General features: G+C 43.3%; 1 protein-coding gene across 2 annotated transcripts; it reads right to left on the bottom strand.

Annotated features, from left to right (window-relative positions):
* Positions 1–75,219: 75,219 nt before the first annotated feature.
* On the bottom strand, positions 75,220–143,536 carry LOC106584218 (PR domain zinc finger protein 5). Of its 2 annotated transcripts, XM_014169257.2 has the most exons (17): positions 143,293–143,536; positions 142,432–142,515; positions 140,615–140,737; positions 139,026–139,194; positions 138,736–138,913; positions 137,999–138,097; positions 137,747–137,868; positions 135,397–135,476; positions 133,170–133,254; positions 132,912–133,069; positions 129,244–129,337; positions 113,772–113,932; positions 109,427–109,520; positions 93,121–93,206; positions 81,453–81,557; positions 78,286–78,491; positions 75,220–75,674 (listed from the first exon to the last, which is right to left on the bottom strand). In XM_014169257.2, exons 1-16 carry the CDS (start codon positions 143,389–143,391, stop codon positions 78,327–78,329), a joined length of 1,902 nt encoding a protein of 633 aa, XP_014024732.1. In that variant the 5' UTR covers positions 143,392–143,536; the 3' UTR covers positions 75,220–75,674; positions 78,286–78,326. The 2 variants fall into 2 exon arrangements, with proteins under 2 accessions (XP_014024732.1, XP_014024731.1); XM_014169256.2 differs by lacking the exon at positions 75,220–75,674 and having other exon boundaries at positions 77,863–78,491.
* Positions 143,537–144,179: the final 643 nt, after the last annotated feature.

The raw sequence follows: 144,179 nt of genomic DNA, 5'->3' as shown, positions 1-144,179 counted from the left end.
TTTAAACCAAATTGAACATGTTTGATTATTTATTTGAGGCTAAATTGATTTTATTGATGTATTATATTAAGTTAAAATAAGTGTTCATTCAGTATTGTTGTAATTATCATTTTTTATAAATAAATAAACAAACAAAATAATCGGCCGATTAATCGGCATCGGCCTTTTTTGGCCCTCCAATAATCGGTATCGGTGTTGAAAAATCATAATCGGTCGACCTCTAATCTTCAACTCCTCGTGACAAAGGCTTGAACCAATCGACGCCTCGCCCTGGGTGTCAAACCTGGTGATCGTTCAGAAGAGATCAGAGGGCATCAGAACCTGTGTTGACATGCGAGCAGCCAACAAAGTAAACAAAGTTCCTGACAAATATCCACTACCCCCAATGGAGGAGCTGACAACAGACTTCCATGTTTCCCGCATCTTCTCCAAGCTCAACCTCCGACAGGGCTACTGCAGGTGCATCTTCATCCAGAGAGCAGGAACGTAATGCCCTTCATCACCCTCACTGGACTGCATCGCTACAAGCACATGGCTTTTGGCCTGAGCTCAGCACCAAGTTGCTTTCAGAAGATCATGACCACTGTCCTCGCCGGCTGCCCTGATGTTGTGGTCGACCCGTATGACAGTGTTCTGCATGGTCCAGACACTGCCACTCACTGTGAGTGCCTATGGCAGGTGTTCACCAGCCTCAACCGCCATCACCTCACACTGAACTCTGACAAGTGAGAGTTCTCAGCATCAGCCATAGATTTTGTTGGCTTCCGGGTGTCATACATTGGCATCTCTCCGCTGCAGTCGAATGTGGATGCCATCCTTGAAGTGCCCGTACCCACATCAGCTTCACAGTTGGCATCATTCCTAGGCATGACCACTTACTACATGCGGTTTCTACCAGAATACTCCATCACATCACTGCTACGACAGCTTCTTAAGCAGGATGCTTCTTGGGACTGGACTTCGGCATGTCAGGCAGCAATCGAGGAGCTGAAACGTCTCCTCAACACGTCCCCATGAAGTGAAGTGCCCCACGCTGGTGACCTGCGACGCAGTGGCTATGGGGTCTTCCTGTCTCAGCTGCATGAGTATGCGGAAAAGCCCATAGCTTTCCCATTGCTCTCGTGCCCTCAGTCTGACAGAGCAAAAATACTCAGTAGGAGAGAGCGAGGCTCTCGGTTGCATCTGGGCTTGTGACCGGTGGCATCTCTACCTTTATGGTTTCTCCTTCACTCTCAGAACCGACAATCAGTCCCTGACAGCCCTGATGTCCACCATTGACAGGGGATAGGCCCCTGTGTCTCCATATCTGGTCAGATTGCCTACAACAATACAATTTCCAAGCACAGTTCACGCCAGGAAAATACAATGTTGTAGCAGACATCCTGTCCCGCCCCATCACCACACAGAACTCACCTACTCAGATGGTGACAGATGGTGAAGAGGGGCTGGGGCATCTCATCTACTCTCCTATACAGAACATGGTGTCCCTGCATAAACTCGAGGACGCATTGGCTGCAGCACCATCATTTGCCTCACTCATTGAGTACATCAAGAATGGATGGCCTTCCCGTGTCCTGGAGTCATTCTCACGTGTGATGATGATGGCGCACAAAGGTCACCTCAGCATCGTCAAACTGAAACGGCGTCATCATGACATGGTGTGATGGCTTGTCTATAGATCATGACCTTGAAGAGCTCGTCAGGTCCTGCATGCCATACCTCATCAGTGGGAAGACTGGCCCACCTGCCCCTACTCCTCCACAGCCCCTGGAATGGCCAATCCGGCCTTGGGAGCGCCTAAAGCTCAAAGCCTGTGGAAAACTACACAAAGTCCCACACCATCAAAGGTTCTTTGTTGTGCTGTATGACCTTCACTCTAAATGTCCCGAAGTCACCCCAATGGGCACTGTCACAGCCAAGATTAAGTCAGTCTCTCAAGAATGGACTGCACACACACATGGCTGAATGTTGCTCTCTGATGACTGCACTCTTAGAATCTTAACACAAAGCTTGTAACTCCACGTCTCACTCATGTTGTGGTGTGAACTTGTGCTGCCCCTGACCAGACTCCACCCACCAAGGGCACTGCCATCTCGCCCACCAGTCGGAACTTCATTGCGGAAACACCAGCATGATATGAAGCAGAGGTTCGACAAGAAGCACAGAGCTCGGCCGCCAATGAAGATATCTGACTGGGTCAGAGCCCATGGACCCCATCAAGCCAACAAACTGAGCACATTCTTCAAGTCAGGTTGGTCGTAAACTGGGCCCAGTGACATTTCAGATGCCAGATAAATCTTGTTGGCACGCCAGCTGTCTACGCAGGGTTCCTTGCTCCCGTGAACACACCCAACATGACCACTGCTCCAGTGGTCAGGCAGGAAATTCCTGTTTCCATGTCAACTGCTCAGCGACCTGAGTTCCAACTCTTGCTGCCCCTGACTCCAGAACTGTCAGGGCCCATGCACATCCTGGGCATTTTTAGGAGTTTGACACTCATACATAGACTTAAAAATCCTTCTTTAACCTGTATCCTCCCCTTCGTCTACAAGTGACATCAATAAGGGATCATAGAGATCATAGCTTTCAACTGGATTCACATGGTCAGTTTGTCATGGAAAGAGCTGGTGTACTTAATGTTTTATACACTGTGTATAGCCTACCATGTGAGTTTGTTGTGTTTTCCTATGGACTCACCATATTGTTATCCTGAAGGGCCACCGTACTTTGGTTAAACAGTGTTATTATGCTAGCTCACGAACGTGTGGATGTTCGAGTTGTAGCGAATAAACCCTTGCCATTTATAAAGAACAAAGTCTCGTTCTTTCAACACAACACCAAACCTTCCACTGACTGGCCACAACAGAAAATGTTGGGTTTTAATACATTTTCCCGTCAAAGCATTTCACTATGGAACATTCCTTTATACATTTCACCCCCGGGAAAATCTATAGATTGGAATGAACCACAACACAAAACATTGCGCTCTTGGCTCGTCTCCGTTTGCCTATCAAATTCTGATCCGGAAATGAGAAGCCCCTCTACAATTACGAGTAAAAACAACATTTAAGCATTTACATTTATTTTAGCTTAATCACTTCGTAGTTGAAACTTTTCATTGACAAATAGAAGAATGGAGGGACTAATATTCTGAAGTCGCAAAGAAACGGTTTGGTGCAAAAAACTAAATAAATCGGCATGCCGACCTCAAACTTTCATACATTTAGTTTCTTTTCACTGGTGATCAACAATGAAAATAGCGAAAAACCTTTGCTGCCATTACAAAACGTATTTCAATAACAGTTTTAATCAATAACTCTGGAGCACGGAAAGTAGCTCCGTGATGTGATAAAGCCTAGAGCAGGGGTATTCAGCTCTTACCATACGAGGTCCGGAGCATTATGGTTTTTTATTCTACTTGATAATGAATTGCACACACCTGGTGTCCCAGTTCTTAATCAGTCCCTGATTAGAGGGGAATAATGAATAATGCAGTGAAACTAGCTTTGAGGTCCAGAGTTGAGTTTGAGGGCTATAGAAAATATGAAATACACAGTTGTGGGAAAAGTACCCAATTGTCATACATGAGTAAAAGTAAAGATACCTTAAAAGAAAATGACTGAAGTGAAAGTGCAAGTCACCCAGTAAAATACTACTTGAATAAAAGTCTAAAAGTATTTGATTTTAAATGTACTTAAGTATCAAAAGTAAATGTAATCACTAAAATATACTTAAGTATCAAAAGTTAAAGTTAAAGTAGAAATAATTTCAAATTCCTTATATGAAGCAAACCAGACGGCACAATTTTCTAGATTTTTTAATTAACGGATAGCCAGGGGCACACACTCAGACATCATTTACAAAAGAAGCATTTGTGTTTAGTGAGTGTCAGATCAGAGGCAGTAGGGATGACCGGGGATGTTCGCTTGATAAATGCGGGAATTAGACCATTTTCCTGTCCTGCTAAGCATTCAAAATGTAACTAGTACTTTTGGGTGTCAGGGAAAATGTAAGGAGTAAAAAGTACATTCTTTTGTTTAGGAATGTAGTGAAGTAAAAGTTGTCAAAAATATAAATAGTAAAGTACAGATACCCCAAAAAACTACTTAAGTAGAACTGTAAAGTATTTTTACTTACGTACTTTACACCACTGGAAATACAATAATACCAAACTATTTTAATCTGTAACCAAGGGGGAGGTAAAAGCATCTACTTTATGTCCATATCCAACCTATTTCCTCTGGGAGAGTAGAGGAGAGGGCTACACACAATGCAATAAAGCCCAGAGTGTCACCAGTCCTTCTGAAAACCTCCGGGGAGTTCTTTAATGTTTCCTTTCTCTTTCTTTCCTCCTCTGGAGTAGAGCGGATATTACACATTTGGAGCGTGGTGGTGTGTTTCTGAAATCTCACCCTGGCCATTAGCAACATGAGCCATTGGCTTTTTATTCAAGTTTATTGTTGTGTAAGATTGGGCTGCACAGTTTCTGTATTAATGGGTTGTCATGGGCAGGTCACAGTGTCTTTGTTACCCTGTTCTCCTAGCTGGACGCTGGCTCCAAAAACATCCCCCAGCTCTCGTTGGTGACCCCCGCGGGTCAACCACATAACTCTCTAGTCTATTAACCCATTTGGGGGAGAAATTCACAACTCTTTCGCTCTTTTCCACCTCTACTACAAAGTGAGGAAATACAAATATTTTTTATTGCCTAATGGGAAACAAAGGCTCTCACCTTCACTCACTTCCTCCACCCCTTGGCATTTCTAAGTTCTATTCCATCCTTCTCCCTCTCTGTCCAATATGTTTTGTCCCTCTTCCTTTCCCATACATTCTCTCTCAAATGACGTTCTGCTCAATCTCAAGATCCTTATGGTAAATTGTTACCATGACCAGAAGCATGGTGGCTTTGGTACCTGTCTGTCTCTCAGGGATCAGTTAATGTCCTGTTGCTCTTGAATGGAGGGATAGTCCTGTCTGTCAGACCAGGCCCAATATGACTAGCAGGATATGAGCTGACAAACTTTTATGAACTACACTCATAAATGCCAGTCAACATCAAAGCCCTGTCGGAGCCATGTTACAATGTGGTGTAAGTCGGCCCAACCTGTTTTTGGCCTCGCCTAACTGGCGTTACATCTGAGAAGGAGTACTCACTTATTGTGACGTACAGTTCATGCCTGGTCCAACCTAGAGATTAAACATTGGGATTTACCCTGGCATGTTGACATTAAGGCAAGGCCTCAGAAGTCGCCATAGTTCAGATTTGGGTTATCAGAGTATGGGTGGGGGTTACAGTTTGAGTTTTACAGTGCTTTTCTATGGCTCTCTGGGTGTGATTGAATCCAGATCTTTTATTGGTCTGTGAGGATTATTGGGATTAACACTACTGAGAAATTACAATCCTGTTGTGTTAAGGGTTAGGTTTAGGGCATGGTGTTCCTACAGAAGTTCCTAACCTGGACTTTCAGGCAAAGAGAAATAGCAAATGGAGGTAACTGCCAAAATAAAGGAAACACCAACATAAAGTGTCTTAATATGGCGTTGTGCCACTATGAGCCACAACAGCTTCAATGCATCTTGGCATAGATTTTACAGGTGTCTGGAACTTTATCGTGGGAATGCGACACCATTTGGTGTTTTGTAAATGTTGGTGGAAAACGCTGTCTCAAGCCCCGTTCCAGAATCTCCCATAATTGTTCAATTGGGTTCAGATCTGGTGACTGAGACAGCCATGGCATATGGTTTACATCATTGTCATGCTCATCAAACCATTCAGTGACCACTCATCCCCTGTGGATGGGAACATTGTCATCCAATGGGGGCATAGACCCCAGGGGCGGCAGGTAGTGGTTAGCGTGTTGGGCCATTAACTGAAAGGTTGCTAAATCAAATCCCCGAGCTGACAAGGTAAAAATCTATTGTTCTGCCCCTGAACGAGGCAGTTAACCCACTGTTCCTAGGCCATCATTGTAAATAAGAATTTGTTCTTAACTGACTTGCCTAGTTAAATAAGAAAATAGACATGGTAGCCAAAATAATGTCCTGCCCGGCATTTATATACATGACCCTAAGCATGATGGAATGTTAATTGCTTAATTAACTCAGGAACCACACCTGTGTGGAAGCACCTGGTTTCAATGTAAATGTAATATACTTTGCATGCCTCATTTACTCAAGTGTTTCCATTATTTTGGCAGGTACCTGTACGCTCAACCTTAATGATCTTTCTCAGTTCAGTAAGCCCATCCACCCAGCCAAAGGTCACCAATTGCAACGGCAATAGTTCACTATGAGTCAGATTTGGGCCAGACACACTGACCTTCTGCACAGTTTGAGAACTCACCAAGGGACTATGTTGTTGTTATAGGAGAGTCTTGATGTTGAGGTGTATGGGAAACACATCCAGGGGTGGACTGGCCAGATGGGCGGGCCATATTTTTAGCCTAGTGGACCTGTGTAACTTGGGCTTTTAGCGCAAAATGATCCTTGGCTGGCTAATAATGGGGGACTCTAAGAAAAAAAAAATGGGCCGGTGTGGAGGCCTCAAGGAAAATAATGGCCCGGTGTGTAAGAAATGCCAGGGCCGATTTTCATTCCTTGTCCTCCCCTGAACACGTCCATTAGAAATGGTTCGAAAAAAACACATTTGGGAAATGGAGGGTCACCACTAATGGTGCCCTCTGTATCAGGGGAGAACATATCAAATAAACAGAGGGTTTTAGAGAAAGCCTTCCTCAGGTGGTCAGAGATCAGTGTGACAGTGAAGACGAAACAATAACATTTCTCAGGCTAATCCAGTCAATCCTGAAAGCAAACAGGATGTAGCCTACTCCTCTGTCACAGAGGGTAAGCTGTCCGGACATCACCTGTAAACCTAGAAAAAACAGGCATGCACGCTTGCATGTGCACTGACACCTGGGACCTGGGTCTTTTGTTCTGTAAGGAATTTTGCCCGTTTTTTCCCTCATCCTCAGCAATGATTACAGATTGAGCATAGGAAAATCTAAACCACTCTTTCAAACATGCTGTTTTTTCACAGTGTAGCATTTCAGAAAATGAATGGGGGTTTTCAATTTTTTATCATTTTCCTAAAGAGTGGCATTTACAACTAAACCGTGTTTATTCGACACAGGCATTCTGGATTAGCACATATACCGTACATAACAATTCACTCCACCACTCATTCATCTAAGGTTTAGTCAGTTATCATATTATAATCTTGACCGTTAATTCCTTGGATGTACTGTAATCATACTTGTACACACTTGTCTCACTGTCATGATGACGTGATAGTCTTCTGTCATGAGAGTACCTGTAGACCAAAATGTGCGAAAATCCCTCCCCACTTTTATTTAAGTCAGTAAAGAACTAATTATTCTTTACAAAGATAGCCTACCCCAGCCAAACCCTAACAACGCCGGGCCAATTGTGCACCGCCTTATGGGACTCCCAATCACAGCCAGTTGTGATACAGCCTGGACTCAAACCAGGGTCTACAGTGACACCTCTAGCAATGAGATGCAGTGCATTAGACTGCTGCGCCATTCGGGAGACCTGAAGTTTCTGTGTGGTTCTTCAGACAACATCATTACATTTGTTCAGTCACTTGGGTTGAGACTGCTCTCGAGAAAACATAAATTAAAAATGGATTGTTCTGGTGACATTTGAGTTGAGTGCGCATGGTGGTTTGGCTGGGACCAGAGGAGAATGACAGGGTTGTGTTGTATCTACTGTATGATGTGTGTTCAGTCAGTTTTGACGCTGTCCAGATCGCTGCTGATCCCTCTGTATTGAATAAGCACGTCTTTGGGGACAGGAAGATTGATAGCATTCTCATTGAACTCTGGGATATCCCTGTCTTTGGCTGGGGTGGATTTGGGGGGGTTTGTGGGTAATGGGGGGGCTTGGGGGGAGAAAACCACTTCCCTTGCTTGTTAAACAAGGCCATTATGAGCTGGCCTCTGGAAAGGCTTTTACATGTCATTGATTGCATCTGTTGGAGGGTGTTTCTGGGGTCTGTGTGTTCTTGTTTCTTTTGATTATGCCAGAAGAACTCCACGCCTAAGTGTTGTGGAAGTCAGTGGAAATATTGAGAATTACATGGAGAGATCCAATGAAAAGCATCAGTGGCGGCGGCAGAGAGTTGGCTGACTGCATTGCTGCTAAATGATCTGTTTGTGACTGAAGCATCATCATCACCACCATCACCGATCAATGAGCTTCATCTAAAGCAGATGATTTAGAAACAATGTGATGGCAGAGATCGTATTCACACTTGAAACAGAAAGACGATGAAAACATTTCCACTTGAAATCATGGCAACCAGAGATAGAACAGACAGAACAAAGGCTGGCAGTTACATGTAGTGACAGACAGCCAATACAAAACTACAAAACGTATTCATTTCTTCGCAGAATGAACTTCAAAGCTTTCGCTCGAGAAAACACAGCAGTACATCCCATGATGTGGATGAACCACCGAGTTAAGATCCTCCTGTCAAACCGGCCTCATCATGTGCACAACTATTTACACTGGGAGACTAGGTGATGGGTCAAATTAAGAGGCTGCTACGGCCCTGTGACATGGTCACGGCGCAGTCAAAGTCAAGTCCGAGGCTGGTTGTTACCCCATTAAAGCTTGGAGGGAAGAGGATTATATCTGCCATACGTTTAAGACCCCTGGTTGTGGTTGTGCACACTCCAGTGCTCTGGAGGAATCTGATAGGCCATCCACTGTGCTGTTTGGGATGTTCTGCGGATACAGTAATATGAGGGCAACTTTGTATGTGAAGAACAGACAGGGTCCATTCCCAGAAATAATGCACTTATGGAAATTGTGCAATGTTTGTGTAAGTAAGATAGGAATGAAAATGAAAAACTGAGCAGGGAAATAGAACTGTGATCGACAGTAGGGCATTTCCGTGTAAAATGGCCCATGAGCACCAACATGTGAAGTTCATTGGAGCATATCAAATTGGGTGTCAAATGAAAGCTAAGAGTCTTCTTTTTTTTATTAAGTCATATATCCATTTTTCAACCATTTTACATCCTACAAATGAGGAAAAACAAGGCTTTGATTTCTGGTCAAACAGATGGAAAAGGGATCTTAGACAACATCAATCAGAAAAAGTCGTAAAAGGTATTAGAAATACTTCAAAACACAACATTTTGAAGTAATGACCACTGCCAACTAATATCAACACTTATATTGAGTTTTGGAGAAATGATTTACCTTCTGTAAGTTTCTGTTACCAAAATCCAACAGCAGCAGCAGCTAATGTGGATCCATAATAAATTCAATACAAATACAGTTGGGTCACCTGCTCCTGTCCTCTCTTCCACTGGCATGCTGTTATATTCAGCTCAAAACTGTTTTCTTTCTCTTTCTGTTGTCTCATGGTCAAAGCAAGAGTGTGAAAACAGTTGGGACAACCCCACCCTCTCACTCTCCCTCCCTCTATCTCCAGTTAATGTCACCTCTCCCGGCTCTTACTGAAACCTACCATGACACCTACCACCTAACCTCTTTCCATTTACTGTAACAAGCATCCTCACCCACTGAGTGCCGACCGACACCAGACGTCCATTGACGTTGAAAGGTATTTGAAATTTGTCCAGTCTCTCTGGACTAAATCTGATCAAATCATAGACGTCTATGTTTCACAAGTTTGGACAGCGCAGTACAGTACAGTAGAGCACAGTAGAGAACAGTACAGTACAGTAAAGAAATGTACAGTACTGTACTGTATTGTACAGAACGAACAGTACAGTACAGTACAGTACAGTACAGTACACTAGAGTAGAGTACAGTATAATGTGCTGTATTGTACTCTACTGTACTGAACATATCTACTGTAATTTACCATACTGTATTGTACTGTAGTTTACTGAATTCTATTCTATTATGCGGTGCTCTACTGTGCTGTACTGTGATGTCCAAACTTGTGAAACATAGATGTCTATGATTGTTTCAGATTTGTTCTGGCCTGGTCCAACCAAATGTGGTATTGTTTGGGGGTGGAGCCAGTGTGAAAACAATACCAAAATTTAAAAAAGGATATTGCATATTTCTACCTTTGTGTACCTATTCAGGATACATCACCATGAAGAGAATGATATTCATGTCCATAATTAGGCATTTCTGTGTAGTATAGATAAGAGACCCATGATGTAATTCCATTAAAGGATGTAAATCCCCTTCACCTACTGTAGTTCAGTAACCAAAATATACTTTTTTTTCAAACTCAAGGTGTCATGTCATAGCTGACACCCCATCTTCGAATCTTAATTCGGAGCAGATATTTAAGAGGTTTCGGAAAACGTGATCACAAAAAAACTGAAGGAGATTTTACAGTAATTCTGTTACCAAAATTTGCATCTGCACAGTTCATCCAGTAAATGTGTTTATGTGAAATTTTTTGGTGGAAATTGTTCAAAATATTCCTAGTGTATAGAGTCGTACGGTTTGTTAAACTTTGAAATAAATGTTTTTTGTTTGGCATACATTTTAAAGTAAAACATCTGAGTCAAAGTGTAATTCCATTAACGTTGATTTGCCCAGTACACCTGAAAAGTTAGAGGAGCAAGACAGTAGGCTCTCGTTCTCTCTCTCTCACACACACACACACACACACACACACACACACACACACACACACACACACACACACACACACACACACACACACACACACACACACACACACACACCATTCCAGAGACTGGCCTTCTTACTGGGTCAGCTGGAAGTGGAAAATTAGCACAACTCCCCCAGGCTGGGATTTATCCGACATCTCTTCCAATTAGTTTTGTGAGCTTCTGGAGATAATTGCTGCGTACAGTGGAGAGACAGGAGCTTCGACAGCCTCGCTCCCGCATTCACGCTTAATTTCTGCAGACAGTCATGCGCTCTGTCACAAAAAGAGACCAGAGAAAGAGAGTGTGTGTGTATGTGTGTGAGAGGGAGAACTTTGGGATCAACATCCCTGCATCTCTACTGGTTAATCCTGCTCGGAGGCGGCCTCGTCCCCAGAGCCTGGTTTCGTTAAGTACTTACATACGCCACCAGAAGTCTTGTTGGAGTTGGTAGAAGTTTTGCATGTGTTGTCATTTATAGCGCTATCATCGTTAATAACAGGGAGGGATTAGTGCAGTCGCCTTTTGATCCTATAATCCTCGCTCTTCGAAATCCCGAAACTTTATCATCTTGCCTTTTGGACCCACTGATCTTCTGGGTAAAAAAAATTGACCTCAATATGAGGCGCTGGCTGTGCTGTGAAATATCAGACAGGTGACAAGGGTAATTCATGGAGGAGAACAGTTGGTCTAATGGTCTAATGTGGTGCAGGGAGATGAGTGTCTCAGGCTCATACAGTATGAGACTGTTGTAAAGGGAGATTAAAGGACTTCATAAATATTCCCTTCATTTTATGCTGTTGTATATCACTGGGCTGTTTTAATCAGTACAGCCCATCTGTAACAGTGTAATTGCGTCTGAAGATGATGAAGCATCTAGGAACTTCATCTTGCTACCTGTACTGTACATCTCCAGCATAGATTTGTCTTCAAGGGATTCATGTCAAAAATGAATGAAGGCAACACATCCTGTAACCCAGTGGTTCCCAACTCTGGTCCTCGAGTAGCCCAACAGCACACATTTTTGTTGTAGCCCTGGACAAACATACCTGATTCAACTAATTCAGGGCCTGATGATTAGTTGAAAAATGTAATCAGGTGTGCTTGTCCAGGGCAACAGTAAAAATGTGTACTGTTGGCGGTACTCGAAGGCCGGAGTTGGAAACCACTGTTATAACCTGCAACTCTCAACATCTCTCATATGCTTGCATCTTAACCGAGTGCAACCAATGTTTAGGGCAGGCCTACAGTTTGGAGATGTCATGTAAAGGATTACACCATCTCAGACACACATCTGTTCCCAACACGTACAATATGGTTGATCATCTTTACCAAACCAAATTCCTCAAATCACTGTGCATTAATGTGCATTCCAGAGTTACTGAGAGAGTCAGAAACACTGATGAAGGTTCCAAAACCAAGACAAAGGAGATGATTGTGGACTACAGGAAAAAGAAGACCAAGTACCCCCCCCCCCCCATTCTCATCGACAGGGCTGTAGTTGAGCAGGCTATGCACATCAAGTTCCTTGGTGTCCGCATCACCAACAAACTAACATGGTCCAAGCACACCAAGACAGTCATGAAGAGGGCACGACAAAACCTATTCCCCCTCAGGATACTGAAAGGATTTGACATGGGTCCTCAGATCCTCAAAAGGTTCTACAGCTTCACCATCGAGAGCATCCTGACTGGTTGCATCACTGCCTGGTATGGCAACTGCTCGGCCTCCGACCGCAAGGCACTACAGAGGGTAGTGCGTACGGCCCAGTACATCACTGTGGCCAAGCTTCCTGCCATCCAGGACCTCTACACCAGACAGTGTCAGAGGAAGGCCCTAAAAATTGTCAGACTCCAGCCACACGAGTCATAGACTGTTCTCTCTGCTACCGCACGGCAAGTGGTACCGGAGCGCCAAGTCTAGGTCCAAGAGGCTTCTAAACAGCTTCTACCTCCAAGCTATAAGACTCCTGAACATCTAATCAAATGGCTACCCAGACAATTTGCATTGCCGCCCCTCTTTTACACCGCTGCTACTCTCTGTTGTTATCATCATCTATGCATAGTCACTTTAATAACTCTACCTACATGTACATTTTACCTCAACTAACCGGTGTCTCCTCACATTGACTCTGTACCGGTAGCCCCCTGTGTATAGTCTCGCTATTGTTATTTTACTGCTGCTCTTTAATTACTTGTTACTTTTATTTCTTATTCTTACTCATATTTATTATAATTATAATTCTTTATTTTTTTAAACTGCGTTGTTGGTTAGGGGCTCGTAAGTAAGCATTTCACTGTAATATCTACTGTAAGATATTCAACGCATGTGACTAATAACGTTTGATTTGAAACTGTTCTTCCTCAGCTCTTAAGGTTCCTTGAAGAAGTCTTGCCCGATAAAGAACCTTTGCGTTAAGTGTGGGGTTATTGACAAGGCATCTAAAGTTCTTCAAAAGGTACTTGAAATGTATGGAAGCCTGCGTGTCCCTTACATCGCACACAGCACATTGGCCAGTGTTAGCTAGTGTTGATGTTTTAGTGTAACATTTCTAGTGTTGATTCAGGAGTTAAATTAACACTGTAAAGAGTTAAATTAACACTCAGTGGTGTAAAATAACCCCAGTTTTAGTGTTAATAATCAGACTTGATTTTTGGAATTGTTTGTTTTTGCATGTACATTGATTGAATAATTATTCTTATGCTACTCAAATATAAATAACATACATTTTTCTAAACTATTCCAATCTGTTGCTTGGACTTATTGCACACGTTACTGAAATGGTTGTTCCCATTTAGATGCTTTAGGTAGTCTCATACCTTTGTCTTCCCAACCCTGCCAGTAATTCTGAATGCAGGTTGAGTGAGGTTGAATAAAAAAAAAGGTGGATATCCACAATCTGTCAGTATTCCAATAGGAATTACATATCACTTTGTAGGTCAATATAATGTCACTTTCTGATGTGGCCTGTAAACTATGAGTTTCAGGTCACTGTATTAGGGTAAAACAAGGCCCTCAAAATACAGCCTTATGAAATTTGTATTAATGACAACATATTCACTTAGGGTCTCACTTGGTGAAGGCCACATGACTGAAAATAATTGAATGCATAACCATCCCACTGTGCACAAATGTAAACTGAAAGTCTATTCCACGTTGGGTCAATGTAATTTTACAGAAATGACGTTGAAACAACGTTGATTCAACCAGTGTGTGCCCAGTCTGATCACTCTGACACTAGTAAACTAGCAAACACAGTCATGGGTGGGACTGGTAACTTTAAAATTCACTCGAAAGGCATCCTGGGAAATATGCAAATAAGGCCCATCACCCTACAGCAGGGCTATTCAATTCTGATCCTGGAGGGCCAAAACATTTCTGGTTTTGGATTTTTTTTATGGTTCTTCAAAAAACATCCCATCTAGCGTTCTTCAGATAACCTAAAATGGTTCCCCTATGGCAATGTTTCCCAACACTGGTCCTCGAGTTCCCCCAACAGTACACATTTTACTGTAACCCTGGACAAGCACACCTGATTCATCTTGTCAACTAATCATCAAGCCCTCATGTGCTGAATGAGGCTTGTTTGTCCAGGGCTACTTTTGGGGGTCCTGGAGGACCAGGGTTGGGAAACACTACCCTATGGCATCACTCTCAGGAACCATATTTCAAAAATATATATATTTTACCAGGCAAAGCCATTTAAGAACAAATTCTTATTTGCAATGACGGCCTACCTCAGACGACACTGGGCGCCGACCTATGGGACTCCCAATCATGACCGAATGTGATACAGCCTGGATTCAACCCAGGGACTGTAGTGACACCTCTTGCACTGAGATGCAGTGCCTTAGACCGCTGTGCCACTCAGGAGCCCATTACTTGGTTCCAACTTGCACCTTTATTTTTAAGAGTACATGGACAGTGAGTATGTAGTGTTTGCAATTTGTTGGTAGAACAACAGTCTGACTGTAAGCCAACACAGTAAACCCTTGTTTAAAGCACTTCGTGAACATGTAATATTTGATGGTTTTTAGAGGGTACTACTCAATATTTATTTAAGCTAGAATCGTCACGAGAGCATTCCGCATAGCTTGGTCTGCTCTCTTCATTATTCTGACACTGTCTCTCTCCCCATCACCTCCTCATGATTGATGCTCTACTTTCATTTATGGCCGGCCTTCCTTCACTACCACACTTAAAGCAGTGCCTGGGAGAGGGTTGGTTTTCACCATGCAGCTATAGAGAGAGAGAGAGAGAGAGAGAGAGAGAGAGAGAGAGAGAGAGAGAGAGAGAGAGAGAGAGAGAGAGAGAGAGAGACGAGTTGTGATGTGATCGTGCACTGGAACTAATTCATGAGCCAGGGTTCCGTTTATGTTAACCAATGTTTGAGACAAAAGAACGACAGGAACCTAATTACATGGAGTTGGTGATGAGCAGCTAACAGTTTTGTTGTAAAGGGGGCTAGGCGGTTTGAAGGGGCTTGTGGCTTTGAATAGGCTGGGGCTAGCTCACCCTCTCTCACAGTGTTCCCTGCCTAGCTGCCTGTCTCTGGACATTAAAACCCTGTGTCACATTGTCTCTAAGACTTGTGAGCCTCGTATTTTGTATTTTCAATATGTCCAAGGGGCTGTAACATCTTAAAGATTCTTCTTCTTTATTCTCCTCTCTGTGAGGAGAGGGCTAGGCTACTACAGGGTTGTGCTGAATAACCCAGCATCAAGAATCCATTGCTGCCTTGGTGTTAAGGGGTTCACCTGAATGGAATGGTAGCAAGACAAATTAGTATCACATGCCACAGTACCACATGTTGACCACCATTTTTGTTAGGGCAATCAATCAGTCTGGTGTGTGTGTACATGTGTGATGTTATTACTAGATAAATGTGATCGTTGAGTGTCCAGAGCGTGTGTGTGTGTATTTGGCGTTCCCTGTGAGAGTGTTGGATCCCCTTGGGTTATTTGGAATGTCTCCTAACCTAGGGAGAGGGGGTTGGAGGGAGTTGAAGGGGGTGTCAGGAAGTAAGCCTGAGGTTAGCTGGGGGAGCCCACAAGAAAATTCAGCTGCCATAAAGCTGGGTTTCCAAATACCTCGCTGATGGATTTATAAACTTCAGGCTGGAGAAAAGAGAACACTGTTTATCTAAGATGCTTAGAAGTGATCCTTTTTTAAGGCTGACCGCAATTTAGAGAAGGAAGAAAGAATAATAGGATAACTACAGGAAGCCTGTCACGCTGGTGTAAAGGATTTGGAGACAGGCGCAGGGACACATCTGGGTTTTAAATACACCCAAAACAAACACATATACAAAACACTGGGATGTACCCAAACAAAAGAGTGAGGGTAAACCTCGTAGAACAACACGGGACAAGACCCGTAATACACAATGCACAAAACAGGCAGCACAGGCTGAGACAACACATCGACACTCACGCGACCAACGGACATGGGAACAATAATCGACAGCCCAATGGGGGGGAAACAAAGGGCACATTTATACAAATACAATCAGTGAGGAATTGGAACAAGGTGTGCGTAATGGCATGGTTCAGTGCAGCCTAGAAGGTCGGTGACGTTGACTTCCGGAACTGGTGAACAGAATGAGCAGCAGTACCGGGGGGATCCGTGACAAAGCCACAGTGTATTATGTCAAAAAGACTAACACAAAATAGTTGAAAAAGAAAAGGGGAGGGGTGGGGGGAGAGAGAGAGAAAGAGAAAGCGAGAGAGAGAGAGAAAGAGAGAGAAATCAAGAGAGAGAGAGAGTAAGAGAGAGAGAGAGAGAGAGAAAGCAAGATACAGAAAGAGAGAAACTTTCCATGCATCTTGAGGTCAGTGTGATGCAGTTCTTAAAGCCAAGCTTTAGGTCACCTCTGTATGGAAGGAAGTTATTAACTCAGGGTCATGGAGAGAACTATGAGCTCGGGCTACGGCCCTCCCTAACCCTCACCCTTGCCTCCATCCCTCCCTCCCACACGTGAGCTATGAGGCCCTGGTCCTCCACCCAGACCTCACGGGACCCGTGGGGTGCAAAGGACACTGGGAATTGAACAGGGTTCACCACACCTCTCTGAAACAAGACACATGGGTCCGTGGCCTGCATGTGCACAGAATCTGATAACAGTGTTATGGACACAGATAGAGAGTTCTCAATAATAATTAAAAAAGCATCTATAACAGTAGAATCTCAGAGGTTTTTGTTTATTTTGTCTGTATCAAGCAGATGTATCTATTGTAAAGCAGCAGTTTCCCCTCCAAAAAATTGCATTGCGTGATATGAAACTATTAATAGAGAAGATGTATTTGTGAACATGTCATATATCATAATCATGTAATTTCTTTACATGACATCAATTGCCTGATGTATTTTACATTTAGTAATAAAAACCCAGGTCCCTACATACAACAAATAAGGAGTCAGTTTACCAAGTGGAATGTGGAAAACTCCAGGTGGTCACGAAGTCTTGTTACCCCAACGCATTTAAACAGTTTGTTATTTATAATGTTGGATTCCAGGGTTTCAGCGCTCACCGGACCCTCACCTGCTCTGCTTGTCTGGAGCAGCAAGACTAAGACCAGACTGGCTAACCTAACCCTGTACGCCTCTGTGACAGACACAAAGGCAAGAATGGTCAAACTGGTGACGACAGCTTGGTTTTGTTTGTGTAGAGGGAGAGGGGGCTGTGTGGGTATGAGTGGGGAAAAAAAGAGCTGAGTTAGCAAGGAAAGAGCACTAGGCTTGGGCAGGGTGGTCAGCCAGCCTCCTCAAACCTACAAAAAGCCTAATCCCATAGAGGCGGGCTGCCAAAACCACAGCTCTTATAGAGGAAACCCTGACCATGTGTGACGCAGCTCAACCCAAGCATCCACAGTAACACCACAACACCAATGAGCCATCTAAACACAACATACCCTCCCTACGCCTCACAAGTCCTGAACTGGCAACTTCATTAAATAGTACCCGCAAAACACCAGTCTCAACATCAACAGTGAAGAAGCGACTCTGGGATGCTGGCCTTCTAGGCAGAGTTCCTCTGTCCAGTGTCTGTGTTTTTTTGCCCATCTTAATCTTTTCTTTTTATTGGCCAGTCTGAGATATGGCTTTTTCTTTGCAACTCTGCCTAGAAGGCCAACATCCCGGAGTCGCCTCTTCACTGTTGACGCTGAGACTGGTGTTTTGCGGGTACTATTTAATGAACCTGCCAGATGAGGACTTGTGAGGTGTCTGTTTCTCAAACTAGACACTCTAATGTACTTGTCCTCTTGCTCAGTTGTGCACCGAGGCCTCCCACTCCTCTTTCTATTCTGGTTAGAGCCAGTTTGCGCTGTTCTGTGAAGGGAGTAGTACACAGCATTGTACGAGATCTTCAGTTTCTTGCCAATTTCTCGCATGGAATAGCCTACATTTCTCAGAACAGGAATAGACTGATGAGTTTCAGAAGAAAGTTCTTTGTTTCTAGCCATTTTGAGCCTGTAATCGAACCCACAAATGCTGATGCTTCAGATACTCAACTAGTCTAAAGAAGGCCAGTTTTATTGCTTCTTTAAGCAGAACAACAGTTTCCATCTGTGCTAACATAATTGCAAAAGGGTTTTCTAATGATCAATCAGCCTTTTAAAATGATAATCTTGGATTAGCTAACACAACGTGCCATTGGAACACAGGAGTGATGGTTGCTGATAATGGGCCTCTGTACGCCTATGTAGATATTCCATAAAAAATCTGCTGTTTCCAGCTACAATAGTCATTTACAACATTAACAATGTCTACACTGTATTTCTGATCAATTTGATGTTATTTTAATGGACAAAAAATTAGCTTTTCTTTCAAAAACAAGAACATTTCTAAGTGACCCCAAACCTTTGAACGGTAGTGTAAGTCCTCACAGCCCTGAGTTACAATCACCTTTGGCAGTGATTACAGCTGTGACTCTTTCTGGTTAAGTCTCTAAGAGCTTTCCAAACCTGGATTGTACAATATTTGCTCATTATTCTTTTCAAAATTATTCAAGCCCTGTCAAATTGGTTGTTGATCATTGCCATAGATTTTCAAGCAGATTTAAGTCAAAACTGTAATGGCCACTCAGGAACATTCACTTGCATCTTGGTAGGCAACTCCAGTGAGGATTTGGCCTTGTGTTTGAGGTTATTGTCTGCTGAAAGGTGAATTTATCTCCCAATGTCTGGTGGAAAGCAGACTGAACCAGGGTTTCCTCTAAGATTTTTCCTGTGCTTAACTCCATTCTGTTTTTTTTTATCATGAAAAACTCCCCAGTCCTTAATGATTACAAGCATACCCATAGCATGACGCAGTCACTACTATGCTTGAAAATATGGAGATTAGTACTCAGTAATGTGTTGTATTGGATTTGTCCCAAATATAACACTTTGTATTTAGGAGAAAAAGTTCATTGTTTTGCCTTGTTGCAAACAGGATGCATGCTTTGAAATATTTTTATTCTGTACAGGCTTCCTTCTTTTCAGTCTATCAATTAGGTTAGTATTGTGGAGTAACTACAATGTTGTTGATCCATCCTCAGTTTTCTCCTATCACAGCCATTAAACTTTGTAACTTTAAAGTCACCATTGGCCTCATAGTGAAATCCCTGAGCGGTTTCTTTCCTCTCCAGCAACTGAGTTAGGAAGGACACCTGTATCTTCGTAGTGACTGGGTGTATTGATACACCATCCAAAGTGTAATGAATAATTTCACCATGCTCAAAGGGGTATTCAATATCTGCTTTTTTTTATTCATCTACCAATAGGTACCCTTCTTTACGAAGCATCGGAAAACCTCTCTGGTCTTTGTGGTTGAATCTGTGTTTGAAATTTACTGCTCAACTTAGGGACCTTACAGATAATTGTGTCAGGTACGGAGATGAGGTAGTCATTCAAAAATCATGTTAAACACTATTATTTCAGACGGAGTGAGTCAATGCAAGTTATTAATTGATTTGTTAAAAACCTCTTAAGGATCTGACACTTTTTCAAATTTACGCCTAAAATGACATACCCAAATCTAACTGCGTGTAGCTCAGGACCTGAAGCAGGGATATGCATATTCTTGATACCATTTGAAAGGAAACACTGAAGTTTGTGGAAAAGTGAAATTAATGTAGGAGAAAATAACACATTAGATCTGGTAAAAGATAATGCAAAGAAAAAAACATGCGTTTACATTTTTTGTACCATCATCTTTGAAATGCAAGAGAAAGGCCATAATGTATTATTCCAACCCAGGCGCAATTTCGATTTTGGCCACTAGATGGCAGTGTATGTGTATGTGCAACGTTTTAGACTGATCCAATGAACCATTGCATATCTGTTCAAAATGTTGTATCAAGACTTCCCAAATGTGCCTAGTTCGTTTATTAATACATTTTGAAGTTCATAATTGTGCACTCTTCTCAAACAATATCATGGTAGTCGTTCACTGTAATAGCTACTGTAAATTGGACAGTGCAGTTAGATGAACAAAAATGTCTATGTCCTGGGAAAATGTTATGTTACTTACAACCTCATGCTAAAGACATTAACCTGCGTTAGCTCAACCGTCCCGAGGGGGTACACCGAGCACGTTTTTACTCCTGAACTTATTTAGGCTTGCAGGAGTTGAATACCTATTGACTCAAGACATTTCAGCTTTTCATTTTTAATTGATTTGTAAAAATGTCTAAAAACATAATTCTACTTTGACATTATGTGGGTATTGTGTGTAGGCCAGTGACAACAAACCTAAATGTAATCCATTTTAAATTCAGGCTGTAACACAACAAAATTGTTACATAATGTTATCGGAGCGACGCAGGAGATGAGAAGCAGGTACGGGGAGTGAAGGTTTATTAGCTGACGGACATGAAACGGAACAGGACCAGCGTCTGGACAGGAACACATAACAAACACAATACGGAACAATGCGGACACAGGGAACACAACCAAGGAACAGACAGATATACAGGGGAAAATCAACAAAGGGAAGGAGCCCAGGTGAGTCCAGTGAGCGCAGCTGCATGTAATGTTGGTAACAGGTGTGTATGATGACGGGTAGCCTGGCGTCCTCGAGCGCCAGGGAGGAGGAGCAGGAGCAGGTGTAATGTTGGTAACAGGTGTGTATGATGACGGGTAGCCTGGCGTCCTCGGGCGCCAGGGAGGAGGAGCAGGAGCAGGTGTAATGTTGGTAACAGGTGTGTATGATGACGGGTAGCCTGGCGTCCTCGAGCGCCAGGGAGGAGGAGCAGGAGCAGGTGTAATGTTGGTAACAGGTGTGTATGATGACGGGTAGCCTGGCATCCTCGAGCGCCAGGGAGGAGGAGCAGGAGCAGGTGTAACGTTGGTAACAGGTGTGTATGATGACGGGTAGCCTGGCGTCCTCGAGCGCCAGGGAGGAGGAGCAGGAGCAGGTGTAATTTTTTGGGGAAAAAGTCAAGAGGTGTGAATATTTTCTGAAGGCACTGTATATAATAAACAGAGTAGCAGCAGCGCTATATGATGATTGTGTGTGTGTGTGTGTGTGTGTGTGTGTGTGTGTGTGTGTGTGTGTGTGTGTGTGTGTGTGTAGAGTCAGTATAAATGTGTGTGCATGTTATGTGTGTGTTGGAGTGTTAGTGTGCGTGAGTGTGTAGAGTCCTGATAGTCCGTGTAGCCATTCTGTTAGCTATTTAGCAGTCTTATGGCTTAGGGATAGAAGCTGTTCAGGAGCCTGTTTGTGTCAGACTTGATGCACCTGTACCGCTTTCCTTGCAGAAGCAGAGAGAACAGTCTATGGCTTGGGTGGCTGGAGTCTTTAACGATTTTCTGGGCCTACCACACCTCCTGATATAGAGGTCCTGAATGGCAGGGAATTCGGCCCCAGTGATTTACTGACCATTCCACACCACTCTCTGTAGCGACATGCGATCGAGGGCGGTGCTGTTGCCATACCAAGCAGTGATGCAGCCAGTCAAGATATTCTCAATGGTGCAGCTGTAGAACTTTTTGTGGATTTGAGGGCACATGTCAAACCTTTTCTACTTCCTGGGGGAAAGAGGCGTTGTCACGCCTCCTTCACGACTGTACACGTGTGAGGAGACCATTTTAAGTCCTTAGTGATTTGGACACCAAGGAACTTGAAGCTCTCGACCCGCTCCACTGCAGCCCTGTTGGGGCATGCCCCCCCAGTGTCCTGTAGTCCACGATCAGCTCCTTGGTCTTACTGACGTTGAGGGAGAGGTTGTTGTCCCGGCACACTGCCAGGTCACTGACCTCCTTCCTGTAGGCTGTCTCATCATCGCAGGGTGATCAGGCCTACCACCGTCGTGTCATCAGCAAACTTGATGATGGTGTTGGATTTGTGCATGGCCACGTAGTCGTGGGTGAACAGGAAGTACTGATCAAATCAAATCAAGCTTTATTTATACAGCACATTTCAATGCAACACAGTGTGCTTCACAGGAAAAAACTAATAAAAACAATAAAAATAAAAATCTAAAGAATAACAATAAAACGGAATGACCAAAAAGCACCTTAAGGAAAAGCAAAGATAAAAGGTGCATTTTAAGATTTATTTTAAATATGTCAACAGTTTTGGCCCCCCTCAGATTCTCTGGCAGGCTAATAATAACTAAAGGCTGCCTCTCCATGCCTCTTGGTCCTAGGCTTTGGGATAGTTTGTGGATTGATTTAAAAACCAATAGGAGAATCTTAAAATGTATTCTAAAATTCACAGGCAGCCAGTGAAGAGACCTTAAAACCGGTGCAATGTGTGCTCTCCGTCTGGTCTTGGTCAGTACCCGTGCTGCAGCATTCTGTATGTTTTGCAGTTGACCAATTGATTTCTTGGGTAGACCAGACAGGAGATCATTACAGTAGTCAAGCGAGCCTGCTTGTGATAAAAGCATGGATGGTTTTTGCGCCCCCTCGGGCTCGTGCGGTGGAGGAGATCTTCGTGGGCTATACTCAGCCTTTGTGGGCTAGTCTATGTGCCAGGGGCTAGTGTCAGTCTGTTATACCTGGTGTAATTCTCCTGTCTTATCTGGTGTCCTGTGTGAATTAAAGTATGCTTTAATTCTCTCTCTCTCCCTGTTCTCCTTCCCTCCCGGAGGACCTGGCCTGATGACTCCAGGTAGTGCTGCTGCTCCAGTTTCAACTGTTCTGCCTGCGGATAGGGAACCCTGACCTGTTCAACGGACATGCTACCTTGTCCCGGACCTGCTGTTTTCGACTCTCTCTCTCTCTCTCTCTACTGCACCTGCTGTCTCGACCTCTGAATGCTCGGCTATGAAAAGCCAACTGCCATTTACTCCTGAGGTACTGACCTGTTGCACCGTCTACAACCACTGTGATTATTATTTAACCGTGCTGGTCATCTATGCACGTTTGAACATCTTGGAGAACAATATGGCCTTAAATGGCCATGTACTCTTAAAATCTCCACCCGGCACAGCCAGAAGAGGACTAGCCATCCCTCAGAGCCTGGTTCTTCTCTAGGTTTCTTTCTAGGTTCCTGCCTTTCTAGGGAGTTTTTCATAGGCACCATGCTTCTACATCTGTATTGCTTGCTGTTTGGGGTTTTAGGCTGGGTTTCCTTGTAGCACATTGTGTCTGCTTGCTGTTTGGGGTTTTAGGCTGGGTTTCTGTATAGCACTTTGTGACATCTGCGGATGTAAAAAGGGCTTTATATATACATTTGATTGATTGATTGAGTCTCTCTGTATCAGCCTGAGAGAGAAACGGCTGCACCTGGGCAATGTTCCTCAGGTGGTAAAAAGCTAGTTTGGTCACATTCTTAATGTGTGATTCAAAATTGACTTCAGAATCTAAAATAACACTTAGCTTTTTTTACCTGGTGTTTTATTTTTATTGCCCGTGAATTAAAATGTGCAGCCAGATTCTTTCTCTATGCTTTGGCTCTAACAATAAATACCTCGGTCTTATCTTGATTTAGCTGGAGGAAGTTGTGATCCATCAAACTATTTAAATGACTAATACAGTCTAATAATTTACCAGTTGAGCTAAAATCCTCTGGTGACACAGAAATGTAAAGTTGTGTATTGTCTGCGTAGCAGTGAAAATCAATGCTGTACTTTCTGATAATGCTGCCAAAGGGTGACATATATAAACTGAACAGTACCGGACCCAATATCAAACCTTGTGGAACGCCACATGTGATACGTATTTTCTCTGAGTTGTGTTCACCAAGGGTGACAAAAAAACTCTTGACTGGTTAAATAGGTCCTAAACCAATTTAGAAGTGGGACATCATGGTCAACAGTGTCAAATGCAATGCTTAAATCCACGAGTTGTTTGGCAACAATGTTGGCTCTAAGATCATTTACCACTTTAAATAAGGCTGTCTCTGTGCTGAGGTGGGCACAGAAACCAGATTGGGATTTTACAGTTCTCCAGAAATTTTCTTTAAGAATGGAAGGTTGGAGACGGGCCTAAAATTGCAAAGAGCTGAATAATCTAGATTACTTTTCTTCAGAAAGGGTTTCACAATTGCAGTTTTTTTCCCTTTTCTGATAGAGTATGAAAAGCTGCAGTCCAGGGGTAAGTAAGGCTTCAATAAGAGCTGCACTACAGTCTGAAGACAGTCATGTTTCAGTGAGAAACATGCAATCAATTTTGCACTCAGTAATGAGGTCATTCATGAGAAAAGTTGTAATAGTGATTGCTCTAACATTTAAAAGTGCCATATTCAATGAGTGTTGGCCACTCTGCCCCTGGGGGCATCTGCCTCGAGGTATCCAATGGAATAACAACCAAAATATTAATCTTACAACCATGTTTTCTGACAGTCTCCAATCTATCAGAATGGTAGATGACAGTTTGTATAAACTCATAAATTAGATTACTCACAATAACCATAGTGCCATTTCTACAGGAGTTGATATCTCTTAAAACAGTTTGCGATGTTGCTGGAAATAATCCTGGAACCCCTGATTTGCTGGTTGCTTCAACAGCAAATCAAAATTGTCACAAAAAGAGACATTCCTGTCATTGCAAAGTATCTTTAAGTTCCTTTCAGGGCAAAGAGTCGGCTGAAACGTTGTGAACCTCTTCGGTAGCACTGGAGGGGGCCAGACATAATCATTCTCTTCCCTGTGATAGCGAGGGTGTTTACATTGAAGATTGTTAAAACCTACGTGAGTGACGATGGTGTCAATATTGGAGTAGTTGGCCAGAACTGTGGGCAGGAGGGAGTTGATGTCTTGGACACGGATTCCTGGGTGACAGTGGACCTTGGTCGGTCCACAGACCGTAGGCAGGCCAAAATCTCTCACCATCGAGCCTCCCATAATGATGGTGGTCGAGATGGATTCCGATGGGGAAGAGACCTGCTGAACTGCGGTGGCCGTGGGGCCGTCTACCCTCACCACCTGGGGTCGGCCCGTCAGGTAGTCCAGGATCCAGTTGCAGAGGGAGCTGTTCAGTCCCAGGGTCCTTAGTTTAAATGAAGAGCTTGGAGGGGACAATTGTGTTGAATGCTGAGCTGTAGTCAATGAACCTCATTCTCACATAGGTATTCCACGTATGTAGGTGGGTGAGGGCAGTGTGGAGTGCATTTGAGATTGCATCCTTTATAGATCTGTTGGGGCGGTATGCAAATTGGAGTGGGTCTATGGTGTCTGGGATGAGGGAGTTGATGTGTGCCATAACCAGCCTTTCAAAGCACTTCATGATTACAGATGTGAGTGCTTTAGAGTGCCTTAGAGTTCTTGAGAACAGGAATGATGGTGGTCATTTAAAACGTGGGGATTCCAGACTGGGACAAGAAGAGGTTGAACATTAGCGTTAATATACCTGCCAGCTGTTCTGCACATTCTCTGAGAATGCGCCCTGGAATATCGTCCGGCCCCGTGGCCTTGAGAGCGTTGACCTGATTAAAGACCTTACATCAGCCTAGGAGAGCGAGATCACCCAGTCCTCTGGGTTGATAGAGGCCCTCACATATGGTATGGTGTTGTTATTGTCGAAGCATACATAAAATGCATTGAGTTCATCTGGAAGAGAGGAAATTTTGGGCAGATTACGGCTGGGTCTTCCTTTGTAATCCGTAATGGACTGTAGCCCCTGCCACATCCGGCGGGTGTCAGAGCCTGTGTAATATGATTCCACATTATTCCTATATTGTCCTTTTGCTTGTTTGATGACTCTGCGGAGGTTGTAGTGGGACTTCTTGTACTTATTCCTGTCCTCATCATAAGCCTCAGGGTTGTCTGTGATAGCCCTGTGACCGGTAGACCTGTCATTTAGCTTAGCGCCAACCTCAGTGTTAATACAGGGCTTTTGATTGGGGAAGCAGCAGACTTGATGAGGAGAACTTTACTGTACACATACCAAGATGGCGTAGCAGCAAGACGTGTTTGTTTTTGTCCTGTGTTTTGTCCCATGTAAATATTCAGCTTTTTTCATTTTTCTGTATACATTTCAATCTCCTTTTCCATTTTCGAATTAAATATACTTTCCTGCAACCCGCCTCACCCAACGTGGTATAGATCTGCTATTTTTTTTTAACTTGACCGTTCCCTCCTGCGGGACACACTATTCAACAGCCAGTGAAATAGCATGGCATGAAATGCAAAAATCTCATAATTTTATTTTCTCAAACAATCAACTATTTTACACCATTTTAAAGATAAGACTCTCGTTAATCTAACCACATTGTCCGATTTCAAAAAGGCTTTACGGCGAAAGCATAAAATTAGATTATCTTAGCACATAAACTTCACAAGAAAATCCACACAGCCATTTTCCAAGCAAGGACATAACTCACAAAAACCAAAAGTACAGCTAAAATATTCACTAACCTTTGATGATCTTCATCAGATGGCACTCATAGGACTTCATGTTATACAATACATGTATGTTTTGCTCGATAAAGTTCATATTTATATCCAAAAACAGCATTTTACATTGATGCGTGATGTTCAGAAAATGTATTCTCACCAAAACTACCGATGAATGTGCACATCAATTTACAAAAATACTCATCATAAACAGTTATTGTAAGAATTATAGATACACTACTCCTTGACGCAACCGCTTTGTCAGATTTCAAAATAACTTCACGGAGAAATCACATTGTTCAATATTCTGAGTACATAGCTCAGCCATCGAAGCAAGCTATACAGCTACCCCGCCAAGTTCTGGCATCAACAAAACTCTGAATTAGTATTATAAATATTCTCTTACCTTTGCTGATCTTCGTCAGAATGCACTCCTACTTCCACAAGAAATGTTCGTTTTGTTTGAAATACTCCATATTTATGTCAAAATACCTCTTATTTATGTCCAAATACCTCCAAATACCGTTTTGTTCATGCGTTCAGATCACTATCCAAAGGCATAACGTGCGAGCGCAGTACCAGAGACGAAAAGTCAATTAGTTCCATTACCGTTCGTAGAAACATGTCAAACGTTGTTTACAATCGATCCTTAGGGTATTTTTAACATAAAACGTCAATAATATTCCAACCGGACAATAGCGTATTCATTCCAGGAGAAATAGAAGGAACGGCGTGCTCGCGGGATCGCGCATACCCAAGCCCTTTGTCCATAGGCAGTCCACTCATAATACTTATGGGGTCAAATACTTATTTCCCTCATTAAAATGCAAATCAATTTATAACATTTTTGACATGCGTTTTTCTGGATTTTTTTGTTGTTATTCTATCTCTCACTGTTCAAATAAACCTACCATTAAAATTATAGACTGATCATTTCTTTGTCAGTGGGCAAACGTACAAAATCAGCAGGGGATCAAATACTTTTTTCCCTCACTGTATCATAACCTCCATCAATAAAAAACAGTACTGTGCTGCCGTCTTCATCGACCTGGCCAAGGCTTTCGACTCTGTCAATCACCGTATTCTTATCGGCAGACTCAACAGCCTTGGTTTCTCTAATGACTGCCTCGCCTGGTTCACAAACTACTTCTCAGATAGAGTTCAGTGTGTCAAATCGGAGGGCCTGTTGTCTGGACCTTTGGCAGTCTCTATGGGGTGCCACAGGTTTCAATTTTTGAGCCAACTCTTTTCTCTATATATATCAATGATGTCGCTCTTGCTGCTGGTGATTCTTTGGCCCTTCTTTGGACACTGTGTTAACAAACCTCCAAACTAGCTTCAATGCCATACAACACTCCTTCCGTGGCCTCCAACTGCTCTTAAACACAAGTAAAACTAAATGCATGCTCTTAAACCGATCACTGCCTGCACCCGGCCGCCCGCCTAGCATTACTACTCTGGACTGTTCTGACTTAGAATATGTGGACAACTATAAATACCTAGGTGTCTGACTGTAAACTCTCCTTCCAGACTCACATTAAGCATCTCTAATCCAAAGTTACATCTAGAATCGGCATCCTATTTCGCAACAAAGCCTCCTTCCCTCATGCTGCCAAACATACCCTCATAAAACTGACTTTCCTGCCGATCCTGGATTTCAGCGATGTCATTTACAAAATAGCCTCCAATACTCTACTCAGCAAATTGGTTGCAGTCTATCACATTGCCATCCGTTCTGTCAACTAAGCCCCATATACTTCCCACCATTGCGACCTGTATGCTCTCGTTGGCTGGTCCTCGCTACATATTCGTCGCCAAACCCACTGGCTCCAGGTCATCTATTAGTCTTTGCTAGGTAAAGCTCCGCCTTATCTCAGCTCACTGGTCACCATATTAACACCCACCCGTAGCACGCGCTCCAGCAGGTATATTTCACTGGTCATCCCCAAAGCCAACACCCCCTTTGGCTTCCTTTCCTTCCAGTTCTCTGCTGCCAATGACTGGAACGAATTGCAAAAAATCACAATCCAACTATAAGTTGGAGACATATCTCCCTCACTGACTTCAAGCATCGGCTATCAGAGCAGCTAACCGATCGCTGCAGCTGTACACAGCCCATCTGTAAATAGCCCATACAACCAACTTCCTACCTCATTCCCTTTATTTTTTTTCTGATCTTTTGAACACAGGTATTTATACCAATATTTATACTTGCACATCCTCATCTGCACATCTGTCACTCCAGTGTTAATTGCTAAATTGTAATTACTTTGCCACTATAGCCTATTTATTGCCTTACCACCTTACTTCATTTGCACACACTGTATACAGATTTTCTATTGTGTTATTGACAGAATGTTTGTTTATCCCATGTGTAACTCTGTGCTATTGTTTTTGTCGCACTGCTTTGCTTTATCTTGGCCAGGTCGCAGTTGTAAATGACAACTTGTTCTCAACTGGCCTACCTGGTTAAATAAAGGTGAAATAAAATAAAAAAATAAAAAATAAATACTCAGTAGGATACTGTATTTTCTGAAGGAGATCACTATCCATTCTCTGGACAGGAGCTCTTGGGGAAATAATGGTGGATCCTAATAAATCAAATCAAATCTCTCTCTGGTCTAGTTGGTTTTAGACAGGATCTCTCTCTCTCGCTCTGGTCTAGCTGATCGCCATTGTGACTTGTGTCCCAACTCCAGAGTATCCAGCACCATATTTCTCCCCAGAGAAAAGTATGAGAAATGAGAAAGTATGGTATTTTTATAAACCTGTGATCACTGACTAACCTAATTACACACTAATCAATCAAGTGTGATGAATCTGTGCCAGGCTGGGTGTGGCCTCACTCCCTCTGCTCCCTCTATCCCAGTGCATCCTTTTAAGGGCTCTACCATCGCTCACTTGTTTAAAGTTCACACGCGGCACACTTTTTTTTATACTGCCTGGTTGGTTCTCACCCCGGGGTGACCTTCCAGAGAATGGACTGAGCCAGGCACAGGGTGCACCACAACCTTTTGCCTTGAGCAGTACAGTATAGACCCTGTATGGATGATTGGTGGAGAGTTTGACTGAGCAGGAAGTAGAATACAGTAGGGTTTTGGTCAGCTATCTGATGACCTGGCTGCCTGAGATGAATAATGAAGGAAGACCTGAATACTACAGTTTAACAAGAATGTTCCTGCTCCAGTGAATACTCTGTACAGGAAAAGGTATGGACAGTATTAGTGTAATATACTGCTGGTAGATGTCTGGAATGTTCTTTTATCCATTACAGTTACATTAAGTGAAATAAGGGATAGCATGCATTGGCTTTACATGGAAGGGATGGCTTCGCAAATCAAACAGGGTTTTGTCATTGTTCCTGAACTGCAAAGCCCCGAAGTCAAAGAGCTCTCCCCCCAAGGTGCCCTCTGTGTTACAGTATTGATATGTATCTTTCCTGTAAACCAGTGGGTTGGGTCATCACTCCACAAGGTGATTCATGGGAGTGCACATGTGAACCTGGATCTTTAAGGCATGGGAAGAGGGGTGGTGTGTGGGGACAGAGAGACAGGGCAGTAAATATATGGCATCAGTAATTTACGGTGAGTGTACGATCGTCAAGAAATGTCTCAATTCAGCCAGATGGGGCTCATAAAGAAAGACAGACAGGCCTACAGAGGAAAGAAGAAGCATTGTCGTCTCTCCCCTCCCTCGTTTTCTGAATCAGTCACCCATTGATCTTTTGTGCATTCTACAAATCTCCATGGTGTCTTTCTTTTTCAGACGTAAGAAAATGAGAAAGAAGACCTCTCTTATTATGTAGCTATTTTATTCAACTTTTCTTTCTTTCTTTCTTTCTTTCTTTCTTTCTTTCTTTCTTTCTTTCTTTCTTTCTTTCTTTCTTTCTTTCTTTCTTTCTTTCTTTCTTTCTTTCTTTCTTTCTTTCTTTCTTTCTAAACTACAGCCACTTTCTCTGTGGTGCTCTCATGACATTTCTGTAATTAAAGCCAAATGGCATCCTTCGATTAGGGCTTCCAGCTGCATGCGTTTAATTCCATACAATCAAAGTGTCCTGTTCAACTGCTGGCTGTCACGGCTACCTAAGCTATTTGTCACAACAGAGACAAAAGGAACAGTTATGAGCAATAAAGAATATCACTTATACAGTTTTACCCAGTTAAGCCTCCTTCAAAAGAAAACCATTTTACAAAACAATGGTATTTGTAGAAACTATTTTCAGACCGGCAGAAGCAGAAGATACCTTTTGCAGTGTAGACTTCAGTGTGTGCGGTGTTAAAGGCATGCCTATTGGGAACCGCATAGAAATGAACTATGTCAATCTTATACACATTAGAGCTGAAGGTTTTCTGGGGTTGACACTTGTGGAGAAAATACGACTGAGTGTTACCTGATATGTGGTACCTCTGTGTCATAGGTTCCTCCAGATGTTTGTTTTCCCCTAACGCTGTGACCTTTAGATAGCAGGGTGACTGTGTGATCCCATGAACTCACCATAAGCTATGAACACACCCTTGTATCCCCGTGTTTTGACTGGGTTACACATGTATGCCAACATTGAGCCTAACTCACAGACCTGACGAAGATCCGTTTCGGATCGAAGCGCTGTCAATAAGGCGGTGAATTGGGAGCTTTAAGTGTGCGGGCCGTCTTGTTCTATACTAGTATTCTTTACTAGCCCAGCACCTATGTTTTTAAGGATGTGCGTATGACCACAAACTTCCTAACTCACGTACACACATGAACTCGTCCAGTGACCCTTTGGTGTACCAATCAATTCTATGATTTCCTTTTTCTATAGGCTTACCGGTATGTCTTTCCATAGTGAAACATGTACTAACATCAAGCCCTGTGATTGGGAATAGAGATGGCAGCTTCCTCAGCTCCCATCATAGACATAACCCATGATCTAGAGTTGGGTTTCATGTGGTGCTGGGGTCTAGGGTTTTGTGGTGGATCTGGGGATATTTGTTCATCGTCATGAACTTCAATGAAACACTCTCAGACAAGAGGGAGAGGGAGGCATCTCTTTGCCTTTTTGTTCACCGGTAGTCTACCATTCCTCTTGGTCTTGGTCATCAAGTTTATAAACATTGATAGATCAAGCTTTTAACCAGCGATAGTAGACACCTGCATAGCGGATGTTTTGGCGGTGTCAGAAGTGGAACTGTGTTGGAGCGTCCAAACGGTGACCAGCTGCTCTTGCGATCATTGTCACAAAGCCATAACCGCCCCACTCGTGTTAGAAGTTCAGAATGAGAAAGTGTAGGCTATATAGAAATAATTACGCTCAAATGTAAGTATAATTCAACTAAATAATGAGGGTTTCTATCCTCATAATGGAGGTGTAGATTATATCTCACATTCCAGTGTTCGAACTTGTAAACAAGGCTGCATGGGATTTCTGTTGATGCGACTCCGTGCAGCCAATGGCAATATCCGCTTTAGGTATAATGCCGGGAGCCACTTGTGGATTTGACAGCTCTAACTACTGCTATGCGGATGTTGGCTAAAGCAGATCTGATTGAATAGAGCCCCTGATTACCATAATAAGAAGGATGTCTCTAACAGATGAAAGAGGTTTATTTTAAGAATCAAAAAATGTCCAAAGAAAAACTGGAAGATCTTTGATTTCTGTGAGTGCATGTGTCTACAGTATCATGAGGTAAATCTTTCCTTTTCAAGTAGTTGGCCTTAGAGATTTACGATTATAGGAAAGCCTATCATATCCATTTGTTCTGGAGGGGACATGAAGGAGTTAAGTGGATGCACATTTTTGGATGCAATTCCTGAAACAGTCTCCGTTTCTTTATTTTGGCCTTTCAAAAACAGACTATGAAATGAATCTAATTTCTTCACAACTCCACTGTCTTTTGTGTGCTTATTTCCACCAGTTAGTCAGGACATGAGATGGTTGTGGGGGCGTTGGATGTAGTGGGGGAGTTCTCTCAGTCTGATGCCAGGACAATCCCGTATCCCGGAGAAAGGAGGCCAAAACACTTCAGCTCGGATTTAGCGCCATCGTTAAACTATTCTGAAGTAATTATGAGGCACTAAATGAAGAGTGGGATTGCCCTGTCGCAGTGGAGCAAAACGTCACTCCACATGAAGGTGATTTCAAGAGACACAAGAGCCTCTGTGCCATGGCTACAGGGCTGAGGGGTCTACAAGCGTACCTCACACACACACATGCACACACACTAGCACACACACAATAAGGGGTAATGGTCTGCAAGAGGACCGCACACATTTACACACACACACACACACACACACACACACACACACACACACACACACACACACACACACACACACACACACACACACACACACACACACACACACACACACACACTTGCTCCACCCCCTTTCTCTCTATCTCTAAGCAGCAATAAGCATTAAAAAATGTTTTATTGTCACGTACACTGGATAGGTGTAGTGAAATGTGTTGTTTTACAGGGTCAGCCATAATAGTCTGGCGCCCCTCTGACAAATGAGGGTTAAGTTCCTTGCTCAAGGGCACATTGACAGATTTTTCACCCTGTCGGCTTGGGTATCATTTCCTCTGCAGTTCTGAAGCATGATGATTTAGTGTCACATTGAGTTCTCTGGGTTCATCCCTCACTTTGAATGCAGTAATTATGCACATCCATCCACTGTTGTCCAAACAGGCAAATCAATCTTTTCATCCACTCCATCCTCTGCATACATTTCATGCATTGCAGGAAATGCAGATGAGCTTTATGATTAACATAAATTCACTGAAAAGCTACACTAACACACAGTTATATTACCAGTATTGCACTTTTCATGTAGCCTGCTTTTTGCCAGCTAATATAATAGCCTAACTTCCGATCAATGGACTAAACGTTCAAATCCTCTTGCTACAGGATTATTTTTCTGTATAGGTCAAATAAAGGACCTACATCTGTAAAGCATTAGATCACTCTTATGAGATGACTCAATGTTAATATTGTTATTTTGATTGTTGGTTTGATATAATTAGGGCATAATATCCACCTATTTCCTATAGATATCAAACATATTCCCTGATTAGATGATTTTTTATTTCACGTGCATACTGTACGAGTTGGCCTTTATCTAGACATAACACTTCAAGTAAGATCACCTAGTGGTCCATGAGGTAAGAGGGACACCTTGACATCAGGATTAAAACCTCATATTCCCTCAACCTCAGCCGTTCCTCTTATCTGATCTCCCTCTCACGCTCTGTGTCAGAGACAGGGGGATTTGAGCACTTCTCTAGTTTAACTTCATCACTTAGAAATGACTCGTTTCCCACTAAAGATAAGGGGTTGTAGTGTAGCGTGGCCAGCTCTGCCATGGTCCTGTGGAGTCAGACAGGTCCAGGTCCAGACTATCAGACAGATGTGTTTCATTTGGCTTTATCTGCTGACACATTCTGTCTGCGTCGCATGCGAGGACTGCATTACCCTCCCACTGGCACCGAGCTAGGGCAGAGCCAGAGTCAAAGTCACTGACTGAAATCTGAACCTGAACGTTCCTCTCCTCTCCCCCGCCTCACACCGCAGTCAACTGGCATTATTTCACTGTTGTCATACCCAATAAGAACATTTTTAACCTCTTAACACACTCCAAAGGGTCACTTTTAAAGCTTTTCTTTCTGTTTTGAACAGACACCAGCTTCCTCAAATTATACAACTGCCCTCTCCGAATGGCATGCTTTGAGTTCCACTGTAAAACTGTGAACATGGAAAAACAAGTGCGATTTCACTGTTTCATAGGGAAATGACCGTCGTCACGGATATTCAGTACAGATATACAGTACTTTAGCCTTATGGGAAACAGCAGTCAATACTGTGACTGAACTCCTCCAGAGAGAGAGGAGGATGTGTATGACTCCAGTACACATCAGTCATTGTTTGGTTGGTTCACATTTTTCTATCCCCATATATTCTTCATAAACCCTGAATGACCCTCCGCTTCTCCCCTTTCTATTCTTCTTCATTGAAAAGGTAGGGGGCTGAAAGGGGAAATGGTTGCAATAAAAAGGGCACCTCGCATATGGTGACCTGTGTGTGTGTGTGTGTGTGTGTGTGTGTGTGTGTGTGTGTGTGTGTGTGTGTGTGTGTGTGTGTGTGTGTGTGTGTGTGTGTGTGTGTGTGTGTGTGTGTGTGTGTGTTGTGATGGGAGTTGTCCCAGTGTTCTCTGATGGTTCCATTGGGCAGTGACCTGCCACACACACGGACACATACCCCTTCCCTGCTGGTCACTCATGAATATGGCTCTAATTAAATTCACTGAAGACAAACGAGTGTTAATTGGGAGGATAACGATGACCACAGCCAACAAAACAGACGCCAGCCTTCAAAAGGGAGACTTCTGGCTCACTGCAGGCCTGTTCCTCCCAGCAAGAGGGGTCTGTGGGAGCTGAGGGGATCTGTGGAGGTCTGGGGGGGGGTTCCGTCTTTTGTGCTTCTTTTCTTTGTATTGGGAGGAAGCAACAAAGCAATAAAATCCTTAGCTTTTCTTCTCTGCACTGGCTCCCTATGTGCCGCAGTGTGAAACACAGGGCCCGGTGACAGATCCATAACCACTAACGAGTGCGCGTGTGTGTGTACTGTACACATGCGTGTGTGGGTATGACTGTGGGTACCCCTTGATTATGTGACTGAAAGCAATTTCTCTGCGGTAGGGCAGAGCACGCAATGCATTAAGATGCACTGTCTGATCATGGCCATCAGTGAGCATCTGAAACTCTCTCTCACACACTCTTATACAGTATGTATTTGTTTTGAGTTTTGCGATATTCTGTTTTGAGTCATTTCAGGATAATATGAGCACATTAGTTCATATAAAGAAGTAAAATATTCACCAGAAACCCATCTGCCTTGCTTTCCATTACTCTGCAGGGTCAAATGAATGCACACAGGTGTGATGAGGATGATGGGAGATAGAGTGCTGGTTTCAAGCACAGGGTGCAGCAGGTGTTTATATGTAAAGGACCACAGGAGGAGGCAGGTAGCTGGGTCCAGGGGCAGGTAGAAGGTCATACACAGGGGGTTCAAAAAGGTAACAGTACAGGCAGGGAAAAGGCTAATAACATAGTCCGGGAGATCAGGCAAGAGGTTGATGACAGGAAATCTGATACAAGCAGGGAATAGCAGGGAGTACAGGCAGGGAATAGGCAAAAAACATTGTTAGTGAGGATGGCCAAAAACTACAATACACGGGAGGACCCTGAAAAGCGATCTTTATTATGGAAGAGGATTGAAAGACCCTAGAATTTCACAATACCCTATGGTTATTACTGTCAATTCCTTTTATTGCGTTCATATCCTCTATGCTGTGATAAATATGCTATACATATTTAAGAAGTTATAAAGGCACATTGGTTTTCAATCATTTGCTTTCCCCACATAGATTATTTCCCCTTCATTAATATGGCTTCATCATAGCTTTTGAGGAAACTTCAAAACCGTTAGTCGGAAAACAGACACCACTGTAGGTAGCTAATATTCTTAATTTATTGTTTCCTCTATTAGTTTACCTGTAATCTCTCCTTTCCCCTCCGGCCCATGTTCCAATAAGACCTTTGGCCTCAGTGTAGAGGAGTAGAGGAAGAGGAGGCGTGGGGGGGGATAACAGGGCACACATGTATCAAAGTCTCTCACTCCACTCCTCTGGCCAATAGAGATTGAGCAGGCCAGAGATCAGAGGTCAGGGGCTGTACATTAGTCAGGCATATGTGGTGGCTGTTACTGATGCCAGGGTTTGGATTAGTGCTGGATACTGGATGGAGCATTGGACTGCTAAAACGGGCTAAGATCTGAGTAGGTGTTACAGTGGGCGACAGAAGCTTGGTTACAGTAATGCACACACCCCTGTCATCCTTATTTTCCTGCGATGCTGTTCATACAGCATATTACTTAGAACCTGAGGGTGATGGGTGAGTGTACAGAGCCCTAGAACCTGGGTGTTGGGGTGGTCTCCCAAGGTCTAGTACAGAAGGTAGAACGATGCTCTGCTACTTTTCCCTCTCCTCTGGGAGACACGACACGGCAGCACTCTATCACCCCCACTGTGACCCTGGACCGTGGCATGAGTTCAAAGGTATGTGCAGCCTCCCCATCACCTTAAGAATCTCTCCCATCACCCCTGTCTCCTCCTCCCACCTCCCGCGCTGGCATCTGTCTTATTTCCATATATCAGAGGTGAGTGTTGGCCGTAAAGGGGATTACTCCGAGGGGAGTGAGCATCCATTTCCACCATTAAACAAGATTCAGGTGCGGCTGCCTCTTCTGCTCTCCATAGGCATCCTGTGAGTAATGGATACCATCTCTCTCTCTCTCTCTCTCTCTCTCTCTCTCTCTCTCTCTCTCTCTCTCTCTCTCTCTCTCTCTCTCTCTCTCTCTCTCTCTCTCTCTCTCTCTCTCTCTCTCTCTCTCTCTCTCTCTCTCTCTCTCTCTCTCTCTCTCTCTCTCTCTCTCTCTCTCTCTCTCTCTCTCTGCCCTTTCTTGTCTGGAGACACACACACTGCACTTCCCTTCAGTTATCTGCAGTCTGGAGGTACTCAACTCTAATGTACCACCCCAGTCCATCTCTAGCCTTGAGAAGCTCATCCACACATGATGCTCTCTTCAGAACATTGTCATAGAGACTCCAAGTTCAATCTTTCATTTGATTAATTTGTATATTAATAACTATAGTCTACACTAGGGTTCTCCGACTCTGTTCCTGGAGAGCTACTGTCCTGTAGGTTTTAGCTCCAACCCTAATCTGGCGCATTTGATTGTAATAATTAGCTGGTTGATAAACTGAACCAGGTTAGTTACAACTGGGGTTGGAGTGAAAACCTACAGGATGGTAGCTCTCTACAGGAACAGGGTTGTAGAGTCCTGGTCTATACAGATCCTTTGTGATCAAGGAGAATGAGAAGATGGACCACATCTTTTAAGCGCATTGTGAAGACAGAATGGAATCTCTTACTGTATGTTGCCGGGGTTGTCTTTGGGTGCAGTGACTATCAGTCCTCAGATCAGGCTGGTCTGTTGATAACACTCCATTGGCCTGACCCACACTGAGTGCTAAAAGCCTTCAACACATGGCTTTACTGGCTCATCCGTAACACAGGAACCGTTTTCACGACTTCCTGGAAGGATGACAGTGTCAGAGAGGATTTATGTGGAAGGGAGGCCTGTAACAGTTGCAGAGATGGAGGAACTGTTGACCCTGTGATTTAGTGTAGAGAGACTGAGCGAGAGACAGCGAGACAGAGATGGAGACAGAAAATGCGCCTTCAATTCTCTGGAATGCATCAACAGGTCACGCTCTACAAAAGAACAAACAGATATTAAGAGAACAAACAAATCAGTACTCCAACCGAACATTTGAGGCTCAGCAGTGATTACCGGAAGAGCCAAAACATTTCCAGAGCTAATTATGCTTATTTCTCTGAGTGGTTGGAGGTTGTGTGGAGAAGACACTGCTAATTAGCCTGGGGCTGCATTGCCTCGGGACCATACTTTAGCTTTTAATTACAGTCATCAAAATATAGTCCTCTCGTTCTGTGTGTGTACCAGTGGAGGCTTATGTTTGATGTGTTTGATACCGTTCCATTAATTCCATTCCAGCCATTACAATGAGCCCGTCCTCCTATAGCTCCACCACAAGCCTCCTCTGGTGTGTATGTCTCTCTCACTGCTTCTTTTCAGTTCCGCACAGTGATGAGTAATTGGCAGCAGTACAGTTTACCTGGGTTTGTTGTCTATGAAGTTCAAGATACTTAAAAAGTATGCTAACCTTGTGTACAGGGTTAGGATTTGATCACTCTGCTGCAGGAGAACTTTCCTGCAATGCTGGACATTTAAAACTTTTAGTGTATTTCAGGTTTAAAAAGGCTTCCATTTTGAAATTTCAGACTTGATTTTCCCTTATGAAAAATGTATCAACACCTACACAAATGTCCAATAATTATAATCAACATAATAATTCACATTCCCTATTGCTGCAAGATTATTTTCCTGCTGTAGCAAACTGGCTCAAATGAAGATCCTACATCTGCAGTACTGTAGGACTGGAGCTACAGGAATAGAGAGAGACGGCATGTTAGAACTTACAGTAATAGAAGGTTCCATCTGAATCAAAGGCTGGAAAGAGAAGCCACTAATTTAGTCTCTTGAGCTTAGATCTAACTCATGCTTTCCCTCTACTTTTGTAATGGATTTCTTTAGAGAAGTAGAGGAGTCAGGCGCAGGACACAGAGATAAATGTAAACAAACGTGTTTACTCAAAATATCAACAAATCTTCTCATAGAAAAATACATGGTTTGGAGAAACACCTCCAACCACACAAAACAGGAAACAATCACCGACAAGACAAACAGGAAAGGCAGAGGGTTAAATAATGAACATAATTAGGGAAATCAAAAACAGGTGTACACAATAAAGACAAAACCAAACGAACAGTGAAACATCGATCGGTGGCAACTAGTAAGCCGGTGACGTCGACCGCCGAACGCCGCCCGAACAAGGAGAGGGGCCAACTTCGGCGGGAGTCGTGACAGTACCCCCCTCCTGACGCGCGGCTCCAGCAGCGTGCCGATACCGGCCTCAGGGACGACCCGGAGGACGGGGAGCAGGGCGATCCGGACGGAAGCGATGAAAATCCTGGATTAACGACGGGTCCAGGATGTCTTCCGCCGGTACCCAGCTTCGCTCCTCCTGGCCGTACCCCTCCCACTCCACGAGGTACTGAAGGCCCCTCGCCCGACGTCTGGAGTCCATAATGGCTCGTACTGTATACGCCGGGGCCCCCTCGATGTCCAGAGGGGGCGGAGGAACCTCCCGTACCTCAGACTGCTGGAGCGGACCAGCCACCACCGGCCTGAGGAGAGACACATGGAACCGCCGAACGCCGCCTGAACAAGGAGAGGGGCCGACTTCGGCGGGAGTCGTGACAACTTTCCTCATCATCCTTCCTTGTCTTCAATATACACTCAGGGGACAGTTTATTAGCTACACCGTCTAGTACTGGGTCGGACCTAGAGAATGACCGATATGGATATTTTGGTATTTTGGTATTTTATTAGGATCCCCATTAGCTGTTGCAAAAGCAGCAGCTACTCTTCCTGGGGTCCACACAAAACATGAAACATAATACAGAATGACATAATACAGAACATCATTAGACAAGAACAGCTCAAGGACAGAACTACATACATTTTTAAAAAGGCACACGTAGCCTACATATCAATGCATACACACACACTATCTAGGTCAAATAGGGGAGAGGCGTTGTGCCGAGAGGTGATGCTTTATCTGTTTTTTGAAACCAGGTTTGCTGTTTATTTCAGCAATTTGAGATGGAAGTTCCATGCAATAAGGGCTCTATATAATACTGTACATTTTCTTGAATTTGATCTGGATTTGGGGACTATGAAAAGACCCCTGGTGGCATGTCTGGTGGGATCAGTGTGTGTGTCAGAGCTGTGTCTAAATTGACTATGCTAACAATTTGGGATTTTCAACACATTAATGTTTTTTATAAAAAGAAGTGATGCAGTCAGTCTCTCCTAAACTCTTAGCCAAGAGAGACTGGCATGCATAGTATTTATATCAGTCCTCTGATTACAATTAAGAGCAAAGTGTGCTGCTCTGTTCTGGGCCAGCTGCAACTTTACTAGGTCTTTCCTTGCAGCACTGGACCACGCGACTGGACAATAATCAAGATTAGACAAAACTAGAGCCTGCAGAACTTGCTTTTTGGAGTGTGGTGTCAAAAAGCAGAGCATCTCTTTATTTGCCAGCTAGACCTCTCCCCATCTTTGCAACCATTGAATCTATATGTTTTGACCATGACAGTTTACAATCTGAGGTAACGTCAAGTAATGTAGTCGCCTCAACTTGTTCAACAGCCACACCATTCATTCCCAGATTCAGCTGAGGTCTAGCACTTAAGGAATGATTTGTACCAAATACAATGCTCTTAGTTTTAGAGATGTTCAGGACCAGTTTATTACTGGCCACCCATTCCAAAACAGACTGCAACTCTTTGTTAAGGGTTTCAGTGACTTCATTAGCTGTGGTTGCTGATGCGTTTATGGTTGAATCATCAGCATACATGGACACACATGCTTTGTTTAATGCCAGTAGCAGGTCATTGGTAAAAATAGAAAAGAGTAGAAGGCCCAGCGAGCTGGCCTGCGGTACACCACACTTTACATGTTTGATATTGGAGACGCTTCCTAAGTTTGCCCACTTTGCCAATAAAATAATCATTAAAATAATTGGCAACATCAAATGGTTTTGTGATGAATAAGCCATCACTTTCAATGAAAGATGGAGTGGAATTTGTCTTTCTGCCCATAATTTAATTTAAAGTACTCTAAAGTTTTTTCATCATTCTTTATATCATTGATCTTGGCTTCATAATAAAGTTTCTTCTTCCTTTTGTTGAGTTTAGTAATATAATTTCTCAATTTGCAGTAAGTAAGCCGGTCAGATGTACAGCCAGACTTATTAGCCAGTCCTTTTGCCCCATCTCTTTCAACCATACAGTTTTTCAATTCCTCATCAATCCATGGAGCCTTAACAGTTCTAACAATCAGTTTCTTAAAAGGTGCATGTTTATCAATAATTGGAACAAGCAATTTCATAAATTCATCAAGTGCAGCGTCGGATGTTCCTCGTTAATCACATCAGACCAACAATTATTTTTAAATAAGAGTCACAGCAAAATATTTTGTATGATCTCTTATACACTATTTTAGGCTCAGATGTTGGAACTTTGGCTTTCCTGGATATAGCCACTATATTGTGATCTCTGCATCCAATGGGTAGGGATATAGCTTTAGAACAAAGTTCTACAGCATTAGTAAAAATGTGATCAATACATGTGGATGATCTTGTTCCTGTAGTGTTTGTAAACAACCTGGTAGGTTGATTAATAACCTGAACCAAATTACAGGCACAGTAAGAAGCTTCCTCTTGAGCGTACAGCTTGATGAAAACCAGTCAATATTCAGGTCCCCAAGAAAGTAGACCTCTCTGTTTACATCACATACACTATCAAGCATTTCACAATTATTATTTAGATACTGACTGTTAGCACTTGGTGGCCTATAGCAACACCCCAAAAGAAAAGGCTTTAGATGTGCCAAGTGAACCTGCAACCACAACACTTCAATAACACTTGACGTAAGAACTTCTCTTCTCTAAGCATTACAGGGATATGGCTCTGAATATATACAGCAACTCCTCCCCCATAAGCATTTCTGTCTCTTCTTGTCATAAATGGTGGGTGTAGCTGGTGTATGCAGTCAGGCGCAGGACAGCAGAGAATTGGGAGCAACGTAACTTTACTCAGAATAATGAATGGTGCAAGGTAAAACACTACACTTGCCAAACACAAACACATGAACATCATCTTTTACGCATGGGCAAAAAACAGCACCCGTCGAAATAACCTGTCACCAACATTACCGAACATGACATAAAACAAGTACCCCCCCCCCCCCCCCCCTTGATGCAGCAGTGCGCCGACGCCGGCCTCGGGGACGACCCGGAGGACGAGGTGCAGGGCGATCCGGATGGAGACGGTTGAACTCCCGCAGCATCGAACGGTCCAACACGTCCTCCACCGGCACCCAGCATCTCTCCTCCGGACCGTACCTCTCCCACTCCACGAGGTACTGAAGGCCCCTCAAGCGACACCTCGAGTCCAGTATGGACCGAACTGCATACGCCAGAGCCCCCTTGATGTCCAGAGGGAGCGAAGGAACCTCCCGCACCTCAGATTCCTGGAGCGGACCAGCCACCACCGGCCTGAGGAGAGACACATGAAACGAGGATTTAATACGGTAATCGAGGGGAAGCTGTAGCCTGTAACACACCTCGTTTATTCTCCTATCCCAGCCTCGGACGCGTCCACCTCCACTATGAATGCCAAAGAGGGATCCGGATACGCCAGCACGAGAGCCGATGTAAACAGAGCTCTCAGGTGACCAAAAGCCCTGTCCGCCTCAGCCGACCACTGCAAATGCACCGGTCTCCCCTTCAACAGTGAGGTAATAGGAGCCGCTACCTGACCAAAGCCCCGGATAAACCTCCGGTAGTAGTTGGCAAAACCTAGAAACCGCTGCACTTCCTTTACCGTGGTGGGAATCGGCCAATTATGCACGGCTGAAATGCGGTCACTCTCCATCTCCACCCCTGATGTGGAAATGCGATACCCTAGGAAGGAGATGGCCTGCTGGAAGAACAGGCATTTCTCAACCTTGACGTACAGGTCATGCTCCAACAGTCGTCCAAGTACCCTGCACACCAAGGACACATGCTCGGCGCGTATAGCAGAGTATATCAGAATGTCATCGATACACACCACTACACCCTGCCCGTGCAGGTCCCTGAACATCTCGTCAACAAAGGATTGGAAGAATGATGGAGCATTCATCAACCCGTACGGCATGACGAGGTACTCATAATAGCCTGATGTGGTACTGAACGCCGTCTTCCACTCGTCTCCCTTCCGGATACGCACCAGGTTGTACGCGCTCCTGAGATCCAATTTAGTGAAGAAGTGCGCCCCGTGCATTGACTCAATCGCCATGGCGATAAGAGGTAGCGGGTAACTGTACCTCACCGTGATTTGATTGAGACCTCGATAGTCAATGCACGGGCGCAGACCTCCATCCTTCTTCTTCACAAAAAAGAAACTCGAGGAGGCAGGTGAAGTGGAGGGCCGAATGTACCCCTGCCCCAGAGATTCAGAGACATATGTTTCCATAGCCACTGTCTCCTCTTCCGACAGGGGATACATGTGACACCTGGGAAGTGCTGCGTCTATCAGGGGATTTATCGCACAATCCCCCCGTCGATGGGGTGGTAATTGAGTCACCTTCTTTTTACAGAAGGCGAGAGCCAAATCAGCATATTCAAAGGGGATGCGCACGGTGGAGACCTGGTCTGGACTTTCCACCGTAGTAGCACCAACGGAAACCCCTAAACACCTCCCCGAGCACTTTCGTGACCACCCCGTGAGAGCCCTCTGTTGCCACAAAATAGTGGGGTCATGACAGGCCAACCAGGGTAAGCCCAGCACCACGGGAAATGCAGGAGAATCAATGAGGAAGAGACTGATTCTCTCCTTGTGACCCTCCTGCGTAACCATGCCCAGTGGAGCGGTGGCCTCCCTAATTAGCCCTGACCCTAATGGTCGACTATCTAGGGCGTGTACAGGGAAGGGCATGTCCACAGGAACAATGGGGATCCCTAAACTATGGGCAAATGATCTCTCAATAAAATTTCCAGCCGTGCCTCAATCTACGAGCGCCTTATGCTGGGAATGCGGGGAAAATCTGGAAAATGAATAAACAAAAACATGTGAGCCTGGCGCCGACTCACCTGGGGTGACACGAGAGTGCCCTGCCTACTGTCTCGACTCCCAGAGGAACCTCCCCAGCACCGACCGTCAGTGTGCCCTCTGCGGCCACAGATGGTGCATGGAACGGCCCCTCCTCCGGTCGCCCTAAGTGCAGCACCTCCCAGCTCCATGGGCGTTGTAGCGGTGGTGCTGGGGGATGGAACCAACAGACCCCGATCTGGACGTCCGCAGGTAGCCAGCAGGTTATCCAACCAGATGGACATGTCCACCAGCTAGTCAAAGGTGAGTGTGGTGTCCCTGCAGGCCAACTCCCTACGGACATCCTCACGCAAACTACAACAGTAGTGATCGATCAGGGCCCTGTCATTCCATCCCGCACTGGCGGCCAGGGTCCGAAAGTCCAATGCAAACTCCTGTGCACTCCTTGTCTCCTGCCTAAGGTGAAAAAGCCGTTCACCCGCCGCTCTACCCTCAGGTGGGTGGTCGAAAACTGCCGGGAAGTGGCGGGTGAACTCCTCGAATTGGTCCAACACCGCTTCTCCTTCCCCCCATACGGCGTTGGCCCACTCCAGGGCTTTCCCTGAGAGGCAGGAGACAATGGCGGACACGCTCTCACGGCCCGAGGGAGCCGGGTGAATGGTTGCCAGGTAAAGCTCCAGCTGGAGCAGGAACCCCTGACATCCCGAAGCCGTCCCATCATACTCCCTTGGAAGAGTGAGCTGAATCCCACTGGGACCAGGTGAAGGAGGGGTGGGTAGTGGTGCCATTGGTGCCATTGGTGGTGTAGGTGGAGGTGCTGGAGGCACTCCTCTTCTCTCCCAGCAATCCATCGTCTGCAGGATGCGATCCATGGCGGTGCCGAGATGTTGCAGCATGGCCGCATGCTGTTGGATGCGCTCCACGACCCCTAATACAGGGTTGTCTGCTCCTGCTGACTCCATATCCTCATTGGTGCGGGAGTCTGTCATAAATGGTGGGAGTAGCTGGTGTATGCAGTCAGGCGCAGGACAGCAGAGAATTGGGAGCAATGTAACTTTACTCAGAATAATGAATGGTGCAGGGTAAAACACTACACTTGCCCAACACAAACACACGAACATCAACTTTTACGCACGGGCAAAAAACAGCACCCGTCGAAATAACCATCGGCGATGGCTATTAGATTGGCAACGCCGAGCGCCGCCCGAATAAGGAGAGGAACCGACTTCGGCTGAAGTCATGACACTTCTATAAATGGTATATCCTTATATCGCTAATTCAAATGAATTATCTAAGTGAGTCTCAGAAATGGCTAATGTATGAATGTTATGTGATGTTAGCAAGTTATTGATTTCATGAACCTTATTTCTAAGGCTACATATATTAATACGGGCTATTTTCATCCCTTTCCTGGGTAGCTATTTATGAGAGATAATATTGATATAATATTGAAAAGAGCAGATAAAGCAAGAGAAAATAATATACATTCTGCAGTCCATTAATCAATTGTTGTGTGTATGTGTGCGCTGCGGGGTTGAGGCTACGAACCCATAGGCTTGGCTCTCTCATCCCTTTAGGGCCGATAACGATTTTGGGGGGTTAAAGAGGACGATGGCCAATATTTTAAACTGATATTCAATATCATTAAATGTGAAAAATTTGATGACAACATTTCCCAGAGACACCCATGTAGACGTTCCGCTAGCGGAACACCTGCTCCAACATCCAATGATGGGCGTGGCGCGAAATACAAACTCCTCAAAAATACAAAAACTTCAATTTTTCAAACATATGACTATTTCACAGCATTTTAAAGATAAGACTCTCCTTTATCTAACCACACTGTCCGATTTCAAAAAGGCTTTACAACGAAAGCAAAACATTAGATTATGTCAGCAGAGTACCAAGCCAGAAATAATCAGACACCCATTTTTCAAGCTAGCATATAATGTCACAAAAACCCAGAAGACAGCTAAATGCAGCACAAACCTTTTATGATCTTCATCAGATGACAACCCTAGGACATTATGTTATACAATACATGCATGTTTTGTTCAATCAAGTTCATATTTATATCAAAAACCAGCTTTTTACATTAGCATGTGACGTTCAGAACTAGCATACCCCCGCAAACTTCCGGCGAATTCACTAAGAATTTACTAAATTACTCACGATAAACGTTCACAAAAAGCATAACAATTATTTAAAGAATTATAGATACAGAACTCCTCTATGCACTCGATATGTCCGATTTTAAAATAGCTTTTTGGTGAAAGCACATTTTGCAATATTCTAAGTACATAGCCCAGGCATCACGGGCTAGCTATTTAGACACCCGGCAAGTTTTGCACTCACCAATATCAGGTTTACTATTATAAAAGTTTGATTACCTTTTGTTGTCTTCGTCAGAATGCACTCCCAGGACTGCTACTTCAATAACAAATGTTGGTTTGGTCCAAAATAATCCATCGTTATATCCGAATAGCGGCGTTTTGTTTGTGCGTCCCAGACACTATCTGAAATGGTAAATCAGGGTCGCGCGCGTGGCGCAATTCGTGACAAAAAAAATTGAAATATTCCATTACCGTACTTCGAAGCATGTCAACCGCTGTTTAAAATCAATTTTTATGCCATTTTTCTCGTAAAAAAGCAATAATATTCCGACCGGGAATCTCCTTTTAGCTAAACAGAGGAAAGAAAACAAAGCATTCGGTCGACGCGGGCACGCGCCTGAGTCTCACAGTACTGTAACCAGCCACTACCCAAACACGCTACTTTGTTTCAGCCACAGCCTGCAAAGCCACGATTCAGCTTTTTACCGCCTTCTGAGACCCTATGGCAGCCGTAGGAAGTGTCACGGGACAGCTAAGATCTTCACTCTTCAATAAACAGAGACAAGAAGAACGACACCTTGTCAGACAGGCCACTTCCTGCCTGAAACCTTGTCAGGTTTTTGCCTGCCAAATGAGTTCTGTTATACTCACAGACACCATTCAAACAGTTTTAGAAACTTTAGGGTGTTTTCTATCCATATGTAATAAGTATATGCATATTCTAGTTACTGGGTAGGAGTGGTAACCAGATTAAATCGGGCACGTTTTTTATCCAGCCGTGAAAATACTGCCCCCTAGCCATAACAGGTTAAACCCTGAAATCTCCATCCCTAACTATAACATTTATAGCTCAGTTGGTAGAGCATGGTGTTTGCAACGCCAGGGTTGTGGGTTTGATTCCCACGGGGGACCAGTACGGAGAAACATAATAATAATGATGTATGAAATGTATGCATTCACTACTGTAAGTCGCTCTGGATAAGAGTGCCTGCTAAATGACTAAAATGTAAAATGTATTTTCCGACAAGATAGAACTGTCCTGGCTATCCCTACCCCATTAAACAGCCCTGCACCCCTCACAGCAACTTTCCCAAGCATCCCACCATTTCTCATTCACCCAAATCCAGATAGCTGATGTTCTGAAAGAGCTGCAAAATATGGACCCCTACAAATCAGCCGGGCTAGACAATCTGGACCCTCTCTTTCTAAAATTATCCACCAAAATTGTTGCAACCCCTATTACTAGTCTGTTCAATCTCGCTTTCGTATCGTCTGAGATCCCCAAAGATTGGAAAGCTGCTGCGGTCATCCCCCTAGTTCAGAGCGGGAGACACTCTAGACCCAAACTACTACATATCAATCCTACCCTGCCTTTCTAAGGTCGTCGAAAGCCAAGTTAACAAACAGATCACCGACCATTTCGAATCCCACCGTACCTTCTCCGCTATGCAATCTGGTTTCCGAGCTGGTCATGGGTGCACCTGTCACACTCAAGGTCCTAAATGAAATCATAACCGCCATCAACAAGAGAAAATACTGTGCAGCTGTATTCATCGACCTGGCCAAGGCTTTCGACTCTGTCAGTCACCACATTCTTATCGGCAGACTCAACAGCCTTGGTTTCTCAAATGACTGCCTCGCCTGGTTCACCAACTACTTCTCAGACAGAGTTCAGTGTGTCAGATCGAAGGGCCTGTTGTCCGGACCTCTGGCAGTCTCTATGGGGTGCCATAGGATTCAATTCTCGGGCCGACTCTCTTCTCTGTATACATCAATGATGTCGCTCTTGCTGCTGGTGATTCTCTGATCCACCTCTACGCAGACGACACCATTCTTTATACTTCTGGCCCTTCTTTGGACACTGCGTTAACTAACCTCCAGACGAGCTTCAATGCCATACAACTCTCCTCCCATGGCCTCCAACTGCTCTTAAATGCAAGTAAAACTAAATGCATGCTCTTCAACCGATCGCTGCCCGTACCTGCCCGCCCGTCCAGCATCACTACTCTGGACGGTTCTGACTTAGAATATGTGGACAACTACAAATACCTAGGTGTCTGGTTAGACTGTAAACTCTCCTTCCAGACTCACATTAAGCATCTCCAATCCAAAATTAAACTTAGAATCGGCTTCCTATTTCGCAACAATGCCTCCTTCACTCAGGCCGCCAAACATACGCTCGTAAAACTGACTATGCTACCGATCCTGGACTTCGGCATTTACAAAATAGCCTCCAACACTCTTCTCAGCAAACTGGATGCAGTCTTTCACAGTGCCATCCGTTTTGTCAGCAAAGCCCCACATACTACCCACCACTGCAACCTGTATGCTCTCGTTGGCTGGCCCTCGCTTCATATTCGTCACCAAACCCTCTGGCTCCAGGTCATCTATAAGTTTTTGCTAGGTATAGCCTGCCTTATCTCAGCTCACTGGTCACCATAGCAGCACCCACTTGTAGCAGGCGCTCCAGCAGGTATATTCCACTGGTCACCCCGCCTTTCCTTCCAGTTCTCTGCTGCCAATGACTGTAATGAACTCCAAAAATCACTGAAGCTGGAGACTCATATCGCCCTCATTAACTTCAAGCACCAGCTGTCAGAGCAGCTCACAGATCACTGCACCTGTACATAGCCCATCTGTAAACAACCCATCCAACTACCTCATCCCCATACTGTTATTTATTTATTTTGCTCCTTTGCACCCCAGTATCTCTACTTGCACGTTCATCTTCTGCACATCTATCACTCCAGTGTTTAATTGCTATATTGTGATTATTTTGCCACTATGGCCTATTTATTGCCTTACCTCCCTTATCCTACCTCATTTGCACACACTGTATATAGACTTTTTCTATTGTATTATTGACTGTATGTTTGTTTATTCTATGTGTAACTCTGTGTTGTTGTTTGTGTCGTACTGCTTTGCTTTATCTTGGCCAGGTTGCAGTTGAGAACTTGTTCTCAGCTAGCTTACCTGGTTAAATAAAGTTGAAATAAAAATAAAAATGCAGAAATTGTTTAAATCAAACAATTAATGTCACTTAATTTTTAGCATTATAACTATATAACAACATAATAGTAATAATTGTATTTCAATGGTAAAGCTCTTGACAGACTGGGTAAATTAAGATGGCATAGGTCTACTCACAATACAGTGAATGCTTCATTTTCAATAGGAGTGTGTGCATGCATTGTGTTATTGAGCTTGTTTTGGCTGATCAGTGGAGTCTGTGGTGCTACAGATGACAATCTGTTTGCCTTCCACTGATCAACAACATTGCATAGAAGCATCATTCCAGCATGTCACTGCTGTTAGTTTGAGACTATAAAAGAACATCTATTCAATGCAAATCATCGGATGGGGCCACAGTGTCTTCTGATCCCTCCTGTCTCAGCCTCCAGTATTTATGCTGCAGTAGTTTATGTGTCAGGGGGCTAGGGTCAGTCTGTTACATCTGGAGTATTTCTCTTGTCTTATCCGGTGTCCTGTGTGAATTTAAATATGCTCTCTCTAATTCTCTCTTTCTTTCTCTCTTTCTTTCTTTCTCTCGGAGGATCTGAGCCCTAGGACCATGCCTCAGGACTACCTGGCATGATGACTCCTTGCTGTCCCCAGTTCACCTGGCCATGCTGCTGCTCCAGTTTCAACTGTTCTGCCTGCGGCTATGGAACCCTGACCTGTTCACCGGACGTGCTTGTTGCACCCTCGACAACTACTATGATTATTATTATTTGACCATGCTGGTCATTTATGAACATTTTAACATCTTGACCATGTTCTGTTATAATATCCACCCGGCACAGCCAGAAGAGGACTGGCCACCCCTCATAGCCTGGTTCCTCTCTAGGTTTCTTCCTAGGTTTTTGGCCTTTCTAGGGAGTTTTTCCTAGCCACCGTGCTTCTTTCACATGCATTGCTTGCTGTTTGGGGTTTTAGGCTGGGTTTCTGTACAGCACTTTGAGATATCAGCTGATGTACGAAGGGCTATATAAATAACTTTGATTTGATTTGATTTGAAATGAGTCCAACGTAACGTCATGATTTGTGATCACCGATAGTTATGAAACTAGGATTTTTTGTCATTTTCCGTGATCGGGAAAAAGTTATATTTTTCAGCTGTCAGGATGCATCTCTAAACAACTCAGCTGCCAGGATGAAATTTGAAACCACTCAATTGGCTAGTTCAGCTATCTGTTAAGAAATTGGCAGGTTGAAACTTGATCATACTCCATCGCTCATATCACTTGCTGCTGTTTACTGCTACTATGAGAACTAGCTCAATGGTGATGACATTTGCTACCAAGCCATGAATGTGCATAATATCTAACAAGGAGAGCAAGGCTAGGAAAGAAGATGAAACGACGATGCACGTTCTGTATGAATGACTGAAATCTACCCATAGTTTGAGAAGTGAGACTGCACACATATCTACAGCTTTCTTGGTCCATAAACATGCAGGAAAATTCTTAGTAGCTAAACTATTGCCAACCTTTATTTAGGCATTTAAAACACTCCGTTCTTTCCCTATTTACGACAGTCATCTAAACTGACTATCAACTGTCCATTTACAGATACGATTGTGGCTGGTCAGTTCAGCACACCAGTAAATAGCTAACGTTACACTGCAAGCCAGATGGCTCGTTGCCAAAAATGTTGTGTGTTCAAAACCAGCTCCTATCTGATATCTTAGCACCAAGTTTATCTAGCCAGCTAGCTAGCATAGTAGCTAACACAGCTAGCTAGCTAACACCACAGATGAGAGGGTTAGTTATCCTAATCTTTGCTAACAGGTCAAGCTATCTGCTTAGCTAACTTGCTTATTGCATGCATGTCTGAGCACGCTGACACAAGCCGTATTATTAGTGAATTAACTAAACTAATATTTGCAACAGGAGTTAGATTTTGGTCATTGTGTCAATTTATCCATTTATCAATACTGCACCTTTCTGTTGAGAGAATGAGCTAGCTTGCTGGAGCTGATTTTCCCAGTTAGACATTCCTCTGCATTGTGCAGTGCTCGTTGCTCAGGCGGTGAGTGGCGGCTGGCATAGCTGCTTTGCAATGTATAGGGACTATCGGCAAGTAGCCAATAGCCGATAGACAAGAAAAGGCCAATATTGACACAATATATCAGCTCGGCCGATTATTGGTCATTCTCTAGTCGGACCCTGCTTTGCCTACAGATCAGACTGCATTCTTTGGGGCATGTAAACATTGCCCAATTGGTATTAAGGGACCTAACGTGTTTCAGGAAAAGTGTTGGCGATCGTGTGCCCACTGGAGACGCTTCTTCTTGTTTTTAGCTGATAGGAGTGGAACCCGGTGTGATCGTCTGATGCCCATCTGTGACAAGGACCGAATAGTTGTGCGTTCCGAGATGTGGTTCTGCACACCACTGTTGTACTGCTCCTTTATTTTCCTGTTTGTGGCCCGCCTGTTAGCTTGCATGATTCTTGCCATTATCCTTCGACCTCTCATCAACAAGCTGTTTTTGCCCACAGGACTGCCGCTGACTGGATATTTTTAGTTTGTCGCACCATTCTCGGTAAACCCTAGACACTGTCATGCATGAAAAGACCAGGAGGACGCCCGTTTCTGAGATACTGGATCCCGCACGCCTGGCACCGGCGATCATACCACGCTCAGTCTCTTAGGTCACTCGTTTTGCACATTCAAACGTTCAATCAAACAGTAACTGAATGCCTCGATGCTTATCTGTGTCACGTGTGCTCCCTCTCTGGCCTCTAGGTCACCGGGCTGGTCATTATGGCGCACACCTGTCACCATCGTTGCGTGCACCTGCACTTCATCAGACTCAATCACTTCCCTGATTACTTCCCCTATATATGTCACTCCCTTTGGTTCCTTCCCCAGGTGTTATTGTTTCTGTTTCAGTTTCATGTCTGTGCGTTGTTCGTTGCGTTTATTTATTAAAAACACTCACTCCCTGAACTTGCTTCCCGACTCTCAGCACACATCGTTACAGAATAACGCTCACCTAATCGAAGCATCAGGGAGTGTTTTTAAAAAAAAAAATTATTGTGTCAGGTGGAATGACATCAGGTCCGGGAGCCGCTACAGGCTTTCATGCCTCAGCCGGATTGCCAGGCTCCCCTGCCTCAGCCAGCACATCAGGCTTTCATGCCTTTGTCGGATAGCCAGGCTCCACTGCCTCAGTCGGTCTGTCAGGTTCCCGCGTCCCAGCCAGCGACAGGTTCCCGTGCATCAGCAGGGGTGACCTGTCCGCTCCTGATCCCCAGGATCGTCCCTTGGGTTGGCGTCCCATGTGTACTGTCACGTGTGCTCCCTCTCCGGCCTCTAGGTCACCAGGCTGCTCATTATGGCACACACCTATCACCATCGCTACGCACGGCATCAGACTCACACGGACTCCATCACTTCCCTGATTACTTTCCCTATATATGTCACTCCCTTTGGTTCCTTCTATAAGGGCACAAGGCGAGACCAAATGCAGACACAGGAGGCAGATGGTTGAGCTCCGATATGTATTATACCAAAAGTGGTAGGCAAAAGGCAGGTCGGGGACAGGCAAGAGTTCATAAGCCAGGTCAGAGTCCAAACAGTACCAGGCGATAGGCAGGCTCGAGGTCAGGACAGGCAGGGGTTCAGTGAACAGGTCAGAGTCCAAACAGTACAAGGGGATAGGCAGGCTCGAGGTCAGAACAGGCAGAGTGGTCAGGCAGGCGGATTCGGCGTCAGGACAGGCAAGGGTCAAAACCAGGAGGGCTAGGAAAAAAACGTGACTGGGAAAAATAGGAGCTAGGAGAAACACTGGTTGACTTGGAAAACAAGACGAACTGGCACAGAGAGACAGGAAACACAGGGATAAATACACCGGGAACTAATGGGGAAAACAGGAGACACCTGGAGGTGGGTGGTGACAATCACAAAGACAGGTGAAACAGATCAGGGCATGACACCGTCCCCAGGCGTTATTGTTTCTGTTTCAGTTTCATGTCTGTGCGTTGTTCGTGTTTCGTGTTATGTTTCGTTTATTTAATTAAAACACTCACTCCCTGAACTTGCCTCCCGACTCTCAGCGCACATCGTTACAATCTGCCTCTTCATATAGCAAACCACGTGACTCACTGTCTGTAGGTGCAAACCATTTTCTTGTACAGGGTGATGTACCTAATAAATTGTCTGGGTTGTATATTAGAATTACCGAGACGGCAGCCATATTAATCATCTGGCAGCGGCACAGCAACTGCAGGAAAGGTGTTCTGTCTCTTCACAGACAACCACACAAGTGTAGACATTTTAGAAAAACATTCCCAAGTTCATTATGGAACTGTTTGTTGCTAATGTACATTCATGCTGCGTCTTAATGAAAAACATGGCTGTGTAGCTTTGTTCCTGCCCCAACATGGTTAGAGGCAGTCAATGTTGAATTGCCTTTGATACTCTCATAAAAGCTGCTGGCTGTTGTGATTTATCACGCTGGTTAGGCGGTGATATGAGGATAGATATGGAAAGGGCCGACGTTTCAGTATATGACACGGCTTTCTAAAAATAACAGTCCCTCATCAAACCCTGAGCGCAGGCCATAACTCAAAAAGCATGTAACCAATTACAGGCCTCTCCCTGTATTTCAGATTTCTAACTAATAAATCATCTCTAATATTGTAGTGATGATGGTGAGCTGGAAGGCTGTGTGGCGTCACTTTGCCACCCGCCGTCCTCTCACTACACCAAAACATCTCTGAAATGCTTTGAACAGAACCTGGCCATGTTTAATCACCGGTGCTGAAAGACGGACATCAGGAAAATGGAGTGAGGTGATCACAACTCAGGTGATTTTACGCATCGAAGCATTTGACGTGCTGATGGACTCGAAATGACTCAGGGGCTCCATGTCCTAATGGGGCTGTGGTTACCTAGTGTGTGTGTGTGTGTGTGTGTGTGTGTGTGTGTGTGTGTGTGTGTGTGTGTGTGTGTGTGTGTGTGTGTGTGTGTGTGTGTGTGCGTGCATGCACTATGATGTAAGGGCTGTGTATTCCATCATGGCTGTAGTGAAGAGAGGGCTCATAGGAGCCCCTGTCAGTGTGGAGTCATTGCCTGCTACCAAATAGGGTAATCTGTAAGAGGCTTGAGACTCTGTACTGTACATTAAGGAAGACTGGCTTGTCAGTTGAAACTTACTCTAAGATGTATGAGGCCTGTTGTATCATAGGCCTGACCCTAACCCTCTCCCTAAACCTAGCTTAATGTCCACATCCAGGCTCAACCCTAAACCAACCCTAAGCCTATGATCCATGTTTTTTGGGGCCAAACCGGTAACAGGCTTGTAGACTAAACACTAAAGTAATCTCGTGGTGCCCACGGCAGGAGAGAGGGCATTCAGTGTTACTCGCTGGCATCTGCAGACTGGGGACTGAGGTGTGAGGGGTGACATTGCCCTGCGTCAAACAGACATAAGGGAAAAGAGCACAGGGAAAACTGATGTCATTCAGCACACATGGCTGCGTTGGAGCGGTGAAATAAAACTCTCCCCCTGCCCAGGCCATGTGTTTGACGTGAAACATTCCAGAAGCGTTAAAATTATTCCTGAACGAAACCCAATCCATCCCCCTTCTTTCCCAGTGCTCACTCCGGTTCGGTCGGGTTTGATCATGCCACCGCAGTTCAAAGTTGTCCTCCATGAAAGGCTGCTGTTTTTCCCCTGTTTACTTCCTGCATTACAGGTAAACGTCCATAATAATTTATGTCTCCTGGTTTGGGAGAAGAACATCTTTGATGAATGAACCACCCATATGAAAGGAGACCAAGAAGTGTTTCTGAGGAGCTCAGGTTATTCATTAAAGACCCTCCACGCTCCACCAGAACCATAACATCAGTTACCTCCCTCAAACAGCAAAGACTTCTGGAGGATTCTCCACTGGAGCCTCACTAGAACACCTGAAAGACCTGAAAGGGCACAGACTGCTGGGAAATTCCCTACCCAGAGGCCTATCACAGAGACATGCCATAGAGAGGAGGTCTGTTGCTCTCAGAGCTCAGACTACTATGTAGCATGTAATTACCTGACTTAGATATATCCTTTACTCTATCTCAGAACTCACAAATCAAAGCCAATACTAAAAGGTGAGAAAATGAGACTACACCTCAGCGATAAGTAAAGGAAGTATTATTGAGAGCTATTTAGCGTAGAGTGAGTAAGTGGATGTGACTTTACGCTATGTGCATGTGAATTGCCTGACTTTAAACGATGTGTTTCCTAACTATAGAGAGAGTGTTATTGCCTGTGACTAAAGAGCATGTGGGATTTTAGTTAGTGTGTGGACTGATGTTGGGTTTTCCTATTTTGCCCTGACTCAGGGTGAGACAGAGAGGGACAGAGGGCAACTTAATGAGATGTATGAGAGGTGACTTGATGACAGACGCCAACGGGGGACCTTATACAAACAAACCCACTGAAGACAATGTCAATCAACAGGCCCAGATTAGAGCTCAGAGTTTCAGGCTATTGCTCAAGACTAGAATCCTTCATCTCCCCTTGAAGAGGACAAAGCGCTAAGAACTGAACTAACCCATAGATAGACTACAGCACAGCAACCTAGAACAGGCCGCAGACATAACGTCTGTCCCGTATGACTGTGAGAAGACTGCATTCTTTAAGGCTCGTACATCCCTTTAAGGCTCGTACATCCCTTTAAGGCTAGTACATCCCTGTGTTTAAGGGAATTGTTCAACAACACCCACTGAGCACAGACGTCAATTCAACGTCTATTCTACATTGTTTCAACATCATTTTTGTGAAATGGAATGGAAACAATGTTGAATCAAGAAGTGTCTGATGATTGTTTTGTCCATAGAGCTATTATATCATAGCCTCCCATAGTGACTAATCTGATAGTGATTAGGGCAAGTTGATGGGCAAGTTTTGCTGTTTAAAGCATCTGGTCTCTGTGAAGTTTATAAAGGCTGTCTGACTGTCTCTGGCTATTCCCCAGAGCCCCACACATAGAGATTTCTATCACCAGAAACCAGGTGTTTATTTATAATTGGCTAGCTGGGCAAGCGATCTGAAATACCAGACTTATTCCCTGAAGTACCTAACTACCATGGAGATTGTATGTCAGACGTCAATTGAAATACAGTATTCTGTAGAATATTGATGCAGGAATGTTTACAATTGTTGTAGTGAACTACAGCATGGGCTTTGGTCTGGTCTATCTCTTGATAAGCGATGACAGTTGTGAAAATAATGCACAATCAGATAAAAAAGAGAAAGTGGGAAAACAGCTTTCTGATAGCATCTGATTAAAGAAACATCTATGTTCTATGTTTTATGTCTCCACAAGCAGCTGATCTGTCAATGTTTAAAAAGCCTTTGTGCTTTTGTCATCCTGGGAAGCCCCCTTTTACTGGTGATGAGGTGAGATGTATATTTGTGTTTCTTTGTTTTTAACGACCAGTAGTTATTGTTAATGTGACTTTGGACCAGTGGTGTGGTAGGATGTACTACTTGCACAGTGTCGATGTGGAAAGCAGGACGTTAATAGAAGTGACCTCAGCTTCTCAACAGTTTACGTTAGACAATGTGGTATTGGTATCAGGATAAGGGCGTGGAAGGCTACCTTTCTCTATAAACTAGAAAACCAGATCACTGTATAGACCGCATGCAGTATATCTGACGTAATGACAAACTGATGACATACACTATGTGATATCTGTATCGAACAAGAAGATTAACCAAGAAAAATATATTGTTTTCTGGTTTTGTAATATTGTTATTTTACTATGGACAGGCACTTGTAGCTTACACACTATAATGCATGCAGTCACACGGACCCAGGCAAGCACAAACACAAACACACGCACACACACACACACACACTCTCGCTCTGTATCTTGCTTCAGGGGTGAAGAGTGCATAAACACGTGTGATTCCCATCGTCTCTGCTGATAGTTAGCTTTGTTTTACAGACCTGCCTTACTCATAAATCTACAGCTGTTTCTTGGGTGTTTTTTTATAAAAGTGAAATCACCCATTTTATATTTATAGATCTCACAAGCTCTTTTCCACACTCCAGCAACACTTGTAAATGCAATCTCTCTGTGGAGGGTTTTATGGAGTAACCCAATGATTTGCAAGAGGAGCCAGAATGGATTTGGGTTATTTTTCAATAGCTGCATGTGTGTGTCAGAGCAGGTCCAGTAATGTACAATCAGGTCCAAAATGATGTGCACCCTTGATAAAGAAGAGCAAAAAAGATTGTATAAAATAGATAATACAAATACTGAGCTACAATGTGTGCTCAAACAATTAGACAATTTTATTATTTAATACTAATACTATTGCTCAGAGAAAAATATTTAGTTTAAAAGAAATACATATAAATATCTAAAAGGTAGGTTTAAAACAATTTGGTAGCCTTGTTTTCAGTAGTTTGAGCAAATCAAATCAAATGTTCTTGGTCGCATACACATTTTTAGCAGATGTTATTGCGAGTGTAGCAAAATTATTTGTAGAAAATATAAAATATATTTAGATTTGTTTAACACTTTTTTTGGTTACCACATGATTCCATTTGTGTTATTTCATAGTTTTGATGTCTTCACTATTATTTTACAATGTAGGAAATAGTAAAAATAAAGAAAACCCCTGGAATGAGTAGGTGTGTCCAAACTTTGACAGGTACAGTAGAATACAGTATATCTACAGTATACAGTGCGTTCGGAAAGTATTCAGATCTCTTGAACTTTTCCAAATTCTGTTACGTTATAGCCTTGTTCTAAAATGGATTTAAAAAATGATAAAAAATTACCTGTTTAACTTAAGTATTCAGACCCTTTTCTATGAGACTCAAAATTGAGCTCAGGTGCATCCTGTTTCCATCGATCAACCTTGAGATGTTTCTACAACTTGATTGGAGTCCACCTGTGGTAAATTCAATTGATTGGACATGATTTGGAAAGGCACACACCAGTCTATATAAGGTCCCACAGTTGACAGTGCTTATCAGAGCAGAAACCAAGGTCGAAGAAATTGTCCATAGAGCTCCGAGACAGGATTGTGTCAAGGCACAGATCTGGGGAAGGGTACCCAAAAATGTCTGCAGCACTGAAGGTCCCCAAGAACACAGTGGCTTCCATCATTCTTAAATGGAAGAAGTTTGGAACCACCAAGACTCTTCCTAGAGCTGGCCACCCGGCCACACTGAACAATCGGGGGAGACGGTCCTTGGTCAGGGAGGTGACCAAGAACCCAAAGCTCTAGAGTTTGTCTGTGGAGATAGGAGAACTTTCCAGACGGACAAACATCTCTGCAGCACTCCACCAATCTGGCCTTTATGGTTGAGTGTCTAGACGGAAGCCACTCCTCAGTAAAATGCACGACAGCCCGCTTGGAGTTTGCCAAAATGCACCTAAAGACTCTCAGACCATGAGAAACAAGATTCTCTGGTCTGATGAAAACAAGATTGAGCTCTTTGGCCTGAATGCCAAGCGTCACGTCTAGAGGAAACCTGGCACCATCCCTATGATGAAGCATGGTGGTGGCAGCAGCATGCTGTGGGGATAATTTTCAGTGGCAGGGACTGGGAGACTAGTCAGGATCGAGGCAAAGCTGAACAAAATACAGAGACATACTTGATGGAAACCTGCTCTAGAGTGCTTAGGACCTCAGACTGGAGCGAAGGTTCACCTTCAAACAGGACAACGACCCTAAGCACACAACCAAGACAACACAGGAATGGCTTCGGGATAAGTCTCTGAATGTCCTTGAGTGGCCCAGTCAGAGCCTGAACTTGAACCTGATATAATATCTCTGGAGAGACATGATAGCTGTGCAGAAACTCTCCCCATCCAACCTGACAGAGCGTAAGAGGATCTTCTGTGAGGAATGGGAGAAATTCCCCAAATGCAGATGTGCTAAGCTTGTAGCACCATATCATAGACTCGAGGCTGTAATTGCTGCCAAAGATTCTTCAACAAAGTACTGAGTAAAGGGTCTGAATACTTACACTACCAGTCAAAAGTTTGGACACACCTACTCATTACAGGGTTTTTCTTTATTTATAGTTTTTTCTACATTGTAGAATAACTATGAAATAACACATGGAATCATGTAGTAAACAAAAAAGTGTTAAACAAATCAAAATATACTTTATATTAAAGATTCTTAAAAGTTGCAAACCCTTTGCCTTGATGACAGCTTTGTACACTCTTGGCATTCTCTCAACCAGCTTCATGAGGTAGTCACCTGGAATGCATTTCAACTAACAGGTGTGCCTTGTTAAAAGTTCATTAGTGGAATTTCTTTCCTTCTTAATGCGTTTGAGCCAATCATTTGTGTTGTGACAAGGTAGGGGGGGTATACAGAATATAGCCCTTTTTGGTGAAAGACCAAGTCCATATTATGGCAAGAAGAGCTCAAATAAGCAAAGAGAAATGACAGTCCATCATTACTTTAAAACATGAAGGTCAGTCAATCCGGAACATTTCAAGAACTTTGAACGTTTCTTCATGTGCAGTTCCAAAAACCATCAAGCGTTATGATGAAACTGGCTCTCATGAGGACCGCCACAGGAAAGGAAGACCCAGAGTTACCTCTGCTGCAGAGGATACGTTCATTAGAGTTACCAGCCTCAAAAATTGGTTATTGGAAAAGTGGTTATTCTTGGAAAACATAATGCACACGGCTACAGTAACATAAAGTAATGGAAATACTATTGTATTATTTTAAACAGTAACTTTGTTTGTATAGTAATGATACCCAAGACCTTCACGAACACGACCAAATAAAAAAAATTCCAATCACATTTATGAAATATATTTATTAGACTGTTAGAATGTTGGAGTCAAAATGATTCCTCATTGGCAGGAAGGGGAGTGAAACGAGGCCTATCTAGAGTTAACAAGGGCCCCAGGACCAGTAGAAGCAAAACAGCCCCATAACTTAAAAGATCCACCACCATATGTACAGTAGGTGTGAGGTTCTTTTCTGCATATGCATCCTTCTTTCGAGGTCCAACCAATCACTGGTGAGCCTGGCCAAAGAACTCTATTTTTCTGTCATCTGACCATAGCGATCCAACTGCCAATGCCGTTTAGCAATCTCCTGGCGTTTACATTTTTTGGGTGCTGTCATGGAGGTGGCGTCTATCTGCAGATTTGTAGACTTGGTGACCGCAACATTCGTCCAAGTTCTGTAATTCTCCAACTGTGGCCCTTGGACTTTTCTTTGCCTCCCGAACCATCTTCCTCACTGTGCATGGGGACAAGCTACACTTGGGTCGTCTACCAGGCAAGCTTACCACTGTTCCAGTGGTTTTGAACGTCTTCATTGTTGCCCTAATAGTGGTTAGTGTTTTTTTTGTACCCATTGGCTGATTTATAAAAGTCAATAACCATTTGTCTCTTTTCCATTTGTGAGTTCCTTGCCTTTCCCCATGGTGATGGATGACAAAAGGATTGTTCATGCGTGTTGCCTCATTTTTATACCTCAGTGAAACAGGAAGCCATGGAAGGACACAATACAGTTCCTTAAACTGAGATTAACTTAAAAAGTAGAATGTTATTTAATGCAAAGTCTTTAGGGGTCTTTACATAGATTTTTTTAACCTGTTGAACAAAATCTCTTTCTCTGAGCAATTGTATTAATATAAAATGATATAATCTTCAACAAAACAAAGTAGCATATAATATAGCTCAGTATTTTCATTTTGTTTGCTAATCTTTATCAATGGTGCCAATCATTTTGGAGGTCACTGTATATGTGACTTGATAATGATTGGGAAGTCAGACCAGAGTTGGAAAAATAGACCCAGCTGGAGGGAAAAAGCTTCTATTTTTAGTTTTTAAAATCAACTTTAACAAAACCGCAAAATAACTCATTTTCTGTAACAACACATTTCAAAACAAAGTTGTCCCTCAGTGAATGCTGTTGTAAGTCTGTCTGTTGTTTGATTTAGTGAAAGGGCAAGGTCACTGTGTCTATGACGTTAGTACAGATGTAGGATCTTAATTTGATCACCCTGTTGCAGGAGAACTTTAAAATATGTATTTGAGGTTCAAAAAGGTTTCTGATGTTTGTAATTTCCACTTTAAAATATCAGACTTGATTTTACCTTACCAAAAATGTATCAAAGCCTACAGAAATATCCATTAATTATAATCCACATAATATTTCCGGTTTCCTGTTGCTGCATGAATGATTTTCTGCTGTGGCAAACTGGCTCAAATTAAGATCCTACATCTGTATGGACCTTATGGTCCTCACTGAAATCAAAACCACAGGAAAAAAAAACATTGGAGACATGAAATGTATTTTGGCACCACTGACTGCTCATGGGCCATTTGATATTTAACCCCAACTATGTGTTCATCAATATTCAATTAGTTATCTCAGTAATTCAGCACTTGATAAAAATCTCATAATGTGTGTTAGACATCAGCATCTTTGTCCAATTAGACAGGAGAGAATGTTTCATGTTGTAATTGTATGCATTTTTCTTACAGCACTCACAATCATAAAACCTGAAATCATATCATGATTCTTCCCATTCCCATCTGCACCAGACAAATCCAACATGGCAGCCGAACACAGCCAACATAACCTAAACAGGCGATCCGATCACAGCCAAAGAAAATGGTTACATGGCACCATAGAGTAAGACAGTTCCTCACTTCAGCATTGGCATGCAGCGGTATACATTTATACATAAACATCAGGCATTTCAGGGCTTCTGAAGGTTCCTCTCTCCACTTATAGAGGCTCAACTGTGACACATGATACGTACGCTGCTTATTAAACAGAGCTTACTGTAATTACCCTCACAGACACTTCAGTTGGAGCCGCTTTTTTCCATGTCTTCTCCTCCCAGAGTGATGAGCGAAGTGTAATGGGTTTCATAATGTGTTACAAAGAAATGACAGACTGTTGAAAACCGGGGGACAGCTACGACAAGAACTTGCTCCTTACAAACTCAATTAAGCCAAACACTTTTTGTTTAGCACTTGATGAACATGGTAAATGAAACCTAATCTTCAAAGTCGTGTTCTTTTAAACTGCCCCAGTATTTATTAAGTCTACGAAGTTAATGTAAGTGATATGGCAGTGTAATTATGTCTTATATGCAGTAATATAGGAGAACGAATGTATAAATGATACAGCCTACTACACGCGATTAAAGCCGGAGCTGTGCAATATAGGCCTAGCTGAGGACGTGAAAAATCATCTTATCGTTCAACATACAAACCATTCATGATAGGTGAAAACAGAGGAGGCCATCGAGATTAAGGCAGGAGAGCCCCAAACCCTCCTGTAGTCAATGACATGATGCTGGATGCCACTGTGCTTCCCCAACTGACATCATGTACACAGTTTATGAAAGGAAGTCTCTCTGTGTTTACCTGTTTATACCGAGAAGACAGAGCAGATAAGGGCTTTGTGAAGCAGAACAAGTCAACCTGAAGATAATCGCCATGTTGAAAGATTACGATTAAGATTGAGATTGGGATAAATGACCCCGTTTTGAATCCATCAACATCCTTTGTTTAACCATGCCACTAAAACAAGGAAGTACTGTAATGGAATTAGTATAGCTTCAGTGTACCTTATGGACATCCAGAAGTCAATAACATACAGGTACAGTATTATAGCTGACCAGTCAGACTAAATGTGATGCAACATGTAACCCAGCCGTGTAGAGAGGCAGGAAGCAAGGTTTGCCCTGTGCCCACAGCAAGCTAAAAATGGCATCAGGAGCTGGTCCTGGACTGCTGCGAGTGTTTCTGGTTCTACATGTGTAGGCTTCCGACACCTCACTCCGGACCTGCAGAACACACAGAACACAGAAATGTGTTTTACCGAAACATCTGGCAGCATGCAGGTCTTTCTCTGCTCCCTTGCCAATTAGTGTTTTTCATCACTTCAAAAACCTCACTCCTACACATTCTCATTCTGGCATACAGAGCACATCACCTTCCTCTCTCTGTTCTGTTCTGAACCTGCTCTCCCTCACCAGGTTGGACACACAGGGACACAAACATGAAAGGAAACCCATAAAAAGGGCTAATCTCCCCCATTTTAAAACATGGAGAGTTTATTTTTACAGTCTCCAGCTGGACTTCCCCTTCAGTGTTTGGAAACAATCAGTAAACAGAGAGAGAAAGAGAGCGAAAGAGAGAGAAAATAATTGCGCGATCACAGACTTGTGCGTCACCAAGCCCTTAGGATAACTTATGGAACTCATAAAGTGCTTGTTGAAATAAATTCTGGTGTGAGTGCTTGTGCAATTGTCTCAGCAATTGATGCAGCATTGTTGCCTTTTTGTCTGTGGAGGATGAAGGGTTGTTTTGTGAAAATTGAAACATTTGCTTTGTGTGTCTGGGCTACATGCCCATCATCAGCCCTGGAAAGCCACTTCAAAGCCCCTTAGTCACTCAACGGAATGTAAGAGAACACCAAACATTTCCATGTCTTTGTCTCATGTTGTTTCTATTGATGTACCCAGGAAGTCATTGTCAACCATATGACTGATATTATGTGACTGTGATGTGTGTGCATTGCATATGAGTGTGCCTCAGCATTTTTAATAACAGACAAACCGCCCATCCAATAATGACTTTTTATTGTCTGTGTTCTCTATCATCCAGCATTGTATGAACAGTGTCCCAGTGGAGTACTCTTGTAGAGATGTAGAACCATTAGCAGGAGGGGAAATCCCTCTTTGAACAGGGAAGAATGTCTTCCTCCAGCCACCACATGGGGTGTGAGTACAAATACATACAGTAGGAAGTGTTTAACATGTGCCACAGGAAGAATTCAAGTGTGAACTTCCCTGTGTGAGCACATGTTGTATGGACCTTTTTGCTTGCGTGGACTAGTATGTGGGCGTATGTCTGTGTGTAGCGTCGGTGAGATAAAGCCTCATTGAACCTGGCCAGGAACCTTGGTGCTCCCCGGGGCAGAGCATGACTCTCCTGTGCCCCTGTTGGGCCTGTTGGTCTGACAGGTTGTAGGTCTGATGGATGTGCTCTGTCCATGTGGCCCTGTGCTTTCATCAGGCCCTCTCCGGGCAGACAGGCCAGGAGCGATGGTGGAGCATCACATGCTTCCTGCACAGGAGATAAAACGACCATCCCGTGTCACCACGCGGGAGATAAAGCAATTCTGCTCTTCACAGATCGTGCATCAACGTTATGCAGACTGACGCCAGGAAACGGCAAGGCATGCTGGGTAGGTGACACACCTCAGAGATGGATGTCTTTAATCTGAGGCGTGAACACATAAATTATCCTACAACTCGGGAGACACTTAGCAATGGGAAGATGGTTTCAAGTCCGGAGATTAACAGATGTGTGTTGAAGTCGAACAGAGAATACCAGCAAAAATCACTAATAACCATAAAACTGTTGATAATAGTAATTATTTGATCTTCCCCGACATTATTTCCTCACTTGTGAACCTGGCATGATTTACAATAGAAATCTAACATAATAGGCCTCCTGAGTGGTGCAGCTGTCTACTACGGGTTCGATCCCGGGCTGTATCCCAACCGGCCGTGATCGGAATTCCCATAGGGCTGCGCACAATTGGCCCAGCGTCGTCCAGGTTAGGGGAGGATTTGGCCGGGGGGGCTCTACTTGGCTTGTGTGTTGCTGGAGATGGATAGAGTTGTGGACGATAAGAATGCACTCTGGGTGGAAGGGGGCTGACATCAGACTTTCATTGTATCGTTTGGCGGTTCCTCCTGTGTTCTCCACATTTCAAACACAATTACACTTGATTGTTCTGTTATCCTGAGTGCTCTGAGCTCCAGCCACCCCCTCCTCCTCCTCCTTGCCACTTACCAAAATGTGGTTTTCATCTCCCTAACATGGTTTAGATTTCTCTTTCGAGGAGCAGGGCTGAGTTTTCCCCTTTCTGTGACCGTGAACTGGGCAACTGGGTGGATTACGGCGTGGTTGAGACGCCCGCTGCTCGCGGGGGGACTGTTTATTTGGAGAGCTAGCCCTGCCACAACACCACCGCCCAGACGAGAGCAGTACATGCCTTAATTATTGGAGTTTGAAATGAGGCACTATTAAAATGAATGACCTCCATTAAAGCAGTATTAGCTAGAGGACAGATGCCTTTACTGCTAGGGTGAACGTGGTGCGCGGGGTGGGGGTGGGTGGGTGGGGGGGGCGGGGGCACTTGACCAGACGCACAAGTGCCTGAATAAACAGCTTGGCAGCTTTTTTCTTTCTCTCCATCAATTTTTTTGAAGCCCCACAAAGACTGACTTCGAGATTACAACCACCTGGCAGTGCAGTCCAGCTCCCCCCCTTCACCAAACATTTTAATCATGGATGAAATTCATTTATATGTTGCGATAATTGTCCCTAATTGTTTCTTTGAAGGGGAGTAAGGCCAGCAGCATCTGGCTGACATATGGCTAGCTGCCTGCCTGCCCAGCCTGGCTGTTGGGAGAGTAACTTTGTGCCCAGCATGAAACTGCGGGTCCTAATCCTTTCCCTAATGCCATTTGAGCCAGAATGGACGTGTGCCCTGAATGATACCTTTGAGCCGTAATGGAGGCGCATGTCTTAGTGTTGACCTTCTGGCTGAGGAGGTTATACCCTGGGTAGGTGAAATGTGCTAATCCTCTCCCCGAGTGTGTGAGCCCCAGTGGAACTGTTCCATCACAGGGACTGGCTGTCTGGTCTGGACCTGTTCTCATGCTCAGGAATTCAGCATTCCTACTATTTAGTCCTCTATCTGGGATTCCCCTGTCTGATTATACATTCCATTTGAGCCGCTTAGAGCAAGACGTGCTACTCACAAACACATCTACTGCAGTGTATGTATGCAAATGAACAGTATACACATGCAAACAGACACACACTTCCTTAACACGCAAAGACATGCTCATAAGCATACAGAAAAGCACTGCCACTTTCACACGCATAAACTGAAACATGCCCTTGTGTTGATAGATACACACACAGGTTGGCACTGAAGAGGCGATTATTTTTCTCTCTCTGCCTGAGTGATGTTTCAATCCACTTTGAGAGTATGTCACTCATCCCCCCCTTCATTGGGTGTCGTTGATGCTGACATGTCACATCTGGAAGCTCTTCTGTGGGTCTGCATTCTCATAGACATTTCTCTGCTTTCCTATAGGCTGGGACCGTGAAACTCCTGCGATTATCTGTAGGGGCAAACCAAGACTTCATTGTGCTGAAGTTCAAGTAGTCGGGACACACATAGTACACCAGCTCAAGGATTTAGTTGTCCAATAAATATGGATTTAAATCATTCCTATTATGCCATTTGGGCTATATGACCTTTCCTGTAAGGATGCATTCACACCTGGTTTATGCTGAGGGGATTTCTCAGGACGGAATTTAAAAGTACGGAATGTAAAAAAAAATTCAAAGGTATGGGCATTTTTAGAAATTTGGTCTGCACCCTAAAAAGGCGTCTAAAACAAAATTGGTGGAGATGCCATTTGATGCCATTTGCATTGTACAGGTGCGGCAGCAACCTAAGTAAATCCAAATCTTACCTACATACAACATAGCAATAGCAGTGGGTTCAGTGAGTCTTGTACACTGTTGTCATTGTCACCCTGGGCCAGTTACTTCTGACAGTGAGCTGTTTGGGTCCTTGGTTCCTGTGGAAAGTGGATGGTAAGTGTGCTGTACTCTGTCAAGGTGTTTCCTTGGCCAGAGGAGCGAGTGAAATAACCATTAATGTGGCTGAGGGAGTGCAATGTACTATGATGATGTCATGCACACTGAATAAATGTGTAGCCGCCAGGCCGTGTAAGACTAGGATATTGTTTCACAGGAGAAAGTGACACTTTGGTCCAGATTGACTCCCAGGTACTGAGACACACACACACGCATGCACACACACACAACACTAATGTAACAACGTCCACACATCCGCCGAGATGAGGCCAGTCTGCTTCCAGTTAGATTGCACACTGTTCCTCTTGGACTAGCTGGTGTACAAAGGGATGGATCCAATTTCAGGACATGCTTTTAATGAAACTCAAACTGGAACACATTTCAGATCACAGAACAAAGAGGGAGAATCAAAAGCGTTAGAGGTGACCTGGGGTAGAGTGTGCTCTCGGCTCTAAACACAGCGCCTCACCACGATGGACCAACTGTAAACAAGACGTCTCTGAAGCAGCCAGATCCCCATCTCTCTTCCAAACAGGTAGACAAATGAAAGCTGCATGTTTTAATGTTGGTGTCTAGAGTTACGTATTGTTTTTAAAGCTCAATGGCATAATCATAAACTACAATTAAAGTGGTTTTGACTTCCAGAGCAGTAGAGGCCGAGAGCAGAGGCTACTGAAACTAACTGGCGAAGCTTTGAAGATGAGAAACGATTTCAAAAATCTGTTAAATGAACGGTAATCCTTAACAAATGTGCTTTTTGGACATGAAGTGTTAAGTTATCTCAGACGCAGCGAGGACACATGAAAAGTATTGAACGCAAATGGAACAATATGTATGTCCGCCGATAAGTTATGACTTTTCACAGCAGCTTTAAAAAGTCTTACAACTCCATCCTACACAAACGTATGTTGCTGTGAAAAATGATGGAGTGAGAGATTTATTGGAAATGAAAATGACTTACTGAATGTTATAAATCACTAAAGTATCTGTTGTTAAGCAGTGGGGCGTTCCACCCAGAAGAACCAAAGGAAACGCCATGCAGCTTCAAGCCCACCTTGGACTGCCTCCACCCAAGTAAAACATTCATTAAACGCCACTCAAGCTTTGCATCTCGCCAGTGCATCGTGGAAGGTTTCTGATTCGATGATTGGATTGTTGACCTGAGCAGATTATATTTCATTAGTCTAAAGATTCATAGATCTTCCCTTTAGATTGCAGATGGGTTTTGAGTGATGTGCGTTTGTTTATGGGAGTTACATGTGAGGTTACTAGAAAAGCGCCTCAAGCAAGTTAGATTGCGGGTGCTGATGTGCTTTGATGTGCTTATCTATTGCATCTTGTATCCTCCATTTTACAGTAAACATCTTCAGCCCAACTACTCCACCTAGCCTATAGGCCTTCAAGCCCTGAGGTCACAGTGAGTTCAGTGACCTGACCATTGGACCCCACAGTGTTGTAGGCCCTACTGTACAGCCCTGCCCCTAATACCTCTCCCCTCTGAGACCCCAGTGTTTGGTGGGCCGCCCGGCCGCCCCTGGAGCCCTGGTCTGTAGGTCAGACTGCACCTGTGGCCAGCGACGTTCAGAACCGATAAATAACTCTGCCTCTGCTTAATGGAGCTTGGGAGGAGACGCTCACTGCTCATTGGCCGTGAAGAACACGCCGTTTGAAATGACTCGGAGCACAATGGTTCTTACAGAGTGGTATAGCACACCGCAGCATGAGCGGTCCACAGTTGTGTTGTGCATGAGTAAACTGGTGATGGTATCAGTTTAAACTAACCGGCAGGATAAAGAGATGTGAGATGTGAGATCAGTGATTGTAAAGGTTTGCTGCAGAGGTTAAATATGCGGGTTGCCCACATTCACGGGGAGAAACAAGTGGAAAGTCCTACACACACCATTGTGTGTTATTGAAGCAGATCGAGAGAGGTTTGGAGTTTAGACACAGAGCCCTGGTCTACCCCACACATCAAAGACTATCTCAAGGACATAGAGGTAAACAGTCTCAGTCACACACAATGAAACCTGAGGATAGGATCAGGGTGTCTTTCATTTGTTTTCAGATTCAATGGTTGTTTAGATTCAATGTCCGGTTGTAGTCTATCTATCCGATGAACACAAACAACAGTAGGGCATGTCATGTTTCTGTGCCTGTTCTTAATCCCATCATCGTGCTCCGTTGTGTGTGATCACTTTCTTCCTTGCGAAGATGATGCACATGATGCTATCAGCTATTGACTGTGGCTTACAGTACACAGAAGCCTGGTTCTTCCAGTTGCAGAGTGTGGACAGCCAGGTTTGTATTTATAACAAGTGAATAATGGATGGTTGGTTGAAGGGCCCTGCCACTCTGTCCCCAGGTCAGCCTCTCTCTCTGTCTGTGTTTCATCCTTCAGGCTGACAGGACCGTCCAGGGCTGGGCTCTTGAGTTATGGGATCAAGGTTGATGGCTCCCAGACCACCGCTCGCTCCGGGAGCAGCTATCTAATACACTTCCTTATTTTAGCAGCTTACCAACAAGTGAACATGAACACATGCCTCTGTAAATCACCAGGCAGCACAGAGGCAGTGAGGGAGAGCACTATCTGATCTCAAACAGATGCACTATCTTAATTTGATCACTGTTGTCGCAGATAATTTTCCTGTGCAGCAGGAAATGCAAATTGTAGCATATTCAAGGTTTAAAAAGGCTTCTAAAATTGTAATTTCCAGATTAAAATGTCAGACCTGATTTATCCTAAATAGAAATGCATCAACAAAAATGTGAATGAATTATAATCTACATAATAATTCACATTTTCTGTTGCTGCTGGATTATTTTCCCGCTGTAAGAAACTGGGCAAATGAAGAAAGGACATCTGTACTGTACATGTGTGCTGCTTTTTTTTACCGTGGCAACGTCCTGTTACAGTGCTGTCTTTTGTAGTACTGTTTTAGTCATCTTTAGTTTGAGTCCCAGGACGTTGGTGGCACCTTCATTGGGGAGAAGGGGATTGTGGTAATGGCTGGAGAGGAATTGTGGAATTGTAACGATCGTCGTATATACTGGACCAAGGCGCAGCGGGTTGAGTGCTCATTTTATCTTTATTTTGAGACACGTAACAAAAACAAAACAAGAAAACCTACAAAACGAACAGTATTGCAGGCTAACACAGCAGTGCAACAACAACTTCCCACAAAGGTACAGGTGAAACAGGGCTACCTAAGTATGACTCTCAATCAGCAACAACGATGTACCTGATTGAGAGCCATACCAGGACAACACAAAGTAATACACAACATAGAAAACCATAGAAATACAAAACAAGAACATTACCCAAAAACCCCGGAACACATAAATCAAACACCCCTCTTACATAAATACATATCCCATAAACCCCGAACCACATAAAACAAATACCCCCTGCCACGTCCTGACCAAACTACAATAACCAATAGCCCCTTATACTGGTCAGGACGTGACAGGAATGGTATCAAATACATCAAATGTGAGCTGTCCTCCGCTCAGCAGCCTCCACTGGTTGGAGTGTAATAGACAGGTGCCAGCCATTTACTGTTGAAAGTTTCTCAGTGGTTTTGGCATCTTGAGCTCATATCATTTCAATTATGTCCAGGGGCCACCATGGATATGACCAAATCCAATATGGTGGCCAAAGTAGAATATTAGGTATGGGCAATTCACATCTAATGTGACAATACTACCAATATTTTCTGCCATCATAGTGTCATAATGTCACCCTTGATGTCCCCAGACGAAACACCACTAAGTAAATACACGTGAGAGTATGTATGTGTTCAGATAAGCTGCTCTCAGTGCAACAGAGGCAGTCTGGGTTTGCAAAACACTGAAACCACAATGCATATGGGAGTGAGCCATCTTTTATGAAGCAGGACCTCGGCCTTGCTCTTCTGTCTCCACTCTACAGTAGCTGGGTGTGTATATAGGGAAAGGGACACCTAGTCAGTTGCGCAACTGAATACATTCAACTGAAATGTGCCTTCCGATTTTTCCATCTAGCCGGCTCGGGGATTCAAACCAGTTACGGTTACTGGCCCAACGCTCTTAACCGCTAGGCTACCTGTGTGTGTGTGTGTGTGTGTGTGTGTGTGTGTGTGTGTGTGTGTGTGTGTGTGTGTGTTGTTTGAATCATGTGAACTGTGTTTGAGTGTGTGGACAGTGTGTATAGGAGTGTGTTAGAGCGTGTTAGAAAGATGCAGTCACGGTCAAATGGCTCAAACAAAAAAGACAGAAACACTGGATTAATTACATTTGTTTGACCAATAACTTCCTGTGAAAGATAGATGTGTTTTGGCCCAGGCAGCTGTTCATTCTGGCAGCAGAGTCACTCCCCTTGCATAATGTCCCTGTATGCTGGGGGAATTACCATTCAGTGCACGTATGTGTGTGTGTCTGCCTGTGTGTGTGGTCTGGGAGTAGCAGGTTCAGCGTGTCTAATGTAAAGAGCTCAGACAGAGGCCCTGTCTCACCTCACATAGCTGTGAAAAGGACAGAGACACTGCATGACATTCTCAGTGTCTAATTCACAGCTCTGGGTGTGTGTGTGTGTGTGTGTGTGTGTGTGTGTGTGTGTGTGTGTGTGTGTGTGTGTGTGTGTGTGTGTGTGTGTGTGTGTGTGCGTTTTCAGTGCAGGCTAAGTCAGCACATAAAAGGTGTGTATCCCAGGGTTGCTCCTCTCCCTGCTCTGACGGGAAACAGACCTTAAGTCTGGTGTTTGGTTTCTCCATCTCTCCCACTAGTGGGACTCTGTACAACCAGCTCACTTTCAAACACAAACACAAATCTAAAACAGAGCTTCATCCTGCAAAGGGACAACTACAGCCTTATGTCAGTGTTAACATTCAACTCCCTGCTGTTTACTGATATTACATATCATTACATGTATTTACTTGTGGTTCTGCGCTCCTGTGTTGATAATGTATCAAAGCACAAATGGTGTGAGTCAGTCAATGGCTACATTTACCAGTGCTATTGTGCATGTCTGTGTGGGTGAGCCCTTGGGCCTCAGTGTATGTCTCTCTGTGTATTCTGGCGTTGAAACATTTCTTTGCGTGTCATTACCCTTGGCGTCTTGTCTTAACTGGTTCATGAGCTCCAGTGTGCTCTTGGGAGATTTGTGCAGGGCGTTTCAATGTAGCCGAACCCTAAAAGACGTGTTTAGGAGGGCAGAGAAAAAGAAAGAGAGGGAAGACTGAAGGAGAGGGAGGAGGCAGGTAAAGGGATGAGTAGAAAATGCGAAAGAGAAGAAATATGGTGGAACTCTCATCACATTCGCACAAATGTTTTGACTAGGCCAATTAAGACTTCTCTGTCATCGCCAATCACCTAATTCCCAGAACAGCTATCAGTGAACATTGTGGGAAGGAAATGGGATTTTGTAAAGATGGCTCTGGTTTGGGGAGAGGAGAGTCAGCCATTACACAGCAACAGCCTTCCCAAACATTCCCAAACGAATAAAAAATGATGTGTTGAATTAGATTATGCGGTGGCTCTTGACATTTGTTTCTAGTTTCGTGCGCTACATTCAACCTTGGCAACCGCTCAGAATTTGATAGGGTTTGCTGTTAAAGTGAGTTTTTGTCAAGAACATTTTGGATGGAGAAAAGTTCAATCCTCTTAGGGGCGATTCCACGACAGCGGAAAATATTTTTGGTATCTCAGATTGTCCTGCCAATTCTCACATAGAAACTTCATTGGGAGGAAGAATGTTTGACATGTTTTTACATTTGCATCACTAACCATTTTGTTGAAAATCATGATGAAAGTTGCCATTTTAGGTTATTTTCTAAACCTACTGTATACATGCCTACTGTAAGACCCTATGATATGTGAACCGTACATGATACAGACAACATCTTAGTGTCAAAGCATTTCAAACACAATTCTTCTCAATGAAGTTTCTATGTGAGAATTGGCAGAACAATCTGAGATACCACAAAATATTTTCTGCCCCTGCTGCCGTGGATTCGCCCTTAGTTGTCATGCGAGGTGTGAAGTTGAACCCTGGTCATTTTATCTGTATACTGTACAAGTTCTCTACACAAGGATCTCATCCTGAAGAACACACCTGATATCTGTTTCAGCTTAAAATGAATAGGGCAGAGGAGATTCTGCTTTTCTTTAGGTATAATAATGTGCTCGACGACATTCCCCAAGTCTCTCCCAGTCATGGCTTGTAAGGTGCAGACAGGGCTGTGGTCACTAACGACACTGCAGAGTGAAGACACACGCAATGCACCCGATGACAGGACTGAAGACCGCTGGGGCTATAGAGGTGGACTTACTGACTGATGCCTTTTACTCTTCAGACATTCATTATCAACATCCATGTTTTCTGTGGTATTTTACTTTTCTCTCATCCTGCCTCTAGACCTCTGTCCAATTCTCCTCTTTCATCATCCCCCTCTTTCCGCTGTGAGAAAAAGAGGGGAAGAGTGTTTGTTGGATCAAGAGAAACCTCAACACATTCATCAGATATTGGTTAGAGCCTGTATTTCAGAGCCCGGGCCTGAAATACAGTTACTGCTCAGAAGGAACAGAGCATTTGACAGAACTGGAAAAACAGTCATATAAAAGAAGCGGACATTCTTGAACTGAACATTCTGTTTTGGGACAATGCCTGTCCAACTTTGTTCTCTGTACATTGCTACATTCAGGGCATTTCTCACGTGCTTCAGCCTCAGCCTAGAGTCTGAGGAATCTTGTTCAAATCAAGTGCCACATCCTGGCATTTACAGGGTAAACAATAAGAACACAATGTCTGACCTCCAAATCGGCATCGTCTCAAACAACGTGAGAACACCACTGTTCCTTTCTCACTTTTATGAAAAGCCAACTGATATTTGAGGTGTTGAACTGTTGCACCCTCTACAGCCACCATGGTTCTAATCTGACCCTGCTGGTCATCTATGAACGGATGTAAAAAGGGCCATATAAAATACATTTGATTGATTGATTGATAAATGCATCTTGCTTGTGATACTGGTCTGAATACTGTTAGAGGAGGATATTGTTTTCTAAAATGCCTTTCTCATGTTTTGAATCTTCAGGAAGCGTTTATGTTGGTGTGTGTATGAGGGTGGGAATTGGGGGATATGCCTTTCCCAATTTGCTACTGATTAAATAATCCCTGTCTACGTGACTTGATAGACACCTCCTTTTCCATGCAGTCTGGGAGACTGGAGATGAGGTAAGACCGTCTCCTCATTTAAATACGTGCACGCGCGCACACACACACACAGAACAAGGACAGATACAATTGTGTTGAGTATTTCACTGCAGTGCTTTCTTTGACCAGCAGAGGCTTTGAGGTCAAACTAGAGATATTTCATCTTTCTCCACCTACAACACTCAATTATCTTTACTACACTTTTCTACAACTCTTTTTCCTGCTGGTGTTGTCTTTCTGACTGTCAAGTTCTTGACCTCTAAGTGGTTTTGGGCACCAGGGTTTTTTGGTACCCATGTGCCACTCCCTCTGTTTCCATGGACGCAGGCCCTCAGCTTTAAAGGAATGTCCAGGAATGTTGGTACAGAGGCCCAGAATAGACCCACACACCCTCCCTACACAAAATGCACATGGATGGCACCCTGCACGCGGGCAGCCAACAACTCCGCATTCCCCTGGTCATGGAAGTGTTCCGGACTATCCGTTACCACGGCAACGGTGGCCAAACAGCGTGGCGAGACAACACTGTCCGTGTGATTCCCCACGTGACGGTGGTTTTGCTGTAAACCCCAGCTGGCGTGGTAATGACACTCCATGGTGGTGGGCGTGGCTGGCGTGGGGAGCTGTGGGTGGACGCTGGTCTGGGCCCAGTCTGGTCACACTCACAGATGGGGAGGTAGAGCAGGAAACTGGGGCTTCCAGTAAAAACATGTAATTAGAAACACATTGACTCGCTGGAAGCCCCGGTGTGCATGATACTACAGCTCTGTATGTGAAGATGGGGGGCTGTCCCATGAAAACACACATTGGTAAGGGAAAAGCCAACATCTTTTAGAGCCATCAACCCTCTAAACTTTGCGTTGAGGTGTGGGAAGGGTTATTCCACGGTTGAGAAAAGCCCCCATACTTTGTTTACAACATGAAAAAAAATGACACTGTTTGAGAGCCTCAGCTCAGCCCTGAGGCCTGCCCACTAAGAGCAGACAGCGGGCACAGACAGCGAGCACAGCCGGCCCAGTGGGCAGAGTGGGTGCAGGGACCTGTGTGCTGGCTGAACCACGCCCGGCCCGGACGGCCATGTGGTGAACCCAGCTTCAGAGGGAGTGGAGGTTAACATGGCCACATCCGATCTGAGAATCCTGCAGAACAGCCAGCCGCCCAGTCCTCAGGGACACTGGGACTTTGAATGGAGGCGCATGTACATGTCGCTTCCCATATCCACCGTCTCCCATGTGTTAAGCACGCAAGATTAGCATATGCATAATCAGTCTATGGGGGGGATAGGTGTTACCAGTTTTAATACATCTGATTTATTGATGGATTTTGCAACAGAAAAAAACACATAAACAAGCACCCAAACACAGAAAATAGACATGCCGAATGCATTGGTTTTAGAAACCAGAGTATGTGTTTGCGGAGACTGACTGTCAAACATGACAGGATTTATACCCAGACTATTTGATGACAAGCTTAGAGACTCCCAGCTCTGGGAGCCTGATCCAGCATCCAGCTGCCATTCAGGAAATTCTCACAGACTCAGTAAACCCTTCAAAACAGACGCCTTTGAGCCTATCAGGAGCTTCAGCAGTGGATGAGTGTGAGAAATGAGTCCGGAGTGAGTCCCTTTATAGCGAGAGCAGAGCAGAGAGAAGAGAGTAGAGCAACCATCGGATAGCCTCTTTAGTGGGTTGCTTTAGATCAGGCAAAGTGGGAACTGTAGACATCAGGCAGCGGTGATCAGTGGTGACTGTGGCCACTGGGGGAAAAAAAACACTTAAATTAGGCTCCCAGTAGACTGCCAGCCAAACCAAGAATAAGGGTTAGATTAACAACAACAAAGCAAACAAATTTAATCAACTCTCAAGTGTTTTCCGAAATACCCCAAAGTCAACAGTTAATCAACACATACTTAGAATTAACAGAGTAAATGGCTGTTTGGTAAGTAATGAGGTTTTTATGAAGTACATTTCAAAACAGGGAAGTGTGATGTGAAATATTCACAGTTTGAGATGAATAGTAAAAGAGAGGGAATGTGTAACAGTCTGTGGAACACAGGAAGGCTATGGTCTGGCCATATAAAAAGAACAGACAAACATACATAATTGCACCATCCATTAAATACATTATCCATTGAACATACAGGATATAAAAAAACAGAAGTATAAACAGAAAGAAACTGATTGGTCCCTCAGTATATGAAATAACCATATAAAACAGTCTTAGCAGACAAGAAATACAGTATTATGAACAATTGTTGCTCTTCTTTTGACAAACAGTAACTTTGACAACAGTAATAAGGAATTCATTGCATTTCCAGACAATGCGTGGGCTGGCGGAAGGGAGTAGGCTGGCTGTGTTTGGTAAACATCTTTGTCTTCCAAACTCTTTGGAAAGTGTGTTACCTGGTCACAAGCATATAGCTGTAACAGAGTAAGGCACTGTACGGTTGGCATGAGATGGGAACCTAGAAGCCGATAAGTAGGAAAGAGACTTTTGGAGCGAGGCTAGTTATTGTATTGCGCTGAATTGTCTGGACATGCCACTCCCAAACTTTCCTATTAAAACTCAATTGAATGTAAAGTATAAACAGGAAGAGAAGGGCGGTTTGGAAGCAGATCAGAACAGCGTGGGTCTTGAGCCTCATCCAAACCCCCTGTGAATTGAATATGTACTCCATAATTCCTATGTGCTCCATAATTCCGATGTGCAGGATATGTTCCGATATTGAAATCTAATCTTTTCCATATTTTGCATTTGTATATATTTAATAGGAAAAAGAAAAGACTGCTTATTGCCACATCTGAAATGCATAGCAGGCCATCCTGTACGTTTAACACTGTAAATATACAGTGAACTCCAAAAGTGTTGGGACAGTGAAATGTTTTGTTGCTTTGGCTCTGTACTCCAGCACTTTGGATTTGAATTAATACAGTGACTGTGAGGTTAAAGCACAGACTGTCAGCTATAATGTGAGGGTATTTTCATCCATATCGGGTGGAGCGTTTCGAAATTACAGCACTTTTTGAAGATGTTCCCCTAAAATGGTGGGGACTAAAAGTACTGGGACAAATTCACTTGTATGTGTTTTAAAGTAGCCAAAAGTTAAGTATTTGGTCCCATATTCATAGCACACAACGACTACATCAAGATTGTGACTCTACAAACTTGTTGGACGCATTTTCTGTTTAATCTGGTTGTGTTTCAGATTATTTTGTGCCCAATAGAAATGAATGGTAAATATTGTCATGTTGTAGTCACTTTTATTGGAAATAAGAATAGAATATGTTTCTAATACATTATTTACCATTCATTTCTATTGGGCACAAAATAATCTGAAACACAACCAAAACAAACAGAAAATGCATCCGACAAATTTGTAGTCACAAACTTCATGTACCGTTAATTCCCAGGCTTTGAACCTCACGGCTTAAACAATGACGCGGCTAATATATGGATTTTTCCCGCTTTCAATTTTTTTCTCTCCAAAAAAACACATTCTGTGACGTGCTCAGTTTTTTGGCGGCATGAAGCTTTCATTAGACCAATGAAATTGCCGAACGGGTTAAGGTCAAACAACTTTTTTGTTTACTGTTTAGATTAAATCGAGCGCTCTCAAACTTCCCATCATTCTGATTACGGTAGTCATTTTGTCACCCTCATCATGGCAAAGACACGGAGAAATGCATATGATGCAGCTTTCAAGTTGAAGGCGATTGATCTGGCTGTTGGAAAAGGAAATAGAGCTGCTGCACGGGAGCTTGGTCTTAATGAGTCGATGATAAGACGTTGGAAACAGCAGCGTGAGGAATTGACTCAGTGCAAAAAGACAACTAAAGCTTACTGCTAATTTTTTATTTTTTGTTACAAGCCGTGTTTCGTTAAAGCCTATTTATTTTTGTTACAAGCCGTGTTTCGTTAAAGCCTGTGTAAAGTTAATTTGTTTCAATGTACCGGTAGGCACCTGCGGCTTATAGACATGTGCGGCTTATTTATGTTCAAAATATATTGATTTTTTTCTAAATTCAGTGGGTGCGGCTTATATTCAGGTGCGCTTAATAGTCCGGAAATTACGGTAGTCATTATGCGCTATGAATATGGCACACAATACTTAACTTTTTACTACTTTAATACACATACTGTAAGTGGATTTGTCCCAATACTTTTGGTCCCCTAAAATGGGGGGACTATACAAAAAGTGCTGTAATTTTGAAACGGTTCACCCGATATGGATGAAAATACCTTCAAAGTAAAGCTGACAGTCTGCACTTTAACCTCATAGTCATTGTATCATTTTAAATCCAAAGTGCTGGAGTACAGAACCAAAACAACCACAAATGTGTCACTATGCCAAAACTTTTGGAGCTCACTGTAGTTTATCTTCAGTAGTATCATATACAGTAGATGGGTCCTAGCCCTCTGTCTCCCCGTGAACATTCTCCATGTGCACTTTGAGGTAGTCATTCCTGGTGAACTTCTTATGGCACAGCGAGCATTCTGCCATGGGCCTGTTGGGGTTGTGGGTCAGCTTGTGCCTGCTCAGCATCTTCTTCAGACTGAACGACAGATCACACACCTACAGAGAGCAGGGGAAAGAGAAGTGTGTTAGTTAGCTCTGTTAGAGATTAGAACGGATTAGACCTTAATTACACTACATACACATCTCTGTTATAGTAGCTCTCTGATGGATCTTATGCTGCAGAGCAATATTAAGCTTTACAATCCCTACTATGGGTAGAGCCGGCTGACTGAACCACATTTAGTTTGTACTGGAAATCACACGAGAGAAGGCTTAGATATAAATCATATTTTCCCGACATAAAGAGGGAATAAATGAAACATAACATCCATCACAAATGATCACTTTCACACGTGACAAACGACTCCATATCACACTACCAGTCATCTTAATCCTGCATTGGCATGGGTGCAGGAGTTCAACATCCGGACTCAGGCTTCCCAGCATGTCTTCTACACACTTAAATATCATCCATTCAAAATGCAAACAGTCCCCTAAAGTTCACAAGCGGTAACCCTTTCTGTGATCACATCATCAACCAGGTTTAAATCACCATTTAGGATGCACGTCATAACACAGACGGCTGGAGATACAAAATACAAAAAAAATTGCACTCAAAAGCCTTTAATAGTGAATCAACAATGCCTTTCATAAATTGAATTCAAACACATCCTTGAAATGATTACAATAAAGAGATGGCCATAACTGATAACAGTACTGTCCTTGGTTTCCCGAACCCCCTAGTGCTAACCCAGCCAGTCTGGGCTTAAAAGAGCCATCATGTCAGAGGGTTCTGACGGTTAAGGAAACAGCCAATTTGATTGGCTTTCAGATTTAAAACTCTAGTAATTTAAAAAAAAGACACAGTTGTGGGTCTTCCATAAAACAGAATAAAAACAGTGGAAGGAAAGATGTTTTCAATTTCCAGACATGGTAAGAGGAAAGTGAGGGGGATCCAGAGACTTTAACAGGTCTTAAAAGATCCTTTCAGAGCATCAGCAGGACCCGTGGTCGCGTGTTTCTCTCTGAGAATCATTATTACTCCTGCGGTATTATAAACAGAGGGTAATTTCTCCCTCTGATCTTCTCAATGTGTTTACGTGAGATCAGTCGACTAGACCTCTCCAGAGGAGAGAGATCTTTATCTTCCTCATATTGAGTTTTAGCCCACATCTGGCCCCGTGCCACAGTCTGGCTGAGCAGAGCACATGCACACACAAGCACACATACATAAGCGTGGACACAAAAGCACGGACCCACACATATGTACACATACATACAGTGCCAGTCAAAAGTTTGGACACACCCACTCATTCCAGGGTTTTTCTTTATTTTTACTATTTTCTACATAGTAGAATAATAGTGAAGACATCAAAACTATGAAATAACACATATGGAATCATGTAGTAAACAAACTGTTAAATAAATCAAAATATATTTGAGATTGTTCAAAATTGCCACCCTTTGCCTTGACAGCTTTGCACACTCTTGGCATTCTCTCAACCAGCTTCATGAGATAGTCACCTGGAATGCATTTCAATTAACAGGTGTGCCTTGTTAAAAGTTAATTTGTGGAATGTCTTTCCTTCTTAATGCATTTGAGCCAATCAGTTGTGTTGTGACAAGGTAGAGGTGGTATACAGAAGATAGCCCTATTTGGTAAAAGACCAAGTCCATATTATGGCAAGAACAGCTCAAATAACAAAGAGAAATTACAGTTTATCATTACTTGAATACATGAAAGTCAGTCAATACGGAACATTTCAAGAACTTTGAAAGTTTCTTAAAGTGCAGCGGATAAGTTCATTAGAGTTAACAGCACCTCAGATTGCAGCCCAAATAAATGCTTCACAGAGTTCAAGTAACAGACACATCTCAACACCAACTGTTTAGAGGAGACTGTGTGAATCAGGCCTTCATGGTCGAATTGCCGCAAAGAAACCACTACTAAAAAGGACACCAATAAGAAGAAGAGACTTGCTTGGGCCAAGAAAAAAAAGCTATGGACATTAGACTGGTGGAAATCTGTCCTTTGGTCTGATGAGTCCAAATTTGAGATTTCTGGTTCCAACCGCCATGTCTTTGTGAGACCCAGAGTAGGTGAACGGATTTCCGCATGTGTGGTTCCCACCGTGAAGCATGGAGGATGAGGTGTGATGGTGTGTGGGTGCTTTGCTTGTGACACTGTCTGTGATTTATTTAGAATGTCTTTATTTAGAAGGCACACAACCAGCATGGCTAACACAGCATTCTGCAGCGATACACCATTCCATCTGGTTTGCGCTTAGTGGGAATATAATTTGTTTTTCAACAGGACAATGACCCAACACACCTCCAGGCTGTGGAAGCGCTATTTGACCAAGAAGGAGAGTGATGGTGCTGCATCAGATGACCTGACCTCCACAATCACCCGACCTCAACCCAATTGAGATGGTTTGGGATGAGTTGGACCGCAGAGTGAAGGAAAAGCAGCCAACAAGTGCTCAGCATATGTGGGAATTCCTTCAAGACTGGTGGAAAAGCATTCCAGGTGAAGCTGGTTGAGAGAATGCCAAGAGTGTGCAAAGCTGTTATCAAGGCAAAGGGGTGGCTACTTCGAAGAATGTCAAATATAAAAATTATTTTGATTTGTTTAACACTTTTATGGTTTCTACATGACTCCATATGTGTTATTTCATAGTTTATGTCTTCAATATTATTCTACAATGTAGAAAATAGTAAAACGTTTTATAAAATTTCAAAGAAACATGACTGGTACTGTATCCCCACACCATTTGGAGTTATGGTTAAAGTGGAAATATGTAACTTTTGGTGCCACCTGACCAAATTCACATTGAAATGTGAGTTATAGGATCTATAATTCTACTCGAAAGCAAGTCTAAGAAGTGGTAGATCTGTTCTATGTGCGCTATTTCTATGCTTCCCGTTCTTAAGTTTTGGTTATGCGTCTTTTACTTAGCAATCAGGAAACGGCGGAGCGATTTCTGCATAGTGCAACTTCAAAGGCCCAGAACTCACATCACACTGGAAGGGTTTCTCTCCGGTGTGGGTCCTCATGTGTTCGTCCAGACCTCTCTTCTGACTGAAGGCCTTGTTACATTCACTGCATTTATATGGCTTCTCCTGCAGGGACACACAAACAAACACACACTTACAGACAGATCACCTCTCAACACACAGCCAACCCGTATACTATACACAAATACTGTACTCAAACAGAGACATGGACTCTCACACAATGGACACCCACAATCACACACACACCCTCATATCCTCTCACTTCAACCCCCACCGCTCCCCCAGTGAGTTTATGAAGATATGAAATGAGAGATTGTACAGCCCCTGCAGTAGGGAGGAAATGGCCAGCGTATGGGGCCATAAGGAACACATGGATCCCTCTAAAGCGTAAGAAAACACGACACAGAAAAGCCCTTTGAACATGTACCAGTGCGCCGGCTCACTGGGGCTGTAGAATATCACCCTCTTCTCCACACCTCATCAGTTTACCAAAGAACATTTCCTCTGTGCCTTTCAGAGGCCTGTCTGGGTGTCACTCAAAAGCTCCTATCGCTCTGTGGGTGTGGGTGTGTTTTGTGTGTGTGTGTGTGTGTGTGTGCGTGATTTTCTGGGTGGACAGTCTCTCTGTGGCTCTTTTTGACAAGACTCACTGATAGCAAAGTCTCTACCCATTTAGGGCTAAGTTGTCATGGGAACTGGGTGAATACAGGAAGTAAGGGTCCTGGGAAAAGAGCTATCATGGGGGCGGGACAAGGAGTGGCCAACGACACAGGATACAACCCGAGGTAAAGATCAGGTTCAATGCATATGTCTGTGAGTGTGTGTATGAGTGTGTGTGTATGAGTGAATGTGTGAGTGAGAAAGAAAATGAGAGACGCCTAACAGTGCGTGTGGGTGTGTGAGAAACTTGGGTGTGGAGACCAAACCAGAACATAAGTGACGGTTTGTGTATTGTAAACTGCCAGATAAACCTGCTAGTTTAATTGGTATCACTTTTCTAATAAAGCATCGCTTCCACACTCAGGGGAAAACTTCCTCCTGAATGACATACAGAAAACCAAAAAAGGTTCAAGTTCAGAGGTCAAGAAAACACACAGATGTATAGGGGTGATGTGGAGGACCCAGAATGCATCACTGTGACCCCAGTAACATCTGTATCTGCTCTTCAGCAGATGGTCACCCTTGTGACATTCAACCGGACCCTCTGATTGGCTCATCTCTGAATCTGTCCAGTCAGGAGCCAACAGGGTTATGAATGGAGGGATAAAGCTCTGTTTATGTACTCTAAGAGATCCAGGAGGATCACATTTCATATCAAACGTGTGGTCAATGGTCATCTCTAAACCAACATGGCCACATGGGATGCGCCCATCCTCTGTAATCCAATACAAAATCAAACCCTTGTCCATATACCCCTAGGCACTTCTTATAGCTTTGAAAGAATTGGAGGTAATTAGCCATATGGTGATGATTCCGCCTAGCCTACTAGAGGGTAAGGTGGAGCAACTGCCGTATTGCTAATACACATCTAAACTGGTCCGATCACTTAATGCTGTGATGAACCAATCAGAGACTGCTATATTGGACCAATTGGAACCAGCTATAACTGACCATTGAAAAAGTGTTACAGTAAAACCCGTTCAGAGGTTTCCAAACTGAAAACAGAGGAGCTTGGAAGATTCTGATGGAACTTCAGAACTCTGGGCCAAAGTCAAACAAAATCAAACAGGCACCCCCACAGAGGGAACCAGTGGAATTTTAATCAGTGTGTTTACAGTCAGATCACTCTTGTCACCATCAGAGAAACTTAAAGAGATTAATAAAAAATCTCTGACCAGGCAACATGTCAGACGCTTTATACGAATCACATGTGTTCTATTGTAGTTGCCGATGGTTTGCTATGTGGGATAAACACACAACTCTAAACAGATCCATCTCTAAACTATACATTAACACTGAGCTGGAGCTCCTTCAGCCAGGCGTTTGTTCTGCTGAGGGGTGACTTCATCGTCCAGCTCTCTGCTGTGTGTCAGCTCAGCCCATATTTCACTACTGCAGTCACGGTGCTCTGAGCAAAGACAGAGCCGGGGACACACAAAGCCATGTCTCAATTCAAACATGAATGTTTCATCAAGTCCTCGCTAGAGAATAGGAGCTGATAGGAGTGTCCCTGTACCGCCAGCTGCCTGTTTCCACTGTACTGTTTTAGGCCAGAAGCTTTATACTGTACCTGCAGTCCAGGTTCATAGAGTGCAACGTAATGACGTGTGCTTGAGCAAACAGGAAATGCACTTGAAATGTGTCAACAAAACCGACAGGCCATACTCATATGAATTAACGATCTTGTAAAAAGTCATAAATAAATACTTGTACATAAATATACAGTACCATGGCCACACACACACACACACACACACACACACACACACACACACACACACACACACACACACACACACACACACACACACACACACCTCATGGAAAGCGGTGATTAGGTGGAGAACTTAAGTGGGTAGAGAAGTAGTGCAGAGGCACGGGTAGGAAATGACCTCATGAGAGACCAGGGTGACCATGCTCTTCCTCTCTCCACCCTGAACAGCTTGCTCCAAGCTCTGAGTCAGTGTACATTTACATGCTCATCATATCAACACTAACAACACCTGTCATGTCCTCACCAATCCGGATGTCCTAGCCGTGTCTGAATCCTGGTTTAGGAAGACGACCAAAAACCTTGAAATTTCCATCCCTAACTATAACATTTTCTGACAAGACAGAACTGCCAAAGGGGGCAGTGTTGCAATCTACTGCAAGGTAGGTACCCAGGTCTGTACCCAAACAATTCAAGCTTCTACTTCTAAAAATTTACCTTTCCAGAAACAAGTCTCTCACCGTTGCCGCTTGCTATAGACCACCCTCTGCCCCCAGCTGTGCCCTCGACACCATATGTGATTTGATTGCCCCCTCATCTATCTTCTGAGCTCGTGCTGCTAGGTGACCTAAACTGGGACATGCTTAACACCCCAGCCATCCTACAATCTAAGCTTGATGCCCTCAATCTCACACAACTTATCAATGAACCGACCAGATATAACCCCAAATCCGTAAACACGGGCACCCTCATAGATATCATCCTAACCAACTTGCCCTCCAAATATACCTCTGCTGTTTTCAACCAAGATCTCAGCGATAACTGCCTCATTGCCTGCATCCGTAATGGGTCTGCGGTCAAACGACCACCCCTCATCACTGTCAAACGCTCCCTAAAACACTTCTGCGAGCAGGCCTTTCTAATCGACCTGACCCAGGTATCCTGGAATGACATTGACCTCATCCCGACAGTAGAGGATGCCTGGTTATCCTTTAAAAGTGCCTTCCTCACCATCTTAAATAAGCATGCCCCATTCAAAAAATGTAGAACCAGGAATAGATATAGCCCTTGGTTCACTCCATACCTGTCTGCCCTTGACCAGCACAAAAACATCCTGTGGCGTTCTGCATTAGCATCGAATAGCCCCCATGATATGCAACTTTTCAGGGAAGTTAGCAACCAATATACACAGGCAGTTATGAAAGCTAAGGCTAGCTTTTTTAAACAGAAATTTGTATCCTGCAGTACAAACTCAAAAGAGTTCTGGGACACTGTAAAGTCCATGGAGAATAGGAGCACCTCCTCCCAGCTACCCACTGCTCTGAGGCTAGGAAACACTGTTACAACCAATAAATCCACTTTAATTGATAATTTCAATAAGCATTTCTCTACGGCTGGCCATGCTTTCCACCTGGCTACCCCTACCCCGGTCAACTGCCCGGCACCCTCCACAGCAACCCTCCCAAGCCCCCACCATTTCTCCTTCACCCATATCCAGATAGCTGATGTTCTGAAGGAGCTGCAAAAGCTGGACCCTACAAATCAGCCGGGCTAGACAATCTGGACCCTCTCTTTCTAAAATTATCTGCCGAAATTGTTGCAACCCCCTAGCCTGTTCAACCTCTCTTTCGTGTCGTCTGAGATCCCCAAAGATTGGAAAGCTGCCACGGTCATCTCCTCTTCAAAGGGGGAGACACTCTAGACCCAAACTGCTATAGACCTATATCTATCCTACCCTGCATCTCTAAGGTCTTCGAAAGCCAAGTCAACAAACAGATTACCGACCATTTTGAATCACACCGCACCTTCTCCGCTCTGCAATCTAGTTTCAGAGCCGGTCATGGGTGCACCTCAGCCACGCTCAAGGTCCTTAACGATATCATAACCGCCATCGATAAGAGACATTACTGTGCAGCTGTATTCATCGACCTGGCCAAGGCTTTCGACTCTGTCAATCACCACATTCTTATCGGCAGACTCAACAGCCTTGGTTTCTCAAATGATTGCCTCGCCTGGTTCACCAACTACTTCTCTGATAGAGTTCAGTGTGTCAAATCGGAGGGCCTGTTGTCCGGACCTCTGGCAGTCTCTATGAGGGTGCCACAGGGTTCAATTCTCGGGCTGACTCTCTTCTCTGTATACATCAATGATGTCGCTCTTGCTGCTGGTGATTCTCTGATCCACCTCTACGCAGATGACACCATTCTGTATACTTCTGGCCCTTCTTTGGACACTGTGTTAACAAACCTCCAGACGAGCTTCAATGCCATACAACTCTCCTTCCGTGGCCTCCAACTGCTCTTAAACGCAAATAAAACTAAATGCATGCTATTCAACCGATCGCTGCCCGCACCTGCCCGCCCATCCAGCATCACTACTCTGGACGGCTCTGACTTAGAATACGTGGATAATTACAAATACCTAGGTGTCTAGCTAGACTGTAAACACTCCTTCCAGACTCACATTAAGCATCTCCAATCCAAAATTAAATCTAGAATCGGCTTCCTATTTCGCAACAAAGCATCCTTCACTCATGCTGCCAAACATACCCTCGTAAAACTGACCATCCTACCTATCCTCGACTTCGGCAATGTCATTTATAAATATCCTCCAACACTCTACTCAACAAACTGGATGCAGTCTATCACAGTGCCATCCGTTTTGTCACATAAGCCCCATACACTACCCACCACTGCGACCTATACGCTCTCGTTGGCTGGCCCTCGCTTCATACTCGTAGCCAAATCCACTGGCTACAGGTTCTCTCTGCTAGGTAAAGCCCCGCCTTATCTCAGCTCGCTGGTCACCATAGCAGCACCCACTCGTAGCACGCGCTCCAGAAGGTATATCACACTGGTCACCCCCAAAGCCAATTCCTCCTTTGGTCACCTTTCCTTCCAGTTCTCTGCTGCCACTGACTGGAACAAACTGCAAAAATCACCGAAGCTGGAGATTCCCATCTCCCTCACTAGCTTTAAGCACCAGCTGTCAGAGCAGCTCACATATCACTGCACCTGTCCATAGCCCATCTGTATACAGCCCATCTATCAACCGCATCCCCATACTGTATTTATTTATTTATTTTGCTCCTTTTGCACCCTAGTATCTCTACTTGCACATCTACCATTCCAGTGTTTAATTGCCATATTGTAATTACTTCGCCACCATGGCCTATTTATTGCCTTAATTCCCTTATTTTACCTCATTTGCACTCACTGTCTTTTTTCTACTGTATTATTGACTGAATGTTTTGTTCATTCCATGTGTAACTCTGTGTTGTATGTGTCGAACTGGTATGTTTTATCTTGGCCAGGTCGCAGTTGCAAATGAGAACTTGTTCTCAACTAGCCTACCTGGTTAAATAAAGGTGAAATAAAAAATAAATAAACAATGTACAGTCAGGAACCCAATCACAGTCTTTCAAAACTTCTCAGACTGTGCTCAGTGTCTGCTGTGAGATTGCTATTACATGGGGATGTATTCTAGTCCACCATATACAGCTCTAAGTAGTAATCATTATCCTCCCCAGACTTAAAAAAAAATCACTGTGGGAGAAGCCTACGTGAGTGTCCTGGAATCTCCTCATGGAAAAAAAGGTCCTTCAGCTTTCATGTTTGCAGAGCGAGACACTGACTGGCAAGACATGACTCCTCTCTATTCCTGGCTGCCTGGCAGAGGTGTGTGAACCTCTATTCCTGGGTGTTACGTTCTACAGCTTGGCTGAGCATGGAGCAGATCAACTAAAGCGTAGCGCTGGAGATGGGCAGATAAGCATTTATGGACACCTGGGACTGGTACACCATATATACACAAAAGTATGTGGACATCCCTTCAAATTAGTGGAATTGGCTATTTCAGCCACACCTATTGCTGACAGGTGTATAAAATTGAGTGCACAGCCATGCCATCTCCATAGACAAACATTGGCAGCAGAATGGCCTTACTGAAGAGCTCAGTGACTTTCAACGTGGCACCGTCATAGGATGCCACCTTTCCAACAAGTCAGTTCGTCAAATGTCAGCCCTGCTAAAGCTGCCCCAGTCAACTGTAAGTGCTGTTATTGTTAAGTGGAACCGTCTAGGAGCAACAACGGCTCAAGGGGTAAAGTGGTAAGCCACACAAGCTCACAGAACGGGAACGCCCGAGTGCTGAAGCGCGTAAAAATCATCTGTCCTCAGTTGCAACGCTCACTACCAAGTTCCAAACTGCATCTGGAAGCAACGTCAGCACAAGAACTGTTCATCGGGAGCTTCATTAAATGGGTTTCCATGGCCAAGAGCCGCACACAATCCTAAGATCACCACGTCAATGCCCAGCGTTGGCTGGAGTGGTGTAAAGCTTGCCCGTCATTGGACTCTGGAGCAGTGGAGATGCGTTCTCTGGAGTGATGAATCATGCTTCACCATCTGGCAGCCTGACGGACTAATCTGTGTTTGGCCAATGCAAGGACAATACTACCTGCCCGAATGCATAGTGCCAACAGTAAAGTTTGGTGGTGGAGGAGTTACGGTCTGGGGCTCTTAGTTCCAGTGAAGGGAAATATTAACGCTACAGCATACAGTTGAAGACGGACGTTTACATACATCTTAGCCAAATACATTTAAACTCAGTTTTTCACAATTCCTGACATTTAATCTTAGTAACAATTCCCTGTCTTAGGTCAGTTAGGATCACCACTTTATTTTAAGAATGTGAAATGTCAGAATAATAGTAGAGAATTATTTATTTCAGCTTTTATTTCTTTCATCACATTCCCAGTGGGTCAGAAGTTTACATACACTCAATTAGTATTTGGTAGTATTGCCTTTATATTGTTTAACTAGCGTCAAATGTTTCGGGTAGCCTTCCACAAGCTTCCCACAATAAGTTGGGTGAATTTTGGCCCATTCCTTCTGACAGAGCTGGTGTAACTGAGTCAGGTTTGTAGGCCTCCTTGCTCGCACACGCCTTTTCAGTTCTGCACACACATTTTCTATAGGATTGAGGTCTGGGCTTTGTGATGGCCACTCCAATACCTTGAGTTTGTTGTCCTTAAGCCATTTGCCACAACTTTGGAAGTATGCTTGGGGTCATTGTCCATTTGGAAAACCCACTTGCAACCAATTTTTAACTTCCTGACTGATGTCTTGAGATGTTGCTTCAATATGTCCATATCATTTCCCTTTCTCATGATGCCATCTATTTTGTGAAGTGCACCAGTCCCTCTTGCAGCAAAGCAACCCCACAACATGATGCTGCCACCCCCTTGCTTCACGGTTGGGATGGTGTTCTTTGGCTTGCAAGCCTCCCTCTTTTTCCTCCAAACATAACGATGGTCATTATGGCCAAACAGTTTTATTTTTGTTTCATCAGACCAGAGGACATTTCTCCAAAAAGTACGATCTGCAGTTGCAAACCGTAGTCTGGCTTTTTTATGGCGGTTTTGGAGCAGTGGCTTCCTCCTTGGTGAGTGGCCATTCAGGTTATGTCGATATAGGACTCGTTTTACTGTGGCTATAGATACTTTTGTACCGGTTTCCTCCAGCATCTTCACAAGGTCCTTTGCTGTTGTTCTGGGAATGATTTGCACTTTTCGCACCAAAGTACGTTCATCTCTAGGAGACAGAACGCGTCTCCTTCCTGAGCGGTATGACGGCTGCGTGGTCCCATGATGTTTATACTTGCGTACTATTGTTTGTAGAGATGAACTTGGTAACTTCAGTCGTTTGGAAATTGCTCCCAAGGATGACCCAGACTTGTGGAGGTCTACAATTTTTTTTCCTGAGGTCTTGGCTGATTTATTTTGATTTTCCCATAGTGTCAAGCAAAGAGGCACTGAGTTTGAAGACAGGCCTTGAAATACATTCACAGGTACACCTCCAATTGACTCAAATGATGTCAATTAGCCTATCAGAAGCTTCTAAAGCCATGACATCATTTTCTGGAATTTTCCACGCTGTTTAAAGGCACAGTCAACTTAGTGTATGTAAACTTCTGACCCACTGGAATTGTGATACAGTGAATTATAAGTGAAATAATCTGTCTGTAAACAATTGTAGGAAAAATTACTTGTGTCATGCACAAAGTAGGTGTCCTAACCGACTTGGCAAAACTATAGTTTGTTAACAAGAAATTTGTGGAGTGGTTGAAAAACGAGTTTTAATGACTCCAACCAAAGTGTATGTAAACTTCCGAATTCAACTGTACATTCAAGACGATTCTGTGCTTCCAACTCTGTGGTCAACGCCCGACCTCATTAATGCTCTTGTGGCTGAATGGAAGCAAGTCCCCACAGTTATGTTCCTACATCTCGTGGAAAGCCTTTCCAAAAGAGTGGAGGCTGTTATAGCAGCAAAGGGGGGGACCAACTCCATATTAATGCCCATGATTTTGGAATGAGACGTTCCACAAGCAAGTGTCCACACACTTTAGGTCATGTAGTGTATCTTAGACACACACAATTGCAAATATAAATAATAAAATAAATATTTTCCTACATAAAAACATAAAAGTATGTTTAAGGATATTTCATGTGACTTATGGAATACACCATAAGTCATGACATAGTAAGAAGTTATTTCCTAGCTCGTTTGGAGGTTAAAAATATCCGGCAGCAAAAACAGCTCTCAACAAAAACAGATCCAGAATGTTACTGTTATTCCTTGGTAGGGTTGGGAATTGCCATAATATCACAACACGATATTAACACGATACGATATGTATTGCGATTCTCACAATTCTGTATTGTGATTTGATTAGGGCTGTCACTGACCCCTCAAAAAAATATATTTGTCAATCGAGCCATTTCATTTTCAACCAATCGGTCAAAATTTTAAAATATGTATTTTTCCATATATAGACACACCCTATGTGTTTTTATAAAATCAACTATAAGTAATAAACTTGTCTGATGCTTTAAGCACGTTGTTTGATTAAATAATTAAGACACACAAATGACTCAAGAGGGAGCCAGAGACGAAGATAGCCTAACCAGAAGAAAAAAATATACACTGCTCCAAAAAATAAAGGGAACACTAAAATAACACATCCTAGATCTGAATGAATGAAATAATCTCATTAAATACTTTTTTCTTTACATAGTTGAATGTGCTGACAACAAAATCACACAAAAATAATCAATGGAAATCCAATTTATCAACCCATGGAGGTCTGGATTTGGAGTCACACTCAAAATTAAAGTGGAAAACCACACTACAGGTTGATCCAACTTTGATGTAATGTCCTTAAAACAAGTCAAAATGAGGCTCAGTAGTGTGTGTGGCCTCCACGTGCCTGTATGACCTCCCTACAACGCCTGGGCATGCTCCTGATGAGGTGGCGGATGGTCTCCCGAGGGATCTCCTCCCAGACCTGGACTAAAGCATCAGCCAACTCCTGGACAGTCTGTGGTGCAACGTGGCGTTGGTGGATGGAGCGAGACATGATGTCCCAGATGTGCTCAATTGGATTCAGGTCTGGGGAACGGGCGGGCCAGTCCATAGCATCAATGCCTTCCTCTTGCAGGAACTGCTGACACACTCCAGCCACATGAGGTCTAGCATTGTCTTGCATTAGGAGGAACCCAGGGCCAACCGCACCAGCATATGGTCTCACAAGGGGTCTGAGGATCTCATCTCGGTACCTAATGGCAGTCAGGCTACCTCTGGCGAGCACATGGAGGGCTGTGCGGCCCCCCAAAGAAATGCCACCCCACACCATGACTGACCCACCGCCAAACCGGTCATGCTGGAGGATGTTGCAGGCAGCAGAACGTTCTCCACGGCGTCTCCAGACTCTGTCACATCTGTCACATGTGCTCAGTGTGAACCTGCTTTCATCTGTGAAGAGCACAGGGCGCCAGTGTCGAATTTGCCAATCTTGGTGTTCTCTGGCAAATGCCAAACGTCCTGCACAGTGTTGGGCTGTAAGCACAACCCCCACCTGTGGACGTCGGGCCCTCATACCACCCTCATGGAGTCTGTCTCTGACCGTTTGATCAGACACATGCACATTTGTGGCCTGCTGGAGGTCATTTTGCAGGGCTCTAGCAGTGCTCCTCCTGCTCCTCCTTGCACAAAGGCGGAGGTAGCGGTCCTGCTGCTGGGTTGTTGCCCTCCTACGGCCTCCTCCACGTTTCCTGATGTACTGGCCTGTCTCCTGGTAGCGCCTCCATGCTCTGGACACTACGCTGACAGACACAGCAAACCTTCTTGCCACAGCTTGCATTGATGTGCCATCCTGTATGAGCTGCACTACCTGAGCCACTTGTGTGGGTTGTAGACTCCGTCTCATGCTACCACTAGAGTGAAAGCACCGCCAGCATTCAAAAGTGACCAAAACATCAGCCAGGAAGCATAGGAACTGAGAAGTGGTCTGTGGTCCCCACCTGCAGAGCCACTCCTTTATTGGGGGTGTCTTGCTAATTGCCTATAATTTCCACCTGTTGTCTATTCCATTTGCACAACAGCATGTGAAATGTATTGTCAATCAGTGTTGCTTCCTAAGTGGACAGTTTGAGTTCACAGAAGTGTGATTGACTTGGAGTTACATTGTGTTGTTTAAGTGTTCCCTTTATTTTTTTGAGCAGTATATATTCCCGACCCTCCTCCTCCCGCTGCTGCTGGCCTTCACAGATTCTGCCATTACACTCCTGAAGTTGCTGGTAATAGGCTACACCAGCTTTGTAGGTTACACCAATTTATCTCACCATTTCTACCGACCAGTCGACTAAATGGAATCAGCCCTAGATTTTATACTGTGATTTTGTTGCGATTTGATGTTCCAAACATATTGCTCACTATGTCTACTACAGAGACAAGAGAGAGCAATGAGTAAATGAGTTCTGATCAGTCATTAAATAAAAGCGCTGAAAACATGTTGGCTCACTATTTAAAAAGAAGATGGAAAACACGCTATAGAATGAAAAATATCGGAGTTTTGGCCTCGGTACAGCCGACTAGCACTAGATAACGCTACCTACAGTAGCAAAAAAAAAAAATAATGGGGACTTGGGAGTCAAATATTGATATAATATTGTACAAACCTTATATTGTGATATGTAACTGAATACATTTCCCCCCCATCACTATTCCTTGGCTTTCATGACTGGTTTTTACACTCAAATACATACGGAGACATACATGTGTGAATACACACACACACACACGTTGGGGTGTGAGGATGGAAAGAGGAGGAGAAGGAGGTAAAGGGAAATAAAACCATTTCCATGTGGCAGAGAAACACCAACACCTCAAACTGTGCCTGGAGCAAAGAGAGGAGAGAGTGTGTGGTAGAAGTGAGCGTGGAAAAGAGACTTACCCGAGTGTGTGTGCGAATGTGCATCTTCAGTCCATCATTCTTGCTGAATGCTTTGTCACAGTAAGGACACTGGTATGGCCGCTCACCTAGAGAGAAGCATCAACAGAACGATCAACATACATCAGCGAGAAGGAAACATCAAAATCAATACAGAGCGGATTACAAATACAGTGTGCAGATGCTCTTAAGTAGTTTAGATAAGCGCACATTTGTCTACACACTAGGCAGTATGCAAAAAAACTCTTTGAAACACAAAAAATACTACACGATGATCAAACACTAGGCATACATACACACACGTCCACCCAAAACTACTATGACCACGGTAATCTTCAAACAGAGCAGATCTAAGCTCAGAGGAATTGGAGGCATGAAAAAAATGTAGGGAGAAAATCCAAATTTTTGCGCTGCGGCTGGCCACATGCAGAGCCTGATCAAAGTTATCTGTTTCCTGCCGGCCGGGCCTCCAGCTCTGATGCAGCGCCGCAGAGAGAAGGGAGGGGAGACCTTCATGTTTATGCCACCCCTGCCCCTAAACTAGAGCTGCTGGCGCTGCCATGCACCGATGCACTACACTGCACTCTGACACTGATGGGGGCCACAAAAAATCTGAACTCATCATGAGGGCCGCAGTGGCTCATGGGTCTGCGTACCCACGTCCATACCCTCATGCAGTCAGAGCCGGTCCTAGCCTTTTGGGGGCCCTTGCGAGCAAAATATTTGAACAGCCCCCTTCTTGATAGCAAAGGGAAAAAAAACTTTTACACTTCATTTCCTGCAATTCTACACATTTTGCCATGGGGCGTAGACAGTGCTTCATTTGAGCCGGATCCTGCCGGAACAGGATCTGGCACCTCTCAGTTTTGGACTGTTTCATTCCGGAACCCATTTGCCAGGATCTGGTACCCCTCTTGGCATACATATTTTTTTTTCCACTGTTTGCAATGTACCATTTTTTATAAAAGCAATCAGGGTTAATTTGAGTTGCCTCCTCTGTAATTCCCCTTCCCCCTAAAAAACACTGTGAAAACGAGCCTGATATTCTAAGAATTGATTTGAGTTGGGCCGGCCCGGGATTTTGGTTTGCACAACATTGTAGCCTATAGACAAATGCATGTCCATTGCTGTGGGGAGAGAGCGCAGCACGCCTGTATCTCTCACAGAACTAGAATGACATTTACTTTCTATGATCGCTCTCCCTCTCTCTGCTCTGATAGACATCAGCCTGCAACTCTAATCTCTCCAGCGTTGTACTTATGTACTCATAGCCGCGGGAAGGGTTCTGGAGGTTCCGGCAGTAGCCCTGATAAATTGAAATACATTTGACAAAAAGTGATAGAATTACTGCTGTCTGTTCAGAAAGAAATGTAATAATTCAGAAGACTACACCTGGAGTAGGCCTATAATTTAGTCACAGAAGATCAATAGCTTTTTCTTCTTATTATTTTTTTTAAATGTGTCTAGCTGTGGATTGTGTGTGGCTCAATAACAAGCCATGCCTACAGTCGAGAACACGTGGCAAATCTGTCAGTGAATAGCATGCAGCCAAAACAGGGCTTTCGCAATATTTCAAATACAATTGTGGGAAAACACAGATTGGAAAGCAAATAGCTCCTGCTGAAAAGAGAAGACTAATCTGCCTTTAGGCTACCAAATATGTTATCAACTTCCAAATAGGCCTATTGAGCGAACAGCATTGTTTTGCAAAGGAAAACAAGAGCGAGGCTTTTGACACAAGGGCATCAGCCATCGCTGATGAGTGAACTGCGCATCATTGGATGATTCAGTTAAACTGGAAAGCTTTTTTAGGACTATAATTTCCTCCTCATATTGTACAATATGTGTGTCTCCACACACCTAGGCCTAGGCTATTGATGGATTCAAGACGTTTTTAATGATCTCAGTTTCAGTGTCAAAGTGGCCTGTCATTTCAATAATTGTTGCGGTATTGAAAAAGATTCTGCCAAAGTCTGCAGTCATGTAAAATTATGTATAAATTCATAAAAAAAAAAGGTCAAAATCTTCCCGGACCCTAGGCTACAAACGTTTTGTTCCGGCACCTCCCAATTTACAAATGAAGCACTGGACATAGAGAACACGTTGCAGTTTTATAACTAATTTCATGCAATTCTACTCATTTCGCCATGGGGAAGAGAGAAACGTTTGCAGTTTTTAATAGGATATCTGAGTGAGAGTGACTAACAAAATCAATGGGGTCCCGTGGTTGGTAATTTGACCATGATTACAAGTTTAGACAGCTGGCTAGAGTAATTTACCAATCTAAAAAATGTTAGGTGACATGAGTGAGTGAATGTCAGTGACTGACATAAGAGAAAAACTGCTGATGCACAGCCAAATTTTGAAATTGCATCTTGTGTTTTCATTCTACGATTCTAACTTTCAATAGTAAGTTGGTCCGCGGACCTGTGCTGAGCATAAATCTGGTTCTTCTCAAGGCCCTTTCCTCCCTCTAGCCATGCTGCCTCTGCTGTGCTCTGATGCTTTTCTATACAGGGAAACCCTTCTCCAGGCTGTAGGTCCTCACAGGAACTACCATTATGAAGGGATTCTATGGTTGTTAGGTTTGGATAGAGGTTATTATAATGTAGATGTGTTCTGAGAAGATCCTCACTGGCCAATGATGAAGAAAAGCAAACAGAACTCCCACAAACCTTCTCAGAATCAGATATAGTCAAATATCCTTTTATCCAGCGTTTCCCAAACTTGGACCTCGGGACCCCAAATGGTGCAAGGTTTTGTTTTTGCCCTAACACTACTACACAGCTGATCATTTGAATCAGCTGTGTAGTGCTAGGGCGAAAAACTAAACGTGCACCCCTTGGGGTCTCGAGGACCGAGTTTAGGAAACCCTGCTTTTATCTTATTCAAATCAAATAAAATGGTACACACTCACAAATCTGCCTATAGTTTTATGCGAGGAAATAACGATTGATTATTTGTCACACTAATCCATGTGTACTTTCTAGTGAGAGAAAAGGCTTCACAATCAGTAGTACCGCTTGTCTCATGAAAATACATTGTTCCAAAGTAAGAACACACTACAACCCATAGTCAGGCTGGCCCGGCTGAGCTGAGCCCAGGCCCAGTGGATCAAAGACAGGCCAGCCTAACTCCCAGAGATCCTATCTGAGCACGCTCTGTACGATGGCAAAGAGGATGTGACAGGCTGTCAGTCAAACAGCCAGCAGACACGTGGATGTATTTACCCCAGAGCTGATCCGCAGCCCAGATAGCACAACCAGCACTGATTACCAACCTATATATGGAATATGAGGTAACTCATATAACCGCAGTGAAAATACCCCTTCCAAAGGAAAATACAGTGCAATACTTGTAAGGTAGTATTTTGGGGTTCCACCATGGCTACAGTGCCTTCAGAAAGTATTGAGTAAAGCCTGAATTCAAAATCTACACACAATACATCAGAATTACAAAGTGAAAACATGTTTTAAGAAATGTTCAAACATTTACTGAAAATGAAACACAGAAATATCTAATTCACGTAAGTGTTCACAGTCAATACTTTGTAAAAGCACCTTTGGCAGTAACTACAGCTGTGAGTGTTTCTGGGTAAGTCTCTAAGAGCTTTCCACACCTGGATTGAGCAACATTTGCACATTATTATTTTCAAAATTCTTGAAGCTCTGTCAAATTGGTTGTTGATCATTGCTAGACAACCACTTTCAGGTCTTGCCATAGATTTTCAAGTAGATTTAAGTCAAAACTGTAACTCGGCCACTCAGGAACATTCACGGTATTCTTGGTAAGCAACTCCAGTGTAGATTTGGCCTTGTTATTGTCCTGCTGAAATGTGAATTCATCTCCCAGTATCTGGTGAAAAGCAGACTGAACCAGGGTTTCCTCTACGATTTTGTCTGTGCTTAGCTCCATTCTGTTTTTTGTTTTATTTTATGAAAAACTCCCCAGTCCTTAATGATTACAAGCATACCCATTACATGATGCAGCCACCATTATGCTTGAAAATACAGAGAGTGGTACTAACTGTGTTGTATTGGATTTGCCCCAAACCTAACATTTTGTATTCAGGACATTGCTCTGCCACATTTTCTGCAGTGATACTTTAGTGCCTTGTTGCAAACAGGATGCGTGTTTTAGAATATTTTTCTATTCTGTACAGGCTTCATCCTTTTCACTCTGTCAATTAGGTTAGTATTGTGGAGTAACTACAATGTTGTTGATCCATCCTCAGTTTTCTCCTATCACAGCCATTAACCTCTGTAACTGATTTAAAGTTACTATTGGCCTCATGGTGAAATCCCTGAGAGGTTTCCTTCCTCTCCGGCAACTGAGTTAGGAAGGACGCCTGTATCTTTGTAGTGACTGGGTGTATTGATACACCACCCAAAGTGTAATTCATAACTTCACCATGCTCAAAGGGATATTCAATGTCTGCTTTTTTTAAATCCGTTTAACAACAGATGTCCTTCTTTGCGAGACATTGGAAAACCTTCCTGGTCTTTGTGGTTGAATCTGTGTCTGGTATGCACTGCTAGACTGAGTGACCTTACAGATAATTGAATGCGTGGGGTACAGAGATGAGGTAGTCATTCAAAAATCTTGTTAATCACTATTATTCATACAGAGTAAGTCCATGCACCTTATTATGAGACTTGTTAAGCAAATGTTTACTTTTGAACTTATTTAGGCTTGCCATAACAAAGGGGTTGAATACTTATTGACATTTCAGCTTTTCATCTGTAATTAATTTGTAAAAATGTTTTAAAAAAACATACTTCCACTTTGACATTATGGGGTATTGTGTGTAGGCCAGAGAGAAAAATCTACAATCAGGCTGTAACACAACAACATGTGGAAAAAGTCAAGGGGTGTGAACGCTTTCTGAAGGCACTGTATTTTACTGCTTCTGAACAATTCAAGTCAGGAGAATGAAATTCCTTCACAGAGAATCACAGTAAAATATTGTTAACTAGACCACAACAGTCACGACCAGGTAACACCAATGTATGAAACTAAAGACAAGACTATTTTGGCAAATTTCTGGGTTAATAGAATCAGGGTATTTTGGACAAAATGAGTCCCCTTAGAATAAGAACTGTTCCTGCCAGTGTAAATAGAACAGCTCCATGGGGAGAAGTGAAACAGCAAAATGGTAACTTAATAAAACACCGCCTTAAGAGAGATACAGATGACTGTGTGTGCGTGTGTGTGTGTGTGTGCGTGCGTGTCCTTGCGGGTACCACAATCTAATTCCTCCTACACTTTGTTGTAGTCTAATACCTCTTTACTGACTAAAATTGGAAGAGGAAAAAGCGAGAGTGTTTTAATTAGATAGAGGAGGAATTGATGGAGGAGATGTTTTGCTCCTGTATGTAATAAGGTTAATGAGCTGAGTGTCCCGGGGAGATAGGAGTTAACATGCAGAGATGCCTATTCAATCAGAGGAACCACAACTGCCCAGAGAGAGAGAGAGAGAGAGAGAGAGAGAGAGAGAGAGAGAGAGAGAGAGAGAGAGAGAGAGAGAGAGAGAGAGAGAGAGAGAGAGAGAGAGAGAGAGAGAGAGAGAGAGAGAGAGAGAGAGAGAGAGAGAGAGAGAGAGAGAGAGAGAGAGAGAGAGAGAGAGAGAGAGAGAGAGAGAGAGAGAGAGAGAGAGAGAGAGAGAGAGAGAGAGAGAGAGAGAGAGAGAGAGAGAGAGAGAGAGAGAGAGAGAGAGAGAGAGAGAGAGAGAGAGAGAGAGAGAGAGAGAGAGAGAGAGAGAGAGAGAGAGAGAGAGAGAGAGAGAGAGAGAGAGAGAGAGAGAGAGAGAGAGAGAGAGAGAGAGAGAGAGAGAGAGAGAGAGAGAGAGAGAGAGAGAGAGAGAGAGAGAGAGAGAGAGAGAGAGAGAGAGAGAGAGAGAGAGAGAGAGAGAGAGAGAGAGAGAGAGAGAGAGAGAGAGAGAGAGAGAGAGAGAGAGAGAGAGAGAGAGAGAGAGAGAGAGAGAGAGAGAGAGAGAGAGAGAGAGAGAGAGAGAGAGAGAGAGAGAGAGAGAGAGAGAGAGAGAGAGAGAGAGAGAGAGAGAGAGAGAGAGAGAGAGAGAGAGAGAGAGAGAGAGAGAGAGAGAGAGAGAGAGAGAGAGAGAGAGAGAGAGAGAGAGAGAGAGAGAGAGAGAGAGAGAGAGAGAGAGAGAGAGAGAGAGAGAGAGAGAGAGAGAGAGAGAGAGAGAGAGAGAGAGAGAGAGAGAGAGAGAGAGAGAGAGAGAGAGAGAGAGAGAGAGAGAGAGAGAGAGAGAGAGAGAGAGAGAGAGAGAGAGAGAGAGAGAACATCAGCAGAGAAATAATCCCCCATAATAAACATTTAGCTCTGTTTGGGGCTAATTCCCCACTGACACAAATTTAACTCAAATCCATCATGTACTGTACGAGATTATGTGGTTTTGGGTTAAACACTACATTATTGTAGGGCATTGTCTATTACCAGACCTTTTTGAGAGTGGAACAGTCAGCGAGGGTGCATCCTTTACAGATTCACTCATTTTCAGGGGAGGAAAAACATTTCCAATCTGTTTAAGTCCTCTCTAACTCAAGGATGGGATTCTATTGGTTTGTTTTCAATTGTGTCTGACCATTTCTTCCAACCCAGTAAATTTTAGCCAAATCAAAGTTAGGCTAGCCATCACTTTGCTGTCCTCATAAACCAGCAGTGGCCACCGAGGTAGAATTGTCACACCAGACATCTCCACAAGGGAGCTAACCAGGACCAGGGAGGGACAGAGCAGTACTGTCCTGTTTCATCCATCCAACATATAGCTTGTAAAGGGATAACAACAGGCCTCGTACAGTACAGAATGATCACGCATTCAGAAACGGGCAGAGACGGCAGCTCAAAATCCCAACCCCCCAAAAATCCTTCTGCTCCATTTCAGTCTCTAGGAGGCCTTTGTTGACAAACAGGAAAATCTGAATCCCAGATGTGCATAGAGACGGAGGAGAGAGAATCTGTCTGTATTGTAGCATGGTAGGGTATCAGGTTAAGGCCTTGGAGAAGGCATTAGTGTGTTCTAATATGGTCGGCACAGTGTGCTCTGCTCTGCTGCTTAGAGCGCATCCCTCTGCGTAAGAGCACAGGACTAGGCTGATATACTGCACAGACACCCACACCCTGCAAACAGAGAGCTCGGGCAGTAGTCCTCACCATTGTAACAGCAGTACAATGTGCTCGCTACAATCAAACGTACGTACATGTTCAGTAACATTATGCTTCATCCACAGCTGACTGACACACAACCCCAACTCTTTGGCACCGCTCACATCAAACCAGACCAGCTCTCTCTAACACACGCCTGACATCCAGAATTGTCAGAAAAGATCAGCTCAATCCTTTACAGGATACAAACATGGACCAGAAACAATAGCAATCATTTCAGGAATCACTTCCTTGAGCTGGTATGGTTCATATAAGAGGCGCTATGTCCTTTCAGTTGAACACTACCGTAATTGGAAACCATCCACTTATTATCTAGATTGAGTGAGATGGTTTGGGGATTGTGTGAGGAGGCTGGGCTTTGTGTGGTGGAGATGGTAACTGATTTAGCATGCGCTGAAATGGGACACCATCTCCCTGTGACCCTGAGAGTCTTCCTGCCACCCACCCCCCCACTGTGCTCCTCACACCCCTGGTCTGCTAATCGATCCGTTTGGCACCTCTGACAGTGTGCCTGTGTGTGTGCTTGTGTGTGCGTGAGTGTCTGGTAAACAGATGGTCTTGCTCGTCGCACGCCTGCCACACAGCATTCGTGTTACGGAGAACGCTTTGTAGCTCCAGGCCCTGGTCTGAAAGACATTAGCGCTGTCCATCAGAAATTAATTCCTGGCTTCCTCCAGTCCAGCCAGACATTGGCCCTCCTCGGCCCCTCTCTCTCTCGCTCTGCCTCTCTGCATGCCGACAGGGGCCACTGTGGTAATGCGATATCGAACCATTGGAGCCGATAAGCGATTTGACTTTGATCAGCCCCAGAAATGCCCAACAACTTTACACTTGACCTTTCTATTATGACCTGGGCCTCCAAAGATTGATTTACTTCCTCAAACGTTTCTCTTAAAACTGGCCCATGTGAGACAGCCTGTATCAGAGAACTTCACACCCTGCCCTCTACCCCACACCCACTAATGACCCACACCTTGAAACAACCCTCACCACACACCTTGTTCAGTGGAAACTATCCCTCAGTAGATATCAGGGTGAGAGAGAAGAGGAGGAGAGAAGGAGAGAGTCTCTGGGACAGACTTACTAGGCATGGGTGGTATCCAGATTTTCAAACCGTCATACCGTTCTTCTGCCATCCCGGGATTTACGGTATTACCGGCATAGCACACAAGGTAAAAGTAACAGCGAATTCTCATGGATGCTTTTAGCTAAATGCTAACGAGTACAAACAAACAAATTGCAAAGACGGGAAAATCCAGCTCATAAAGTTAGCTAGTAGCTAGTATAGCTACTAGCTAAGTGGTCCTTCAGTGTTCCCAGAGGTCTGCCAGATGTACATTTGGATTGCATCTGAATCCCGTTGTGCCCAGAGAGACTACTGCATACTTAACAACTGTGAAGACACTGGTCTCCAGCAGAGTACATGTCCCTTAGAATTACCGATCGTCTACAGTCCATTAGACACACCACTACTCAGTCTTTTCTGGCCGTTTAGAGGGAAACTAAAGACATCTGCTTCACTGTCTTTATAATGACATGCAGTACAATATCTTTACACACATCATGCAGAGTGATGGGTCAAAGGTGGAATGACTCAACTGTTTTACTCAACTCGTGTCTTACACGGAGGACACAGGGTTTTTAAACCTAACTGCCAATTTATCTCGATTTCAATGACGCCTGTTGGAACAATAACTGTAAAGTTCACTGTTTTACTGTACGTAATATGAGCCAGTCATACATTAGGAAACCTAAATGTTACATTTCCAGAAACTGAATCCAAAATATCACACAAAGAACTAATCTGTTTAGAGACACTAAATAGTTGAACTGGGTGATTCTATAATAGTGACAATTTGTGAGCGACAAACTATGACATGTGCTATGATGTCAGTAACACTCAGTGGACACTGGGTTCTGTGAACACTTCCTTGGGTGTAAGCACCTTGGTCAACCCCAGGACTGTCATATAACATCACTGCACACTGTAGAAAACTGTCACACTGACCTATGATCTATTTATTAGAGGTCGACCGATTAATCGGAATGGCCGATTAATTAGGGCCAATTTCAAGTTTTCATAACAATCGGAAATCGGTATTTTTGGACGCCGATTTGGCCAATTATTATTTTATTTTTTTTAACCTTTATTTAACTAGGCAAGTCAGTTAAGAACACATTCTTATTTTCAATGACGGCCTAGGAACGGTGGGTTAACTGCCGTGTTCAGGGGCAGAACGACAGATTTTTACCTTGTCAGCTCAGGGATTCAATCTTGCAACCTTACGGTTAACTAGTCCAATGCTCTAACCACCTGCTTTACATTGCACTCCACGAGGAGCCTGCCTGTTACGAATGCAGTAAGAAGCCAAGGTAAGTTGCTAGCTAGCATTAAACTTACCTTATAAAAACAATTAATCAATCTCAATCACTAGTTAACTACACATGGTTGATGATATTACTAGTTTATCTAGCCTGTCCTGCGTTGCATATAATCGCTTAGGTACACGTTGCTCCAACCATAAACATCAATGCCTTTCTTAAAATCAATACACAAGCATATATTTTTAAACCTGCATATTTAGTTAATATTGCCTGCTACCATGAATTTCTTTTAACTAGGGAAAATGTGTCACTTCTCTTGCAAACAGAGTCAGGGTATATGCAGCAGTTTGGGCCGCCTGGCTCGTTGCGAACTGTGAAGACTATTTCTTCCTAACAAAGACAGCCGACTTCGCCAAATGGGGGATGATTTAACAAAAGCGCATTTGCGAAAAAAGCACAATCGTTGCACGACTGTACCTAACCATAAACATCTATGCCTTTCTTAAAATCAATACACAGAAGTATATATTTTTAAACCTGCATATTTAGCTAAAAGAAATCCAGGTTAGCAGGCAATATTAACCAGGTGAAATTGTGTCATTTTGCGTTCATTGCACGCAGAGTCAGTGTATATGCAACAGTTTGGGCCGCCTGGCTCGTTGCGAACTAATTTGCCAGAATTTTACGTAATTATGACATAACATTGAAGGTTGTGCAATGTAACAGGAATAACGTTTTGTTTTCAAGATGATAGTTTCCGGATTCGACCATATTAATGACCTAAGGCTTGTATTTCTGTGTGTTATTATGTTATAATTAAGTCTATGATTTGATAGAGCAGTCTGACTGAGCGATGGTAGGCAGCAGCAGGCTCGTAAGCATTCATTCAAAATAGCACTTTCGTGCGTTTTGCCAGCAGCCCTTCGCAATGCATTGCGCTGTTTATGACTTCAAGCCTGTCAACTCCCAAGATTAGGCTGGTGTAACCGATGTGAAATGGCTAGCTAGTTAGCCGGGTGCACACTAATAGCGTTTCAAACGTCACTCGCTCTGAGACTTGGACTAGTTGTTTCCCCTTGCTCTACATGGGTAACGCTGCCTCGAGGGTGGCTTTTGTCGATGTGTTCCTGGTTCGAGCCCAGGTAGGAGCGAGGAGAGGGACAGAAGCTATACTGTTACACTGGCAATACTAAAGTGCCTATAAGAACATCCAATAGTCAAAGGTATATGAAATACAAATTGTATAGAGAGAAATAGTCCTATAATTCCTATAATAACTACAACCTAAAACATCTTACCTGGGAATATTGAAGACTCATGTTAAAAGGAACCACCAGCTTTCATATGTTCTCATGTTCTGAGCAAGGAACTTAAACGTTAGCTTTTTTACATGGCACATATTGCACTTTTACTTTCTTCTCCAACACTTTGTTTTTGCATTATTTAAAACAAATTGAACATGTTTTATTATTTATTTGAGGCTAAATTGATTTTATTGATGTATTATATTAAGTTAAAATAAGTGTTCATTCAGTATTGTTGTAATTGTCATTATTACAAAAAATTTAAATAAAATAAAAACGGCCGATTAATCGGTATCGGCCGGCTTTTGGTCCCCCAATAATCGGTATCGGCAGTGAAAAATCATAATCGGTCATCATCTACTATTTATGGTAATTTGCATTTACACCAGTCTTATGCCAACATTAATCATCAAATAAGGGTGGGACTCTCTGGAAGAGTCATACTCTCTGGAATCACCTGTTAAAGAGAATATGAGGGAGTCCCCCTCTTTGCTTTAGTTTAGAATGAAATAAGTTATAATTGGAGTTCCAGACCTGGAGTTTGATTGTGAGTGGCAGGGAAGGTTCCCTCCTGTCTAAGGTGAATGATGTCGCCACTCGCCAGGATTCCTTGACATCGTCGGCAGTACATTCTCTCGGGAGAAGTCCCACCCTGTCCTTCTGGCTGGTAGAATGTGTGGGAATCAATCAGCTAAATCCCATTTGACCTTGTGTTAGCCAAACCACATCCCAAATGAATGTGACGGCCAAATGCATAGACAATTTCCTCATGACCAGTGAAACATTGATGACCAGAGTGTCGAGTGACTGCTCACGGAAAATCGCTGTGAGAAAAACCTTACAAAGCATCCTGTGTGATTAGTGTTTACCAGGTAAATAAGCGAAGCTGTGCTGTTCCTGTGTGGGGACACTGTAAAAACAAACAATACCAGGCGTTTAACTTTGTACCATCCAGAGAGACTGTCGACACAGGCCTTTAACCTCAGCTGGAGGCTTCCTTTAAAAGAGATTATTGACTGAAAGAGGAGCCACGTTAAAGGTTTATTTACAGAACGAGCAGCCACATGGACAAAACTACACCTAGTGGAGTACTGAGACAACACTAGTCTTTCAGAACCTTGCTTTTTAACTGTACTTAACAAAGCCAACCAGACATCTAGCAATTTACTAGTCACTCCTCCATCTTCCTCCCTGCAGGGGAGTCAAACACAACTAGAAGAGAGACTCTACCAGTGGAGGCTCCTCATGGGAGGAAGGAGACGACCATCCTCAGTGAATTTCAGAAAAATGTAAGATAGTTTTATCTAAAACTATACTTCATATATTCATGTCACCAAATAATTGATTAAAACACACTGTTTTGCAAAGAAGGTCTACAGCAGCCTCAACAGCACTCTGTAGGGTAGCACCAAGGTGTAGCTGGAGGACAGCTAGTTTCCGTCCTCCTCTGGTTACATTGACTTCAATACAAAACCTAGGAGGCTTGTGGTTCTCACCCCTTCCATAGACTTACACAGTAATTATGACAACTTCCGGAGGACGTCCTCCAACCTGTCAGAGCTCTTGCAGCATGAACTGACATGTTGTCCACCCAATCAAATGATCAGAAAATGAATCAGGTACTGAGAGCATAAGCTACAGCTAGGTAGCACTGCAGTGCATAAAATGTGATGAGTAGTTGACTCAAAGAGAGACAATTCTTGAACAGTTTTGAACAAATTAATTTCTTCAAAAATGAAGGAGAAGCGACAGATGGAGAAAGCTAGCTGTATTTCATAGTTTTGTTTAACTTTCACATACTTAGCAAGAGAATGCAGCTAGCTTGTTTAGCCTACTCAAACACTCGGCTCAAACAGAGGGGGATGCTGTGTTGGCTAGCTGGCTATCCAACACTGGAACTCTTCCAAGTCAAGGTTAGCTTTTGGTTTTATAGATGTATTGTCAACGGGGCCCGCCGGTGTAACTGCTAAATGCCTTTGTGACTGTACACTGTACTGTATGATTGTAGCGGGTTTATTAATGCATTAGTTCTAGTAGCTATGTTGGCTATGACATTATATGGTGACAACGATGTAGGCTGTGTGTAGCAGTTAGCGGTTATGATAGTGAACTGTATTTGCGTGAGATCAGGGGTGTATTCATTCCGCCGATTCTGTATAATTTTATTTTCCTAAACAGTAGCAAACGTAACAAAAACGGGGATAAAAATACCTGAATTTGTCCAATAGACACTCTCGTTGTCAACTGTTGGGACTAATAATTACACCCTAGATCAGCTAGATGCATGCAAGAGTGTGCAAGGCGGTATTGAATGTGTCAATGTCTGTCACCTTGATTACTCAAATGTCTCTCGACCTGTGCACCTACGTTGTAAACTTTCATTCATAGACTAGGTTGTAGCAACCTCATGATGGGTACAGGGAAAATTTGAGTATCATGTAGTAGCCTAAACCTATCGCTGTTACATTGAACTGGGTGAATGGAATATGAATGACAGTCATCCAATATGTTGTAATATAAATAAGGCCATGCTCATTAAAAACAATGTGCGTCCTCCCTCATCTTAAACGGCACCAACCGCCACTGGACTCTACCCCAATTAAAATACCTCAACCACTGATTCAGTTCATACAGAATCCTTTGTAAGCCCATACTAAGCATCCAATGTATATTCAATGTATTATGCTACACTAACTAACACTTCAAATTACTCTGGAAAGAACTGTATGCCCAACCAATTACTCATCAATGTGAGAGAACAAAATGAGCATTGTCGAGGTTTTTTATGGGAACTACTCACACTTTTCCTCAATCTTATTTTTCTTTACTCAAGAAACAACAAAAGCTTGGGCGAGTGAGTTCTGGGCTATAGAATGAGAGGACAGATTTATAGCCAGTCAGGGTCAAGGGTCATCCTGCTGGATGCTTTCTTTGGAGTGGTCTTTTCTCTCCTTCCTCCTTTCTTTCTTTGAGGTGTCCCCTCCGCTCCCACCCTTCCCCCTGCATTCCCCCACGGCCCGCTCTTTTGTTTAGATATAAATACAATCAGACTCAGCCATGTCCCACACTGCCACACACACAAGCACATACAGTGCACTTGGAAAGTATTCATTTCCACATTTTGTTACGTTATAGCCTTATTCTAAAATTGATTCATTTTTTTTGTTTTACCCTCATCAATCTACACACAATATCCCACAATGACAAAGCCAAAAACGTTTTTTAGATTTTTTTTGCTAATAAAAAAAAACGAACTGAAATACATTATTTACATAAGTATTCAGACCTTTTGCTATGAGACTCGAAATTGAGCTCAGGTGCATTCTGTTTCAATTGATCATCCCTGAGGTGTTTCTACAACTTGATTGGTGTTCACCTGTGGTAAATTCAATTGATTGGACATGATTTGGAAAGGCACACACGTCTATATAAAAAAACAAGCCATGAAGTCAAAGGAATTGTCCATAGAGCTCCGAGACAGTATTGTGTCGAGGCACAGATCTGGGGAAGGGTACCACAACATTTTCTGCAGCATTAAAGTTTCGCAAGAACACAGTGGCCTCCATTATTCCTAAATAGGAGATCTTTGAATCCACCAAGACTCTTGCTACAGCTGGCCGCTCAGCCAAATTGAGCAATCGGGGGAAAGGGCCTTGGCCAGGGAGTTGACCAAGAGCCCGATGATCACTGACAAAGCGCTAGAGTTCCTCTGTGGAGATGGGAGAACTTTCCAAAAGGACAACCATCTCTGCAGCACTCCACAAATTAGGCCTTTATGGTACAGTGGCCAGACGGAAGCCACTCCTCAATAAAAGGCACATGACAGCCCGCTTGGAGATTGCAAAAAGGCACCTAAAGTCTCTCAGAACATGAGAAACAAGATTCTCTGGTCTGATGAAACCAAGATTGAACTCTTTGGCCTAAATGCCAAGCGTCACGTCTGGAGGAAACCTGGCACCATCCCTATGGTGAAGCATGGCGGTGGCAGCATCATGCTGTGGGGATTTCTTTCAGCAGCAGGGACTGGGAGACTAGTCAGGATTGAGGGAAAGATGAACAGAGCAAAGTACAGAGAGATCCAAGGTTCACCTTCTATCAGGACAATGGCCTTAAGCACACGGGACAAGTCTCTGAATGCTTTGGGACAAGTCTCTGAATGTCCTTGAGTGGCCCAGCCAGAACCCGGACTTGAACCCAATCTAACATTTCTGGAGAGACCTGAAAATAGCTGTGCAGCAACTCTCCCCATCCAACCTGACAGAGCTTGAGAGGATGGGAAGAATGGGAGAAACTCCCCAAATACAGGTGTGTAAAGCTTGTAGCGTCATACCCAAGAAGACTCGAGGCTGTAATCGCTGCCAGAGGTGCTTCAACAAAGTACTGAGTCTGAATACTTATGTAAATGTGACATTTCCGTTTTTTTATTCCGAAAAAACTGTTTTTGCATTGTCATTATGGGGTATTGTGTGGAGATTGATGAGGAAAAGGTCAAGGGGTCTGATACTTTCCGAAGGCACTGTACATATGTATGCAAGTATGCAGACACTCCCCCCCACACTCTTTATTTTGTGCTTTTGAAACCTAGAGGATGAGTTGATCTGAGCTGGCAATAAGATGGTGTTAGACTAAGTCCTTAACAAAATAGGTAGGACTAGGTATTAGGCTAATAAATATTTAGTTCTACATAAATGAACAAGCTCATTAAAACTGTCAAAAGGCATTTTGATTGCTTAATCATAGTCTAGAGTCCTGATTAGGTAGCTATGATTGGAAGATGAGACATAGTTAATTCAATGGGATGGTGGTCAGTGATAGCGGTGATGGTTGTGATAGTGATAGATGCCCTAGTGAGGATGTGATAGCACCGATTGTGTGCTTTGGATCTCAATGGCAGAAAAGCCTGGGGAAAATCGTTAGTACTAAAGCTGCAAACACATTGCCGAGATGAAGGGATTGGGGAAAGGAAACAACCATTGTTTGTTGGGAGCTACTTAGTTTGAGATGATTTCAGCTGATGTATCTGTGGCATGAAAACAAGATGAATGGACTGGAGTGAGGATTCAATCTCAAATACAGGGAGGGTAGGAGGATAGGGAGAGAGCAGGAAAGATAGGTAGGGGAGAGAGTCTCTAAGTGGGAGAAAGACAAGAGCCAAACAGACAAGTAGATGTAGAGAAACAGAAAGAAAAGGAGGGAGGGAGTAGGGGGTAGATGGAGTGTGTGTGACTGTGCCAGGTCTCTGCACTAGTCTGTTGGTAAGGAAACAGACTGGAATGTGTGGCTCTCCAGTTAAAGGCAATTTAATGAACATCCACTCTGGGATACTGTTACCACTCTGGGCTCTGGGGGAGCAGACTGGCCTTGTGTGGATCTGGTAGACTGGATTGGTGTTTATCTTACACCGTTTTATGTGACGTTCAATGACAGTTGATGAATTTAACTGAACAATGATGATAATATATTTGAACTTGTCTTGTTATGGCAGGGCCACTGACCTGTATGGCTCCGGATGTGGACCCTCAAAGTGCCGTTGCTGGCAAACTTCTGTCCGCAGTATGGGCAGATCTTCTCCTTTTCCCCTGTGTGCGTCTGGTACGGCAAAGATCAGAAAACATATTGTTGGTATTTAGGAAAGACAATTGTAACATTCAGTAGTACATCTTTCCCTCATTACAAAGCACATGATGATCACTGGTAGAGCATACCCACCACTCGGATACTATGAACTCTGCTAAAACTCTTGGATACTAAACAGAGAAACTTTGATAGGTTCCATTCCAGTTAAATGCCCTATGGTTATATGCCATTTACAACGTTTTTTAAATAAAAGTGTTGGATAAGCTGTCAAAGTTGTTTAATATATAGTCACTCAAAAGCTACAAAGCCTCAAAGCCGACCCCCTTTCAGGGTGTAATCAATGGTGGTCTTCTGACAAATATTTGATGTCAGTCATTTAACAAGAGATCTGTTCAACACTGGGAGTGCCCACTGAGAGACCAGACCTCCCTGGTGCTAGGCAGGAATCTGCACGCCGCTGATAGAGCTAGACACTGCTACTAAACACTGGTGTTCATATGAACTGTACAGCTCTCCAATTGGAACTCTGCAGGCTCTGAATTCTACAGCTCTCCAATGGAAACTCTACAAGCTCTGAATTCTACAGCTCTCCAATGGAAACTCTACAGGCTCTGAACTCCACAGCTCTCCAGTGAGAACTCTGTGAGCTCTGAACTCTCCAGCTCTCCAATTGGAACTCTACAAGCTGACTTTAGGGTGGTTTCAGTTTCTCTGCGGAAAGCTGGATTAAGAATCCAAACGATTCAGCAGGCCTATCATTAGACTCAAAGAGCCAGGAGGTTGAGGGTGAGGAGCAGGGTGGAGACCAGAGGGATCTGCTCTGCCTGCATTCCTTTTCCCTGCCCTCTCCCTCCTCCTGTCCTCGCTTCTCAAACACACTCAGGTCAGTCTTTTCTCGGAGGTCCAGATTGATGGGCACTGTATGTATACACAGCAGAAAATGTGCGCAAAAAGAGGAGCGAGCTGCACCCCTCAGTAAGGCTAAATGTCTCTCACTCTCCCTCTCTCCTCCTTCATTCTCCTTGACTTCCTCTCTCTCATTATTTCTTTCTTTCTCTTTCTTCCTGCTGAAAGGTAAGTATGAAGTGAATTCTGCTGCTGGCTTGATGTAAATTCCCCAGAATAAACACAACTATTAGAAGCTCAAATTCTGTGTGACAGTTTAAACAGCAATACAACAATACAGACAGGAATACAACCTTTCCTTTCCACCATCCTCTTCTCTCCATCTCCCCCATGCTATCTGCATTACGTTACATAAACCCTTTCCTTCACTCTCCCTCTCTCAGAGACACACAAACACGGACAGATGTCTCCCAGATGCCTCAATGTACAGTTGTTTGGTTTGTTGTTTGTATTCTTACTTCATAAAAGGCTTCATATTTTTCACTGGGGAACATTATGTTCCAAAACAGACCTTGGGAAAGTATTGGGGTTATACATAACCGTTACATCACCGCCATCATTTTTTCACACACAAAACAAACACAAACAAATGCAGTGCAGAATAAACAATGTACAGGTATTGCACACACACCGCACAGCAGATACAGAGAAAACTAAATGTTCCATGTACACACATCTCTGCCTTTAAGAAGAATGATTACGGCAATTTAAGGGTGTTCTGAGAGGAAGACTAAACTAGGGCTGCCAGAGAACCACATCATTACTGTTCATTTTCAGATCAACCTGGCAGCGGAGAGGATACCCAGACAGCACACTGACAAAAGCACCTGGAGGAAAACAAACGCAGATGACAGGAACAAGACGATCCAGTCTCTTGCCATGAGTGGAATAGGAAATGGAGGATAAAGACTGTCCTCTGTATAGTATACTACAGCACACAGAGCCCTATGTACTCTATGTTTTCCCCAGATCCCCAATCAGAGTTCTGGGTTGTGTCCCAGATGGCACCATTTTCCATATTTAGTGCACTACTTTTAACCAGAGGTTTAGGCTCTTTAGACCAGGGCACTGGGTTAAAAGTAGTGCACTACAAAGGATATAGGGTGCCATTTGAGACCCGGACCTGGTGTTCAGTCCCAGCCAGGTTTCTGGGCTCAGCTACCTGTCTTTAATCACTGCCAGAACCGAGCACTCTCTCAGCAGTCTCCAGTCTCTGAACACTGACCGACCGAGAGAGACAACTCATGTGCCTGTCTGTTTTGAGTCCTACTGTACTAAGGCCATGTTATGTTTGATTTGTTTCTTTTGCCGTGTGCCAAGAAACTGTTTGGTCTCAATCTGATCCATAAACCAAGCGGACAATGTCAGATTGAGGCTGGTAATCTGCTCTGGGATCTGTCCTGTGCTTTGAAACCCTGTGGAGCTAATGGACTAAATGCCATGTGTAATTTACAAACAGAGACCGGATGATTCCTGGGCTGCATGGGGAACAATGGTGGAGGATGACTATATACTGTAGCCTAGTTCCGGTCCAGCATACAAGAGAGATCACAAGAAAACATCAATGTAAATTTCCTCTCCTTTTCTTTAAAGGAAAAATCCACCCAAAACCACTCATTTCTTTAATTTACAGTGTTAACACTAATATGTGAGAACATTTTTTGTGAACATATGTTTCCTTTTGGCGTTATAAATAAGGTTGGTAGCAACATGGAAATTCATCGTGGAAATCTGTTGCAGCTCAAGTCGACTACAAAATCCACAATGTAATGCTCTCTCTATGAGCTGGCTAGCTAGTGAGTTAGCAAACGTAGCCACACACATTCAAACCAAAGACAATATCAGCATGTGACGTAGTTAGCTGTACAATCGCCTAAACAAACTGCACTATCAGTTTAGGAGTCTACAATCTCACCATGTTCAACCTGCATATCGATGTGCCTCAGAGTGGAGTCTAACATTCGCAAAGGCAGATATAATTTTGAGGAGATGGGAATATTGCCCGTACTACGTCAATGGGGGCACCGGTGCATTCTGGACAATTCTGGGACAAGGAGCGCTCTCCTTCAAGGAGTGAATGAGAGTCTATTGGGCGCCAGCTCAAAAACTCAACATTAGCACGAATTTCATCAACAAGAAGTATAACGTTGCAAATCTTTTCCGGGATTGGAGATAATTAACTCGCCATTTGTAGTATCATACAGCTTTGGAATCGTGACAATAGGCACGTTTCTCAACATATACACTGACTTTGAGAATGCATTGTGTGACGATTAGCTTAGCAACCGCGTGACGCAGCATGACAACGTGAACGCGATTGGTCAACAGTCTGCTGGGTGGGGCGTTATACGTTCCTTGATTTATTGAATTCTGCAATTTAAGGGGCTTTATTGGCATGGGAAACATATGTTTACAATGCCAAAGCAAGTAAAATAGATAATAAACAAAAGTGAAATAAACTATAATTTTTTTTTACAGTAAACACAAATGTTCCAAAAGAAGAAAGACATTTCAAATGTCATATGTCTATATACAGTTTTGTAATGATGTGCAAATAGTTAAAGTACAAAATGGAAAATAAATGAACATAAATATAGGTTGTATCGTGTTTGTTCTTCACTGGTTGCCCTTTTCTTGGTAACAGGTCACAAATCTTGCTGCTGTGATTGTACACTGGTATTTCACCCAATAGATATGGGAGTTTATCAAAATGTGATTTGTTTTCTAATTCTATCTCCTTTCTATCTCCAGGGCGGCAGGTAGCCTAGTGGTTAGAGCGTTGGACTTGTAACCGAGCTGACAAGGTAAAAATCTGTCTTTCTGCCCCTGAAAAAGCCGTTAACCCACTGTTCCTTGGCCATCACTGAAAATAAGAATTTGTTCTTAATTAACTGACTTGCCTAGTTAAATAAACATTTAGAAAAAATAATATCTAAAAAGTATGTTCAATGGCTCATTTGAGAGAAGACATCGACCAGTATGAAATCTGACATGTATGATGGATCGCTATATAAAAGTCGTATTCTTATTAACTTCCAGTGTAGTGATAGAGACTTTACCATGGTGGTATGTAATACTGACCATAGTTCTACCTGCTTGAACCCCTATAACTCAGATACACATGAAAACATGAAATGACCCAGGGAATCGAGAGAACATCACTCAGAGACACACAAAAACAATATAACATTTAAAATGGGTGAACCTATCCTTTAACATTTGAAGGACATTCTTACATACAAAATGTAGGAAAAAACACAAACATACAGGGCCATTATTTTGAAAGAGGATTTGCTCTAGGAGAGACTGACAATGTCTAGACTGGGCTCTACAGTACGTAAGACTGGCTGAACTCACCTTCTTGTGGCTCTTGAGAACAGAGGGGGTGACGAAGGCCTTCTCACACAGGTCACATTTGTACTTCTTGTGTCCGTCGTGTACCACCTGGATGTGCACGTTGAGCGTGTCTTTCCTCTTGAAGGTGGCGTCACACTGGTCACACTTGAATGTCCTCTCACCTTCAGAAATGACAAAAGACCAACCCAACACAGTAAAGAAAGAGCAACTTTCTGTCACTCTCATTTCTGCACCCTCTTATTTTCTGGGGAGAATGACAAGAAAGAGAGGGATCCATTGTTGTATCTGTGAAAGCATAACCATCACTCACAGTGGGCCTGAAAACAATTTCTCCAGGCCAATTGTATGGGCTAAAGAACATTGTGTGTTACATTACTGCTCCCTGCAATTTTCTTTACAAATGATCTGGACTGTACTTGTTTTTTTTTTTACCTTTACCTTGTACCCTTTTTCTAAAATGATGCTCATCTTGCATCCATAGCAACCCAGACTGAAGGAGAGGACGGAAACAGACGGACGCGGATCATATAGAGCTGCTTGCTCTTCGAATGGGTCTCTTATTTCACAGCAATAAAAAAACACCAACCAACACATTTTTCATTCACTTAAAAACATTAAAAACACCACACATCACTCTGACATTAAACAAAAGCACAACTGTCAGCTGTTCCCAAACCAGAGCCATATAGACTATAGCATGGTGTTATTATTTACGCCTTAACTCAGTGACTCCACACAACAGAGGCTTTTGTTGAAAAGTGCCCTTTTCCATTATAGAGGGATCAGTGGGTTGGTTTCCATCGAGTGGTTTGGAGAGCGTGTATGCTTGGCAGAGTGAGCCTTGGCCCCAAACGTGTGTTCATTCTCCCATTACGAAGAATGAACATGATGGTCAGCACAATAAAGTAGGACACAAGTAGAGGCCTGTGTCCATTAACGCTCTAGTAGTCAAATAAAACCCTTCCCTCCATTACTATTAAAGTCAGGTACTCAACCAAACACAGACTTCATTAATGCTGAGGTTTTAAGTCATTCACAAACATGACTGATTATGAGATGAAGGTGTATTCTGTGGAGGGCTTAACACAGAGTGACATTTTGACCCTACTTTAAAGGTAAAATCAAATCAAAGTGTACTGGTCACATGCACAAGGTCTTTGGCGTGTATTCATGGATGACAAGGGAAGCCAGGTTTCCCCAAAAATTGTACCAAGAAATGTTGTCTCTGTGTTGTCATAACTGTCCTTCAATTCGCAAGAGGCTGAATGTATCTCACTGGAGAAAGCATCAGAGCGAGCGAAACAGAGCCCCTCTGTCTCTGTACGTGTAGGCCACCTATCTGATGCGGTCTGGTCATAAAGAGTATGACATTGTTGCCTCCCACAGCAGTGAATGCAAGGGAAGCCAGCGAGTATTTGGCCTCCCATGATAAAAAGAGCTCAACTGTTAATGGTCCTACTGCACCAACAAAAAGTGTCAAGACATGCCAGCTTGGATTTGGCTTCACTCCTATCACAGAGAAATATTTAAAATCGACAGAAACAACTTGAATTGTTGTGTCTCGTTGTGTTATTGCCCTCCGGTGGCTGGCCCAACTAGCTAAAATTGTCCCTTTCCTAAATTAGCCATGGATGGCGATCGGGATTTGAACTTGTGTTTTTACTTAATTCTTCATACTGGCCAATGATTATAACGGAAATTCTGATCCTACCATAAAATACATTGTGCCCCTGGACTGAGAGGAAGAAAGTTCAATATGTAGCTAGATGTAGAATACTAATGTTAACTAGCTAACGTTGCTCATGAAAGGAAGTTCAGCTAGGGAGCAAGCATTTTAGCCAGGTAGGCTAGGATAACAAAAAATAAAAGACTGTACTGTATAACAGTTATAGACTGTTTCATCAACATGAAAGAGATGAGGATGGCATTGGCGTTTCTCTACAAGTAGGGTGAGTCAACATGTGTTTTCTACTTGCACGAACGCGCGCGCGCACACACACACCACACACACACACACACACACACACACACACACACACACACACACACACACACACACACACACACACACACACACACACACACACACACACACACACACACACACACACACAAATCAGAACCATGGAAAGCCACATCAGATTTAGCTTACGTTGATTGGACTAAATTGTTTTTGGTATCTTTTAGTTGTCACTGTATTAGACTAAGCATAGGTGTTTTGATGTTGAAATGGTGCTGGAATAGTGGAGGCAGCTCCTGTTTCCTTTGAGACTTTCGGTAACTCTCCATGGTTCTAAATCAATAGAAGTGTAGTAATCTGAAAATGTAGGAAACATTAACTTTCTTGACCATGCTGTAGGTTATGTAACTGTTTGTTACATGCCATATGCTTTGTGGACTTCACCGAATAGATGTTGCTCTCCGGTTTTGTGATGAAACAAAAGGTGTGGTTGAATTAATTCTGCCACTGTGTCTTCTTATTTCGGGCTTTGGAGTGGCGCAGCGGTCTAAGGCACTGCATCTCAGTGCAAGAGGCTTCACTGCAGTCCCTGGTTTGAATCCAGGCTGTATTACATCTGGCCGTGACTGCGAGTCCCATAGGGCGGCGCACAATTGGCCAGCGTCGTCTGGGTTTGGCCGGGGTAGGCCATCATTGTAAAAAATAATTTGTTCTTAACTGACTTGCCTAGTTAAATAAAGGTAAAATATATATATATTATTGTCTCTGCCTTTAGGCCTATTTACAGTATCACGGTCGCAAGGCATATGAACTAACAGGTTATAGAGAAAACACATAGGTTGTAATATCGCTTTTTTTCTGGCTTGGCTACTGCACACACGCTTTGCAAAAATAACAATTTCCCTAATAATGCTGTTTATTTACATGGACACATCTGAAATCAGGCCACCTGATGGGACTGCAGAAAATCACCAATCAAAATAAAAGTTCTACCACTGTGACCATGTTATTTTTGGGAAGCCTATTTGATTCTTTTGAGTTCAATAGGAAGAAAACAAACAAAATTAAAGACAAATACATTTCAGTATTTCCAAATTCAAATCGATCTATTCAAATTTAATTCTCAAAGGCTACCAACCCAGAGCCACATAGGAAAATAGATTAAAGACTGAGCAGGGCAATGCTATCTCTCATCCACAAGACCAAACATCGTTGTTAAATTAGCTCTTGCAAGTGGGAGATACCATGTGACCAATTGACCAGAGTTTCGGGCTTGGCCCCACACAGTCTGGCAGTGAATCTTTCCAGCTGTGTAATGTCCAAGTTCATAAGCAACCAACATCTGCAAAGGGCAATACCCGGTTCAAACCTACTCCTTAGAATCGTTTTTCTTCCTGCTGTTATTGCAGCCATAACAATCCGCCTCTCTTCATAAGATAACTGAATGCTAGGGCTGCAACCCAGCAGGAGGAGGGCTGGGCAAACAGGTAGGCTCCTGCCAAGAATAACAATTCAAATATTAACTAAATGAACCCAAAAGAGACTTCACTGGTACACAGCTCCAAAACATAAACATATAATTGCCCACCTCAGATTGGGTACATTTATTACATAAATCACTATCCATAGGCTTCATCTTGAACTTTCGCTCTGGGGTAAAATAAAACCTGTTAGTAAATTGAAAATGAATACATTCATGGGCAAGGATCTTAGAAGAGGCCAAAATATTTCCCTATATCGTAGTCCAATCCCTTCAAAACTCTGCATTTGTAAGTCCTTCTCCCAGACCTTCAGAACAGGCAGATTTTTATATTATGAGTCACTAACCTATTATACAGTGAGGACACCATTCCGTCTTTCCCTGGACATGAAATGTATTTCAATAAAGATTGGGAGCCTGGTTTGGTGTCCCATGGTACCCCATAGGTTTTCAATGCTGTACAGAGTCTGAGATAAAAAAAAATGTTTTAATAAAACAATAAATAGTAAAAACAAGGGAGAGAATATGACTCTTTAAGATCTTGAAAGGAACGAACCTCTTGCAGGTATCCTTCAAACATGATTACCTTGCTTAGACCAAGGAGGGAATGTAAAGGGTGTAGAGCCAAATTAAATTAAATTGTATTCCAAATAGGAGATAACTCTTCAAAATTACAAGTTGTGCCCAGACAATTATTGATTTGGTTTGGTACTATACAGTCAATGTATTATTTATTTTTTTACAATATATTCCATAAAAGATTAGGCAGTTTTTTGCTTTAACCCAGAATAAGGATGGTGCTGTATTCTAATTACGTGAGACTTTTTTTCTTCTCTATTTTCTCTATTTTCCACCAAGGCACATCAGATGAAGAGTCAAGCCAAATACTCAGTGACCTCAGCTGAAATGCCCCATAGTAGAGTTTAAAGGTAGAGAGAACCCTCCAAACGTTTTGGGGCATTGTAAGGTGGAGAGACTAATTCTCTGACGTTTCCCCATTGTCCTCAAGATATCCATATCCTTAAAGAATGAAGATGGGGGGAAGGGAAAGCATTGAAAACAGGACATTTATTTTTATAACCAAAACCTTTTTTTCCCAATATCATTATTTTTTCTTCTCATTCATCATGAGTTGCAAATTGGATCAAATTTGAATGCCCAAGTATGTAAATCCCTTATATTCTAAAGTGATAGGTAAAGAGGGTAATGTGACTTGTTTGGCTGTGGGGTTTAGAGGTGTAACGTGGGTCGTCTAATGGGGACCAAGGCGCGGCGTGTAGAGTACTCATATTTACTTTATTAATGAAACACTTAACAAAAACAACAAAACGACCACCAACAGTTCCGTCAGGTAACACTTACAAAACGGAAAACATAGAAATAGAAATCTAGAAACCCCACAATGAAACAGAAACCCCAAAACACACCCAAAACAACCCCCTGTCACACCCTGATCACTCTACTATGGAAAAATGACATCTTACAAGGGTCAGGACGTGACAAGAGGCATTAAGATACACTTGGACAAGTTCATTTTATAGCCATTGAAAAAGCCGAATCCTTAAAGAGGTCAAGTACGTGTGGTATAGAATTAAAGACATCGGACAAATATAGTAAGATGTCATCAGCGTGCAGGGAGATATGGTGGACTGTTTCTTTGATCTTAATAGGCAATATGTTATATTTTGCCTAATGGCCTGGGCTAGCGGTTCTAATGAAAGGGCAAATAGGCCAGGACTCAGAGGACAACCCTGTCTTGTGCATATTTTTAGGACAAACTCTGGGGCGACGGAATGGCCAGTCTGGATACAGCCAGTGGGGTCGATATATAGGGTGCGGATCACACTAATAAATGATAAACCGAACCCAAAACGTTCCAAAACAGTCCATTAATACCCCTATTCCACACCATCAAATGCCTTCTCTATATCTAATCAGGACAGCAGAGTTTATAACCAATGATGATATGCAAGTCTGTAATCTTTTTGACAAGACCTTCACAAAGAGTTTAAAATCAAAGTTCAAAATTGATAAGGGCCTGTAGCTTGAACAATCAAGCAGGTCCTTTCCACCTTTCAATAGCAAAGAAATAAGATATGTTTTTGGTCCCCTATGGAAATTCCCAATCTCTAGCGAGTGGCTGATTGAGTCCAGTAATACAGATCAGACTAAATCCCACACAGCCAACAATAATTTAGGAGGGATACCATCCAACCCTGGCGACTTGGATTTTGACATTGAATCTAAGGCAGTCTTCAGTTCTGCCAAGGAGATGGGGGCATCTAATAGACTGACTTGATTAACAGAAGGGGAAGGAAGTTCCAAGGAACTTAAAAGAGATAACATCTTCAAAGATAACATCTTCCTAGAGTCTTCAGGAAACTCCAAGGTAAACAGATTGGAATACAAAGTAGTGAAAGTATGATTAATTTGGGAGGGAAGGGTAAAAAGTTCACTGTTATTGTTCCTAATGACATCAATAGATAAAAAATGTTTCAGTTTGCTTCAGTCTACTCAGTCTATCCACATTCTCATAGTCACATTATCACATTCTCATAGTCTTGTTTTCAAATTAATAAATTCAGCCCTAGAACTAGTCACCATCTTAGGCTCAATTTTAAATGTGGTGAGTTCTACCTTCCCATTTTTTTTACCTTTATTTAATTAGGCAAGTCAGTTAAGAACAAATTCTTATTTTCAATGATGGCCTAGGAACAGTGGGTTAACTGCCTTGTTCAGGGGCAGAACAACAGATTTTTACCTTGTCAGCTCAGGGATTTGATCGTGCAACCTTTCGGTTACTAGTCCAACGCTCTAACCACTAGGCTACCTGCCGACCCATCTTCAGTATAGTTAGACTTTTGCATCAACTCTAGACGGGCTATTTCCCTCTCCAATGAAGAAATCTGAAGGTTGTGTTTTTTAATGTGATGAGAAGGAATTACAAATATTTCTCTAATGCAACACTTAGCTACTTCCCATAATGTATGTGGGTCTACCCCTGGTTCTGCATTAACCTGTAAGAAATCCTTATTGCCAGTCAAAATTTGGGAAGTCTAGAAAGCTTCAGGGATTAGAAAAAGAATTCATCAAAAGAATTTGGTGCATAAATGGAGGACCAAAAACATGATTTAGTGCCATTAATAGCAACAGAGGCATTATAATACCATACTTCAGTGTCTCCCTCAGAGACCCCCACCTTCATATGAAGTTTCCTGTTAATTACAATCATAACACCCTTTGTCTTTTGGGGGGTCACAAGAGTACGCTATTATCTTATTTAAAACAAATCTGAAATCTATTGATATCATTGGCTGTCAAATGGGTCTCTTGTAGGGAGGCGAAATCAATATTCTACATCGTAACTACTCTAAACATCAAATTATCTTGATAGGGCTGTTCAAGTCTCAAACACTTAAAGTTAAAAGGTTAAACAGCTGTCTCTGAATGGGTCCAATAATAGCTAATGCAGTCGAAGTGTGGAGACAGGCCAATAGACATCTCATGATGTCATGATCTCATTCCCTTTTCACAGCCATTCTCCATTATGGAACAATAACCTAATCTTATCAGGCTCAAACCCTTTGTTTTTCCTCAATGGTCTAGTATAAATATTTTCACCCTCAGTGACATCTTTGATAACTTCGGTCTTGGAACTTTTCAAGACCTCAAAGAATCATATAATCTCCTAGTGACTTCCTTTTTTGGTGTTGCTTAGTCTCCGCTCAGATCTAAAAGCATACGCAGTACCCTGGGAATCCCTTGTTGCCACCCATCCCATGGTTGAGACTCTTTTGAATACTCCCAAATCTGTTGGACTGGTCTCCACTCTCTACTCCAAACTTAACTCATCCGACACCTGCGGTCACTTCCATCTGTAACAGAACTCCTAGGTTTTGGAGAACAGATGAACTGGAAGGTGACATAGAACAATATTTTCTCATCATCATTTTTTTTCTTCTCACCAGTTAACTTATTCATTAATTCCAAAATTGTAATAATTCCCAAGAGAAAGCCGGCCGGTAGACCTGAGTTGGTAGTCCCTTGGATGCTGACACAATATGGGGACACCCTGCAAACCTCACATTTAAAATGAATAAAAATAAAAGCTTCTACTGTTATTCTATATCAGATATAAACGCAAGCCACTACAGAGGGGAAACTGCTACAGTCAAAGAATAACCCAGCCTGAGTTCATCAAGACTCCAAGGAAAAAAGATAAACACATCAGAGAAGAGCCAAAAAATTGAAGTTCACATGCTATTTTACTAGATTCAATAGAAAAATGACTTTAGAATACATTAGAATACTTTTTTATTGTGTTTCGAGCCTCACAATTAAGGATAGGTAGGTCAGAAATTGTATAAGGGATGTACAGGGGGACAAAGTAAACCTGTAAGGCTTATGGATGTGTCCCAAATAAAATATTGTTCCTGCATAGCAGTCAGACGTCCTTTGTCCTCGTCATGTCGTGTCCCCGTGTATATATATATTTACATATTTTCTTTGCATATCTTTTTATATATTTTTTTCTAAAAACTCAACTTCAAAACACTCTCCTGCAACCTGCCTCACCAATTAAAAAAAAAAGTATTATTTACCTCACATTATACCTTGAAGCCATTTTATCGCCCCCAGAAACCTGCTCCTTTTACTCTCTGTTCTGGACGTCCTAGACGACCAATTCTCATAGCTTTTATCCGTACCCTTATCCTACTCCTCCTCTGCTCCTCTGGTGATGTAGAGGTGAATCCAGGCCCTGCAGTACCTAGCTCCACTCCTATTCCCCAGGCGCTCTCTTTTGATGACTTCTGTAACCGTAATAGCCTTGGTTTCATGGATGTTAACATTAGAAGCCTCCTCCCTAAATTTGTTTTATTCACTGCTTTAGCACACTCTGCCAACCTGGATTTCCTAGCCATGTCTGAATCCTGGCTTAGGAAGACAACCAAAAACTCTGAAATCTCCATCCCTAACTACAACATTTTCAGACAAGATAGAACGGCCAAAGGGGGCGGTGTTGCAAACTACTGCAGAGATAGCCTGCAGAGTTCTGTCCTACTATCCAGGTCTGTACCCAAACAATTTGAACTTCTACTTTTAAAAATTCACCTCTCTAAAAACAAGTCTCTCACCGTTGCCGCCTGCTATAGATGACCCTCTGCCGCCTGCTGTGCTCTGGACACCATATGTGAACTGATTGCCCCCCATCTATCTTCTGAGCTCGTGCTGCTAGGTGACCTAAACTGGGACATGCTTAACACCCCAGCCATCCTACAATCTAAGCTTGATGCCCTCAATCTCACACAAATTATCAATGAACCTACCAGGTACCACCCCAAAGCCGTAAACACAAGCCCCCTCATAGATATCATCCTAACCAACTTGCCCTCTAAATACACCTCTGCTGTTTTCAACCAAGATCTCAGTGATCTCAAAACTGCCTCATTGCCTGCATCCGTAATGGGTCAGCAGTCAACCTCCACTCATCACTGTCAAACGCTCCCTGAAACACTTCAGCGAGCAGGCCTTTCTAATCGACCTGGCCCTGGTATCCTGGAAGGATATTGACCTCATCCCTTCAGTAGAGGATGCCTGATTATTTAAAAAAAAGCCTTCCTCACCATCTTAAATAAGCATGCCCCATTCAAGAAATGTAGAACCAGGAACAGATATAGCCCTTGGTTCTCTCCAGACCTGACTGCCCTTAACAAACACAAAAACATCCTGTGGCGTTCTGCATTACCATCGAACAGCCCCCGTGATATGCAACTTTTCAGGGAAGATAGAAACCAATATACACAGGAAGTTAGAAAAGCCAAGGCTAGCTTTTTCAAGCAGAAATTTGCTTCCTGCAAAACAAACTCAAAAAAGTTCTGGGACACTTGGAGAATAAGAGCACCTCCTCCCAGCTGCCCACTGCACTGAGGATAAGAAACTCTGTCACCACCGATAAATCCACTATAATTGAGAATTTCAATAAGCATTTTTCTACAGCTGACCATGCTTTCCACCTGGCTACCCCAACTCCGGTCAACAGCACTGCACCCCCCAAAGCAACTCGCCAAAGCCTTCCCCATTTTTCCTTCTCCCAAATCCAGTCACCTGATGTTCTGAAAGAGCTGCAAAATCTGGACCCCTACAAATCAGCCGGGCTAGACAATCTGGACCCTTTCTTTCTAAAATTATCTGCCGAAATTGTTGCAACCCCTATTACTAGCCTGTTCAACCTCTCTTTCGTGTCGTCTGAGATTCCCAAAGATTGGAAAGCAGCTGCGGTCATACCCCTCTTCAAAGGGGGAGACACTCTTGACCCAAACTGCTACAGACCTATATCTATCCTACCCTGCCTTTCTAAAATCTTCGAAAGCCAAGTCAACAAACAGATTACCGACCATTTCGAATCCCACCGCACCTTCTCCGCTCTGCAATCTGGTTTCAGAGCTGGTCATGGGTGCACCCCGGTCACGGTCAAGGTCCTAAACGATATCTTAACCGCCATCGATAAGAAACAATCCTGTGCTGCCATATTCATTGACTTGGCCAAGGCGTTCGACTCTGTCAATCACCACATCCTCATCGGCAGACTCAATAGCCTTGGTTTCTCAAATGATTGCCTCGCCTGGTTCACCAACTACTTCTCCGATAGAGTTCAGTGTGTCAAATCGGAGGGCCTGTTGTCCGGGCCTCTGGCAGTCTCTATGGGGGTGCCACAGGGTTCAATTCTTGGGCCGACTCTTTTCTCTGTATACATCAATGATGTTGCTCTTGCTGCTGGTGAGTCTCTGATCCACCTCTACGCAGACGACACCATTCTGTATACTTCTGGCCCTTCTTTGGACAGTGTGTTAACTACCCTCCAGACGAGCTTCAATGCCATACAACTCTCCTTCCGTGACCTCCAACTGCTCTTAAATACAAGTAAAACTAAATGCATGCTCTGCACCTGCCCGCCCGCCCAGCATCACTACTCTGGACGGTTCTGACTTAGAATATGTGGACAACTACAAATACCTAGGTGTCTGGTTAGACTGTAAACTCTCCTTCCAGACTCACATCAAACATCTCCAATCCAAAGTTAAATCTAGAATTGGCTTCCTATTTCGCAACAAAGCATCTTCCACTCATGCTGCCAAACATACCCTCGTAAAACTGACCATCCTACCGATCCTCGACTTTCGGCGATGTCATTTACAACATAGCCTCCAATACCCTACTCAATAAATCGGATGCAGTCTATCACAGTGCCATCCCTTTTGTCACCAAAGCTCCATATACTACCCACCACTGCGACCTGTACGATCTCGTTGGCTGGCCCTCGCTTCATACTCGTCGCCAAACCCACTGGCTCCAGGTCATCTACAAGACCGTGCTTGGTAAAGTTCCCCCTTATCTCAGCTCGCTGGTCACCATAGCAGCACCCACGTGTAGCACGCGCTCCAGCAGGTATATCTCGCTGGTCACCCCCAAAGCCAATTCCTCCTTCGGCCGCATCTCCTTCCAGTTCTCTGCTACCAATGACTGGAGCGAACTACAAAAATCTCTGAAACTGGAAACACTTATCTCCCTCACTAGCTTTAAGCACCAGCTGTCAGAGCAGCTCACAGATTACTGCACCTGTACATAGCCCATCCATAATTTAGCCCAAACAACTACCTCTTCCCCTACTGTATTTATGTATTTATTTATTTTTGCTCCTTTGCACCCCATTATTTCTATTTCTACTTTGCACCTTCTTCCACTGCAAATCTACCATTCCAGTGTTTTACTTGCTATATTGTATTTACTTCGCCACCATGGCCTTTTTTGCCTTTACCTCCCTTATCTCACCTCATTTCCTCACTTTGTATATAGACTTATTTTTCTACTATATTATTGACTGTATGTTTGTTTTACTCCACGTGTAACTCTGTGTTGTTGTATGTGTCAAACTGCTTGCTTTATCTTGGCCAGGTCGCAATTGTAAATGAGAACTTGTTCTCAACTTGCCTACCTGGTTAAATAAAGGTGAAATAAAAAATAATAGTTCCTCAGACCCATATATACAATCATTAGCCCGTTTATTAGGTACACCACCCCATTCATTAAAATGGTTCGCTGCTATGGCCGGCTTCCTGAGCTTTTCACGCACTACAGTGTCCAGGGTTTACAGAGGATGGCGCGACAAACAAAAAACATCCAGACAGTAGCAGTCCTGTTGGGGAAAACAGCTCGTTGATGAGAAGTTGAAGGAGAATGGCAACAATTGTACAAGCTAACAGGTGGGCCACAAGCAGGCAAAAAACGGCGCAAAACAACCGACATGTGCAGAACAGCATCTCGGAACGCACGACTCATTGGTCCTTGTCACGGTTGGGTTATTGCAGCAGATGACCACAGTAGGTTCCACTCCTATCAGCTAAAAACAAGAAGAAGCGGCTCCAGTGGAAACTCGATCACCAACACTGGCCAAATGAGGAGTGGAAAAACATTGCCTGATCTGACAAATCCCTGTTTCTGTTGTCTCATGTTGATGGCAGTGTCAGGATTTGCATTAAGCAGCATGAGTCCATGGCCCCATTCTGCCTGGAGAAACTGGGGAATTTAGGAGGAACCATGTTGGACAAGCCCCCACCCTCATCAACGGGCCCACTGTGGAAACAGTCAATAACTTCAAATTCCTCTGCACACACATCTCAGAGAAGCTGAAATAGTCCAACCAATAGTCCAACCATACCGACACCGCGGTGAAGAAAGCACGACAGCAACTCTTCAACCTCAGGATGCTGCAGGATGCTGAAGAAATTCAGCCTGTGTAAGAAGACCCTCACAGTGTTCTACAGGAGCACCATCGAGAGCATACTGTCGGGCTGCATCACAGCCTGTTGTGTGTACACTACCTCCCCTACAGGACACCTAAAACACCAGGTGTTTCAGGAGGGCCAAGAAGATCATCAGGGACCCCAGCCACCCAAGCCATGCCCTGTTCTCCCCGCTTTAATCACTCACTCTAATCACACACTCAGACACATCATGCCAACAACTGAAAGACTGGCCAATAGTTTCTACCCTCAGACCACCAGTCAGCTGTCCAGAAGGACAACCACTCTGCAACACTCCACCAATCAGGCCTTTATGGTAGAGTGGCCAGACGGAAGCCACTCCTCAGTACAAGGCACATGACATCCCGCTTGGAGTTTGACAAAAAGCACCTGAAGGACCCTCAGACCATGAGAAACAAGATTCTCTGTATTTCCCTAGAACTGTTAGCAGGGTAGCTCGTCTGGGTGAGAGGCACCGGGGTTCGCCACACAGCTGGTTTTCCCTTTACAAACCATAATCGTTAGTAGTCCTTGCCACATGCGTCTGGCGTCAGTCATTGAATTTTGATTAGACTTTGTCCCTGTACTGCCTTTTCTGTTTGGGATTTGTACCATTGTCACTATTGGGCCAACGTCTTCTATGAATTTCCTAATGAACCACGTGACTAAGTCTGTGTACTCGTTGACGTTATTGTCGGAGGCGACCTGGAACATTTCCCAGTCCACGTGATCAAAACAGTTCTGTAGCATAGATTCTGATTGGCCAGAACAGCTTTGTACAGTCATTACCACGGGTGTTTCCTGCTTTAATTTCTGCCTATAGGCGGAGAAGCAAAATGGCAGCATGATCTGATTTGCTGAAGGGGTGGGGAGGGAGGGCCTTGTAACCGCCCCAGCTAGGCAAATAACATCAGGTCTCTTTTCTACCATCAGGCCATCAGACTGTTGAACAGCTAGAACCTAGCTGTCTACCCGCCTGCACCTTAGAACTGCCTGCACTGACTCTCCACACACGCACATTCACCACTGCTGTTACTATGTATTATTATTATGTGTGCCACTGATTTTAAATCAACAACTTTATTTCATGTCAAAATGCTATGACAGCTGTGGTTAATTTTCTCACTATGAGGGGCACACACAAATCTCATAAATGCACAGAACACATACACTGATATTTACTGTCTCTGTTTATACAGTACCAGTCAAAAGTTTGGACACAGCTACTCGTTCAAGGGTTTTTCTTTCTTTTCACTATTTTCTAAATTGTAGAATAATTGTGAAGACATCAAAACTATGAAATAACACATACGGAATCATGTAGTAACCAAAAAAGTCTTAAACAAATCAAAATAGATTTATTTATATTTGAGATTCTTCAAAGCAGCCACCCTTTGCCATGATGATAGCTTTGCACACTCTTGGCATTCTCTCAACCAGCTTCATGAGGTAGTCACCTGGAATGCATTTCAATTATCAGGTGTGCCTTGTTAAAAGTTAATTTGTGGAATGTCTTTCCTTCTTTATGCATTTGAGCCAATCAGTTGTGTTGTGACAAGGTAGGAGTGGTATAAAGAAGATAGCCCTATTTGGTAAAAGACCAAGTCCATATTATGACAAGAACAGCTCAAATAAGCAAAGAGAAACGACAGTCCATCATTACTTTAAGACATGAAGGTCAGTCAGTTTTCAAGAACTTTGAACCTGGCTCTCATGAGGACCACCACAGGAAGGAACAGACAGGGTTACCTCTGCTGCAGAGGATACGTTCATTAGAGTAACCAGCTTCAGAAATTGCAGCCCAAATAAATGCTAACAGACACATCAATATCAACTATTCAGAAGAGACTGCGTGAATCAGGCCTTCATGGTCAAATTGCTGCAAAGAAGCCACCACTAAAGGACAACAAAAATAGGAAGAGACTTGCTTGGGCCAAGAAACACGAGCAACGGACATTAAACAGTTGGAAACCGGTTTGGTTCCAACCGCCATGTGTGAGACAGAGTAGGTGAATAGATGATCTCTGCATGTGTGGTTCCAACCGTGAAGCACGGCGGAGAAGGTGTGATGGTGTGGGGGTGCTTTGCTGGTGACACTTTCTGTTATTTATTTAGAATTCAAGGCACGCTTAACCAGCATGGCTACCACAGCATTCTGCAGTAATACACCATCCCATCTGGTTTGCGCTTAGTGGGACTATCATTTGTTTTTCATCAGGACAATGACCCAACACCTCCAGGCTGTGGAAGGGCTATTTTACCAAGAAGGAGAGTGATGGAGTGCTGTATCAGATGACCTGGCCTCCACAATCACCCAACCTCAACCCAATTGAGATGGTTTGGGATGAGTTGGACCGCAGAGTATGGGAAAAGCAGCCAACAAGTGCTCAACATATGTAGGAACTCCTTCAAGACTGTTGGAAAAGCATTCCAGGTGAAGCTGGTTGAGAGAATATCAGGAGTGTGCAAAGCTGTCATCAACGAAAAGGGTGGCTACTTTGAAGAATATAAAATAAAACATATATTTAGATTTGTTTAATATTTTTGTTGGTTACTACATGTTTCCATTTGTGTTATTTCATAGTTTTGATGTCTTCACTATTATTCTACAGTGTAGAAAATAGTAAAAATAAAGGAAAACCCTTGAATGAGTAGGTGTGCCCAAACTTTTGACTGGTACTGTATAGTATATATACAGACTTTCACTCACTTTCTTCCCACATGCTGTTTCTCTCATTCTCTTTTTCCCCCCATACACACGTACACACAGACTTAAGCACCTGATTCATAATACCAGCCCCCATGGTCCAGTATCCCACTGATTTGTGTGAATAGTGATCTGTATCCAGAGACACAGGAAGGAAATGCCTTGAGCTTCACAATCTCTGTGTCATCTGTCTCGACTCGGAGACCATACAGGACTCCATCCTGCCAAGACCAACTGTCTGCAGGGCTCCTCAGTCCTCAAGGACCACTGTCTCTGTCTGAAGGACTATGACACTCAGGGCTAGGAGGACCACAAAAGCTCAGAAGGAGGCTGTGGAAGCCCTCAGTATTTGCTGGTAAAGAGAGGTTTGAACTAAGGGCTATAGCATCTATTGGGATTTGGAAACTGTATGCTTATGTGTTGGTAGGGGCCTTGAATGTAGGTACTAGTGGCTACAGTCAGTTAAGGTAGTATGAACCCACTCTTACACTCAGAGATACACACACAAACACATTTATACTTACTGTTGTGGATGAGTAGGTGGCGCTGTAAAGAGAAGGGGGTGCGGAACAGGGCTTTGCACTCCTCACACTGGAAGGGCCTTTCCTCTGAGTGAGTCTGGAGAAAGAACAGGAAAGCACTCATGGTTAAAGGGATACTTCAGGATTTGAGCAAATGAGACCCTTTATCAACTTCCCCCAGAGTCAGATGAACTCGTGGATACAATTTTTAGGTCTCTGTGTCTAGTGTATGAAAGAAGTTTGAGGTAGTTTCATGAGCCAATGCTAACTAGTGTTAGCGCAATGACTGCATGCTAGCTAACTCTAGTTAGCATATTGGGCTATGTGGGCAGGTGTGTGTGTGTACGGGGGAAAAAAAAGAGTAATTGCTAAAATCCAGAGGTATGCCTTTAAAGTACACGGCATCACTGAACACTACTCCTCTTTACCAGTGGAGGCTGCTGAGAGCTCTTAATAATAGCTGGAACAGAGCTAATGTAATGGCATCAAACCATGTGTTTGATGTATTTGATACCATTTCACATATTCCGCTCCAGCCATTACTACGAGCCCGTCCTCCCCAATTAAGGTGCCACCAACCTCCTGTGGTCTCTACATATTGGTATATACATAATGTACCAGTTTCCTTCTTTTCTATTTAAATGTATTGACATAGAGTGAATAAGTATTTAATGTTTGCGGTCGGTTCATGAGAACAGCTAGCAGAGCTAACATGGAGCCCCGACACCCCCTAAATATAACTAAACAGTTCTCTAAACTTCTCATCTTAGTTCAATCTGAGCGCTGTCTCCAGTCTGTGTTGATGTGGGATCAGATGTGTGACCATTGGGGTTGGGGATAGAGTTTGGGTTAGGCTCCATGGCTGATTTGGTTTGTTGACTTGATGAAGACAAGTAGCTTGAAGGGCTTAGGTTCAAAGTGCTTGTGTTTATCTGTTCCCCCGCTCCGACCTGTGTTTGAGTGACACCCCATTCCCTTAGGTAAACATGGGAGTCTTCAGGGGGGAGACAGGCCACTGCCCCTACAGAACCCCAAAGACAACTAAAGAGACCTCTGGTTTTAGGCTACCAATAATAATATTAGCTCTGAACCAGTGAGAGTATGCTTGTGTGTTTGCTTATGTGTATGTACAGAGCATTCGGAAAGTATTCAGACCCCATAACTTTTTCCACATTTTGTTACGTTACAGCCTTATTCTAAAATGTATTAAATTGTGTTTTTTCCTCATCAATCTACACACAATACCCCATAATGACAAACCAAAAACAGGTTTTTCCAAATGTATAAACTGAAAAAAACTCAGTACTTTGTTTAAGCACATTTGGCATTGATTACAGCCTTGAGTTTTCTTGGGTACGACACTATAAGCTTGGCAAACCAGTATTTGGGGGGTTTCTCCAATTCTTCTTTGCAGATACTCTCAAGCTCTGTTAGGTTGGATGCGGTGCGTCGCCGCACATCTATTTTATGGTCTCTCAAGAAATGTTCAATTGGGTTCAAGTCCAGGCTTTGGCTGGGCCACTCAAGGACATTCAGAGACTTGTCCCGAAGCTATTTCTGCGTAGTCTTGGCCTTGTGCTTAAGATCGTTGTCCTGTTGGAAGGTGAACCTTCACACCAGTCTTTGGTCCTGAGCGTAATGGAGAAGGTTTTCATCAAGGACCTCGATGTACTTTGCTCCGTTCATCTTTCCCTCGATCGTCTCCCAGTCCCTGCCACTGAAAAACATCTCCACAGCATGTTGCTGCCACCACCATGCTTCACAGTAGGGATGGTGCCAGGTTTCCTCCAGACATGACACTTGGCTTTCATGAGTTCAATCTTGGTTTCATCAAACCAGAGAATCTTGTTTCTCATGGTCTGAGAGTCTTTAGGTGCCTTTTGGCAAACTCCAAGCGGGCTGTCATGTGCCTTTTACTGAGGTGTGGCTTAAATCTGTCCACTCTACCATAAAGGCCTGATTGCTGGAGTGCTGGTTGTCCTTCTGGAAGGTTCTCCCATCTCCACAGAGAAACTCTGGAGCTCTGTCAGAGTGACCATCGGGTTCTTGGTCACCTGCCTGACCAGGGCCCTTCTCCCTGATTGCTCAGCTTGGCCGGGCAGCCAGTTCTAGTCTTGGTGGTTCCAAACTTCTTCCATTTAAGAATGATGGAGGCCACTCTGTTCTTGGGGAAGGCAACGCTGCAGATATATATTTTTTTACCCTTCCCCAGATCTGTGCCTCAACACAATCCTGTCTCGGAGCTCTAAGGACAATTCCTTCGACCTCATGACTTGGTTTTTGCTCTGACATGCACTGTCAACTGTGGTACCTTATATAGACAGGTGTGTGCCTTTCCAGATCATGTCCAATCAATTGCATTTACCACAGGTGGACTCCAATCAAGTTGTAGAAACATCTCAAGGATGATCAATGGAAACAGGATGCACCTGAGCTCAATTTCGAGTCTCATAGCAAAGGGTCTGAATACTTATGTCAGTAAGATATTACTATTTTGTATTTGTAATAAATTTGCAAAAATAAATTAAAACCTGTTTTCGCTTTGTCATTATGGGGTATTGTGTTTAGATTGAAAAAAACTATCATACATTTTAGAATAAGTTTTGTAACATAACAAAATGTGGAAAAATTGCTTTATTTAACCTTTATTTAACTAGGCAAGTCAGTTAAGAACAAATTCTTCACAATGTCGGCCTACCAAAAGGCCTCCTGTGGGGACAGGGGCTGGGATAAAAAAAAAAATAGGAGAAAACACACATCACGACAAGAGCGACACCACAACACTACATAAAGAGAGACCTAAGACAACATAACATGGCATCAACACCACCTGACAACAACATTAAGCAAACACAACATGGCAGCAGAAAAACATGGCAGCAGCACAAAACATGGTACAAACATTATTGGGCACAGACAACAGCACAAAGGGCAAGAAGGTAGAGACAACAATACATCACGCGAAGCAGCCACAACTGTCAGTAAGACTGTCCATGATTGAGTCCTTGAATGAAGAGATGAAGATAAAACTGTCCAGTTTCAGTGTTTGTTGCAGCTTGTTCCAGTCGATAGCTGCAGTGAACTGAAAAGAGGAGCAACGCAGGGATGTGTGTGCTTTGGGGACCTTTAACAGAATGTGACTGGCAGAACGGGTGTTGTATGTAGAGGATGAGGGCTGCATTAGGTATCTCAGATAGGGGGGAGTGAGGCCTAAGAGGGTTTTATAAATAAGCATCAACCAGTGGGTCTTGCGACGGGTATACAGAGATGACCAGTTTACAGAGGAGTATAGAGTACAGCGATGTGTCCTATAAGGAGCATTGGTGGGAATTCTGATGGCCGAATGGTAAAGACCACCTAGCCCCTCGAGAGCACCCTGACCTGCCGATCTATAAATTATGTCTGCGTAATCTAGCATGGTAGGATGGTCATCTGAATCAGGGTTAGTTTGGCAGCTGGGGTGAAAGAGGAGCGATTACGATAGAGGAAACCAAGTAAAGGGGTCTGAGTACTTTCCGAATGCACTGTATGTGCTTGTTTATACTAGGCTATACATGCCGTCACTTAAGATTTTGCCTAAGTTTCAGCCTTATCTCCATCAGTAGAACTTGCATATTAAAAACCACCCATTTAAATCTGGAGCTTTCAGACGATTCCTGTTCCCTGCTCACCTTCTTGTGGTTCTTGTAGACATTCCGGTGGGCAAACTCCTTCCCACACAGCTTACACTTGTAGGGCTTGTCTTCGCTGTGGATGATCTTATGGGCCGTCACCTGATCCAGACGCTTGAACGAACGACTGCAGATCTCACAGGTGTACGGACGTTTCTCTAACCAGAGACAGACAGACAATCAGAGAAAGCGAGAGAGAGATAGAGAGATAGTACACAATGTCTGAGTGTAGCTCTGAGTGCACGTGTGCTCTCTTACCTGAGTGAGTGATCATGTGGCGTTTGAGCTGATTGGTAGAGATGAATTTCTTATCGCAGGCAGTACAGTCAAATATCTCGTGTACCTAGAGATAGATACAGTACCCAAAAGACCAGACACACAGGGTGGTTAAGTAAGCGTTAGAGATCGTGGTGTGAAGTGATCAGAGTTGAGGTCAATTCTGAATTGAGTTGCGAATCGCTCTTTAATTCCAAGGAAGCAGAATTGTAATTCAACTTCAATGAAAGGAAGTAGAATTCAAATGGCTTATTTATCTACACATCACCATAGACATTTTTATTTTGACATTATGTATGGTTACCAAAACCATGTAACGTAAGGTTGAAACATTTGATTTTTAAAACTCATTCTTCAAAAAAAAAATCATAATTACATTGGTAAGGAAAGAAATTCAGAAATTCCTAATTGACCCCAACCCTGGAGGTGACACAGAAAGAAAGCATTTCTTGGCTCGCTGTGTTCTGTACATGACACTGTGTGACCTTTTCCACACTTGCAGGTAGGAGAGTACATTCAGAGACACACAGTGACACTTTTACTCCTTACTCAACTACGTCTGCACACAGAAATATAATTAAACTGCTGAAAACTTTGAATCCCTCGTCTGCTCTGAGCATGGTTGTAACAATAGCACATTTGATAGCTCTTCTGCCTAATGCTACAAAATGCTAAGACTGAATAGCTCCTCTGCTCAGAGCTTCTATAATAAAACGAAGATTGAGCAGTTCAGGCAAATTATCACAATAGCTGGTTTAAGAAGCTTTTGTGCAAACTTGTCTTTATGGAAAGTTTGATCACTCTTGTGCTACGTTGTAAAGTGTCTTTGTCTGAAGTTCAGCTGTAATGTGTCTTCTGTTCCATAGAACTTTGGTCCAACAATTTTTTCTCTTTCTTTGCTTAATGCTTTTTAAACCCTCAGAAAATGATTCTCCCAATGACTTTTAAAACATTTCTGAATAGCCTACGTCATACAAGAGAAGAATGAAACACTCATTGAATTCAAGTTTGTGACTGACCCACATCTCCCTATCAAATCACATTTTTCTGTGACTACTGTCAATGAGGAATGAGCCTCTCACAAAGACAGAGACATTAACACAGCAAATTCTGCTAAAAACTTCTTCAAGTTCACATGTACCACATATAGAATTTATAGAACTGGCTTTTGACAGCATGAAAAGGTCAGAATATGGCAACACACTCAAATACATAAGGTGGAAGTTTAGAAACACAATATGAAAACTGATCGATTGACTGGCAGGTTGGTTGGTTGGTTGATAGTTCTACAACATATCAATCCACCTATCTAAACATTTGTTAATGATTAACAGTTGCTGATAAAGTGTGTTCGTGATGAATCACTTCTAACCCTGTTCAGTTCATTAGAGTGGAGGAATAGTAATGTCTTCTGATGAATCTATTGGATAGATGTTGACAGGGAAAATGAAGCCTTACCCAAACACCAGCTGAGTTCACTGGTCATAAATATCAAACCCTCATTTGGATGGGAAGCCAAACCAATCGCAAAACAATCAAATAACTCACTGCAAACATATTACATTTCATGCAGATGAAAATGCCTCACTGTGAGATAGTTTGTGATGGGAATACCTTACCTCCATTAATCTCTAAAAGTAATGTAATATTATGGTTTTGTGGTCCTGTCATTTTTCCATTTTATTTTTTTTTCCTAAAGAGGTCAATTTCTGAGAGGAAGAATCCTGACGCCAGGGTTAGCCTTGTCTACTCGCCATGCCTCTTAAGTTTCATGAGAGTCCGTGGGGATGAGCTTGTGAAATGAAAACCAACCTTTCTCTACTGTCACACGGTTTGAAAATGTAACAACTTGAACATAAAGCCAACCTCCTACTGAGAGAGAAGAAGAGTGAGACAGGAGCAGACAGTGAGCATGGGATTAGGAAAGGGATAGGGACGCAAAGGAATGGAAGAAGAGACTGATGGATATGAAGGAAATAGACCTTAAAGGAAGAGACATGGCCAGTGTGAAACCAGCACTAGCCCTGGACCCTAATACCAGAGGGATAGGTGGGGCCAATAAAACATACAGCTTACACCTATCCAGTCCTTCCAGATCTCTGAAGGACCAAACTGTGTCTAGGAATACGGGCTAAAGGTTGGCCAGAGAGAGTGTAACAGTGAGACAGTTAGGTAGGTGAGACAGTGATGTTGTAGGTAGGAGCCAGACCTTACGATGTTCCTGGAGATTCAGTAAGGAGGAGCATTTCCTGTTGCAGATGGTGCACATAAGCTTCCGCCTGGAACTTCCTGAAACACAATGATTGGACAAGCAGAGTGACTAATCCTGCTCTACATGTCTCAATTTACAGTGTGATAATGTGGTGGCTAGCAATGGCAACAATGGTCAGGGCATTCCACATGTTAGTGAACAGCATCATCGCTCACCTGATGGCAAAGCCAATTCCATCTGATGCACAGCCAGACAAACACACACAATGAATCAGATAATCACCTGAGGTCAAAGTTGAACTACCAGATGTACAGTCAGGTCCAACATTATTGGCACCCTTGATTGTATGTTAAAAAAAAAAGAATCTGAAAATTATATTATTTTATACTAATACAATCGCTCAGAGAAAGAGATTTTGTTTGACAACCTTTAAAAAGATAGGGGTCAAAATTATTGGCAAACCCCTGATTTCAGTACCCCAGAACCCTCTCCTTGGGAAGATAACGACACAGCCTTTTCTAAAATGTTTTCTGAGAAACATTGGGAGGGATCTTAAACCATTCCTCCATACAGAATCTTTCCAGATCCTTGATATCCTTCCGTCTGCTCTTATGAACTGCCCTCTTCAATTCAGACCACAGGTTTTCAATGGGGTTCAAGTCCGGAGACTGAGCTGGCCATTGAAAAATTTTGATAGTGTGATTAATTAACTATTTATTTGCGGATATTGATGGGTGCTTAGGGTTATTGTTGATGGGTGCTTAGGGTTATTATTAAGATCGGCTATGAAAAAGCCAACTGACACTTACTCTTGAGTTGCTGACTTGTTGCAGCCTCGACAACTACTATGATTATTATTATTTGACCATGCTGGTCATTTATGAACATTTGAACATCTAGGCCATGTGCTGTTATAATATCCACCCGGCACAGCCAGAAGAGGACTGGCCACCCCTCATAGCCTGGTTCCTCTCTAGGTTTCTTCCTAGGTTTTGGCCTTTCTAGGGAGTTTTTCCTAGCCACCGTGCTTCTACACCTGCATTGCTTACTGTTTGGGGTTTTAGGCTGGGTTTCTGAACAGCACTTTGAGATATCAGCTGATGTAAGAAGGGCTATATAAATACATTTGATTTGATTTGATATTGTCTTGCTGGAAGGCCAAGTGTCAGCCTCCTGGCAGAGGCAACCAGTTTTTTAGCTAAAATGTCCTGGTACTTGGTAAAGTTCAAAATGCCATTGACCTTAATAAAGGCCCCAGGATCAGTGGACACAAAATAGCCCGATAACATTGAAAATCCACCACCATATTTGACAGTAGGTATGAGGTACTTTCTGCATATGCTTCCGTTTTTCGACGCCAAACCCACCACTGGTGTGCGTGGCCAAGAGCTCTATTTTCATGTCATCTGGCCATAGCACCGCCTGGAGTTCGATAAATGGCATTGGCACTTGGATTTGAACCGATGCTATGGATAGTTGACATGAAAATAGAGCTTTTTGGCCACGCACACCAGTGGTGGGTTTGGCTTCGAAAAACGGAAGCAGAAGCATCCACAAAGAAATCGTTAATTGACCCCAAAATCAACATTTTGCAATGGCAATCTCAGTCTCTGGACTTGAACCCCATTGAAAACATGAAGTCTGAACTGAAGAGGGCAGTCCATAAACACAGACAAAGGATATCAAGGATCTGGAAAGATTCTGTATGGAGGAATGGTCTAAGATCCCTCCCAACGTGTTCTCCAATCTCATGAAACATTTTAGAAAAAGGCTCAGTGTCATCCTCGCAAGGGGAGGGTGCTGGAGTGTTATTGAAAACAGTGGTGCCAATCATTTTGACCCCTATCTTTATTTTATTTGTATTACTTGTTAAACAAAATCGGTTTCTCTGAGCAATTGTATTAGCATAAAATAACATCATTTAGCAATTTATTTTAACATACAATGTAGCTCAGTATTTGTATTATTTATTTTATACAGTCTTTTTTTCTGATCTTTATCAAGGGTGCCAATCATTTTGGACCTGAGACATAGCAACCAAGACGTAGCATAAACAAGACACTAGTAAAAGACGCCTGCCACCACTGGGCTCATCTAGAAATTTACTGGACAATTAAAGCTCACTTCTTTATAGTGACAAAACCTGAACTCCCCCATTCTCATCATTTATTTATGAGTCACGCGTGTCACATCTGTAGAGCTAAACCACATCCCCCCTCGCCTACACACTCCTGAGACTGACCAGACCGGTTAAAAGATCAAGGCAGATACGTATTTCTACTCATCATCATTGTTGGCTGCGTCTGTATATATTCACTACCTGCATATGTGTGAGACGGAGACTGACCTGTGTGGACGTTCCCTTTGTGTTTCTTCAGAGCGTCTTTGCTCTTGAACCTCTTCCCACAGCTCTCAGCCTTACAGATGAACCTGGCGTCTCCTCTACACGCCTCCTTGTGTTGGTCATAACTACACGCACGGGGAATACAGACAGTCACACACACACAGGAAGTCAGACAACTCAGACAGATAGCAGCCCCTGTGTGCATGTTATGCTACTATGTAGGTTTGTGTTCTAGTTATGTAGATGTAGGCCTACCTGGACTCTGAGCTGAAGGTGATGTGGCAGAGGGAACACTGGTGGTGGCCTCTGGAGGAGTCTCCTGAATGACCCAGGGTCTCAGCACAGTGCAGAACACTGAGGGGCAGATAAAGGAGGTGTAGAGATATTAACCGAAATACTGTAGAAGATAATACTAGTCACAAAAAAAAAATCCAAGTGGCCTACATTCAAAGATTCAATCATGGACACTCAACTCAGTACTGGCTGCTTCATGTGATGTATTGTTGTCTCTACCTTCTTGCCCTTTGTGCTGTTGTCTGTGCCCAATAATGTTTGTTCCATGTTTGGTGCTGCTACCATGTTGTGCTGCTGTCATGTTGTGTTGCTACCATGCTGTGTTGTCATGTGTTGCTGCCATGCTGTGTTGTTGTCGTCTTAGGTGTCTCTTTATGTAGTGTTGTGGTGCCTCGCTTGTCGTGATGTGTGTTTTGTCCTATATTTAAAAAATTATTTTTAATCCCAGCCCCCTTCCCCGCAGGAGGACTTTTGCCTAAAGAAGCATTTGTTCTTAACTGACTTGCCTAGTTAAATAAAAGGTTACATATTTTTTTTAACAGGAAACTAATAGAGAGGCTGAATCGGGTGGATACATTTTTTACTGGAGTGTGTGCAAATCTGTCAGTTCCACTATATGATCCACTTGGTAGCATACTTCTGTGGAACTCAATAGAATGTCAGGTAAGTAGAGTAGAGAGATGATGTAGGCTACACACTGGCGCTGCAAGGCTTGTTTGATGGGGAACTTCTTGCCACAGTTCCTGCACTTGTACTCTTTCTCCTCTGTGATTGGTCTCTGGTGCAGGCTCTGGAGGTGGGCTGCTAGGATCTCCTCGCTAGGGAAGCTGCTCTCACACAGCAGGCATGGGTGGTCCTCCTTCTTGATCACCAGTTCTATACACACACACACGGACGCGCACACATATTACCCACTTCAAGCAAACTGTTGAACAGACAAAACAGGGTTTATTGACATGGTTGGTGTAAAACTTTGGTAGGCATGTACCCATTTCAATAAGATGTTTGGCCTCTTTGCTGTCTTCATCTTCCTCTTTGATGATTTCCTCTTCCTCATCCTCTTCCTCTTCCTCCATATCACTGTCCAGGTAGCCTATCAGCATTTCTGTGTCTGTCTCAATGTCGTCCACTGCCAGGTAGAAGATATTCTCTCCGTCCTGAGAGATCAGAACACACACACACACACACACACACACACACACACACACACACACACACACACACACACACACACACACACACACACACACACACACACACACACACACACACAGAGAGGAAGAAAGGGGTTAGCTGAAGGTTAAACTCATTGAACCTAGACACTCGTCTGCTAAGGCTTGATTAAGGTCAGAGGTCAAGCACTCAAACATGTCGTCATTAACTTCCATATACCTAAACGTCCCGCTCTAATGAAATCAAAGCGTAATTTTCTTTTGGCTAAGGGATTTATAAATACACATATATATTAATTTAACAGGGAAAAACACAATAAATGTCACTTTTGATGTAACACAGAGCTCTAACACACATGAATGACCTTTGAATAAGTGATCACTTTCAGCACTCTGGAATGAATGACAGAACCTCAGCCAGACGACCACAGATCCTGTTCTTCTTCCATTCCTTCTACAGTTGTTTCCCTTCTTCCTCTAGTGAACCATTACGTTCTTAGAGAGCTGACATTTCCCAGGCCAAACCGTGACTGTGTGTGTGTGTGTGTGTGTGTGTGTGTGTGTGTGTGTGTGTGGTTTTACTATCCTTGAAGTTCTCACAAGGATAGTAAAACAAAGGAAAATTCAACAATTGGGACATTTCGCTGGTCCCCACAAGGAATATTTAGGTTAGGTTTAGGGTTACAATTAGGCTCAGGGTTAGGAGTTAGGGTTAGGTGTTTAAGTTAGGGGTTAGGGGAAATTGGATTTTGAATGGGAATCATTTGTTTGGTCCCCACAAGGACAGTAAAAGAAAGGTGTTTGTGTGTTTAAGAGCATAAGCGAAGGCCCTGTACACATGATGTGTGTGTTCATGAGATTGGCTAATAGATCTGATTGTGAATGGGTTGTCTGTGTTTGTGGGATTATGGATATAATGAATCTGATCTTAATCACAGTGACTGACATGGTTTGTTCAATTTAGAAGGGATGTTCATCTGTTAGAATGTAAGCGATGCACAAGGTACTAAGAGAACATTTTCATCGTAATTTCAGACACTGAGTGGGAGTTAGTTACAGCTACGAAAGACACCTCATGTTATAGTCATCAAGCAAAACCACCTTCCTATCTCCTTCTGATATGGCAGGCTTGATCAACAGCACATGGTGCAATCTGCACAGGCAGACGAAACAAAACAAATCCATATTCTCCATCTTCACTTCACTCCCACTATCTATCTCAACTCACTAACTAACTTTCCCTCTTCTACCTTTTTCTCTCCGATGTCCATCTTCTCTCTCGCTGCTTTTCTCTCTCTCACCCCCTTCTCTCTCTCGGAGATGTGTGCTCACACAGAGCTCTTCCTGTGTCTGTCCCTGTGGAGATAGTAAGACCTTCAGACCTATCTTCAGAGTGGGGCTGTACCTGGATGGCTGCCAGGTTCTTCTCTTCTTGCGATGGCGCCTGGTGGACAAAACGCAGCCAGTTGGCATGGCGAGGGTTACTGGCATCCAAAACATAGAGCACATCACCTTTACTACCTCGGACCTGCAACAGAGAAACAAACAAGCCTATCAAGGACATGAAATAGTGTTGGCTCGCATTCATGTCTTATTTCCATACAGATTTAGCATCTTGACCTAGCTTTCTGTTCATCTGGACATGCAGTTTTAACAAACTAAATCACAGTTGCTATGAAGAAAAAGCTGTGATATAAAACAATGTGGTTACATCCAACATAACATGACAGTTATAGGTTACTAGATGATTATACTGTAGTTTCAGATACACATAATCTCACTGATCGGAAATGTTATTAAGCGTGTCGCTTATATCAAATCAATTCAAAAACTCGTGATGGGGATAAAACAAAACTGCACTTTGATTAACAGAGGCACAACATATGGGTGGAGTTTGCCAAACCAAGACTCATTAGAAAACCAAGACTCTACAGTCAAGAAGAGTATGTGCATCAAACTAGCTGCTCCGATTAGGCATCCCCTGTGCTGTATCTGAACTGCCACAGAATTCAAGAGAGTGCATTTATTCAACTATTTATCCTTTCATTTTAATGGTAGGCCTACACTGAAAATAAATATAATGCATTGTATTATACACTGAGTGTATAATTGAGTTGCCCTCAGAACAGCCTCAATTTGTCAGGGCATGGACTCTACAAGGTGTCGAAAGCGTTCCACAGGGATGCTGGCCCATGTTGACTCCAATGCTTCCCACAGTTCTGTCAAGTTGGCTGGATGGTGGACCATTCTTGTTACACACGGAAAACTGTTGCACTTGAAAACCCCAGCAGCGTTGCAATTCTTGACACACTCAAACCGGTGCGCCTGGCACCTACTACCATACCCCGTTCAAAGGCACTTAAATATTTTGTCTTACCCATTCACCCTCTGAATGGCACACATACACAATCCATATCTCAATTTTCTCAAGGCTTAAAAATCTTTGAGAAGAGCTTACCAAGAAAAACATCCAAAAGGACTAATTCAAGGCAAAAAGGAGTTGGAACATTCAGCCCAAAAAAAGGCAGAGATGGATTAAAGTGAGCAAAAATAAATCAATTGTACAGGACGCGAACAGGTGACTGACGTTTGGACGTCAAGCTGACATCTTCCTCAGTGACCTGACCATTGCACGTAGCTCCTCTTTATATCCCAGTGACACACTGAGACACAACAATGTAAAACAAGTATAATGATAATATCTTCAAGGTAAATGGTCAATAATAACACAAAATAATAATAGAATGGGTGTGTCTAATCAATATGCCATGTCAAAATATACATAGGTGATTATGTCAGTACTCCTTAGATACTGTTGATCCTTAAGGGGCTAAACACTGCCTTTGTTTTGGTTGAGTGCTCCAACTCCTTTTTACCTCAAATTAGTCCTTTTGGAAGTTGTTCTTGGTAAGCTCTTGTCATGATTTCTGTCATTGTTGTTGAACAACCCTCCTTTCCTTTGTTCGCTGAAGCGCGAAGGCCCATCTGAACGCTAAAAATCCTTCTTTAATCTGTAGCCTCCCCTTCATCCACACGGATTGACATGGATTTAACAGGGGACAGTAATAAAACGATCATACAGTAGCTTTCACCTGGTCAGTGTTTGTCATGGAAAGAGCAGGAGTTCCTGATGTTCTGTACACTCAGTGTATATAGTATATTTATCATCTATCTATTGTGCTTTATGAAGAGAAATCTGTGCTGTGACTGCAGTGCCATCACCTCCCACATCAGTCTGGTGTCCGTGCTCTCATCCAGCTCACTCTGCAGTTTCTTTTCTCCAGCGAAAGGGCCAAACTTTTCCCCCTGGGAAAAACCACACATTGTCAGAATTAGGGTACAGGATATTTATTTTCTTTTTTACTAGAGGTCTTTTCCAGAACTGTCAGGGGTTATGTGAAGGTAACCATATATATATATACACATTGTGCTATGTAATAAAGGCCCCCCCAAAAAAAATGTGCAGTAGTACAACAGTATAGGACTCTATAGTATTATAATAAATAGTATTGTCCATGAATCCATCCTATGCATTTCACTTTGGACCCACTAGTAGTAGTAGACTAGTTAAAACACGCTACACCAGGGTGTGAGCAATGTGTTCCAAATGAATGAAGCTTTCACGTTTAAAGTTTTGAACAATGTGAGATTACATAATGAATGAACTTTAAGTAATAAAAGATGGTTTGCACCATTGTCAACTTTGCTACAATATTGTGGAATAGCCAATAAACCCCGATTAATGTTGAATATGAAAGTTAAATGACAGCATTATGCAATGAAGCAATGTTATAACGTATCAACAAATGTGTTAAAGTGGAACATACGACAGTCCTGACTGGGCATAGTGGAGTGAGTTACAGTAGTGCTGAAATCACAGTTACAGTATCTAGCTACGTGGCACTTTACGTCAGAGCAGCATTCGTGTACGCTACGGCTTTAGGTTTTGGAAGCGACTTGCAAAAGAACACAAAATAAGAACAGAAAACTGCCTAGTTCTCTATTTCACCGAATTAGTTTTGCACGTTGGTAAATATATTCATACCCAAAACATACAAAGTTGTCCTGGCCTAAAGAACAAACCTTTTTCACTCGTCTCGCTGTGTAAAGCCCGATTCCATCCTGGACCTTAGATGATTTCAAAGAAAATCTATCTGGCACGTACATACCCAACATTGTCATTACTCTGAACGAATCCCTAAAGTGATCATTCGAAACAATGCCGCCGGCAAAAGTAATGAATATTGTCTGTTTTCGCACAGAGCAGAGAGTTTTCAGCGGGTTGTTTTTCCGTAATTTGGTCCAGGTTCAACTTCCACTCTTGCTGCAAGGCTGTAGCGGAACGTCCTGATTGGTTGAAAGTTTGTTACCAGGAGCTACATATTTAGAGAAGGATGCTCGTGCACTTTGAAGTCACTCTGTCCCCTAACTTTAGATGACAAACGGTAACCACAAATGCGTGCCAAATCTAAAGTTAAGCAGGTCATCACGGTAACCCTTTATATAAAGTTGAAGTCAGAAGTTCACATACACCTTAGCCAAATACATTTAAAATCTGTTTTTCAAAATTCCTGACATTTAATCCTAGTAAATTAGGATTACCACTTTATTTTAAGAATGTGAAATGTCAGAATAATAGCAGAGAGAATAATTTATTTCAGCTTTTATTTCTTTCATCACTTGAGTCGATTTACAGTGGCGTCCATAATTCGAACCTTCAGAAATGAGAACAGGTATGCAACTATCTAATGACTATTTTAGCATTACAGTAATGTACTGTAAAATACGTAAGACTGCATAGTATTGCATAAACATTTGTAACTCTAAGCCATCCATTTACTGCACTGCATTGAATGAATGAGGTTGGTTATCATGCTGTACAACATGTTTTTGTACATTGTTTACAGTTCCTATGCTGAAAACATACTGTGTTTGAATTCTGTACAGAGTGGAAAGGCAAAGACATCATG

Source organism: Salmo salar, chromosome ssa23 (assembly GCF_905237065.1).
Source record: "Salmo salar chromosome ssa23, Ssal_v3.1, whole genome shotgun sequence".
Taxonomy (NCBI): Eukaryota; Metazoa; Chordata; class Actinopteri; order Salmoniformes; family Salmonidae; genus Salmo; species Salmo salar.
This window is presented reverse-complemented; position numbering and strand designations above follow the sequence as displayed.

Excerpts from the sequence above, each read along its gene's own strand:
- LOC106584218 (XM_014169257.2), bottom strand. The coding sequence starts at position 143,391 with ATGACAATGTTGGGTATGTACGTGCCAGATAGATTTTCTTTGAAATCA. Across the intron at positions 142,516-143,292 it reads CAGCGAGACGAGTGAAAAAG|GGGGAAAAGTTTGGCCCTTT; the intron begins GTTTGTTCTTTA and ends GGTTTTTCCCAG. Across the intron at positions 109,521-113,771 it reads TTCTCAAGAGCCACAAGAAG|ACGCACACAGGGGAAAAGGA; the intron begins GTGAGTTCAGCC and ends TTGCCGTACCAG.